The 136,028-nt window shown below is 62.8% G+C and overlaps 6 protein-coding genes across 16 annotated transcripts; 5 read left to right on the forward strand and 1 right to left on the reverse strand.

Annotated features, from left to right (window-relative positions):
* Positions 1–21,353: 21,353 nt before the first annotated feature.
* On the forward strand, positions 21,354–50,046 carry INF2 (inverted formin 2). Of its 8 annotated transcripts, none has more exons than XM_043921581.1 (24): positions 21,354–21,558; positions 30,705–30,868; positions 33,575–33,974; positions 35,201–35,316; positions 35,387–35,546; positions 35,974–36,007; positions 36,807–36,948; positions 37,776–37,917; positions 38,075–38,899; positions 39,370–39,518; positions 39,595–39,656; positions 40,258–40,360; positions 40,456–40,541; positions 41,038–41,138; positions 42,103–42,173; positions 42,270–42,377; positions 42,676–42,746; positions 43,424–43,544; positions 44,347–44,511; positions 44,615–44,717; positions 44,845–45,006; positions 45,611–46,246; positions 46,654–46,713; positions 49,134–50,046. In XM_043921581.1, the coding sequence occupies exons 2-23, from the start codon at positions 30,782–30,784 to the stop codon at positions 46,710–46,712; spliced, it is 3,903 nt and encodes a 1,300-aa protein (XP_043777516.1). In that variant the 5' UTR covers positions 21,354–21,558; positions 30,705–30,781; the 3' UTR covers position 46,713; positions 49,134–50,046. The 8 variants fall into 8 exon arrangements, with proteins under 8 accessions (XP_043777516.1, XP_043777519.1, XP_043777524.1 ...); XM_043921584.1 differs by having other exon boundaries at positions 21,356–21,558; positions 46,657–46,713; XM_043921582.1 differs by having other exon boundaries at positions 21,358–21,558; positions 39,373–39,518.
* A 3,572-nt stretch (positions 50,047–53,618) lies between these two features.
* Positions 53,619–70,209, forward strand: ADSS1 (adenylosuccinate synthase 1). Its single transcript, XM_043922078.1, has 13 exons — positions 53,619–53,900; positions 60,160–60,262; positions 63,149–63,211; positions 63,792–63,842; positions 64,045–64,111; positions 65,156–65,263; positions 65,365–65,446; positions 65,719–65,845; positions 66,974–67,128; positions 67,807–67,931; positions 68,488–68,585; positions 69,615–69,764; positions 69,836–70,209. The coding sequence occupies exons 1-13, from the start codon at positions 53,709–53,711 to the stop codon at positions 69,886–69,888; spliced, it is 1,374 nt and encodes a 457-aa protein (XP_043778013.1). The 5' UTR covers positions 53,619–53,708; the 3' UTR covers positions 69,889–70,209.
* Positions 70,210–78,002: 7,793 nt separating this feature from the next.
* Positions 78,003–81,575, forward strand: SIVA1 (SIVA1 apoptosis inducing factor). 2 transcript variants are annotated; one of them, XM_043922544.1, is made up of 4 exons: positions 78,003–78,187; positions 80,272–80,466; positions 81,139–81,295; positions 81,379–81,575. In XM_043922544.1, the coding sequence occupies exons 1-4, from the start codon at positions 78,070–78,072 to the stop codon at positions 81,455–81,457; spliced, it is 549 nt and encodes a 182-aa protein (XP_043778479.1). In that variant the 5' UTR covers positions 78,003–78,069; the 3' UTR covers positions 81,458–81,575. The 2 variants fall into 2 exon arrangements, with proteins under 2 accessions (XP_043778479.1, XP_043778480.1); XM_043922545.1 differs by having other exon boundaries at positions 78,007–78,187; positions 81,404–81,575.
* Positions 81,576–85,549: 3,974 nt separating this feature from the next.
* AKT1 (AKT serine/threonine kinase 1) lies at positions 85,550–105,578 on the reverse strand. Its single transcript, XM_043921813.1, has 14 exons — positions 105,355–105,578; positions 102,488–102,627; positions 93,478–93,606; positions 90,945–91,056; positions 90,721–90,868; positions 90,260–90,391; positions 90,123–90,188; positions 89,042–89,110; positions 88,762–88,887; positions 88,330–88,458; positions 88,011–88,225; positions 87,617–87,704; positions 86,741–86,843; positions 85,550–86,510 (listed from the first exon to the last, which is right to left on the reverse strand). The coding sequence occupies exons 2-14, from the start codon at positions 102,531–102,533 to the stop codon at positions 86,431–86,433; spliced, it is 1,443 nt and encodes a 480-aa protein (XP_043777748.1). The 5' UTR covers positions 102,534–102,627; positions 105,355–105,578; the 3' UTR covers positions 85,550–86,430.
* On the forward strand, positions 104,310–111,012 carry LOC122706443 (collagen alpha-1(I) chain-like). Its single transcript, XM_043921571.1, has 9 exons — positions 104,310–104,454; positions 104,711–104,868; positions 105,003–105,905; positions 107,171–107,259; positions 107,557–107,722; positions 108,014–108,127; positions 109,499–109,835; positions 109,944–110,955; positions 111,009–111,012. Exons 1-9 carry the CDS (start codon positions 104,310–104,312, stop codon positions 111,010–111,012), a joined length of 2,928 nt encoding a protein of 975 aa, XP_043777506.1.
* Positions 110,184–114,562, forward strand: ZBTB42 (zinc finger and BTB domain containing 42). Of its 3 annotated transcripts, none has more exons than XM_043922337.1 (2): positions 110,184–110,479; positions 111,009–114,562. In XM_043922337.1, exon 2 carries the CDS (start codon positions 111,026–111,028, stop codon positions 112,298–112,300), a length of 1,275 nt encoding a protein of 424 aa, XP_043778272.1. In that variant the 5' UTR covers positions 110,184–110,479; positions 111,009–111,025; the 3' UTR covers positions 112,301–114,562. The 3 variants fall into 3 exon arrangements, with proteins under 3 accessions (XP_043778272.1, XP_043778273.1, XP_043778274.1); XM_043922338.1 differs by having other exon boundaries at positions 110,213–110,479; positions 111,187–114,562; XM_043922339.1 differs by lacking the exon at positions 110,184–110,479 and adding an exon at positions 110,596–111,008 and having other exon boundaries at positions 111,187–114,562.
* The last annotated feature ends 21,466 nt before the right edge of the window (positions 114,563–136,028 follow it).

The following is a 136,028-nucleotide window of genomic DNA, read 5'->3' on the forward strand; positions in this document are numbered from 1 at the left end:
CCCTACAGCCCCCGGGGCGGCTCCGCACTTTGCCCCCAGACCGAACTCCTCTCCTGAGTCAGGCACCCTCGCCCGCCCTGAGGCCCCTGCAGCCCCAGCTGGGTCCCGGCAGGGCCGACTCTGGGCTGGCGGCTCAGAGGACGTGCTGCCCCACCCCAGGAACGCGGCCTCCCACCCCCTCCCACCCCCTCTCCAGGGCAGAGGATGCCCCTGGTACAATAGGCCTTCTGTCCCTCGGCCAGGTGACCCCAGGCTGACATGGCAGCTGCAGGGAGGGCAGCCTCAGGCAGGCGGGGCAGGGGGTGCAGGGCGGGTCCCTCCTGCTGCAGGGCCCCTCCCCATCCCCAGGCCCAGCATCTTTCCAGCGCCCACTGGGTCGCAAGGTCCAGGAGACAAGGATAACGTGGACACGCCTCCCTGAGCTGTGTCCTCCACACACCTCCTCCAATCACGGTTCACCCACAGCCACGCGAGGCCGGAAGAAGACACAGGGGTCTCTGGGGGTGGAAACTCGCCTTGATCTGGGTGAGGGTCACACGGGGCTGTGTGTTTGTCAAAAGTCATCAAACTGCACACTTTGGATCGACACATTTTACGGTGTGTAAAGCATACTTCAAAAGCACAGAATCAAAAAAGAGTTGTTCTTTAAAAAATCAGAAAATACAGGCAACCAGAAGATAGTGAAAGTCTGTACCCTGTGAAGATAGTGAATGTCTGAGTCCATGGCTGGGAGATCATGTACACTGGCCTAGCCAGACTCCTCTCTCCAGCGGGGACATGTGTATGACAGCCCCAGACCACACGTGGGCCCGGAAGCCTGCAAACTTCTATCAACAGTAGAGCCTAAGTGTGTTTCTACTATGTCTGCCACCATTTTTTTTAACAAATACACACTTCATACTGTGCCTAAACCTAAATCTTTTTCAACAAGTTACTCTCAGTTGTTGCTGTTCCATCTCTAAATCCTGTCTAACACTTTGCAGTTCCCTGGACTGCAGCACACCAGGCTTCCCTTCCTTCACCACCTCCCAGAGCTTGCTCAAACACATGTCCATTGAGTCAGCGATGCCATCCAACCATCTCATCCTCTGCTGCCTCTTTCTCCTCCTGCCTTCAATCTTTCCCAGCCTCAGGGTCTTTTCCAATAAGTCAGCTCTTCACAGCAGATGGCCAAAGAATTGGAGCTTCAGCTTCAGCATCAGTCCTTCCAATGAATATTCAGGACTGATCTCCTTTAGGATGGACTGGTTGGATCTCCTTGCAGTCCAAGGGACTCTAAAGAGTCTTCTCAAGCACCACAGTTTGAAAGCATCAATTCTTTGGTGTTCAGCCTTCTTTATGGTCCAACTCTCACATCCATACATGACCACTGGAAAAACCATAGCTTTGATGACACAGACCCTTGTTGGCAAAGTGATCTCTCTGCTTTCCAATACATTGTCTAGGTTGGTCATAGCATTTCTTTCAAGGAGTAAGTGTCTTTTAATTTCATGGCTGTAGTTAAGGTCAACAGTGATTTTGGAGCCCAAGAAAATAAAATGTCACTGCTTCCAATTTTTCCCCTTCTATCTGCCATGAAGTGATGGGATCAGATGCCATGATCTTAATTTTTCCAATGCTGACTTTCAAGTCAGCTTTTTCAGTCTCCTCTTTCACCTTCATCAAGAGGCTCTTTAGTTCCTCTTCGCTTTCTGCCATAAGGGTGGTGTCATCTGCATATCTGAGGTTATTGATATTTCTCCCGGCAATCTTGATTCCAGCTTGTGCTTCATCCAGCCTGGCATTTCTCATGATGTGCTCTGCATAGAAGTTAATAAGCAGGGTGACAGTATACAGCCTTGACGTACTTCTTTCCCAATTTTGAACCGGTCACTTGTCCCATGTAAACTTGTAACTGATGCTTCTTGACCTCCATATAAGTGTCTCAGGAGACACATGAGAGGGTCTGGTACTATCTCCTGAAGAATTTTCTACAACTTGTTGTGATCCACACAGTCAAAGGCTTTAGTGTAGTCAATGAAGCAGAAGTAAATGCTTTTCTAGTAACTCCATTGCTTTCTCCATGATCCAGTGAATGTTGGCAACTTGATCTCTGGTTCCCCTGACTTTTCTAAATCCAGCTTATCCACCTGGAAGTTCGAAGTTCACACACTGCTGCAGTCTAGCTTGAAGGATTTTGAGCATAACCCTACTAGCATGTGAAATGGGTGCACTGTGCAGGAGTTTGAACATTCTCTGCCCTTCTTTGGATTTGGAATGAAAACTGACCTTTTCCAGTCCTGTGGCCACTGTTGAGTTTTCCAAATTTGCTGGCATATTGAATGCAGCACTTTAATTGCATCATCTTTTAGGATCTGAAATAGCTCAGCTGCAATTCCATCACCTCCACTAGCTTTATTTGTAGTGATGCTTCCTAAGGCCCACTTAACTTCACACTCCGGGGTGTCTGGCTGTAGGTGAGTGATCACACCATTGTGATTATCTGGGTCATTAAGACCTTTTTTTGTATAGTTCTTCTGTGTATTTTTGCCACCTCTTCATAATCTCTTCTGCCTCTATTAGGTCCTTACATATTCTGTTCTTTATTGTGTCCATCTTTGCATGAAATGTTCCCTTGCTATCTCTAATTTTCTTGAAGAGATCTCTGGTCTTTCCCATTCTGTTGTTTTCCTCTGCTTCTTCACAGTGTTCATTTAAAAAGACTTTCTTTTCTCTCCTTGCTATTCTCTGGAACTCTGCATTCAGTTGGATATCTTTCCCTTTTTCCTTTGCCTTTTCTTCTTTTCTCAGCTATTTGTAAGGCCTCCTCAGACACCACTTTGCCTTCTTGCATTTCTTTTTCTTTGGGGTGGTTTTGGTCACAACCTTCTGTACAGTGTTACGAACCTCCATCCATAGTTCTTCAGGCACTTTAGCACCAAATCTAATCCCTCGGATCTATTTGTCATTTCTTCTGTTCCCTGGTGGCTCAGATGGTACGGCATATGCCTGCAATGCAGGAGACCTGAGTTCGATCCCTGGGTTGGGAAGATCCCCTGGAGAAGGAAATGGCAACCCATTCCAGTATTCTTGCCTGGAAAATCCCATGGTCAGAGGAGCCTGATAAGTTATAGTCCACGGGATCACAAAGAGTTGGACACGACTAAGCGACTTCACTTTCACTTCCACTGTATAATCATAAGGGATTTGATTTTGGTCATAGCTGAATGGCCTAGTGGTTTTGTCTACTTTCTTCAATTTAAGCCTGAATTTTGCAATAAGGAGTTCATGATCTGAGTCATAGTAGCTCCCAGTCTTGTTTTTGCTGACTGTATAGAGTTTCTTCATCTTCAGCTGCGAAGAATATAATCACTCTGATTTTGGTGTTGATCATTCGGTGATGTCTGTGTGTAGAGTCATCTTCTGTGTTGTTGGAAGAGGGTGTTTGCTACGATCAGCGTGTTCTTTTGGCAAAACTCTATTAACCTTTGTCCTGCTTCGTTCTGTACTCCCAGGCCAAAGTTGCCCGTTACTCCAGGTATCTCTTGACTTCGTATTTTTGCATTCCAATCTCCTATGATGAAAGGGACATCTTTTTTGGTGCTAGTTCTAGAAGATCTTGTAGGTCTTCAAAGATCTGGTCAACTTCACCTTCTTCAGCCTCAGTGATTGGGGCATAGACTTGGATTCCTGTGATACTGAATGGTTTGCTTGGAAATGAACTGAGATCGTTCTGTCATTTTTTAGATTGCACCCAAATATTGCATTTCAGACCCTTTTGTTGACTATGAGGGCTACTCCATTTCTTCTAAGGAAGGGATTCTTGCCCACAGTAGTAGATATAATGGTCATCTGAATTAAATTCACCCATTCCCATCATTTTAGTTCACTGATTCCTAAGATGTCAATGTTCATGCTTGCCATTTCCTGCTTGACCTTGTCCAATTTACCTTGATTCATGGACCTAACATTCCAGGTTCCTGTACAATACTGTTTTTCACAGTATTGGCCTTTACTTTCACCACCAGACACACCCACAACTGAGTGAGGTTTTCACTTGGGCCCAGCTGCTTCTTTCTTACTGGAGCTATTAGTGATTGCCCGCCTCTCTTCCCTGGTGGCCCAGACAGTAAAGAATCCATCTGCAGTGCAGGAGACCCGAGTTCAACCCCTGGGTTGGGAAGATCCCCTGGAGAAGGAAATGGCTACCCACTCCAGTATTCTTGCCTGGAGAATTCCATGGACAGAGGAGCCTGGTGAGCGACAGACCATGGGGTCACAAAGAGTCAGACACACGGGAGCAGCTAACACACACACACTTTCCCGTTAGCATAATGGACCTCTTCCGACCTGGGGGCCTCCTCTTCCAGGGTCATATCTTTTTGCCTTTCATACTATTCATGGGGTTCTCGTGGTAAAAGTACTGGAGTGGCCTGCCACTCTCTCTTGCAGGAGATCACATTCTGTCAGAACTCTTCACTACGTCCCGTCTGTCTTGGATGGCCCTGCATGGACCACAGAGTTCATAGCTTGTGTTACACAGGCCCCAGGACAAGGCTGTGACCCGTGAAGCGGGACATTCTGAGTAGCACTGCCATGAACACCAGGGCAGCTTGGTCTCTGGGCACATTCTAAACTCCTCTCTTGAGATAAGTCCCAGGATTGGGATTGCTAGGGCAAAAGTCATGTGCATTTTAAAGTTTTCTTTTGCTTGTTTAAAGACCAGCTGGAAAGCAGATATTTTGACAGGTTTTGCTTTGTTTTTTTGGTCTAATCTCTCATTTTATCTTTACAACCCAAAGGAGGCCGAGCCTAGAGGCAGCATCAGGAACATCATCCCACTTTGGATTTGAAGCTAAATGATCAGCTGCAGATCAGAAAGCAAATAACAGAGAGTAAAGATAATTACTGGATGTCTGCTTCTGAGGGGGAAAGGGTAAGTCCCACACAGAAGGCCATCAGCCCTGAAGTCAGCCACTGAGAGAGGCATGCTCGTTACAGAAATCCTACAGCAGAGCCAGGAAGCTGTGGGCGCCCTGAGGACTAAATGGGCTGCAGTTCTGAAGACGGGAGAATGGTCCATATAGGCAGATAGTTTACAACCGTCTTGTTTCCGGGGGACACCTCTCAGTCTGGGCGCCGGGCCAAGGCCTGGGCTTGGCCCCAGCCGCTGAGGAGAAGAGGAATCAGCCACGCCCTGCACAGTCCTGGAAGCATAAGGGTCAAACAAGAGACTTCAGGGGCCTCAGACCCATCACTGGCCTTGCACCAGCCCCACTCCAAAGCATTTGCAGAATCGTGTCACTGTATTTGGGAGGAGGCTGACCTGCAAGCTCTCAGGCAAATCTCTGAAGAGTCCAGTCCGCAACCAGGCAGGCCCCTCCTGCCCCAGGTCACGGCCGCTCCGGCCCCGGATCCACCCTCCTCCAGCCCTATGGCTGCCGGACAGTTTGCTCCCAGGTGCTCTAATCAGACCAACTCCCGCACAGGTAACAGCTGCAACTTCTGGACACAGAGACGACTGTCCAACAGCACTGGAGAGCAGCCAGAACCAGGCAGACGCCGTAGGGGACCGACCCCGGGCAGAGGGAGCAGCTGCGGGTCCGGGTTCAGAGGGCAGCCCCGTCCGGGCCCGGCAAGGTGGCTGGAGCCACGCTGCACGTGAGGGCTTACTGCTGGGAAGAACCAGAGGACAGAGTGCCCACAGCAGCTAGAAAGGGAGGACACAGCCCAGAGAGGAGAGGCAGCCACACACAGGAGCCCGGGCCACTGCGTAAGAAACTCGTCTGGAGCCTCGGGCTGGTCTGTGAGCTGTGCTTTTACCAGACCTGCTCCAAGCAGCTCAGCGACAGGACAGAGCTTCCCGCCAACCCCCACAGAGGAGACAGCGGGTCTGAGTGCTCAGCCCCAGGAGAAAACAAACCAAAAGTTAATAATCTTCAAGAGAGCACAACAGAATCCAGAGTGCCTGCAATGTGTCATTCACACCCTTCGGGGTGGGGAGGGGGACATAAAACCAATACGTGCACACAAGCTCCAAAGTGCTGCTGAGACTCCAGAAGAAACATTGACAGAAGCCGGATGACAAAGGAATATGTCACTAAGGTACTGAAAACCAAGAAAATAGGCAATCTAAAATCCTGTACCCTGGGACTTCCCTGGCAGTCGCCAGGTTGAGCCTCCACGCTTCCCATGCAGGGGGCATGGGTTCAATTGATCCCTGGTCGGGGAACTAAGATCCCACATGCCTCCCAGCCACAAAATAAATAAAATAAAATTCTGTACCCTTCAAACATATCCTTCCGAGATGAAGATGAAATCAGGACTTCAGAGAAACACAGACTAAAACAATCCATCTTTGTCAGATCTGCACTGAAATGAATATTAAAGGAAATTTATTTAGGTAGAAGGAAAATGATCCCAGATGTCAACACAAAAATGTAGAAAGAAAGAATAATACCAAAAAGGATGACATGTGTAGACAGATTGAAATGAATATAGACTGCAAAACAACACGCATTTACAGAGTTTAAAAATAAAGTAAAGGACTTCCCTGGTGGTCCAGTGGTTAAGACTCCATGCTTCCACTACAGGCGGTGTCGGTTTGATCCCTGGTCAGGGAACTAGATCTCATGTGCTGCACAACATGGCCAGAAAAATAAGATTAAAATATATATAAAGCTATATGTATAATGACCATAACTATAAAGGTGGGGGATATTTGCAGTACATGTGTAGCAAATTGCCAAAGACTTATGTCCAGAATATATAAATATATAAAGAATGTCTACAAATCAACAAGTGAAGAATAGACGGCTCCATAGAAAAATGAGCAAAAAGACCAGAACAGACACTTCACAGAAGAGAACAGTCAAGAAGATCAGTAAACAAATCAAAAGTGACCCAATCGCATTAATCATCATGGAAATGCAATTTAAAATCACAGTGGAATATCCCAATCCCAAAGAATGGTCAACATGATAAAGATGAAAACGTCCAATTATGAGCAAGGATGTATAGTAAGGGGCTTCCCAGGTGGCTCAGTGGTAAAGAATCCGCCTGCCAATGCAGGAAGAGATGCAAGATGGATTGGGAAGGTCCCCTGCAGGAGCAAATGGCCGGCCACACCAGTGTTCTCACCTGGAGAATTCCATGGACAGAGGAGCCCCACAGGTTACAGTCCACAGGGCCCCGAAAGAGTCAGACACGACCGAGCATCACAGGGCAGACCACGCGCAGTAAGCAGGTCCCGCGGTCACCGGGCCAGTAAGAGCTGGGGCCGCCCCTTAGGGAACGTGCACGCGCGCAGGCACACGGCTGAGCTTTACCCGACAGAAGGGTGCGGGCAGAAAACACGCTCTTGACTGTGGCGAGCAGGCAGCATCAGAGGCAAAAGCTGGAGCCCCTGGAGTGTCGATCGGCAGGAGAGCGGCGGGGCGGGTGGTCAAGCCGGGCGAATGACGGGTGCTCACACCTGGGGCTGAGTCCGCGCAGCGCGAACGACCCAGCCCAGTACCGCCCGTTTCCGGGCGAGTGCTGACCGGAGGAGTGAGCGGCGCCGTGAGGGGGGCTGGGATGGGCCCCGGCTGTGCCTGCGGTTCTGGGGCGAGTCCGGGCGTGTGGAAGGACGCGGAGCTCCGCTGACCTCGGGGCTCTCTCCCGTGCGTATGTCAGGCTTCACCGAGAGCGCAGCGGGAGGGGGGCCTGGGGGCGCCCCCCATCGTGTTCCCAGGGGCCCGATTCGCCTGAATCGCTGTCAGTCACGCGGGGACATGAACACACGGACGCCCGTTCAGGCCTTCTTGGCCGTCTTCCTGTGGAGTCGTCTATCCTTCTCTTGTTGGCCTGCAGACGTTCTTGACATATTTATATATTCTGGACGTTAAGTCTTCCGTGGTCTGCTGCACATGTACGGCAAATATCCCCCACCTTTATGGTTACGCCCGGAGCTTGTTATCTCTTCAAATAATGACCCCCCCACCCCAGTTTTAAAAAGTGACGATGGGAAATGCAGCACTTCTAGGAACCAGTCTCTTTTGTTAAAATATTTATCTGAAAGTCAGCAAGTCTTTCCACTTAAATCCAGATGAAGTTCAGCATTTTGTTTTAGAATAAAGCACTAAAGCTTTAGCCCAAGCTGGTTTTCAGTTATCTCCAACCTTCATCTTGACAAATTTGTGAAGCAAGGTGTCTGGGATAGGACTGAGCAATGGAGTGATGGTTACCTCTAACTGACACGGTTTCAAGTGACTTTCACAAACTTCCTTTTCTGTTTGTGAAATTAATTCATTCATATTTTTTCATTAATTCATATTTTAATAACAAGCATTTTTCAAAATGATGAATTTGTGCTTTTGTGCTTCTGGTTTGGACATCCCCAGCTGAGTCACCCTGAGGAAGTTTGTTATTCTCCTTGGTATTTACAACTTTAAAATGTAGATCATGATGTTACCACATTCACAGATTTTTTAAGGATTACATTACATCATTTTTCAAAGCGCCCATAAAGGAGGAGGGCTTCCTCAGTAACTCAGTGGTAAAGAATCCGCCTGCCAATGCAGGACGTGGGTTCCAGCCCTGGGTCAGGAAGATTCCCTGGAGAAGGAAACGGCAACCTACTCCAGTATTCTTGCCTGGGAAATCCCATGAACAGAGCAGCCTGGTGGGCTGTAGGCCGGGCGGTGGCGGAGTCTGACAGGCTAAGTGTAACAATTTTCAGAGAGTAGGAGAGGCCTGTCCTGCGCTGCAGCTGTAGCTGGTGCTGCCTGGCATGAACAGGTAATAAAGTAACAAAAGGACTGGGACCCTCCCAAAGGGAGATTATAATCCAGCAGCAAGAGGTGAGGGCAAACACCCAAGCCCAGCCCAATAAACCACCTGCTGCCCCGGCTGGCCAGCAGTATGAAGGGCAGAAAAAGCAGGGCCAGGAAGGAATGGGGGGGCAGGCGGGGGGCAACACAGGCCTCCCGGAGCACGGAGCACTCCGTGCAGGGCGGGGCCCCCAAAACCAGGAAGTCAGGAATTCCTGGACCCAAATTCTCCAAGCTGAGAGAGAGGTGGGGGGACCAGGCAGACAGAACCCGGGGAGGACCCACTGGAGGGCCCATCCGAGGAAGTCACCGACGCCCCCAGAGACTCCCGTGAGGAAATGGGTGCCCTGGACCCATGCTCTGGCACATGGATGGCATAATGAGAGACCCGAGCTCACCTCAGAGCTGCCGGCAGAGACGCCGTTGGGAGGAGGGCACCGAGGTGCAGCCAAAGGGTGGCAGGGCTGCTGGCTTACGGCTTTTGTGCAGAGTGAAGCGTTCGTCCCCTCAAGGAGCTTTGCCCCAACTCTCAGAGGCAGGAGGAGTCACCCTCCCACCTGGAACACTGATGCATCTGTCATCCTGCATCATCTCAAAGAGCTCCTCAGGCTGGGACTGCTAGATAACACACAGACCACCTGGTTAAGTCTGAATTTCAGATAGGCAGCAAATAAGTATCAGTAGAAGCATATCCCATGCAGTATTGGGGACGTACTTATATCAGATATTGCATGCTTATCATGCATATAACATTGCATACATGCTTACAGTAAAGTATTCATTGTTTATCTGAAATTCAAGTTGAACTGAGTGTCCTGTATTTCCCATTACTTCAGCTGGCAACCCTACCAAAGGTGATGCTATGCCTTTTTTCACCTGGTATAACCAATACTAACCTTATGCCCAGCACATGGCAAGCGTTCAGTAAATGTTAGGCAGATGGATGGATGGTAGATCCATAAGTAGATGATGAGTGGATAGGTGGATAGGTGGATGAATGGATGGACTGATAGACAGGTGATGGATGGGTAGATGAATAGGTGGGTGGATGGATGGATAGAAGAAAAGATGAACAGATAGATACATGGATGGATGATGAATGGACGGATGATGACATATGCATGAATAGATGGATAGATAGATGGATGGCTAGATGGATGGGTGTTGGATTCTATAAGGGGTTTAACACTAACCAGTCCTGAGTACCTCATGACAGAGCCAGAAAGCAAAGGAAGTGTCTGCTGATGGGAAGACCCCCAGCTCTAATGCATCTCCCTGTCCCTAGGACCTCCTAGTCAGATTCTGTGTGTATACATGGGAAGCCTCTGTCATGCCCCAGAACCCTGATGCGCCAGGGCACAGACTGGGTGTTCCTGACATGGGGAGGGGCAACAGGACTGACCAGCAGGCTTCACAGCCCTGCTGGGGTCTCTGACTTCCCAGCCTCGACCTTCACACAAAGGTGACCTCTCAACTCCCAAGACCACCAAGCTGCTCCCAGACTGCCGACCACCCTCATGGCCAAGCCCAAGCCGGCCAGTGTCACCCAGCAGCCCTTCTGAGGCCTCCTCAGTCCTGGTGTCCAGAGGGATACACCTCTCCCACCCAGGGATCAGGAACCAGGGGCACGGTACCTTCCCAGAGAGACCCACCTCCACCTGTCGGGAGGGGGCCCATGGCAGGGGCACCTTGCCAGCTAGCTCCACCTCCCCTCTTGGAGAGTGGGCCCTGCTGAACCCGGGCCTCAAAGAAAAGGTCTCCCATTTGCAGCACCCATCTCCCATCCCCTTGGTGCCTCAACACAGGCTGCCAAGGGCGGGTGTGGGACCCAGACGGTCCAGAGAGTCCAACCCCAGGATTCTTCCTCCGAGGGATCCAGGCGAGGAGCTGCAAGAAAGCCAACACTGACGGGGTGGAGCTGAGCCTGGGGATGGAGAGGCCCTCCTGACCCCGCCCACCCCCACCATGACTCCCGTCCATCAATTCCCATCAATTCCGCCTTCTCTCCTCCACCAGGTTGGGGTTCTGACCCAGGCACCCAAAAGGCTCTTGACTATTTCTACATCCCTGGACAAGAACCACACACGGTCCCTGGGGCCTTCGTGTCCCTGGGTCCCTCAGCTGCCTTGAGGGTCCAGAGCACCATCTCTGCCTTCTAGTGGATTCCCCAAGTCAGGTGCAGCAAAGATCTCCCTGACCGTCCTCTGCCCGGCCAGTCCCCCAAAGCCCAGAGAGGCGAGTGTATCCAGGAAGGGCCCCCTACCTGTGCTTGCTCAAGGAGGCGTGTGGCCCAGGGTGGGGTGAAGCTCAGCACCTCTGTAAGACCCATCAGACAGAAGGGTCATTGCTGAACCTGTGCCTCATTCCCACGCCTTAGAACCCACTAGCCCAGCCCAGCTCCCACTTTTGCAGCTGGGAGAGACCTGCAGAGAGATGGGGGGTCTGGGAGCCCCTTACCCTCTTGTGTCTCAGTTGCCCCCCCTCCCCGCCTCCCCCCCCAGCCTCACACATAACATGACAAAGGGAATTTGCCATAAGTCCAGAAGGGTGGGAAAGCAGTGCAGCCTAATGGAGGGGGACAGGGGATGGGGGGGGGGTTGCGGGCAGCCATAAAGGGTGTCCCCTCCACCCCCCACCTGGGCCCAGGGAAGGGGCTGACGCAGAGGCCAGAGGAGGGCTGCAGGGTCTCCCCACTCATAGGTTGATGATCTCAGGGATGAGCTGTATGGGAGGTTGGGGGCTGCTCAAAGGCTCTGAACCGAGGTTTCCCAGCCTGGGGACAGAGGCCATGGGTCATGGCTAGGGGCGGGGCATGCCTGTGCTGGGCTGGACTCAGGAGAGCCCTGCAGGCTCTGGGGTCCCTGGACCGAGCTGAGGGTGTCCCTGAAAAGTCCCCGGGCTGGAACCCCTGGTGTGGCCTGGGTTTGCTGGCTGAATATCAGACGCCCCTCCGTGCTGACTTGTGGGGCCCCTCGCGGGGCTGAGGCAGAGCGGCGTTGGAAAGAGCCCGCAGTGTCCCCAGGGCCAGGCAGGGAAGAAGGGCCTGAGGCCCTCCTCCCTTCTCTTCCCGAGGAGACAGATGGCGGTGGGAGCGTCCTCCCCCGTTTTCCGGAGCATGACTCAGACAGCTGCCTCCTCAGCCCCACACCGCCGCCTGCCCTCCCTTCCCCTCCTCCAGCAGGGGACCAGCGCTCCCAGGGCCCCCCAGCTCCACCTGGGGCGCGCAGGGCAGAGGAGCTGGGAAACTCCCGCCAATACCCCCACCCCAGGCCTGGGCAGGGGGACGGGGAGACTGCCTGTCCCCAGTCTGCGCTGACCCTGCAGAGCCCTCTCTCGCGCCCTGTTGGTACCACCTCCCCACGCCCAGGTGGTAGGGAGACCGGCGTCTTCTGGGCCCCCCAGGTGTGCGCAGTGGGGAGGGGTGGGGTGGAGGTGGGGCAGAGAAGGGGCGGGACCAGGCGCCCGGCTAAGCTCGGTTCTTCCGGGGCGGGGCTGAGGGGAGGGCGGGGCTGGCGGAGGGCGGGGCCGATGGGAGGGCGGGGCTGAGAGGAGCCCCGGGTAGGAGGACTAGAGAAGTCTCCAGAGGGAGCAGGTGTGACGGGCGGGGGCCCATGGAGAATGGCGCTGCCGCCCCAGTAGAAAGCGGACAGGCCGGCCTTCTCCCAGGAGAATGTGGGCCAGAGGCGCTCAGGTCACCCAGGAATTCCCCCGCGGACACTGAGTTCAGGATAGCGTCCCCGCCGCCCACCACTCCCTGCCCCCGGAAGCCTCCAAGGGCACTCTTGGGGGGAGCCTGGAACCTCCTCTGGACCACCGCTAGGAGCCCTGCCAGCCCACCCCTCCTCGCCCGCCTGGCCTGGACACGGGCGCACACATGTACACACACATGCACACACACATGCACACCCTGAAAACAGAATTATGTAGTTGGAAGCCTCTTCCTGGAGTTCCACCCTCACCCCGCCCCTCCAGTCCTAGCTGACGGTGGGCCACAGGAGGGTAGCTCGCCCTGCCTAGAGCAGCAGACCCTGGCCCCAGAGGGGACCATGCGGTTCCCTCCACCGGACGTCCCCACCTGTCCCCCCATCTGCGCTGTGCCCAGGACCCAAGCCCGTCCAGCCAGGTAAGGCCTCCTCTGGGAGGGCTCGGCACCTGACCTGAGGGTCACCTCCCAACCAGGACCACCAACGCTCACGTGTCCTGCTGGGTCCCTGGGCCTTCCTGCACCCCAAGGGCCCCCTGAGAGCTGAGCCAGAGACCTGCCTCTGCCCGCTGGGCATCTCCAACACGGTCCTGAAGTCCCTCCCAGGCCTCCCTGACTGGGCTGCTCCCGGCTCCAGCCTCAACTTCTGCATCTGTAGGTTGAGGACAACCAGACCTCACCCCTAGGTCCCAACCCAGCCTCTGGGGGGAAGTGGGTGGGATGAGCATGTGAAGGGGTGCAGGGGGAGAGGGGTGCAGAGAGGGGTGTGGTCCTCCCCAGGGTGGGAGATGCCCACCCGAGCTGGTGCTGGCAGGAAAACCCGGGCTATGGGCTCCAAGCCCGGCCACGGCACCTGCTCTCTGTGGCTGTGAGCGCACCCATAGCATCAACAGGTGACGGCCTCCAGCAGAGCCAAGCGAGGGCGAAGGAGGCGAGTCTCCGCAGGTGCCTGCATCCAGCGCTCGGGGTTGGCCTCCTGGTCTCATCTGCCCACTTGGATGCCTGCTTCACTTTCTGGGGCCCTGGGCACCGGCCCATATCCATCAGTGAGGTGAACCACAAAGCCAGGCCACACTGAGCCATCCAGAGAAAGCCAGAGAGACACGGAGCTCTTGGGGTCCCAGGCCCGGTGTGTGTCTGTCACTCTGATGGTTTTAAGCCCGGGACCTGTGGGAGAGCCTGCCACCCCGAGGGGACTTTCTCTGGGTCCTTGGGGGCTGAACGGGGCCTGAGGCCCCAAAGGAAGGCAGCACTGTGGCTGAAACAGGCTCTCGAGCGACCCCAGCCTTTGTGAATTGCCAGCTGTTCCCACAGGCCAGCTGACGTCATCACCAGCGAACATCAGGGGGCCTGGCCGCCTTCATGGCTGCACACTTGAGTTTGCCCCCCTCACCCGCATCCCAGTCTTCCCAACACCAGGTGGTGCACCTTCTCCCCCCATAGAGTGAAAGCTGACCTCCCCACACTCTCCGACACGTGCACACCTGTCTAACCCCCACCAGATCTGCCTGCATGGCCCCCCATTACAGCCTCGCCTGGCCCTGCCCCACCTAGATCTTTCATGCCAGAAGTCAGGGTCCCCCACCCCGTCCCTGCTCAAACCTTGAGAAATGGAATATTTCCTGCCATATCTGTAAACAAAGGGCAACACAGTCACCAAGGTCTGCAGTCCCCCACTGTGAGCTTGTGAGCTCTGGAGAAACTCCGGAAAAGAAAACCCGGGAACCTGGCCCCAGACTTCTGAGGTGCACATCAAAGGAATGGGTGCAGATCAAAGGAATGACTGCAGTGAGCCCAGACTCTTGCATGTTCCCATACACAGAAAAGCACTGAATTCTTTAACTTGGATTATATGAGTTTCTTTAATTAACAATCATCTTTTGACATTCAGACTATCTACCCTCTGTTGCAAATCTTCTAGGTAACCTGGCTCCTCCCCTCACCCCCTCAGAGCAGTTCACTCAGGGTCACATGAGATGTTGCCTCTCAGGCATGAAGTCCTAAAGATTCCCACCAGATAAGACATAACTCTCGACTCAGGCTGTGAATAATTTTCCAGTCAACAGCCCCTTCGAATCCTTCCTGCTCCCACATCTTCTCACCCTGCACGATCTCCACCCTGACTCTGATCTCCACCAGGCAGCGGTGGGCGGTGGTGTGAAGCAAGATCTTAATTCCCTGCCCAGGAATTGAACCTGGGAATCCTGGATGAACACCAGGAATCGCAGCCACCAGACCAGCAAGGGCTAGAGGCTAGAAGCTATTTTTCCCTGGATCTTTGTTCCCAGTTTAAAAAAAAAAAAATGCATTTATCACAGAGGCAGAAACTGTAAATGCAGGCAGAAAGTTTATTAGTAGAGACAAAGCACAATTCATGGAAGAACACACAGAGGAAACCATCTAGATGAGCTGGAAGCAAGGCAGAGATGCACACCCAGAGAGAGAGGGTGTGGGCGTCCCCGCCGCGAGGAGGAGCGCTGTGAGGAGGCGGTTAGGTCATTTATTTAGGTCAGTTCTTCTGGGTCTTTGCTTACCCTGAGCAAACTATCTGGTTTCTTTTTCCACACCTGACCTACCCTGGGACCCTCCCCCAGGGTGGACACACACCTCTCAACCAAGATGGATCTCGAAGTCTTGAAGTGAAGGCTTCTGGGAAGAGCAAGACTCATTACGGCCTGGCGTCATTCCTTGACTTTTGACCCACAAGGAAACTTTCTGCACATGTGTGGTGTTTCCCTTGCCTCAAAAAGGGGGGAGCGGAGATCCCTTAATTCTTCACTCAAACACGGTCTTGCCCCTCTTTGTCCCTGACTTGACTATTACCTTGACTATTCCTGTGACTATTACCTTAAGGTGTTTGCAAGAGACAAAGACTACCTATTGACCCTGATTCTACTGTTACTTCTATTTTGGAGGGCAAACAGAGGTTGATTGTAAATTCCTCAACTGGAGTCCACCTATCTCTTGTCTCAGGAAATGCTTGCAGCTGTAAGTATCCAGCCTGAAGCCCACTTCTTTGTGCCCATGAAATGCAAACAGGAGCCAGTTGTAAACGTCTAGCCTGCAGTCCATCTACCCCTGCCTCGGGTCTCCCTCTTGCCCCCTTGGCATGTCTAAAGGAACTGTCCCTGCCCCAGTGAAGCTGCCCAGCACCACCTCCCCTGGACTTGAGCCAGGGCGCCCACTCATGCCTCATGACACTGCTAGAGGCACAGATGGGAAGGGGACCACTCAGAGGATCCCCCCCACCCCACGCCGGGAATGTCACTGCTTTCCCCTTCGACTGGGGCAGGGGCCCAGCTCCAAGCAGCCAAGGTGAGGCAGCTTATCAGCAGCAGAAACTGGATCTGGGCCTGGGCCATCCGGCTACACGGCTCCTGGACTGGACCACTGGGCCACACCGCCCACTGTCTGCAGCAGTGTGCCTGGCTTCCAGCAGGCCGGGACAGGCCCGGAGCTCTGGAATTCGGCCCATGGAATTCGGCACACCCTGACTGCGGGCCCAGCCTGCAGGCCCTGCAGGCCCCCAGCCCACACCGAGTCTGCCCATCCGCCTCTCCCCTCCCCCCTCAGCTGCTCTTCCAGATGACGTGGACCTGAGTCAGCGACTGCAGGAGAACGTGGCCACTTCGCTGCCAACACGAGGTGGGGGGAACCAGAAAGGCCCAGGCTCTGTTAGCTGGGGTCAGCAGGGACCCTGGCCAGGGCTGAAGTAACCACACCGCTGCCGGTTCCCAGAGCCCTGCGTCCCTCTTCTGGGGAAAGCTTACACACACACACACACACACACACACACACACACACACACACACACACACACACACACACACACACACACACAGAGCCCACCTTGAGGTGAGCCCTGCGTCCCTCTTCTGGGGAAAGCTTACACACACACACACACACACACACACACACACACACACACACACAGAGCCCACCTTGAGGCGAGCTGCGGTTGGAGGGACCACAGCCCAGCCGTGGAGGAAGAACCAGAGGCAGTGAGGTGGGGTCTTTCTGGGCTCACCACCCACGTGCCCGCCAGCCCACACCCAGCTACCTGCCAGCCCACACCCAGCGCCTTGTGCCGGGCCCAGGAGCAAATGAGCAAACAGCTGTGCCTTGAGGGGCAAGCCTGGGGAGGGGACCGAGTGGTAGGGGACCCACAGAAGGGAAGAAATAGCACGGGGGTCAGAGCTCCCCAGAAGCTAAAGTAGGGAGGGGCGGGCGTCTCGCTGCTGCCCTCCCCCCATATAGCCTGGTGAATCCGGATCTTAAGTAATGCGTTCAGTGTTCAATAAATAAATTGATCCAATTTAAAACGAGAAAAGTTAAAAAAGAACATCCCTTGATAGCCATCAAGGGAAAGCGCGTTCGTGGCTGTTCCTCACCTCTGCAGTGCCAGATGTGGTTCTGGCTGCCTCCCCCGGTGTGGTCTCGAGAGGACTGGGGTGAGACCTGGGGTAGGACACTGTAAGAGTGCCGGGCTTAGGGCCTGGCTTAGCACCCAGCACCCTGGCTCCTGAGCTTCCCGCCCCCACGTGCACGCCCACGGATCCTCCCACCCCAGGGCGCTCAAGCAACAATCGGCTGTCCCTGGGCACTGCTAGCGGCGGCCCGCGCCGCTCATCAAGTTAGAGCTTGATTTCTAGTTAATCTCAAAAATACGGCCAAGGTAATCAGGAGCTGACGGGTGAAAGGAAACGGCGTGCCACTTGGGCGGCACAGAGAGGAGGGCGGGTGCAGAGCTCAAGGGGGCGGAGGGCGTGAAGGCACAGAGAGCCTGGCAGGTTCAGAACCCCAGAGAGGCGGAGCGCGCAGAGGTGCGGGTGGGGAGGCGGCTGGAGCTCACTCCTGCCTCCCACCCCCCATCCTGGACACTCCGAGGCTGCCGGCACCCTGAGCCGCGGCCGCTCCCCGACTGGAGCTCACAGTCCAGCCAGGGAGCCCGATGGCTGCCCCATAGCACTGGGCTCTCAGGGCTGAGGTCCGCGGTTCCTGGGAGAGGGGAGCACGGTGATCCTTCCAGGGTGGGGAGGGCTGGAGTCGGAGAATCCCCGCAGAGAGGTCCTTGCAGGGGAGTTCTCTGGGAGGCGGGGGAGGGCAGTAAGCAGGAGTGGGACAGACCGCAGAGTCCTAGACCAGGCACTGAGCAGCCAGGAGAGGTGGGTGCAGAGGATCATACTTGGGTTATTTTCAACCCTTAAACCTTCCCACTGCTCGGGAGGAAAAAAAGGAGAGTTCTGGTGGGGTCGGGAAGAGGCTGAGCAAGCGGGTAGGCCAGGAGGGGCGGAGACTCCCAAGGGGGTGTGCCAGCAGGGGCGGAGACCCCCAAGGGGGTGGGCCCGGAGGGGCGGGGGCAGAGCCGCATACGGGCCTTGGGGAGCAGAGCACCTCTGGGGGGCAGAGGGGCCACAGGAGCCCCTTCCTCCGCTCACTCACCCCCCACCCCCCGCATGAGGTCTGTAAACTCTTTCTGCACGGGAAAGCTCAGATGCCAGCGGATTCTTTTCCACCGGAGGAGAGGCTCGGAGCCTAATTCAAGGATGGCTGGGAGCCAAATGGAGCCAGCTATTCTGGGCCGAGCAGGGGGCTGCGGCGGGGCGGGGCCTGGAGGCTGGAGGCTGGAGGCGCGAGGGGTGTCTGCAGTGAGGCAGGCGGGCCGGGGTAAGAGACCCTTGAGGCCCGGGCTTGGCCCTGCGTCTCTGAAAAATGCAGCCCAGTGGCCAAAGCCAGCGGCAAGGATTGCGGGTCTGGTCTGAGTGTTAGTTGCTCAGTCGTGCCTGACCCTTGGCGACCCCATGGACTGCAGCCCACCAGGCTCCTCCGTCCATGGGATTGTCCAGGCAAGGATACTGGAGTGGGTTGCCATTTCCATCTGGTCTGTAGAGAAACCACAAACACTGAACTAGGGGGAACTGAGCCATCGCCCTGGGGGAGCCCAGAGTCAGGGTCCTCAGACCACGTGGCTGAAATAACAGCCAGTCAATACATAACCTTGTTCTGTGTTCCTTACTGTCAAAGACACTGCATTTGGGACATACTGTATTGCTGATTCAGGAACACTGAACCCGAGGCAGCTGCCCGGAAACTCACATGGACAGGAAACTCCTCAAACACACATGTTTTCTCTGTGAAGCACACCCAGCCTTCCTGCACTTAGAGACACAGGATGCACTTAGGGACACTGGACGAATTTAGGGTTGGGCTAGGGCCACTTGAAACAGGACTATCTCCCCCCAAAAGCACAAAAACGTGGAAGACTGAGTAGTAAACTGGCCGTGTTTGCAGTGTGAGATCGAACAAGCAAGCCCAGAGTGGCTCCTTCTGACCTCAGCTGGGGACTCAGAACTTCTGCTGGTCTACACATATCAGCAAATGATTGCCAGACAAGTATTGATTTTAGGGTTACAAATAGGTTTCAGCGAGTAGGCAAGTTCCCAAATGCAGAATTAGCAAGTGATGAAAATCTCCTGAGTGTGTGAGCGACCCTCAAAGGAAGAGGCTAGACGTCACTGAATGACCTACCAGAGCCTCTGAATGACCTCCCAGCCCACCATCCCACCGGGGTCCCCCCACCCCTCCCCAGACCAGGGATGGGCCCTGGTCCATCCTCCTGCATGAGAGAGTGTTGAGGTTACAGCAGCCGGAGCTGCCAGGCCACAGAGGAAAGGGGCTGAGGCAGAGGTAGGGGCAGGAGCGGACCCAGGGCCAGAGCACCAGCCGCTGCCCCACCAGAGCTGACCTTTCTGGAGGTGAGCAGAGTGGTCAGGCCCTGATCAGCAGGACCAGACGCAGAACGGCTGCCCGGGGTGCCACGGCCACTCTGTAGCAGAGCTGGGTCCCATCGTTCTTGCTCACCAGCAAGACCTAGTCCTGGGTGGATGAGTGCCCGGATGGATGGATGCAAGGATGGATACGTGGATGGGCGTAATAAGTGGATGACTTGGGGGCCGAACCTCAGATTCCCAGCCAATGCCGGGCTTCCCTATTCTGCCTCTGAGAGGGAGGTTCAGGACTCTGCCTGCTCCCCACCCCAGGTGGGGAAGAGTTGGGGATCTGGGGCACGGGACACCCCTCTCAGTGCTGCTCTCGCAGATGGGTCACTCTCCCCAGTCCAGCCTGAAGGCTGGAAGGTCACTCCCCACTGTCCTCCCCTGCCCTCTTCCGTCCTCTGGATCCACAAACACACCCAGTGACCACAACCGGCTGCAGCCAGGCGCCAGGCTGGGAGACCGATGAGTCAGCGACTGGTGCCACCCGCCCCCCCACCCTCTCCCCCAGGAGGGGCCAACTGCTGGATCCCAGGGAGCATGCAGAGGCCTGAAACCCAGCTCAAGGGAGGTAGGAAAGCGTGCGGAGGTCGAGGAGAGGGCCAAGGTGCCGGGCGGGGGTGCCGGCCAGCCTTCCAGGCAGCGGCAAGTCGACAGAGCTGGGACTCGCGCATTCTAAGAACGGCAGTCCCGGCGCAGGCGGCCACCAGGCGCACAGGTCCCTGGCTGGACGGTGTCCAGGAGCCAATGCACCCTGCTTGGTGGCTCACCTGGCATGCCTAGCACTCATTCCACGCTGGCCTGTTGCCAGGAGCTGCTCCCACACCGGGGCTGAGCCAAGGAGACTTCAGGGGCTGAGGCCGCTGGACCAGCAGGGGCGGCACCCGCGTCTCAGCCCCGGCCCCGCAGGGGCACGCTGGGCACCAAGGGGTGCATGCTTGGCCCCAGGGAGAAGACGGAGCAAGGCTGTGAAGCCACCTGGACCCCATTCTGAAGGGTCTGCTCCCAGCCGCTCACCCGCTGTGAGCCCTCAGCCCCCAGCCTCATGCCCCCATGGTCCAAAGGCGGCAGGTCTCTGGATAGATTTGGTAAGCCAAAGCCGTCAGTGGAGACGTTTCACCCACTGTGCTCATCTCGCCCAGTAACCTTTAGGCCGAATTGTCCATCTCTTTAACAGACGGGGAAATTACAGCTCAGCGGTTCAGGTCAGGTCCTGCCTGACCCTGAGGTCAGGCACCACCAGTGCAGAACCCTCTGGACAGGGTGGTATCTCCCCCAGCAGGCCTGGGGCTGAAGGCACGCCTGCCCCTCCTTAACCCACGCCTGCCCTTCCCCCAGTGACTGGCCTCCTGCTGGGCCATGCAGGGGTGGGGGGGGGGCCTCTTGATGAAGTGGGCACCCCCTCAGTCCGCAGGAGTGATAAGGCAGGACAGAAAGAGGGGGCGGCACTCAGGCTTGCTGCCTGCAGCCAGCAGTGTCCAGGCCCAGAGACCACTCAGACTGCATCTTTGCTGGGGACCAGGAGGAGGGCCGGGGGCTGGCCCCCCGATGGGGACGCTCTGGATTCCAGAAGACCAGGGAGACCCAGCTGCCATGAGGGGACCCCAGGCGTCAGTTCGCGGGATCAACTGGCCCGAGGGGTCTCCCACGCGGGGTGTAAAGAGCACGGCCTGGGAGGCTGGTCCACCTGCCGCCAGGCTTTGACAGGAAGCCTCAATGGGTGAGCCGGTTACCTGGCGCGCTGCCAGGGCGAGGTGGGCCTACGGGAGGTTTGTGGAAGGGGGCGGAGCAGCGGAGCCCAGGGAGGGGGGCGGACAGAGAGAGCTGAGGCGGGAGGGCCACTTCCAGAGCTTTCCTGGGACCCCCACTCCCCGCTTCATGTATCCCACCCACCCCAGCGCCACCCCCGCCCGGCAGGAGCGAAAGTGGGAGGGCTGGGAACAGACCGAGCCCTGGCGGAGATGCCGCGGGTATTTTCGGGCTTGGGGAGAGTCCCTGGGCGGCCCCGCCCGGGGGGGAGGGGGCAGAGGTGGGCGGGGCCTCTCCAGGGACCCCCTCTCCCCCAGTAACTCCGCCCCGGGCCCGCGCCCGCTCCCCACGTGGCCGCCAGCGGGCGGGGCTGGGCGGGGCTGGGCCGGGCCTCCTCTTCCTTTCGCGCGCCCCTCCGAGCCTGAGCCCCAGCCCGAACCCGAGCCGTGCGGAGCCGCAAGGTGGGCCGGCAGCCCGCGGCCCCATCATCCGACCCCGACCGAAGGCCGGCCCCATCCCCTCCCTCGGCCGCCGTCCCTTTTCGGTAAGTCCGCGCGCTCTGGGCCGGCCGGGAGCCGCGGGGAAACTGAGTCGGGGCCGTGGGGTGCTGGCGGCTGGGGAGCGGAGTTGGGGTAGCGGCGTGTGCACCCGGGGTGGCGACCCGCAGCCCAGCGGCGCAGGGCGGCTGGGTCCCCGCTCCCGGGCGGGGATCCCGCGGTGCCCCGGCCCCGTCGGCTCGCGCCCCGCCCCAGACTGCCGGCCCCGGCGCGGAGACGCCGCCCGAGCGCTCGCTGCCCGCGAGTGGTGGGCCGAGGGCCGGCAGGGCCGCCGCCCTTCCCAGTGCCGGCAGGTTTTACCCGCCTTGCGGCTGCCACATCCTGACCATGAATCAGCCACAGTTGGGAAAATAAACTTCATTTTCGCGTCCGCCGCCCTGGTGACACAAGGCACGCGGTGGCCTGCGGCCCCCTCCGAGCTGCTGGGTCTGTAGCTGCCCGGGAGCAGGTGGGCACAGGGGGCCTGGGCACCCCTCAGGAAGGCCTTGCGGGAGTGAGCCCCCGTCCCTGCCCTCTGTCCTCCGGAGTGGGGCTGGCAGTCTGGCCCCTGCTCCTCCAGTCCCACCCCGGGACCCCTTTCCTGGGGAAGGACCTGGGGAGTGACCACAACCTCAGGAGGGAATCTGTGCTGCCCCCCACCCCTGGCTGTGCCCGCCTGACCCCTGAGGCTCTGTGACCCAGGGCCCCAGGCTGCCCCTCCCACTCAGACACAGGAGGAGTCAGAGGCCCTGTGATGGCCAAACCCTTGCCCCAGCCAGGAATCAGGAACAAGGCCAGAGGTCGGCACACCCATGCAGGATCCCGGGTTGGGAAGTCCCCTCCCCACCAGCCCTTCCCCTTTCTCCCTCTGGCAGTGGGAACTGGCCAGGACTCTGGCCTTCACAGGCCTCAGTTTCCCTATCTTCACCCGCAGGGTGGGGACGGTGGCTCAGGCCTGGACCTCCTCCATCGCCCAGCAGTGGAGGAGTCAGGGACCTGAAGCAAAGCCCTAGATTCCCTGGCATTGCTGCCCAGGGCAGGGGCACGGGGGGGGGGGGGGGTGGTTAGCGTGCGTGCTGCTGCCCTCCTGCACCCACTGCGAGGGCCTTGGGTCCCAGTCTGGAGTCTGAGACCTCACACTGTTCCCACTGCTCTCCAGCCCAGCACCAACTTTTTGCTGAAAGCCCGGTTGGTACCGTCAGCCCCTCCTGGCCACTGCCATCCTCCTAGGAGCTGCCAGCGCCCAGCTCGGAGCTGACAGATCATCGGGGCAGGTGCGGGTGGAGGGGTGCTGGCATGAACCCAGGTGACCAGTGGGGCTGCCCTCCCGTGACCCACGCAGGTGGCTGGTCCCCTGAAGGCTCTGCTGTTTGGTGGCAGAGAGTTAACCGCCAGGTGAGGCCCCCGCTGCGTGGAGGTGCTGACGGGCTGTCGGAGCTAATTGCACACACCTCCCCCTTAATCCGGGCTGGGAAGCTGTGCCCTGAATAGATTCCGTTTGCCTTCCGTCAAAGTGCAGTTGTTTCCCGGTTTGGGGAAGTGATCTGGTTCGTGAAGGTGGTGGGAGGGAGGGATGGAGACTGGGCGGTGAGAGGGGCATGGCCCTGCGTGCAGGCATGACTAGCTGGCCTGGCCTGGACCCGGGCAGCGGTGTGCCCAGAGGTGGACTCGAGCCCCTGGCCTATGAAGGCGGTGAGAGGAGGAACCCACAGGTGAAGTTCCCACCGCAGCCCAAGGGCCTGTGGGCCGAATGAACGGAGGAGAGGAGTTGGTGAACTGGTCTGAATGTCTCCATCCGCTCTCTGTCACGCCCCCGGGTGAGGGTTGGTCCTGTTTCACGGAAGAGGAGACCGAGATGGGGTGGTTGGTTGACAGGGTCAGGGCACGCCGTCCTGGAAAGAGGTGCCTATAAAGCCCCTACTGTGTGCACCAGCCTCTGCAGGGGCTGGAGCCCTGTGTTCACCACGCTGGGCATGGGGAAGGCACTGCCCCAAGCGGGAGAGAAGTGGCCAGCCCCGGGGAGCCAGCACCTGGAGGCCGGGGCTGCCCCCCTGCCCCTCGTCACTCCTACAGTCCCCACGGGAACAGCAGGCACGTGGGTGCAGCCGCCTCAGGGTCCCAGCACCGACTCTCTGGGAGCTGGGGGAGCTTTGTCCTGGCCGAGCAGCGCCCCTGCCCCTGGTCCTGCAGTGGGGGGCAGGTGCTGGCCCACCCTCAGGGCACCCCTCCCCACTGTGTGACTCCAGAGCCCAGCAGTCCTTGTAGACAGATGGCGGCACTGGACGCCAGGGGCCACAGGTTCTTCGAAGCAGCGGACCCTCTTAGGAGTGGGATAGGGGCAGGCACGGATGGAGGGTCCCCCCTGAGCTGTCTGAGGACCAAGGGGCCAAGGGCGAGGGCGAGACCCCTTTCCTGCAGCCCCCATCCTCCCCGGCCCTCCCTTGCCTCTGCTTTTTCCAGCTGCAGCTCCTGAAGGCCCCGCCAGTCATCCCCCAGCTCATGGGCTAACCCTGCACCCTCCAGCCCCCCACTTGGTGAGCTGAGTCCCTATCAGAGCACCCTGGGGCCTGACGGGGAAGGAGGGTGGACCAGGGGACCACCTGCTCCCACGACGCTGTGCCTGGGCCCACCCAACAGGAAAGGCAGACCCCCGGCAGGGGCTTTGCGGAATGCGCTACTGGGAGGCCCGCTCAACCAGGGCCATCGAGCAGAGCCCTCCTTAGATGGGAGGCCAGCCTGAAAACACGCTTGGAGAGGTGCAGGAGAGCGTGTTTTGCACCCATTCTGCACATGGTGCCACTGAGACCTAGCATCAAAGGTGTGCGCTGTGTGTGGGTCGGGGAGGCAGAGAGGGCCGTTCCGCTCTGCCCGCATCAACCGTCCTGTGTGTTGCCTTCCTGGGGCTCCTCGGAGTTCGCACTGGGCTGCTGTGGGCAGAGGCCAGCCCAGCCCCTGGCGCCCCCAGGCAGTGCTGGTCCCCCCACCACACCCGCGTACACACGCTGTCCCAGCAGACCCCGCGGCTGGGGCAGGCACTGCTCCGTCCCTGAGCTTGGCCTTGATCCTTGCCGATGCCAGTGGGTCTGGGCATGGACACCAGCGTGGGCCCTGCCCAGCTGGGTGAGGAGGTCTCGGTCTCCCCGCCTGGCCTGGCGCCGGGTCCTCTGGGGCCCTGGGATGCAGCCTCAGTGTGCAGCCTGCCTCCCTTCACCCATGCGCCTGTGCCAGCGTCCCCGTTTCTGCTCACGCACAGCTCTGCACGGCCGCCCGCGCACTGCAGCCAGGAAGCAGACATCTGCTCTTTACCGGGCCCCGGGGTGGGAGGGGGCGCTGGCCGTCCCTCTTTCCTGCCTGGCTCTGCCGCCCCATGTGCACGAGCATGAATGGCCTGAGAACACCAGCCCGGGGTGACCAGATCAGCTGCTGCCCACTTTGGGGACACCCGTGCCCCCCACCCCGCCCCCGTGCTTCCGGGCTATCCCCCAGGGGCAGGACCAGGCCGTGCAGATGGAGGCAGCAGTGATGGACGGATGGCCAGGACCTGGGCGGTCACCTCTGAGAGGAGGGGGGGAGCTGACCAGAAGGGGCCTTGCTGGCCAGGCAGGCCCAGCCCTGTGCAGGCGGATTTGGCTCAGCCAACCCAGCTCCCTGGACAACATCCTGGCCATTTTACAGATGCGAAAACCAAGCCCAGGATGGGCCTGGCCCTCGGTGCCTGGCAAGGAACAGCACGCAGCGTCTCATGCCCGACACTCAGGATCCTGCTTGCCTGGTTCGGTCGGGCTGCTGGCGCCAGCTGTGTGGCTCGGGAGGCCCAGGAACGCTGAGTAGGAGCCGAGGAAGTGGTGACCGCTCCAGCGCAGTGTCACCCAGTGTCCCGGCCCAGGAGGTGTCGGGTGCAGTGGACTGGCGGGCAGTGGGGCCCAGCGCTTTCTGGCAGTGGCGGGCCTGCTTTGCAGATGGCATCCGTGGATCTGTTGGCAGATTGGGGGAGGGGTGGCATCAACATGCTTATCCCTGGGTGAAGACAGGAGTCAGGGCCCAGAGGTCCTGAGGCCCGTGCCCAAGGGACATGGCTGGTCAAGCAGCAGAGCCTGGTCTCAGCTGGAACCTGAGCTGTCCCCTGCCCCCGGGGCCTGGCCACAGCTCCTGGTGGTGCCAGGCTCTGCAGGCTGGGCCCTCCCCACCCCCCCAAGTCTGCTGCTTTGTTCTCCCTCCTCTGGGCAGGCAGCCTGGACCAGGGACACAGGAGAGGCGGGGCTGTGGGTGGGGGGTCCCCTGGGGCAGGCAGTGGGTGGCCTTCACATCCAACCCCGAGACTCCAAGACAGGAACAGGGTGGTCAGTGACCGAAGCTGGCCTGACCCCTCCTTTACCCAACTCTGCGGATCCTCCCTGAGTGGCCTTTCCTGCATGGTGCAGGGGTCAGGGGAGGGACCCGAGGCTTCCTGCTCTGAGCTGTGTCTGCTGTTTAGGGACGGAACCCAGGCAGGGGGGATGCTGGCGATGAGCCTCGGGTCTGCGTGCGGCCCAGCAGAGCCTGCAGGTGGACGCTGTGGCCAGACACCTTGCCCCTCGGGGCACCACCGAGTTCCTCACCCTCTCACCCTCTAACCGCGGGCCTGCACACATCACTTCCCTCGAGCACCGCAGCTGCCTCAGCGATAAGGGGTGACGGTAGGGACCACTGTCCCCGTCGGCCCCTGAGCCGCTCCCCACCCTTCCAGCCTCAGGCCCCCGGAAGCTCGACCAGAACCCCAGACAGGCAGAGGCGGCCAGGCCTCTGGGCGCTCCCCGTTAGCCCAGCTTGTGCACCTGGAGCGCTGAGCCCAGAGAGCAGGTGCCAGCGGAAGGCGAGGACAGACGCGGTCGCCGTGAGCCCGCGGGGCAGGTGGAAGCGAAAGCTGGGCTTCCTGGTGTGGCTGCCTCCACCCTTCCTGTCCTCCCCCTGCACCTGAACCCGAGCCGGCTCATCCTGGGGGCGGGGGACTCCCAGACCCCTCAAGCCCATTCCCCAAAACCCTACCCCCGCAGCGCCCAGCGCAGGGTGGACCCTCCTCCCAGCGCGCCCAGCGCAGGGGCGGCACCACCCCGCCCCCAGTGGTGAGCGTTTCCTGTCGAGTCAGGCCCCTACCAGGGGCGCCCTCTGGGGCCCCCACCGACTCCTGCTCCTAACGAGGAGGGTGGGGTTCATGGAGGTCTGTGTCTGTCACCACCCCAACCTGACCCAGATCCTGGGGCACCAGGGACCGAGCCCTGGCCTGGCTCCCCTGACCGCTCGTGTCCCCCGGCTCTCGGCACAGCCTGCCCTGGCCCCGATCCTTCTCCACTCACAGCACAGGAGACCCGGCTCCTGGCTCTGCCCTTTCACCCCTGGTGACCGAGCTGGGACAGACCTGCTTGGAGCCCAGTTCTCCCTGTGAGATGCCGCTGGCCCCCTTCTGTCCCTGTGCTTGCAGGCTCCCTTTCTCATTGTGAAATGACCGTATTGCCCCTGGACGCAGCCTCTCTTAGTGTCTGGCGTGTGTCCTGTGTGACACACCCCATTTTGGGTGGTTGGAATCCCACACAGTGCAGCCGGCCTCCTGGCGGTCGTCTCTGTTTCGTCGTTCGGCGCTGCCCTGGATGTCTTGGTGCCCACCTGCCTCCCCTGCCCTTCTATCCTGCTGCTGGGTGCTGCGGTGGCCGGCCGGCCTCCTCACACGCAGTGAGGCTCGGGAGGCAGAAGCCTCGCACCCCATCCTGGAGACACAGGTGGCAGTGGGCAGGAGGACTGTGTGGACAGGAGATGGGCCAGGGAGCCGTAGGACCCTGCGTGCCCGAGGCCTTATGCACTACCCCCAGGCACGGGTGGGTGGTGGGCGGACACTCAGTCACTTCCCCGAGGCCCCCTGTCTGCAGGATCCCCTGCCTGGGACGAGCCCAAAGCAGGTGACCCACACAGGTCAGTCGAGATCCCCAGAGGGCTCGGGGCCTGGTGAAGAGGACACAGTGAAGCCGAGATTCTGGAAAGGAGGGAGACAGGGGGTCATGGCAGGGCAGCCTCAGCTCCCCCTCCCACCGGGCAGGGCCTGGGCTGCCCCTGGGCTCCAGGGAGCTGCCAGGAATGTAATCCAAGAGTTGCCAGGCAGTGGAAAAATTTTGGTTTTGTAGAAGCTAAAAATACTGTGTGGCAGCCCCTGCCTCCCAGTTCCGGAACCCTGCTCCTGACGGTTTACCGCCCACCCCGGGGGGAGACAGCTCACTCTGTGCGCCCCGCCCCCAGCCTTGCTGGCTCTGGGCCCAGCAGCACCCCAGCTCAGCGCTGATGCCAGCCAGCAGGGCTGCCCCAAGCTGTCTCCCCAGCCGCGAGCAACCGTTCCCCATCACAGGTGCCTTCCTTAGCCCTAGTCCCCGCCCCAGCCCCAGCCCCCCACCCTGCACCCCCTCACCAACAGGGACTGCAGAACAGAAAACCTCACCCAGCTCCACAAGGTGAGAGGCTCAGGCCCGCGGCTGGGCGGCCCACCCACCAGGCCGCTCGAAGCCCAGTGGGCCCGGGACGCCTCCAGGGCCTCCCAGCCGCAGCTCAATGTGTGTCCAGGACACAGCTCAGTGTCTGCCGGGGTCGGTTTCTCCATCTGCAGGGGCTGGTCTTGGGGGTCTGGGAGGCCAAGTTTGGCCCTGCCCCCTGCTACACACACACACACACACACACACGCACACAGTTTGACTGATTATTGTAGGCAGGGGTAACGGCTTCCTGCCGGTCAGCACACTGCCCAGGTACAAGGGCACCCGGGTGGAGAGGCCAGCATCACCACGCCAGGCTGGCCATGTGCAGGCGAGCGGATGGGTGTCCGAGGAGGTGGCATCTGTGTGGGCTGGGTGATGCCGGTGCGCAGGACACCCAGATCAGCGAGCGGACCCTGGGAAAGCTCAGAGGGAGACCCTATCTTCCAGAGCCCCAGTCGGAAGGGGAAGGCATGACCCCTTCCCAGAGGACACCCCACGTTAACGGAAGAAAAAAGATGAACGCTAAGGACCTATGGGCAACGTCCCGGTAGTGTCAGAGCCTCAGGGGCTTTCCCTGCAAAGGGCCCTTCCCTTTGTCCGCTGTCCTTTCGGTGCGGGGTGGGCGGACTGCTCGGAGGACAGAAGAGGTGCTGAAGCACCCGACCTTTCAGTTGCCCACGGTACAGGGTCTGGCCTGAGCCTCTTGAACTTGGACCCTGGGAACCCCAGACTTTTTCAGCCTGCGGCGCTGCTTCCAAATTCCTGCGCAGGCCCCACCCTTGGCGGGCTGGCCACGCCCCTCGCCTGAGGGAGCCCTGAGCGCCGGGAACACATTCCTGAGCTTAGGGCCCCGCCCCGAGCAGAGCCGCGGCTCCGCCCCGTGGGGCCCCGCCCAGAACAGAGCCGAGGCCCCGCCCCCGGGGCCTCGGGCCCGCCCAGACTCAGCCTCAGCTCCGCCCCTCGGCCCCGCCCGGAACTGAACCGCGGCCCCGCCCCCTCTGGGCCTTGGCCCCGCCCCGAGCATAGCCGGGGCCCCGCCCATCGGAGCTCTGGTCTCTGCGCCCGGCCTGGCTGCAGGGTGGGCGCCCAGCCCGTGGACAGGGCAGGCCCGGGCTGAGCAGGGCCAGGGCTGAGAGCCGGGCATCCCACGGACTGAATGACAATAGCCGTGAGAACTTTGCGCGCTCGCCCTGTGCCCGCCAGGACCAGTTTCAGTATGAAAACCCGCTGCAGCCCGCCTTCCGGCTCGCTGCCTCCCACGCAGGGTCCCTGCGTTATCCCCAAGGGCCGTCGCCCACAGCCTGTGCTCCTGAGAGCGGTAAACGTTGGTTTCCTCCTTGAGTCCCTCCAGTGTTCCCTGCAGAGATGCTCAGTCACCACCCAGAAGGGAACAGGCAAAGCTGTTTATTTGGAATCGGGGCAGCCAGGAAATCACTGCCGTGTGGTTACTAAATACATAGAATGCTACCTACACACACTTGACTATATAACACGTATTACTATGTTAAACTGTTTTCTGTGTATAGAAAGCTTCTTTACAGGATGGGGCTTCCCGGGTGCTGATGGGGGCTGCAGGGCTGGGGGAGCTGCTCGGCTGAGGAGACTTGGGCCCCCACGCGATGGCTGGGCGAGGCCCTGTCCTGTCCAGCTTTCTCTGGTCCTCAGTGGGAAGCGAGGACAAAGCTCAGGAAGCTGTGGGTTACTGATGAAGCCTGGGCCGTGGGGGGATGTCCCAGGGCCGTCGTAGGGCTTCCGGGGCTGTCGCTCGAGATAGAGGTCTGACATCTGTCAGGTCTGGCCCACAGGGAGTGCGCTGCGTCCTGGGCTGCTTCCTGTGGGGACGGCTGGGTGTTCTGGTCTGCTGGCTGCAGCTGTGGGTCAGAGTTCCGTATATGATCTGGCTGAGGTCCATTTGTATATTCACTCTTTATCCTGAAAAGCGGTTGGAACGTTTCTAGGAAGATGTTGTTGGCCTGGGGCCTGACCAGGTGGACCCTGGATGAGGCTGGCAGCCTGGTGGGCATCACAGAGGGAGAAAAGTCACGCACGTGAGCCTCTGGGTCCCTAGCTGAGCTTGCTCTCCCAGCTAGATGCGCCGTGCTCACTGGGCCGTGTGGGCTGCGGCCAGTGGAGCCCTGTGCGCCCTCTCTGACCCGCCCAGTGCCTCCGTGTGCTGAGGGGGTGGGGAGCGGACAGCCAGGGCAGCTCAGCTGCAGGACACAGGGCCTAGGATCGGGCGGACAGGTGAGCAGACTGGGATGGTCACCAGCTGTGCTTGCCCTCCCCTCAGACCCGGGGGCTCCCCTTTGGGGGGTCTTTCGGGGCAGTGAGCCCATGGCTCCGGAAATTAGGGGCATGTGGGGAAAACTGGGCCGCACCGGAGGGGCAGCTCTGATGACCGGGTGGCCTCTGGGAGCTTGTTTCTCCGTGTCAGGGGACCCCTGGGGCTCTTGGCTGGAGACGCACTTGGATGCCAGAGTGCTGGCCTGGGAGAGTTCCTCTGTGTCCGCCCAGCCTGTGCCAGGCAGCCGGGGCCTCAGGCCAGGGGAGGCGGGGGCAGGAAGGGAGGGTCAGCTCTGGGTGCTCCTTAAGCAGCGGCACCCACGGCGGGTGGCAGTGTGTGCAGAGGTCTGTCTGTCTGTCCTCCTGGCTCTTCACAGTGCTGGTGGGAGTGCCCCGCCCCCACACCACAAAGCTGCCTGGGAGGGGCAGCTGGGGCCTTCAGTGGGCAGCAGCGATGAGAAGCCAGGGGAATGCAGGGGGCAGCCCGAGGCAGGCACCAGCCTGGGTGGGCAGAGGCAGCCGGAAGGTCCTGCGTGTCTGGGTGAGTGCCTGGGGGCCTGGAGGGTGGGTTAAACCTTGCAGTCGTGGGGCGGGCCAGGTCCAGTACAGGCCCCAGGCCACAGGGGCCCCTGGGGGAGGGCTGGAGGACACCCCGCATCCTCCCCAACCCCCAGCTGCTGCAGCAGCCAGACCCAAGGCTCAGCCAGAACAAGCAGATCAGCCAGGGTCGGCTGAGAGGGCCGGAGCTGGACACAGTGGTCAGCGCCCTCCCCGCCCCCAGCCAGTCTGCCTCCTGGGAGGACCCAGGGGTCCTGCAGGGAAGGGGGGAGGATGAGGGATGGGGGACCCCCTGCAGACAGAGGAGGGGCTGCTGAAATGCCAGGAGGCCCCTAGGGGGTGGGGGAGACTCCGGAAACTCAGGTGTGGCCAAAATCTTGGCTCCCTGTCCACTGATGCCGAACAGAAATATGGAGGCAGAGTTTGGTGGAAAGAGAAAAGGGCAGCTTTACTATTTGCAGGCAAAAGGGAAACAGTAGGCTATTGCCTCAAAAACACTGCCCCGCTCTCTCGGGAAGAGGGAGAGGTCTTGTAACCTCATGACGTTCTTGCCTTTTTTTTTTTTTTTTCTTTCTTTCTTTTGCAAAGTTTCAAAATGGTCACAGCTGACATCAGGCAACTCAGCTGACATCACCAAGTCTGGTGTCCCTGAAGTTATCAACTCCAGATCTTCTTTTTGAAATGTAGAATGCTACAAGAGGGTGTGGGGCTCAGTGATAAAGAATCCACCTGCCAAGGCAGGAGACCAGGGTTCGATTCCTGGGTCAGGAACATCCCTTGGAGAAGGAAATTGCAACCCACTCCAGTTTTCTTGCCTGGAGAATTCCATGGAGAGAGGAGCATGGCGGGCTACAGTCCATGGGACTGCAAAGAGTCAGACATAACTAAGCGACTAAAGCAACAACAGCAAGAGAGTGTAGGGGGAGAATAATGCCGCATACAGAGTCCAATTCGCGTGAAGTCACAGAGTAATTAGCTCTGCTGAGGACAAGTCTACCTACGAGTGTTTGTTAGTAGCAACAGTTAAAGAATAACTAAGATTTTTAAACTCTTTTAGGCCTGTTTACGCTTTTTCCCCAGCCTGTTCATTGTCTCCTTATTTTCCTTGTTTATCAGGAAAGTCTCATTTCTATTTAAGAAAAGCCTCATGTCTATTTTTGCTGCCGCAGATTGCCCACTGCTAGTTCATCCCTCCATATCACTGGAGGAAGGGAAACAGGCATCGTTCATGTCAGACTGAGGACAAAATTTCAGTTCTGCTCCCATTTGACAAACATCAGCTGCTTGGCCCAGGGGCTTGTCTGTCTAATTCACAAGGGAAGACACCCAAGACCCTCACCCAGGTGGGGGGGGTCCTCCAGGAGTGAACAGCGAGTGCTGGGGACCCCGAGCCCCCCGGGCATTGGCACCTGGGCCGTTGGCCCCCTCAGCCTGTCTCCTGCATCACCCCAGCTGGTCCCTGGGGTCTCCCCCGTAACTGGCCAGGACCAGCAGCCCTTAGGGTGATGCCACAGTGGGCGCCAGCCTCTCAAGGGTCCCAGGCCACCTTCTGGCATCCAGCCTCACTCTGCCATTTCCATGTCTGGGACCCCGGGCACGTTCGTGACCCGGCTTCCCTGGGTGCCGCCTCCCTTTCCCTCCTGTGAAGTGGGGGGAGTACCGTGCCCTCCTCCGGGTGGTGGGAGGTCAGGGGTCAGGGTGGGCAGTGCCAGCGTGAGGCCCCCTGGCATGAGGTGCGGTGGTGTCGCTGTCCCCTGCCCCTTGGGCCTCCAGCCCAGCAGCTCCACACTGCCCTGCTCACACACTAAATACAAGACCATACATGGTCACAGAAGAGCCTGGGCCACCTCTGACCCTCTGGGCCAGTCCTGGGGCTCGGGTTGGGGCCCACATCACAGCCCCGGGCCCGAGGAGAGGGACTCGACCAGCTATAGTGATGACACAGAGACTTGCCGCCTGTCCCACTGTTCTGTTCTGGAAGGGAGCCTTTGGGAATGTTCTGGCCTGGGTCACCCCCGACCCTCTGGGGGATGTTCTCTGGGCAGCGGTCAGACTTCCTGTGCCTGAATCTGGGTCAGTGTCCGAGAGCCCCGGGCCTGGGGGACGCTGGTCCCTGCCCCCTGACTGACAAAGTGAGGCCCACAGGAGCTGGGGCCTGGCAGGGCCGCTCCCCGAAGGGCCCTGGTCTTGCCTAGAACTGAGTGGGCCTTGGACATGACCCTGGAGCCAGCCGCATTCCTGGTGCCGTGGGCAGGCTGGAAATGCCCCGGGTGTGGAACTGTCCCCGCCCACGCTATTATCCCCATCTGGGCCTGTCTGCTGGGCAGGGGAGCGCCCTGGGCCCAGGGGAAGGAGCCCCGGAGACACCATTTCTCCGCCTGAGCACCACGGGGCAGTGGCCTTCCTGCCAGTGAGGCCTCCTGGGGTCTCGGTGCCTACCGTCAGGGCAGGGGTGTGGCCTCCTTGGTCGCCATGACGACCAAGACGGGCATGGGTGTAAGAGGCGCCTGGCACAGGGGAGCCTGGCGGGTTGAGGGATCGCCAGCACAGCGGGTCCACGGGGCATCAGCAGGCGAGTCCCCAGTCGGCAGGTGGAGACACGGAGCAGGGGACACCGACTGGCCGCGCCTCGCTGGGCCGCGGGTGCCCTGTAGACCCCGGGCTCACACCCGTCTCCTCCCACCTACAGCTGAGCAAGATGTCGGTGAAGGAGGGCGCCCAGCGCAAGTGGGCGGCACTGAAGGAGAAGCTGGGGCCGCAGGACTCGGACCCCACGGAGGCCAACCTGGAGAGCGCCGAGCCCGAGCTCTGCATCCGGCTGCTGCAGGTGCCCTCCGTGGTCAACTACTCGGGGCTGCGCAAGCGGCTGGAGAGCAGCGACGGCGGCTGGATGGTGCAGTTCCTGGAGCAGAGCGGCCTGGACCTGCTGCTGGAGGCCCTGGCGCGCCTGTCGGGCCGCGGCGTGGCCCGCATCGCCGACGCGCTGCTGCAGCTCACGTGCGTCAGCTGCGTGCGCGCCGTCATGAACTCCCGGGAGGGCATCCAGTACATCCTCAGCAACCAGGCCTACGTGCGCCAGCTCTCCCTGGGTGAGGCCCGGGCGGGCGCGCGCACGGGTGGGGGTGGGGGTGGGGGCGGGCCGGCTGGCAGACGCAGGGAGGGCTTCCTGGAGAAGGAGCCAGTTTCCCGTCTGCCCACGTCTGAAGCCGGGGCACTGTGCAGCCGTGATCCTCCGCCAGCTGCGCCTAGTCGCCCGCCCTGCTCTGACTTCCCCTGCGTTTCCACCTAGCCCGGTGCTGGTCCAGGCTCTGCCCCAGCCCGAGTCTTCTCTGCCCTTGAGGCCCCCGTCCACACCGTGGCAGTCAGAGTCACCTGGATCAGAAACTCGTGTCCAGCTGAGGGGGCCCCCCTTCCACTCTGCCTGGTTTCGAGTTCCTCGGCCTCAGCCGGGGCTCAGCTCCTCAGGTCTGGGCCCCGCTGCGGGCATCAGTTTCCACCCCCACCCCCGCCTCTGCACTGGGCTCCTGGGGGGCGCCTCCCCACCCCCACGCCCTCCAGCCTCCTCCCCCACTCAGGCTGTGGTGCCCACGTGTGCCAGCCGAGTCCTGCTCACCCTCCGAGCTTGGACTCACTGTCACCTCTTTCAGGGAGTCTCGCCAGGCTGTGGCCAGACTTAGTCCCCAACCTGGGGGAGACCCCAGGTGGCCCTTGGTGGACAGTGGTCACTGCACGCTCTGCCTGCCAGGCCGTGCTGCCCCCACTGATGCGTGGGGCTCCAGGGCGGGCAGGGCCCATGTGGGCGAGTGAACCAGAGATCACCCGGCCCAGGCCCAGCTGTTGCAGTCTGTGGAGTCCTTTGTGCCTTAGTCTCAGCAGGGTCAGCCAAGAGACACCCCCAGAGTGTCCCCAGCTCCGGGAATGCGGTGGGAGGCAGGGGCCCACGGGGACAAGGAGGCCTCGTGAGCTGTCAGTCGTAAACACGGTTGCTCTAAGTTTGGAGAAAACATGGGCTCAGCGCTGGGAGGGGTGCCCGTGTAGGCCTTGGGCCCAGAGCCCGCAGAGAGCCCCCAGCTTAGAACTGAGGGCCATCGGGAGTAGAACCCCAGTGACTGGGGCCGTGCCTGCCTCCACACCCCTTCCGGGGGTCCTGGGGGTGGCCAGCATGTTCAGAGACCAGTGCCTGATGTGGGCGCTGGGCCCTGGTTTCTGCCAGCCCAGCAAGTTGGCAGCTGCAGGGTGGGAGCCCGGGCCGGGCAGTAGGTGCAGGCGGGGGGCGGGGGCCGAGCCCCTCTGAGAGGCCCCCTACCCCTGGCAGCTCTGGACACGTCCAACATGATGGTCAAGAAGCAGGTGTTTGAGCTGCTGGCTGCCCTGTGCATCTACTCGCCCGAGGGCCACGCCCTGACCCTGGACGCCCTGGACCATTACAAGGTGAGCTACACGTGGCGGGGGCCAGGCCGGAGCCCGGGGGCACGCTGACCCCTGCCCCCCGCCCCCGCAGGCGGTGTGCGGCCAGCAGTACCGCTTCAGCGTCATTATGAGCGAGCTCTCAGACAGCGACAACGTGCCCTACGTGGCCACCCTGCTCAGCGTGGTCAATGCCATCATCCTCGGCCCTGAGGACGTCCGCACCCGCGCCCAGCTACGCAGCGAGTTCATCGGTAACCTTGACCTCGGCCCCACGCTGCCCACTTCTGGGGCGATGCCCCTCGCCCCTCTCCAGGGCCCCGGGGGCGGGCTCTGCTTGGGCCGGGGAAGCCTCCTGCCCTCCTGCTCCCTTCAGTGGACGCAGGGCCTCAGGACCCCTGGACGGTAGCGCTGGAGGGATCTCGGTGCTAGGCTGCCGCGTGGAGGGAGGCGGGCAGGCCGGCCGACGTCGGTCTGGCCCTGCTGGCTGCGGCGTGACTGTTCCCCGGGCACCACGTGTGTCCAGGGTGGGCTTCCCAGAGACCCGTGGCTCCGGCAACCCGAGGGAGCAGGTTCCCCTCCTGCCTCACAAGCTCGGTGCTGTGGGTGGTGGGAGTGAGCCCGGGGACAGGGCGGAGGGGAAGGCATCCCATGTGCCGGTGACCCCCTGTCCCTTCCCAGGACTGCAGCTGCTGGACGTCCTGACGCGGCTGCGGTGAGTCCCCACGCACCTCCCCCCGGCTCCCGAGCAGCACCTCCAGGTGGGCGGGGAGGCGGCTTTCCGGAGTAGCCCCGACAGGCCACGCCTTCTGGGGCCAGGCCCAGTGGGGACCCAGCCTGCCGTCCCTAGCTGGACAGGCCATTGGGCGGAATTCCCCAGCGGCCGGCAGCTGCCCTAGAGCCAGGGCCCCCAGGCTGAACACAGGACGCCCGGTTAAACTGGAGTGTACCCAGACCGTTTTGTCAGCGTGTGTCCCAGATATCGCACGGCCCACACACTATTCATCAGTCGACGTTTAAAAAAGCCCGTGTAGCTGAGAACCCCATCCTGGTCCTTACCAGGACCATGTTCCCCCCAGGGCAGAGGGCGGGGGGCCACCCCACGAGGAGGCTCCCAGCCGACATGACTGGTGCTGAACTGGCCTCAGCGGAGAGAGGCCTGCTGGATGCGAGGACTGGTCGGGGCTGGCCTTCGTGGGCCCAGCACCCAGCTCAGGCCAGCGCCAAGGCTCGGCGGGCCCTCAGGGGCCTTGGTGCCCCCCTGCCCTCCGCCCCGCGCCCCACACGGCACAGCCGCGCCCTCTCTCCCTGCGAGTGTGGGAACTCACGCTTCCTGCCCCAAGGGGCATGGAGCTGACCGGAGAAGCCCACCCGACCGACTGCAGTGCCCCCCGCCCCCACTGTGGCAGCCACCGGCCCTGCTCGGGGTGGTCTGTGTGTCTGTCCAGGGAGTGGGCGGCGGGGTGGGGGGCAGCCAGCTGAAGTCCCCGGCCCCCGCCCCCCACCCACCCCAGAGACCTGGAGGACGGGGACCTGCTGATCCAGCTCGAGGCCTTCAGGGAGGCCAAGGCCGAGGACGAGGAGGAGCTGCTGCGGGTCTTCGGCGGCATCGACATCAACAGCCACCAGGAGGTCTTCTCCGCGCTCTTCCACAAGGTGTGTGCGGCGGGCAGCGCCTCCCGGGACTCAGGGGGGGCCCAGGGCTCAAGAGGGGCCCCGTGTCCTGACCCGGTCACACCCCGCCCTGCTGGGCCTCGGGGAGCTCCGGAGCCACACTCCGAGCCCAGGGGGTGGGGGACTGGAGAGGCGGAGCCTGGGGCGGGGCCCCAGCAGGACAGTGTGGCGGAACGGTCCGTGGCCTAGCAGCCCGGCCACTGTGGGGTGGTCCGAGGGGACGCTGGGACGAGTGAGAGGCTGAGACGGAGCTGAGTTCCAATCCAGCCCAGGCCCTGTTTTCACTGAACCCGTTGACTGTCAGCCCGGAGCCAGGGTTTGCAGGGGCCATCCAGAAACAGCTGGAGAGTTGGGGCTGTCACCCTGGGCAGGGGCGCTTCCAGTGGGTGGGGACCAGGGGCTCTGCTAACACCCCGCAGGGCACGGGCAGCCCCTACATGGTGACCCGGCCCCTGATGTCACCAGTGTGCCCATCGGGGAGCCCTAACTCAGGCTCATTACCGGGCTCCCCGTAGCTCAGTTAGTAAAGACTCCGCCTGCAATGCAGAAGACTTGGGTTCGATTCCTGGGTGGGGAAGATCTCCTGGAGAAGGGCAGGGCAACCCACTCCAGTATTCTCGCCTGGGAAATGCGCATGGATGGAGGAGCCTGGTGGGCTACAGTCCATGGGGTTGCAAAGAGTTGGACATGACTGAGCAACCACCACCTGGGCACAGGGTGGGGACGGGGTGGACACTCGAGGGGAGGCCGGCGGATGTCGGCCCGGGAGATGACGCCACTGACCCGCACTCCTCGCCTGCCCCGCCCAGGTGAGCTGCTCCCCGGCGTCCGTCCACCTGCTGTCGGTGCTGCAGGGCCTCCTGCACCTGGAGCCCAGCCTTCGCTCCAGCCAGCTGCTCTGGGAGGCCCTGGAGAGCCTGGTGAACCGGGCGGTGCTCCTGGCCTCTGACGGTGAGCGGGGTGGGGCTGGGGGAGGAGCACCGTGCCCCAAGCTGCGTCCCCCTCCCGGACCCAGCCGGGTGGGCATACACGGGGTTCTCGGCCTGCGGGTGGAGGAGGCCAGCCTTGGCCCGTGCCCCCCATCCTGACTCCGGACATCCCCACCCAGGCCAGGAGTGCACCCTGGAGGAGATGGTTGAACGCCTCCTGTCCATCAAGGGGCGGCCCCGCCCCTGCTCCCTGGACAAAGCCCACAAGAGCACCCAGGCCGACCTTGGCCAGAGCCAAAGGGGCAGCTCCCCGCAAAACTCTAGCGCCCCGACAGCAGGCCTGGGGGGCCAGCAGCCAGCCGCGGCCCTCGCCAGCCCACTCGTCACCAGCGTCCAGGGCGAGCATGGGCCGGCACCGCAGCCAACAGCCCCGGAGAGGCTGGAGCGCCCCCCGCCCCCGCCGGCGCCCCCGCTCCCTGACTCCACGACCGCGCCCCCTCCTCCGCCCCCTCCCCCACCGCTGCCCCCGCCCCCGCCGGGCATGGGGGCTGCATTCCCCTCACCTCTGCCGCCCCCGCCGCCCCCACTGCCTAACTCTGCTGGGACCGTGCTGCCCCTCCCGCCCCTCCCGGGCCTGGGGGGCCCGCCCCCGCCGCCCCCACTGCCTAACTCTGCTGGGACCGTGCCGCCCCCACCGCCCCTCCCGCCCCTCCCGGGCCTGGGGGGCCCGCCCCCGCCGCCCCCACTGCCTAACTCTGCTGGTACCGTGCCGCCCCCACCGCCCCTCCCGGGCCTGGGGGGCCTGCCCCCGCCACCCCCACCGCCCCCACCCTTGCCCGGCATCTCCGGGCCCCCTGCCGCGGGCGGCGTGGAGGAGATAATCGTGGCCCAGGTGGATAGCGGCCTGAGTTCGGCCTGGGTCCCCCGCCACCGGCGCGTGAACCCTCCCACCCTGCGCATGAAGAAACTCAACTGGCAGAAGCTGCCGTCCAGTGTGGCCCGCGGTGAGGCCGGCTGCCATGGCTCCCCTCCGGGGCAGGGGGCGGGGACAGGTCAGGTTCGCCCCTCGGGCCCCTGTGCTCCCACACGCCCCCTGGAGGCTGGCATATCTCTGCTGCTGGGCCCCTGCACTGCGTGGGCCCAGGGGCTCAGCGTGCTGATACCCAGAGGACATCAAGGCCAAGGGTGGCTGGAGGCCAGGTCACCGGCCAGCCTGGACACTGGGCCCTGGGCACCCGCACGCACATACACAGCATGGCATCAGCTGGAGGGCTTCTTTGGCTGGGCATTTATCAAGTGCCTGCTGTATGCTTGCCCTGGGCCGGGCCCCAGGCCCAGCACCCCTGCCAGCCCTCCGGCCCGCACCACCTGCCCCTGGACTTGGGGGGCAGGCGTGAGCCTAACCCTCCGGCCCGCACCACCTGCCCCTGGACTTGGGGGGCAGGCGTGAGCCTGACTGGCGGCCCCTCACCAGCAGAAGGCAGCTCCATGTGGGCAACGCTGAGCAGCCCCGACGCCGAGGTGGTGGAGCCCGACTTCTCCAGCATCGAGCGGCTCTTCTCCTTCCCCACGGCCAAACCCAAGGAGCAGGCGGTGGCCCCGGCCAGGAAGGAGCCCAAGGAGGTAGGGATGGGGCCGGGGCTCGGACAGGGCTCCGTGGCCGCCCTCCAGGTACTGACGGGATGGGGGTGTTTTGCAGATCACTTTTCTGGACTCCAAGAAAAGCCTGAACCTCAACATCTTCCTGAAGCAGTTTAAATGGTGAGCTTCCAGGATCTCGATGCCTGGGTCAGACGCCCAGCCTCGGCCGTGGCCCGTCTTGGGCTCAGCAGTGCCCTCTGCAGGCTGCTCTGGGAAGTGCACACCCCATCCCTGGGACTGGAGACAGTCGGATAATAGCAGCCAACGGTCCCAGCTGGGGGTCCTGGAGACCACCAGTCCAGCCTCCCTGGGGAATATGAGACCCAGAGAGTGGCAGGGATCCCCTAAAGCCGCAGGCGGGGGGTGGCCGCGCCGGGCCAAGCACCTGGCCCTACCCCCGGCCCTGAGTGCTTCCTTGCGGCAGGTGCCCCGCCCCGGAGCTCACCGGGCTCCGCTGAGCCTTCACCCCGTGTCCTGAGCAGCCCCCTGGAAGGAGGCGGCAGGGGTCGCTCGGGCAGCTGGGGAGTGCGTCATTCAGCCACTCCCTGGGCAGGTGGCCCGCCTTCTCTGTGCCCTGAAACTCCCTAGGTGGAGGGAGAAAGCCTGCTGTGACCAGCGTGGCGCTGCGGGCCCAGGGCTGTCCCAGGCGGGCAGGGTCCCAGGAGGCCGAGGGCCGTGGCTCGTGCCGTCCTCGGCCACCTCCACCCTCTCGCCCCTCCAGCTCCAACGAGGAGGTCACCGCCATGATCCGGGCGGGGGACAGCACCAAGTTCGACGTGGAGGTCCTCAAGCAGCTGCTCAAGCTCCTTCCGGAGAAGCACGAGGTGAGTAAGCAGGGGCGACACGTGAGTCTGGGCCCCTCCACGCAGAGCCGCGCCTGTGAGCGGCTGCAGCGACCACACGTGGACGCCTCCCGCAGATCGAGAACCTGCGCTCCTTCGCGGAGGACCGGGCCAGGCTCGCCAGCGCCGACCAGTTCTACCTCCTCCTGCTGGGCATCCCCTGGTGAGCCGGCAGCCCTGGGGGTGGGCGGGGGTTGAGAGCGGGAGCTGGGCCCGGACCTGGAGCAGAGAGAAGGGGTTCCGTGAAGGGTGGGGGCAGACACCACTGGTGCAGCCCTCAGCCTCGGGGCCCTCCGAGGAGCCCTGTGGGGTCCAGGCCTTCCTCCAGGCCAGGGACGTCGTGGGGGTGGGCGGTGGGCAGGGCTCCATGGCCTCCCGCAGGCCAGCCTGGGCCCTCCTGGGCGACCCCTCTGCTCTAGGAGGGGAGTGTCCCACAGAGGGCGACTGCCCTTGTCCTTGGCACCTGGGGGCTTGTCCAAAGCACCCTTGCTGGGCCGGCCCAGTCCTGCCGGATCCCATCTGGGGCCTGGCCCGGGAATGCGCATGTTGAACCAGGCCAGGCCGTGAGACCCCGGCAGCTCCGAGCTGAGAGGACCCTGCGGGCCCCAGGCAGGTGGATGGGGGCCCCTTGAGCCTGAGCGCCTGCTCTGCCGCCCCAGCTACCAGCTTCGGATCGAGTGCCTGCTGCTCTGCGAGGGCACGGCCGTCGTGCTGGACATGGTGCGGCCCAAGGCCCAGCTGCTGCTCGCCGCCTGCGAGAGTGAGTGCGGACGCGGGGCTGGGCGGGTTGGCCCCAGGCGGCGCCTGTGGGTGCCGAGCTTCCCCTCCCCATGGACCACTGCCCGGTCCTGAGGGCCGCGCCATGCATGCAGTCACATGTGCACATGCCATGTGGGCACGCAGACACTCACACACACCTATACACATGCCCACACACATGCTCTCACACACACATACATGCATGCGCACACACATGCATGTGCTCAGAAACACGCACATGCTCTCACATATGTGCACATGCACAGCTCTTGCACACATGCAGACACATGTGCATGCACACTCAGGTGCACACCCACATATACACACACGTGTGCACGTCGATATGCATGCACACACATGCAGACATATGTGCTCTCACACATACACAGGTGTACACATACATGTACACATGTGCACACAGTGACACGTGCACGTGCTTTTGCACACATGCAGACACATGTACATGCACATGCTCTCTGTACACTCACATGCACACGTGCGCACGCATGTACACGTGCATGCACATGCACATACATGCAGATGTGTGTGCTCACACATACACAGGTGCACACATGCGTTCACCTGCTTTCACACACACGTGCACACATACCGCTTTGCCTGAGTGAGGAGCCAGGGAGTCACCACAGCCACGTGGCAGGAACATGGACGGGCCTGACCACTGAGGCACAACCCGGTTCTGCTGAGCATGCACTCAGGGATGGCCCTGTCACCTCGACGACAGAGCCGAGAGCCAAGGCGGCCACAGGTTCCAGAAGGTCCCCTCAGCGTCCTCGCCCACAGAATGGGCAGTGGGGTTCAGGGAGCACTGCCGTAGGCAAGCCCCACACTTCCAGGGTCAGGGCTCCACCGCCCTGCTCCTCCGTCGTGCCCTGCGCCCCTGTCCCACCCTGGGCAGAGCCTGGGGAACAGGCCAGGGGGAGGCATAAAGGGACCTTGTCCTGCAGGCCTGCTCACCAGTCACCGGCTGCCCGTCTTCTGCCAGCTGATTCTGAAAATCGGGAACTTCCTCAACTATGTGAGTGGACGGCACCCAGCCTGCCCCTGCTCCCAGTCCCCCAACCCCCGCCCCTCCACCAGGCTGAGAGACTCCCTCCCCGCCCTCCCCTCACAGGGCAGCCACACCGGGGACGCCGACGGCTTCAAGATGAGCACGCTGCTGAAGCTCACGGAGACCAAGTCCCAGCAGAGCCGGGTCACACTGCTGCACCATGTGCTGGAGGTAGTGGAGTGGGGGGCCTCCTGGGTGCAGCACACAGGTCCAGAGGCCCCCAGGGCCCCGCCCAGCCCCCCAGGGCTCCCCTTGGCAGCACTGCCCCGCCCTGCAGCCCACACCCACTCTGACCAGCCCCCGTCCCGCCCCAGTGCGGAGACAGCAAAACCGTGAGAATCGCAGTCAGGCCCAAGGGGGGGGGGGGGGGGGAGTCGCGGTTAGGGTTAGGGTTAGGGTGGGGCTCACAGGGCGGCCTTGGCTGTGTGGCCTCAGTGGGCCTCACTGAGCACATCGTATCGTGCTGCAGGAAGTGGAGGAGAGCCATCCTGACCTCCTGCAGCTACCCCAGGACCTGGAGCTGCCCGCCCGAGCGGCAGGGTAGGTGCCTCCCACCCCCACCCACACCCCGGCCAGCGTGGCAGGGCTCGACCAGGCTGCTTTTGTGCTGGGGCACCACCCTGGACCCCGGATCTGCTGCCTGACTCTCATCCCACTTTGGGACAGGACCTTGTGTCCACTGTGGCCTGTCCCTGCGCGACCGAGGGGGGACAGGGGTGACCTGGCCACAGTCACCCCAGGTGCTGGTCTAGCACGGCCCCCTCACGAGGCTGACTTTGATGACCTGGACATGCTGCCCCCATTGTACAGGCAGGGAAGCTGAGGCCCTGGGAAGTAGGGTCAAGTCTAAGTGGGGTCACACAGCCCAGGGGTGGCTCTGGGAGGGCAGGGTCCACCCTCAGCACTGGCCGGCCCCGCTCCATGCCACCATGGAAGGTTCTCTGGCCCGGGGGAGGCTGAGCCTTGCAGAGAGTCAGGCAAGGAGGGCAGGCTGAGCCGTCAGGGTCACTGTTCTGACACCACCAGCCCAGCACCTTCTCAGGTGAGCGTTTGACCCCACACTGCCCTGCCCATCCTGGAGTTCTGACGTGCCTCTGGCAGCCAGTGCGCTGTCCGGGGCCACTGTCCCTGAGGGTGAGCCGTCCGGGGGCCCCGCTGTCCTAGCAAGGCTGGATGGCAGCGTTCAACTGATCCAGCGGGCCCTCTGGCGCCTTCAGGATCAACCTTGAGGGCATCCACGCGGAGTCCAGCACTAACCTGAAGAAGCTCCTGGAGATGGAGCAGAAGGTGTCCTCCTCCATCCCAGAGGTGCAGGAGCAGTACGCCCACCGCCTCCAGGCAAGCGCTGCGCGGGCACCGCCCTTTCCAGGGCTGGGGCGTCTGCCGGGCCTGGGGTCTACTGTAAGGTGGGAGGGCGAGCAGGCGGGTGAGCGTGAGCGGGCAGGTGAGCGTGGGAAGGAGAGAGCCAGAGCCAGCGCCCCGGCAGGAGAACAGCCCCTGCTGCTGGCGCCCAGGTGTTTCTGCAGCTGAGGGGTCTCGCCGGGTGCTGGGCTCAAGGGCTCAGCCCCCCGGCCCTCAGAGCCCCCGCGACCACGCTGCCTGCAGAGCCTGTGCTGGTGGCCGTCCTGCTGTGGCCGCACCTAGCGCTCCAGAGACTCCAGTGCAGGCATCTCCTGCGACAGTGGGTGGGGCCCTGGCCCCGCCCCCTGACCTCTTGCACGGCCCTGACCCCACCCACTGCAGGCCCCTGACTCCTCCCACTGCAGGCCCCTGACCCCTCCCACCGCAAGCCCCTGACCCCGCCCCGACCCCTCCCATCACAGGCCCCCCCCGACCCCGCCCCCTGACACCTCGCAGGGCCCTGACCCCTCCCACCACAGACCCCCTGACCCCGCCCCGACCCCTCCCATCACAGCCCCCCCGACCCCGCCCCCTGACACCGCGCGCGGCCCTGACTCCTCCCACTGCAGGCCCCTGACCCCCCCCACCGCAAGCCCCTGACCCCGCCCCGACCCCTCCCATCACAGCCCCCCCGACCCCGCCCCCTGACACCTCGCGCGGCCCTGATCCCTCCCACGGCAGGCCCCCTGACCCCCACAGACCCTTACCCGCCTCTCCCCCCCCCCTCCCCCCTACACAGGCCAGCATCGCAGACTCGCAGGCACTGGAGGAGGTGTTCCAGGCCATCGAGCAGAAACAGCTGGAGCTGGCTAGTTACCTGTGCGAGGATGCCCAGCAGCTGTCCCTGGAGGACACGCTCAGCACCATGAAGACCTTCCGAGATCTCTTCCTCCGCGCCCTGAAGGTGGGTGGGAGGTGTGGTGGGTTTGCGGCCCCGCTGTCCCCGAACAGGGCAGGCGGAATTGGGGTGCCGGAGGCTTGGGGTCACGGGCTGTGCCCATCCGCAGGAGAACAAGGACCGGAAGGAGCAGGCGGCCAAGGCTGAGAGGAGGAAGCAGCAGCTGGCGGAGGAGGAGGCCCGCAGGCCGCGGGGCGAGGGCGGGAAGGCCGGTGAGGCGAGGGCGGGAACGGGCGGCTGGGGACCACCCAGTCTGGGCCGTGGCCTTTCCTCCGCCCTGCCCTCTCAGGGGCTCCGGGGACCCTGGGCAGTGTCCCTGAGGGTCTCTGGGCTCCTCAGCCAGGAGGGGAGGCGGGAAGCAGGAAGAGGTGTGTGTCATCGACGCCCTGCTGGCTGACATCAGGAAGGGCTTCCAGCTGCGTAAGACGGCCCGCGGCCGAGGGGACGCAGAGGCGACCAGCAGGGCAGCCGCCACAGACCCCCCGAGGAACAAGGCACCTGGTGAGACTCTGCACCACCTCCCTGTCACCCCTTCCTCCCCACCATCCTTGCCTCCCTTCCTCCAGGAAGCCCTCCTTGTTGGTTCAGGAGAGCCCGCCCCTCTTCCCTGTTGCCCTGAGATCAGGGACACCTCACCCCCTGTGATCCTTGCACACATCTCTGCCGCAGCAGAGGGTTCCCTGGTTGCTGTGGCAGCCGTTCATCCAGCCCCCAGGCGGGCGGCAGAGCTGGGCCGGTGGGCTCGTTGACATATGCTTTGGGGCTCAGAGGGGCTCTGAAGTGGCTGGGGGAGACGGGATGAGGCCCTGGGGTGGCATTCTCCACTGCTGGGCAGGCTGCCTTGGGGGCTCTAGGGGCAGGGAAGACATATGTCGTTGCCGTGGGCCCTGTGTGCCCTGATCCCCCATGCTGGGTACAGACCGTGGACACCGCGGCCCAGGCCTGCCCGGTGGGAACCCACTCGACCACCAGAGAAGGCTTCCCGGGGAAGGGGGTCCGCGGGACGGGTGGTATTGACTTGGGACGTGCTGAGCAGGGCCCTGGGGATTGGGATCACTCAGGGGGTGAGGCCCGTGCCCTCCACTGACCAGTACTTCATCCACAGCCGCCACCAGGGACCCCGTGGGAGGTACCAGCGCCCCCATCTCTGAGCCTGGCCTGGACACTGCAGCCGGCAGGGAGCCCTGGGGCTGGGATCTCGCCGATGCCGCTCCCACCAGCCACCAGCCCACTGGAGACTCATCAGAGACGGGTGGCCCTGGGCCCCTGGAGAGGCGCTCTTCTTGGTACACAGATGCCAGTGATTTCCTGCCCACGGAGGACCCCCAGGGCCCCCAGCCCCCTGCAGGGGCCTGGTCAGTGGTACTGGGAGACGCTCAAGCCCTGAAGCCCCTCGACTTCAGTGACCAGCCCCCCAAAGCCATGGGTCTGAGCCAAGACACTGAGGAGCCCATGGCCCCGCTGGGTGCCTGCCAGGCCAAGGCTGACAGCACAGGTGAGGGCCTGGAGGATGCAGCTGCCCACGGCCGCCGCGCCGGCCTCCCCGCTGCAGGCCCTGATGAGGATGAGGACGGGGAGCTCACAGCCCCAGACTCCGCGCTGGACACCTCCCTGGACAGGTCCTTCTCGGAGGATGCCGTGACTGACTCGTCGGGGTCTAGCACCCTCCCCAGGGCTCAGGGCCGGACGTCGAAGGGCACAGGCAAACGGAGGAAGAAACGCCCCTCCAGGAACCAGGAAGGTAACTCGAGGCCCCCTGTCCCTCCCCGTCCTGCGGAGCAGGGGTTCCGGGCGGGCGAGTCAGCAGGGCTGGGGGCATCGACGCGTGGTCTGAGCTTGTCTGTCCCACGCCGGGGCCTGGACCTCCCCCTGAGGCCGGCCACTGCCCCCGGGAGTGGGCGATTCCTCGCCCCTCTGGGTCCTACCGCAGAGGAGACAGCAGCGCCTCTGCATCGGGAGGGCACCGCCCAGCGGCTGCACCTCTAACCCACTAACTCTGCCTGGTGATGCCAGCTCCAGTTGGGCGCGGCGGGGGGCCTGGGGCGCGGCTGCGCTTCGGCTCAGCGTTCATGCAGCCCCAGCCCCGACTCTGAGTCCAGGGTCGCTCGTCAGGGATGAGCTGTTGAGCGTGTTTCTTTTATTTGGAAGCAGAGGTTGCCCCCGACCCTGACGCTAATAAAACAAAAAGGCTCTGTGTGATCCAGTGAGGTAGGTACCCGCCTGGCCCTCCGCACTAACCGTGGCCAGCAGGGGCAGGCCCACGCCGGCCTCCTGATCACTAACCCGCTTCCCCCCGCCCTCCCCGGGACCCTCCCGGCGCCCGGCTTTCCCTCCCGCTCTCTCGGAGCCTCGCTTAGCTGCGTCTCTTGTCTCTTCCTGGGGCAGATGCAGCCTCAGAGCCTCCGCCGCCTCACAGACAGGTGAACGGGGCTCCAGGGCCCTGAGGGTGGGAGAGAGGTCCTCCTGCCTGAGCGTCTGGCTCACTCCTACCCCGAAGGCATCCCCTTCCCCCGAGTCTGTCCTCAGGGCACCCTCCTCTGGCCCTGGTGTGAGCCATGCGCATCCCCAGGGAGGCAGCGAGGGACAGCGAAGGCCCCAGAGGCCGCTGCCAGGGACAGGCAGACTGCCCGCTCCTGCAGGGGGTGCTCAGGCCTCCTCTTTCTAGGGGGGAGACCTAGGGAGAGGGTCTGTAGGTGCGTCCCTGGTGACGGGCTCCAGGCCTCCCGGGACCCCTGAAAGTGGGCGGGCCAGTCGGGGTCTTTGATGTGGGTCACAGGTGTGACCAGAGCAACAGGCCTGGGTCCTCACCACGCCCCCAGCCTGGGCTGTGGACCATGATCGTATGCGGGGACTGGGAGCCCTGTGGGGTCCAGAGCTGCACAAGGGCGGCCCTGGTTCTCCATGCACCTCCCACCCGCCGGACTCGAGACGAGGTCCAGCAGGTGCTGGAGACCTGGGCAGGGGTGCAGTCCGGCGCGTCTGTGGGTTTGGGGACAGCAGCCACACGTGACCACTGTCTGGGGAAGACCACTGAGCCCGGTGTGGGATCTGAGCTCCCTCGAGCTCCCCCTGCCCCCACGGCCCATGGGGCCTGTTGTCCCTGGATCAGGAAGGGAGGAAGGGCCCCTCCTCTTTGTCGCCCCAGCTTTTTGTTTGGAAAAAAACTTCAACTTGAAGGAAAATTTGCAAGGAGGTCCCAGGGAACACCATCTACTCTTCACCTTGAAATTTCAAAACCATGCAAAATATAGGAAAACTGCTAACATCTGCATCCTTCCCTCACCCCAGCCCCTCCCCACGCAACTTCACAGACCAATTTGAGTCATCAGGACACGCCATCCCAGGCTGGTCCCCGGCCCGCAGGTCAGGGGCTCATCCCTGGCCCTCAGGTCACGGCCGTTCCCCCCACGTACCTGGATGGTGAGCAGGCCTCTGATGCAGCCTCAGGGCGGCCCCGCGTCTCCGTCTGCCCATTGGGGCCATTACTTTGCTTTTCTGGACCGAGGTCTTGCCAAGACCGCTCACCCAGCCCCCTGTCTTGTGTGACGCTGAAGACACAAGTCACTTTGGGGGCATCCTGTTCGTCCCCCACCAGGTCCAGATTGTGTTGGGGGCAGGACCCACACCCAGTGACAGGAGTCCTCCCCAGAGCACTACAGGAGGGGCTCGCGGGCCCGTCTGCCCCGTGCTCTGCGGCACGGATACCTGTGGAGAGGTCAGCTGGTGGTTTCGGCGGACCCTCTGCTGCCTGAGCGGGGCTTTCACTCTGGGATGAGTGGGCGGCCCGTGGGTGAGGCCCGGGGACAGCTCTCAGTCTGCACTTGGGTTTCTGTTCCATCCTTCCTCCCACAGTCTTCCCTGCTGGGCAGTGTCGGGAGCGGGTGGTCTGTGCCCACGCTGCAGTGCTCCCGTGCCCTTGGGACGAGTGGCATCAGGCCGCCTCCTCGGGGCCCTTTCTTAAGCACAACCCCACTCCCTCCATCTGCCCACCCCCGCCGGCCAGGCCCTGCCTGCCGGTTCCTCATGGGGTGGGAGTGACGGACCGTCTGCTTCTGCCCCGGTTGTCTTCATCGTCTGTCTCTTCCGAGCACCGGTGCCCACGCCCCATGCTGCCTGGCTCCGTGGTGGCCAGAAGGGCAGGGCCTTTGGGGGGAACAGCCAGGCAAGAGGCCCTGCAGCGGGCAGGAGCTGGAATTGGGGGCGAGGGGTGGTGCTGGTGCCCTGAGGATGGAGCAGAAAGACCGCAGGAGGCCCCCACCAAGGGGCTGGTGGGGAAGTGACCGAGGGAGCCCCAGGGAGAGCCGGCAACAGTGGGGCTGGAGAGTGTGGACGGGGTGGGACTCGGACAGGACACCGCGGGGACCCCACCTGCCCATCTCAGAGGCAAGAAGCGTGCCTGGCGACACCGGGCCGGACGGGCGGATGGGGGCCAGCCTGCTGGGGGTCAGCTGGCACCTGCCGCCTGGGGCAGCCTCGCTGCTCCGGAGAAAGGGCCCGTGGTCAGAGTGGACCTCAGGACGCACGGTGCTGCCCACTGGGCAAGGCTGACGAGCGGACGGCGGGAGCCTGGGGACTGAGGCAGGCACCGTGCCAGGCCGCTCTGACCACGTCCTCTCCTCTCCCCACAGGCCTCAGGCCCAGGTCCAGAGCCAAGTGAGAGGACCCACAGCAGGGCTGCCGGACGAGCTGCTGGGCGGGGCCCCCGGGCCAGGCTGGGGCCAGCCCCTGGGAAACCCAAACTCCGTGCCTTACCCGGCCCGCGCCACGGCCTCTCGGAGCCTCGGACTGCTGAGGCCAGGACCCCCACGGGCACTGGGGCCCGGCCCCCCTGGCGCCCCCCTGGCCTGCCTGCACACCCCTGCCCTCTGCTTTCTAAACGCCGTCGCCCAACCCTGACCCCACACGGCATGCACCACGGCCCCCATCCGGCCGCCTGGGGGGGCGGGTCAAGTGGCTGTGTCCGGGGCACCCCAAGCTTGTGAACTGGCTCCCAGATTCCCCTGGGGACAGGCCCTGACAGACCTCCCCCCGAAGCGACGGAGCTGGGGAGGACTGGAGACCCTGCTCCACAGATCTGCCCCCAACTAACTCAGTTGGGCTGAAGCACTCGTTTTTAACTGAAATAGGATGATTTGTGGGTTTCTACCGTTTTGTGTGGCCGAGTTGGGGACAGGTAGGTGGGTGAGAGAACCCGGGCCTTCGGGTAGAGGCAGGCCATCCGGCCATGCATGGGAGGCCCAGGGTCCCTCTATTCAGGAGAGGGGGATCCCCGTGGAGTTGGCACCCATCCCCACACCTCCAGCCCTGAGGTGGGGAGGGGCCTGCCCTTGGGTCCCCTCATCAGCAAGACAGCTGGCCTGCAACTGCTGCCCCCTCCTCCAGGCCCCATTGGGCCGGGGGGAGGCCAGGATCCGGGCCAAGGGGCCAGAGGGGCTGCCGCCTCTCCTCACTGACCCCGTGGGCCCCTTGCACTGCCCCCAGCCCCTGTGTGTACTACCGAGACTGGAGAAGCTTTGGCCAATAAAGAACAAGGCTAGCCCAGCAAGGACTATGGTGTATTTACAGCTCATGGGTGAATGTGGTGTGATCACAATGGCGGTGTGGGTGAATGGATGGACTGATGATGGACAGATGGGTGGGTGGATGGATGATGGACAGATGGGTAGGTGGATGGATGATGGACAGATGGGTGGATGGATGGACGATGGACAGATCGGAGGATGGATGGACGATGGACAGATGGGTGGGTGGATGGATGGTGGACAGATGAGTGAGGGGATGGACGATGGACAGATCAGAGGATGGATGGACGATGGACAGATGGGTAGGTGGATGGACAATGGACAAATGGGTGGGTGGATGGATGATGGAGGTGGGTGGATGGATAGATGGGTGGGTGGATGGACGATGGACAGATGGGTGGGTGGATGGATGATGGACAGATGGGTGGGTGGATGGACAGATGGGTGAGTGGATGGACAGATGAGTGGGTGGATGGATGATGGACAGATGGGTGGGTGGATGGATGATGGACAGATGGGTGGGTGGATGGATGATGGACAGATGGGTGGGTGGATGGATGACAGACGGGTGGGTGAATGGATGATGGACAGATGGGTGGGTGGATGGATGATGGACAGATGGGTGGGTGGATGGATGACAGACGGGTGGGTGAATGGATGATGGACAGATGGGTGGGTGGATGGACAGATGGGTGGATGGGTGGACAGGTGGGTAGAGGAAGAGAGGAATAGACAGGTGGAAAGAGTGAGAGACAGGTGGATGGATGGGTGGGTGGCTGCATTAGCAGGAAGATGGCTGCGTGGATAGGCGGATGGAGGGGGGTGGGGTTGGCCCGAGGGGCCCTCCTTGCCCCCACAGAGCACCTGGGAGAGGGGCAGGGCAGACGGCAAGCAGACGCCAGCACCGTGGTGAGACGAGCATGGCCCCGTGGGGCCATAACGTATACGTGTAGACGTTGCCCACTGTGAGTGTGTGTGATGCAGCTGCCCTGTCAGCAGATTCACAAGGTTCTGCAGTTGTCACGATCTACTTTTGGAATATTTCCGTCCTCCCCCTGAAGCTCCCGCATTCTCCCTCCCCACGGCCCCGGCAGCCACTGCACTGCCTTCTGTTGCTATGGGTTGACCTTCCGTCGACATTTCACTTGAGTGGAATCAGACAGTACGTGGCTTTCTACGATGGGCTGGCTTCACCTAGCGTGACCTGGAGACTCAGCTGCACAGTGCGTCAGGACCCCATTCCTTCATGTGGCTGAGTGACGTCTGGTCTACACAGACCTCATTCCGTCTGTCCGTTCTGTGGACAGACCACATTCTGTCCGTCCATCCTCCTGTCCGTGGACACTCGGGCGGCCGCGCAGGGCTCTGAGCCACGCCGCTGAGAGTGTCTGTGTTCTGCAAGTCTGTCTTCATTGCTCTGGGGCAGATTCCTAGGACAAGAATGGCTGGGTCATATGCCAAGTTTTATATTCAACTTTTTAAGAAACTGCCAAACTGTGTTCCAAAGCGTCTGCACCAGCCTTCATTCCTGTCCTGTTTCAGGTTCAGAGGTCTGCGTCCTGGGACACCGTGTGCGGTGTGCAGTGAGGTCACACAGGGAGCCCCCCAAGCCCCGAGCCCTGTGCTGCCCCTGCTTTGGGGACAGGCCCGCTGCCTGCAGGGCTTCTGCTGGGGAACGTTCTAATTCCGGCTGGGCCGTGTGACTGGCCCGGCCCCAGCTGCCGGGCCTGGACAGGGCTGTTTATAGAAAAGCCCAACTCCCCCCGCCCTCCCCCAGGCATGCTGGCTATTTATAGACCGGGGCCTGGGGGAGCGGGTGCCTCAGCCAGCACCTGGCTCTGGAGCCTGTCTGAACCCCCATGGCATTCCCCTGGCCCCCCCCAGGCCTCCATCTCACACCTGCTGGCCCGGAGCCCCGGGTCTCCCCTGGTCAGGGCTCTGGGCGGCAGCCCCCGCAGGCCCTTCAGCACCCGCGACAGACAGGGAAGCACCCCACCGCTTCCCCGCTAGAGGTGACGTCAGCAGAGCCCTCTCCAGACTCGGGGTGGGCATCCTGAGGCTCCACCCACATATCCGGAGACAAAGAGGAGACCCCCACCCCTCCCGCCCCGCCCACCCTCAGTCCTGCCTGCCCCAGTCCCGCCTCCTCAGCAGGGACACAGCCCTCCTCCACTCCCTGACTCCCCGAAACCCTGCGCCCCCAGCCGCGCCCCCGGCCACACCCCGCGGCTCGCCCACCCTCAGCTTCCGCAGCTCTGCACGCAGCCCGCCTGCCGCTGCTCCGGCAGATCCCAGAGCCGGTGCCCGGGGGCTGGGGGGGGGGGGAGGAGCACTGCCCGTCCTGTCACTGTCCCCGAGGGAGGCCTGGCACCCGACTTGTAACCCGTGGTGTCCCCGTGTGAGACAAAACGGACTCAGACACAGCGGCCAAGCGACCTGCCCAGGGTCGGAGCCTGGCTCTGCCCAGGAGCCCAGGGGATGAGGCTGGGGAGGGAGGAGAGAGGGGGAGGATGGGGTGCGGCGCAGCCCACTGCCCCCCCCCCCCGCTAGAATCCCTGACCCCCCACGAGGCTGTGACAGGACCTGGCAGGGAGTGTCTGGTCTCCCCCTGCCTCGGGCCTGGGAGCCCAGGGAGCTCAGAGGCTCTCTGAGCACTGGGCAGAGGCCAGCGGGCAGACTCCGGGCTCCTCCGTAACAAGAGTCCCCCAGGAAAGGAACTAGAGGTAATGGCTCCCAGCTCCGAGGCACGGGCCTCATAGACCACCCCTACCCCCAGGGGCCTACCCGGGCATTTCTATGACTTATAGGGCCAGTCATGTCCAAGCCCAAGTCCACCTAGGGTGTGCGGGCTGCAGGGTTGGGCAGGCCGTGCACTCAGCCGGGAACACGGGAGCCCAGCAGACCACGTGCACCGTCTCTGGGCCCCCAGTCTCAGCACAGGCGGAGCAGGAAGGAAGTTTTGGGGTGGGGTCTCCAAGAGACCCACTGTGGCCAGTGAGCACTGTGGCCGCCCTCTGCTGTGCCGGCCAGGTGACCTGAGAACACCGTTGATTCTCCCTGGACTCAGAGCCCTGAGAACCGAGGGCAGCTGGAGGGCAGCCGCACTCCTGGATGGATGGAGCCCGTCTGCTGTGACAGGCAATGGGGGTCCCCGTCTGAGCAGGTGGACGAGGGGACGGGCTGTCCTCTCTGTGGCCACCAGAGGGCGCCCGCGCCAGGACGGGGTCCCGGGTTCACGGTGGGGCAGGTGCGCGCCCAGAGCGCCCCGCGTGGAACGCAGAGACGCAGCTCCCTTTGGGCCAATTGCACTCCTGCCCTGGAGGGGACCCCCGCGGTTTCTGGACCCCCGAATGTGGGTTCGCCGGGCCCAGGCCCCGCCACGGGGAGGACGAGTGCAATCGCCCCCAGGAGCATGCCCGGGTCGCTCCAGCTTGGCAGCGCGGGAGGGACCCCGGAGCGCGCCTCCGGCCCGCGAGCCCCGCGGCCGGGCGCGCGGCCCCAGCGGGCCCCCGGTGGCGGCGGGGGCGGGACCGGCGGCCCCGAGGTCTAGGCGGTGCGTCACGGCGCCCGAGAGCCCGCCCCGGCCCCGCCCCCCGCCCCGGGCCGGCTCCTTTTAATGGCGCGGCGCGCGGGTGCGGCGGGCTCTCGCGCGGCCCAGCGCAGAGGACGAGCCGAGCCAGCATGTCCGGGACCCGAGCCTCTAACGATCGGCCCCCCAGCGCGGGCGGCGTCAAGCGGGGGCGGCTGCAGCACGAGGCGGCGACCACCGGCTCCCGGGTGACCGTGGTGCTGGGCGCGCAGTGGGGGGACGAGGGCAAAGGCAAGGTGGTGGACCTGCTGGCTACGGACGCCGACATCATCAGCCGCTGCCAGGTGCGGGCCGGGCGCCGGGCCCCTCCCCCACCCGCCCAGGGAGGCCCCCCCACCCCGATCCAGACGGACCCTGCCCTCCCTGCCCTCCTGCCCTCCCCAACACGCCCCTTGGACGCCTTCCCTCCCGGGACACCCTCCCCAGTCGTCACCCCCACCCACTCGGGGCAGACCGTCTTCCCTCCCCCACCCTCCCCCAGGGACCCCGCCTTCCTCGCCGGCCCCACCCCCAGGGCCGTGGGCCAGGGGCAGAGCTATAAATACAAGTCGCTGAGTTGGGGACACCCGATCCTCAGGGGGTGGGGTGTGCCATGGGTGTGACACCGGGGCGGGCAGTGTGGGGGGCGAGGCGGGGACCCCAGGTCCCCAGTGGCTTGGAGGCCACCCAGACTCCGCGCTTCCTCCTTCTGTCTGGGGCTGGGACAGAAGCTGGCTGACCACAAGGGGTCAGTGTGCGGGAGGAGGCTGCCGCCGGAACCCAGAGTGGGAGCCGGCATGGCCTCTCTGAGCGGAGGAGGGTCAGTCAAGCCGGGGCAGAGACCCGGGCAGGACTGCGGGCCGGGACCCGAAGGAGAAGAGGGAGGAGCCTGGGTCTTCTGGCCAGGGTGACCCCGAGGCTGGTGGTGCCACCCAGGACGCCAGACGCAAGCTCTGTCCCCCGAGGGCCCCGGGCAGGGCCTGTGCCCACTGCGGACTGCTCTCTGCACCCATCTGCCGTCTCCTGCACCCCTCGGGCTGTGCTGCGCTGGCTGCTGTGGCTGACTTACAGCTCGGGGTGCAGAAGGGTCGGCCTGGAGGGGTGCACTGCTGCTGAGGCTCACAGCCCCTTGCGGAGAAGCTGCCAGAAGTGAGGAAGGGACGCCCTCTGGGCACCTCATGCCTGAGCTCCCGCCAGGCGAGGCCCAGCACTCAGCGCCGCCAGGGGGGCCAGCACGCCCGCGGGGGCAGACGCTGCTCACAGGCTGACTGTGGGCTCCTGGAAGGTGCCTCCTGGGATGGCGGGAGCCTCCCACAGTCAGCCCCTCAGCCACAGTGAGCAAGTCCACACCCCCTCCCCGGGCCCCTGGGCTGGTCGCAGGGTTCGTCTGCTGCACATCCCCTTGAGGGGCCTGCCTGCTCCAGCCGTGATGCTCAGGGCCCTCTGTGTGACCTGCCCACTCTGGCCAGCCTCACCCGCCCTCCTCGAAGTGACCTCGGGACTTGGCAGGTGTCCATGAGGGCCCTCGCCTTGGAACCACCAGGCTCCCCGCTGTTGACGCGGTTCTGGAGGGAGGCCTTCCCTGCCCTGCCACCTGGGTGGGCAGGCCGGGCCCTGCCCTCACCCGACGCTTGTGAGAGCCGTGACGGGACCAAGCAAGGGCAGAGCCGCCTGGAGCCCCCCACCCAAGCAGGCGCCCACCAGGCATCCTCTCCCTGACCCAGCTTCTCCCTGAGATCCAGTCCTCCAGCTGACCTGGGAGCCCACCCTGACTTCTCCCCTCCACCCTCTGAACAAACTGGTGAGGCGGGGAAACGGGACCAGAGCCGCTGAGCCCTCGGAATAAGCGGCACATATGGGTCCTCCCGCGTGCCACACCTGCCTGGCACCAGTGCTGGGCTCCGGCTGGAGCAGGGAGGGTCCAGCCCGCACCCCGGGAGGACTACTTTTGCCTGGAGCCCAGCATCTTGGCCTTCACACAGCACTTGGCCCCAGATCTGGGTCCAGCTCAGAGCGAGGGGCCAGGGCAGTGGGCAGCTGGCCGCAGAGTCACGTGTAGGGGGCAGGGTGGGCTGGGGTCCAGCCCTGACTGGGTGGCTGTCTAGAAGGGCTGAAGCCAGCCAGCCCCAGTGACCAGAAGGGTCGCCTGGCCTGTCACCTGGGCCTGGGGTCATCCCGAGCGGCAGCCACGACCCCGGTGGCCGCCCAGGGCCCCGACTCTGGTCCTGCTGCTGCCCCCCCACCCCGCCCGCCGTCCGCAGTCCGGTCTTCCCTCTCGGCTTCGTTCCACCTGGGAAGCCCTCCGCCCCTTTGGCTGCCTGGTTTATGGGAACTCACTTTCCACCTACCCAGAGGCGCCCCCAGTGGTCACCCTCAATTCACCCCATCTCAGTGGTTTGGAGCCCGTGGTCAGCATGCACCCCAAGACCCCAAAGACCTTCCTTAGGGTCCAGAGACTGGGCCTTAGACCCCTGCTGTTCTGTTTGCCTCCCCCTCCCCGTGTGCGTGGCGCCCGACCTTCCCCCAGCGTCGGGAGGCCCCCTGCAGCCTGGGCGCAGGTCCGGGGGCTGCTCCGGGCCCGCGGCCCCCGGGCTCCCTTCTCCCCTCACCCCCCGCCCAACGCCCCTTCCCTCTTCCTGGCGCAGGTCCCTCTGCAGCTACGCGACCCCAGAGACGCCTCGGGCTCCCTCCGCCCTTTGCCGGCCTCGGCCTCGGGCCGCGAGCTCCGCCCACTCCCTGGAAGACCCCGCCCCTGCGCCGGGCTTTCTCTTGCGGTGCCCGCGGGCATCCTTCCTGCTGTTTGACGTCCCCGCTCCCGCCGCCCAGATGGGAGCCCGAGAGCCCACGCGCCTGGCCTGCCTGTCAGGGCCCCGGTCACGCCCTGTCCCTTCGTTTCCAGAGTTACCTTCAGCAGGCTTTGGGCCCACCCACGGCCCTGAGGCCTCAGGGCGCCCCGGGCAGGATTTATATACAATTCTCCCCTCCAAGGGCAGGGAGGCGGCTCGGTGCAGGAGTCCAGGGCAGGATGCCCGGGTGGGCGCCCTCAGCTCCCGGGAGCTGTGACCAAGGGCATGGTGGTCTCACTCATGCGGGGTAAGTGGCCATATCCTGTGGCTTGTTGGTGCTCTGGGATCTCTCTCCCTGGGAGAGAGACCGGGAATGCCCCCCGCCTGGAACCCCAGGCCGGTCCAGGAGCCTCCCGGGTCGGGGGCTGTGGGGGAGACCACCGGTGGTGCCTGCGGGTGTGCACCCTCTGATGACACCTGTCCCCCACCAGAGGCTCCAGGGGGACAGTCTCCACAGGGTCACCTGGGCAGTCGTGGCCCTGGGCAGGGAAGACCTGTGCACCCACCTGGGGGCCCTGCCCTCCTCCTTCTAGGCCTCACTCCGGTGCCTCACATGCAGAGCAGTTGTTTGGGGTGAACCAATGGTAGGGTCCCGCAGAGCAGACACCCAGAAAGAGGCGCGCGAGGACTGCCTGGGCGCGCGACCTCCACGCTTTCACCCAGGCCACGGTGGGGGTGGGGGCAGTTCATAAGGCTCTCCACCCCAAGGGCAGACCCCTGGCTGCTGCCTGCTGGGCACGATCCTGAGAAAACCCACTTCTCCGTGGCCGCCCAGAGGCTCCACCTCCGCCCGCGGCCACGCCCAGAGGCTCCGCCCGCGGCCACGCCCAGGGCAGGGAGCAGAGTCACAGCCTCGGAGACCTGCCGCCCCGCACCCACTCGCTGTGCCTTCTTCGTCCACTCTGCGCTGGCTCCAAAGAGGGTGGGCTGGCAGGACGCCTGCAGAGACAGAGGCTGGTCAGATCTCGGAGTGGGCCGTCCTTGGCCTTGGTCCCGTTCCTGTGTCCGTGAGCGAGAAAGCCCCACTTGCTTAGATTCCTCCTGCCCGGGCGGCACCTGGTGGCATCCACTGGGGACTTTGAGTGCCCGGCCAGGCTGTGGGGGCGGCGTCTGCGTCCCTGGGGACTCTGAGCTGGCTGTGCCTGCCCCAAGGCCCCATCACGGAGGGGAGAGCCTGGAGGGGGGCAGAGTCCCGAGGGAGCCCCCAACATGAAAGGAGTGAGGCCGGCTCCCAGTCACTCCGGATCCTCCAGAGCCTGTCCACCTGGGGGGACAGGCAGACAGCGCAGCCCGGGGGTGAAGGCCCTGAGGGGGCCGCCAGGCTGGAGCTGGGACTCTGAACCAGCTGTCCCTCTAGGTGGCTTTTCCCAGCCATGCCCCGCAGCTCTCCCGGCCTGTGGACTGCAGACCACAGCAGGGCTGGGGCGTTAAGAGTCGGGGGTGGTATATCCCTGCCCTAACCTCACACGCACCCCGGGAGAGGGCAGACGGGGGTCTCTGGGACGGTTGCCTGGACCTCTGCAGAGCTGCCGGGAGGGGCGCCCTCAGGTCAGTGGGTCCCAGGCTCAACGTCCAGGGCTGGCTCACACCCCTGGGAGTGGACCGTGGCCTGATGCCTGGGCCCTGTAGCCGGCGGGGTTCCTTTGCTGCCCACGGACCCACGGCGGCCTGCGCCTGTTCCTAGGCACTGGTGTTTACCCCAAACAAAGGTAGGGTGCGCTCGGCCCAGCTGACGCTGGCGCTGGGCACTTGAGAACAGGGGAGGGGAGCGGGGTGTCTGGGCCCCCGCCACCACAGGCAGGACGCAGCTGGGGGCGGTTCTGGCTCACAGGGAGAGTGTCTGCGGGGAGGCCGTCGGCCTGCCGCCCGGTCTCGCTCCAAGCTCCTTTCCTGGGACCTCGGGTCCCCCCACCCCTCCGCCAGGCTGCCCCACCTACAGTGGCCAAGGGGACGGTGGGCATGAACTGCACAGAGAACCTCGTGTGCGGGGAGGCACTGCACGTGTCCCGAGGCAAGGGCAGAGTAAGGATGGGGCCTCTGGGGGGGCCCCGTGACCCCAAAACCCAGGCCCTCAGTCACAGTGCCTCAGATGTTCAAGGCTGAGCCCACCGCCTCTCCCCCCGCACCCCTCTCCCCTGCCGCATCTGGTCAGCATTGCGCCCTCCGCTCCAGCAGCCCCCCTGGGGTCCCTTACTTGGTGGCCCACCCACCCGCTTCACTGCCAGCTGGCTCCATCCTGAGGCCCTGCGGCCCGGCTCTGTGCCGCCTCTGCTTGTGGGCCCCTCCTTGGTCCCCAGCACCCCCCAGCATGCCCCGCGCCCCCTGCCCGCCGTCGGCGGCTCGGAGCCTGTGGTCGGTTCCCACAGGGAGCACCGGGCTCAGGCACCCGGGGGCGGCAGGCCGGCCTCCAGGGTGAGTGGGCTGTGGGACAGGGCCCAGTCGTGCAGGAGGGGCCCTAGGACACACACCAGGACCCCAGTGACCCCAGGGGTCAGTGAGAGGCAAACCTGCCCCCGCCCTCCAACCCCGGGGTCATTCCAGACAGGCCTCCGCATATGCGCGTGACACACGGAACACTCGGTGTCTGCAGGGCCGTCGGGGGCAGCTGGGACGGAGGCTGGGAAAGGGGCGTTGAGGGGAGGTCGGGCTCCGGCCGCTCTCCTTAAACTTGCCCGAGTGTGAAGTGAGGTCCAGGGCCGGGTCTCCCCCTGACCCCCGCCTGGGCCGTTTCCGTGGGGGAGATGGGAGGTGTAGGTGCCCCTGGGGGAGGACACGGCCCTCGTTCGGCCAGGCCTGGCCAGGCAGGGAGCGACCACGTGCATTCGGGACCCGTCTCTCTGCTGGGTCCTGAGGGGCATGGGTGCTGAAACCCTCACAGCCAGTGGCCATCGCCTCCTCTGCCAGCCAGGAGGACAGCGGGGCGTGGGGGGCAGCGGCCCAGCCATGGAGGGGCCCCACAGATACGCGCGTGCCTTTGCAGGAGGTGGGGCTGGCGGGGCTCCAAGGCCCCCTGACCTGGGCAGCAGCCAGGGGCCCGTCCCCTCCCCGGGCCCTGCTCACTGACTCCAGGGCCCCACGTTGGGGCCTGCACTGGCCTCTAGTGCGCAGACCTGGGGCTGGAGGCTGGCTTCCCTCCTGAGTGGGGCCTCCTCCTGGCTCCCCCTCCCACCCCAGTGGGCCTCAGGATGGCTTTTCCCTCTTCCCAGACGGGAGGCGCAGGCCCACGGGAGGACCTGCTGTTGCACTCTGGCTCCTGGTCCCAGAAAGGCTGTGCCGCCTGCCCGCCGTCTGGCCCCCGGAGTTCAGGCTGTGTGGCAGCGGGGCCTGAATCTGTGCTCCCCACATCATCCCTGCGTCAGAGGAGGAACCCCAGAGGGAGTCGTGCATGGGCAGGCAGGGCTCTGAGCCCGTGGAGGCTTCAGGGGCTACACTGAGCGGGCCTCCCCGGAGCGTCAGCCCAAGGCGGTCCTGGGTGTGGGGGCCAGCCTGCCTCTTGGACCCAGTGCCCTGGCCAGGCCCTGGAACCCCAGACACGCATCGGAGGCAGCCACGGGGCCAGGCTCCCCACGTCCCAGCAGGGATGGCGTCTCACACTCCTGCCACCCGGGCAGCCTGGGGCTGGGGCGGGGCTCCTGAGCGCCTGCCTTTGAGCTACCCCAGCAAGCCAGGTGCCGGGCAGGCCTCCCGGGGTGGATGCTGATCCGGTTTCTGTCCCCAGGGGGGCAACAATGCTGGCCACACCGTGGTGGTGGACGGCAAGGAGTACGACTTCCACCTGCTGCCCAGCGGCATCATCAACACCAAGGCTGTGTCCTTCATCGGTGAGTGTCCACCCCCGCCGCGGCCCTGCGAGCCCTTGGGTGTGAGCAGGACAGGCCTGGACGTCATCGAGCCCGGGGGTCCACACGCAGACTGGACACAGCGGGGCGCGGGGCTGGGCCCGGAGGGTCAAGGTTCCAGCCCCACGGGGACCCTCGCAGAGGCCTCTGATCTGGGGGCCCCCCCTCAGCGCCCGGGTTGGAGCCCAGGACCCCCTTCTCCCCACGCCTGGGACGGAGGGATGGATGGAGGGTGCAGGAGGCTCCCCAGAGTGCTCAGACTCCCCAGGTGTGTGTGTGTGTGCAAGCCTGTAGGCATGTGTGTGAGTGAGCGTGTGCGTGTGCATGCGTGTGTATGCAAGTGTGGGTGTCACGTGTGTGAGTCTGTGTGCGTGTGTGCATGCCTGTGAGAGTGTGTGCGCGTGTGATGACCGTGGGTGAGTGTGTGAACGGTGTGGGCCTGGCTCCCTGTGGGTCTGCGTGGGGCTCTCTGTGGGCAGCTGTCCCCCGCCCTCCTCCAGCCCCTGGGCAGCCCCTCTCCCCCACCCCTTCCCGTCACCCTCTCCTGCCCAACCCTCCGGGAACTTCGGGGACCTTCCCTTCCGGCTCTTTCCACGGCTGAGCAGGGCCACACACGTGGCTCACTGCCCCGCCCCCCCAGGAAGCAGGGCTGGCACCGCGAGCGTGTGCCCGCTGGTGGCGCGGGTCCAGCCCTGGGTGTGAGCCCAGGGACGCTACAGCGGCAGTGGGCCTGCCAGGCGGTGGGCGGTCAGGCTGAGCAGGAAGGGGCGGTGACCCATGGGCTTCTCCGTGGGTGTGGACTGGGCCCCGGTGGAGGGTGAGGACCCCAGCGCCCCTGGGACCCCGCACCCAGGGGCCAAGTCTCTGCCCCAGGAGGCTGCTGGGCACCACTGGGTGGGAACCTGGCCAAGGAGGCACCACTCGCTGTGAGGAGGGGAGAGGGGGTCTGCCTGGTGTCCCAGGAGCCGGGAGCATGAGCAGGGTCAGCCCGGCCAGCCACTGATGGGAGCCCCTTGGCAAGGGTGGGAGGTGTGGGCGCTCACGCGGCCCCCACCAGGCCCTGACCCCTGGCCATCTCGGGTCTCGTGGCATTTAGATGACCTTTCGTGCTCGATGTGACCGGCTGCCTCTGAGCAACTCCTGTCTGGACCTGTGTCCCGTCTCCCTCCGCCAATCCCGGCACCCAGGGGACGTGCCCTCCGGGAAGGCTGTGGGGGCCCCACCCGGCGGGCTTTGGTCTCAGAGGAAGGGGCAGCCTTGGCTTCAGCCTGGGCCCCTGCTGAGCTCGTGGCCGTGGCGAGCCGCCTCCTTGCCTGGGCTTGGCACCCGCCCTCTGCAGACCCCCCTTTAGTTTTACGGGGATGGGGAGGCCTGGCTCCCGAGACCAAACAGCTGGAGGCTGTTTCTCCACGCTGCCTGCTTTCCCGTTTCTGTGCCGTGTAAATCAAGCACGATGGCTCCATTGAGGTGTAACTTACGTACCATGAAATGCGCCCCGCGAGGGCAGGAGGGTGCATCCGTCCGGCTCAGTTCTGGAATACCTTCGCCCTCCTGAAGGCCTCCCCCAGCAGCCGCCCATCTGCTGTCTCTGTAAATGAAGGCTTTTGTTTGGGTCATTTTTTATTGTGATAGAGTACACATAATATAAACGTTCCATCTTTCATAAAACAAAATTTTATGTAAATCCACATATTTCCTTCTAAATTTTATGCCATACTTCCTCTCTGCGTATTCAGATTCCCTCTATTTTATGAAACAGTGGCCACACAGCTTTTTTGTAAATGCCCTTTCATGGCAAAACAGTTGGCAACCCCAGATCGGTGCACTGATTTTTTTTTGAAATGTGGAGTCTTCTCAGAAGCCCTGGGCAGCTCAGCGGTCGCCTGACAGCTGAGTCTGGAGAGGGGACAGGCACGTCTGAGTTGACCACATCTGAGCTGACCCGGACCCACCACACAGCTGACAGCGAGCTATGTGACGATCAGGGAACGTTGGCCCAGCGTGCAATTTAACCACCTATTTCTTCCGAATTGCATCCTGGGAATTTAGCATCTTAATGAGGATTATTAAGCTCCTTCTCATGGCAAAAAAAATGTTTCCATCTTAACCATTTTTAACCGTCCAGTTCAGTAGCCTCGAGAACATCCGTGTTGTCAGGCAGCATCACCGTGTCCGTCTGCAGAGCTCTGTCTTCTCCCTAAACAGAAACTCTGTCTGCCCTGAACTCTCACTCCCCTTCCCTCCCCTCGCCCCTGGGCGCCAGCGCCCTGCCTTCTGTCCTTGCGGGTCTGACTCCTGCAGGAACCTCGTACAACGGGGTCGCACAAGAATGTCCTTTAGTGTCTGCCTTACTTCACTTCATTTATTTATTATTTATTTCACAGGGGGGCTTCCCTGGTGGCTCAGACGGTAAAGCATCCGCCCTGCCAGGCAGGAGACCCAGGTTCAATCCCTGGGTGGGGAAGATCCCCTGGAGAAGGGACTAGTTACCCACTCCAGTATTCTTGCCTGGAGAATTCCATAGACAGAGGAGCCTGGCGGGCTGTAGTCCATGGGGTCACAAAGAGTCAGACACGACTGAGCAATGAACACTTCCACACTTTATGTAGTGTATTTGAAGTTCTTCCGTGTGGCAGCCTGTGGCAGCATTCCCTTCCTTTTCATGGCTGTATAATAATCCCGCCATGCGGTTGGGCCACATTTTCTTTATCCGTCATTGATGTCCACTGACAGACTGCCGGATTGTTTCCCCGTCTTAGCCATCATGAACGATGCAGCTGTCAGCATGAGGGCGTGAATTTCACAGAGTTTTAAGTGTAAAGTCCCTCTGTCTGTGACCCAGCTCAATCTCATGTCCTTGTGTCGCAGGCAACGGAGTGGTTGTCCACTTGCCGGGCTTGTTTGAAGAAGCAGAGAAGAACGAGAAGAAAGGTAGGTCCGTGTCCTGGCAGAGCCGCTCCACCTGGGCCTGCTGGCCCTGCTCACACCGGAAGCCTGAGAGCAAGCAGGCAGTCCAGGGGCCCCAGAATTTGGCTTCAGGCCACAGCCTCGATGTCACAGGCGAGCTTTCATGACACCGGGGACCGGTGACACCAGGAGTTGCAGACTCAGGCTCTCCAGGACTTTGACCCTGATGTCCCGAGACTGGGGGCGGTTGGGCCGACATCCCTGCAGGGAATGGGTGGTCCCTGGGGGCTGGTCAGGGGCAGGAGGCGGGCAGGCAGTGACCAAGGCCGCCGGCCAGGCATGTGGGCAGGTGGGTCCCCGGTGGTTGTCGAGAGGCAGGTGGGCGACACACAGCCCTGAGGTGCCCTGGAGGAAGCAGAGCCTCCGCCTCGGGTCCCAGGCTCAGCACAGGCACGAGAGGAGCCAGCGGGCCCTGGCCCTGGAACGTGGGCTTGGGGAGGCGCCGGGATGGAGCCCGTGAGAGACAGCCGCCCGTGGGGACGCGGGTGGATGTCCCCAGGTCCCCAGGGGCAGGCCCATCGCCGACCGCGTGCTGTGTCCACAGGCCTGAAGGACTGGGAGAAGAGGCTCGTCATCTCTGACCGGGCCCACCTCGGTGAGTCCCAGGGCTTCCCCGCCCGCCTGTGAACAAGTGACCCCGGGCGCCCCCCCCAGGCCTTCTCTGAGGGCTCCTGGGGGTGCCGGGTCCGGATGACTGCCAGCACAGGGAGATGGGGAAACTGAGGCCCGGGGGAGGGGCCCGTGGTGTCCCCAGAAGCCCCGTAACTATCTGTCTCTCCCGCCTGCCCGCCCGGCAGTGTTCGACTTTCACCAGGCAGTGGATGGGCTCCAGGAGGTGCAGCGGCAGGCCCAGGAGGGCAAGAAGTGAGTGGCGTCTGCGCTGCCCCCGGGCCTCGAGTCCGCAGCCGGAGAGCTGGGAGCATGTCGGGTGGGGGGTGCCGTGCGTCCACCAGGAGCCCCGAGGACAGCATCCGTCAGCTCACCCTACGCCTCCCCAGCCCCGAAGCCCAGGCGAGCCGCCTCTCCCCGGGGCCGTGCGGTCCTCCCCGGGGTCACCCCCGGGAGCGCCCGTGCCGTCCGTCACCTGCCGCGCCCCCCCGCCCCTGCTGGAGTCCCAGGCCAGCCTTGACCGCAGCTCCACCGGGCGCCAAAGCCTGCCCGCGATGGCCCATCACTGGTTCTCCAGAGACGTTCACTGCAGTGGGCCAGGGACAGTGTCAGAGCCGGGACGGGAGTGACGCAGACCAGAATCCTGCTTCTCACACATGTGTGCACACACACACACACCAGTGCGCGCATGTGCACAGATTACACCACTGCCGTGCACACTCATACAGAGGGACACACATGCACCCACAGCACGCGCTCACATGCAAGTGCACACACGCTCACATGTGAACAGGCACTCACAAGCATGCACGCGCACACACAGGGCTCGGCCACACACACGGGGCGACACTGGGCGTCCCCGCTCGCTGGCCTGGGCTGGGCTGCCGTGGGCAGTGGGCACAGCGTGGCCCTGCTAGGGTGCAGTTCTGAGGAGATGGCAGGTGCCCAGGGCAGCAGCCTCAGTGCCAGGCAGAAGGCAGCCGAGCCAGGAAGGGCACCGCCGGTCACTGGGCCTCGGGGGGCCACAGGAGAGGCAGGGCCGGGACTTGGACCCATGTGCTGCCCCCGCAGCTCCCGGTCTCGGGAGCTGGCTGTCAGAGGCATCCAGGGGTTCCCACGGCCACCCAGCCCCCAGGGCTGTGGCTGGGAAGGGCCCTCGGGCATCGCCCGGCTCGATCTTGGTTTATGGGGGTGGACGCTGAGGGCTGGCCGGGGGGCCCCAGGTTCCCAGGCTCCTCCCCCAGTTCCGGCAGGCCCGCCTGGGCCCCCCTGGCTCATGGCCCTTGGCCTGTCTTCCAGCATTGGCACCACCCGGAAGGGGATCGGGCCAGCCTACTCGTCCAAGGCTGCCCGCACCGGCCTCCGCATCTGCGACCTCCTGTCCGACTTCGACGAGTTCTCCACCCGGTATCTGACCCGTTCCCGGCCCTGGGCTGGGGGAGGCCGGGCCAGGGAGGCGGGCGCGGGGCTCCGGGGAGGCGGGGTGGCCATCACTGTCGCTTCCGCAGGTTCAAGAACCTGGCGCAGCAGCACCAGTCCATGTTCCCCAGTTTGGAAATTGACGTGGAAGGTCAACTCAAAAGGCTCAAGGTAGAGCTGAGCACCCGGCGTCCCAGCTCACTGCTAGAGGGATGGAGCGGGCGGGAGACAGGAGGACGTCCACACGGAACCCTTCTGGAAACCTCCAGGGCCGGACCCCAGCTCCTCCAGCCTCGTCTGGGGCTCTAGATGTAGACGGGATGGACCCACAGGGATGTGTGCAGACATCCTCGCTGGGCAGGAGTTTGCTGGAAGACAGAGGCTGTGGGGAGGAGGCCAGAGCTGGGTGGACCCCCTTCTTGCATCCTGGCCCCTTCTCCCAGGGCTTCGCCGAGCGGATCCGCCCCATGGTCCGAGACGGCGTTTATTTCATGTACGAGGCGCTCCACGGCCCCCCCAAGAAGATCCTTGTGGAGGGCGCCAACGCAGCCCTCCTTGACATTGACTTCGGTACGTCCCCATCCAGAGCCCCACGAGCCCTGCCTTTTCTGTCTGCCGAGGAGACAGCTGTGGTGGGCTCGCCTTCCACCCAAGCGGCCCTCTGTGCTCTGGAAACAGTCATACTGCCCTCTGCCCGTAACTTCAGCCAGGAGGGGAGAAGAGAGGCTAGGTTGGGGATGAGGGATGGGGATGAGGGGGGTGAGGGAGGGGGATTGGGGGGATGAGGGAGGGGGATCGGGGGATGAGGGAGGGGATGAGGGGGATGAAGGATGGAGATGAGGGCGATCAGGGGGCATGGGGGATGAGGGATGGGGATGGGGGGATGAGGGATGGAGATGAGGGGGGATGAGGGGGGATGAGGGAGGGGGATCGGGGGGATGAGGGAGGGGGATGAGGGATGGAGATGAGGGCGATCAGGGGGGATGAGGGATGGGGATGGGGGATGAGGGAGGGGGAGGGGGATGAGAGAGGGTGTGGAGGATGAGAGGGGGTTGAGGGGGATGAGAGGGAGATGGGGGATGAGGGATGGGGATGAGGGGGATGAGGGATGGAGATGGGGGATGAGGGATGGAGATGGGAGGGGATGAGGGGAATGAGGGATGGAGATGGGGGATGAGGGATGGAGATGGGAGGGGATGAGGGGGATGAGGGATGGAGATGGGGGATGAGGAATGGAGATGAGGGGGGATGAGGGAGGGGGATGAGGGGATGACAGAGGGGGATGAGGGATGGGGATGGGGGATGAGGAATGGAGATGAGGGGGGATGAGGGAGGGGGATGAGGGGATGAGGGATGGGGATGAAGCATGGAGATGCGTGGGGATGAGGGATGGGGATGAAGGGGATGACAGGGATGAGGGAGGGGGATGAGAGATGGGGATGAGGAAGAGACTGGCTGGGTCCGGAAGCTCTGACTGCCCCACCTGGGCCTCTGTCCCCGCCGTCCCAGGCCCAGGGACACACCAGCCCCGAGGCTGCCTGGCGCAGGCAAAGCACCCACCATCCAAGTCGGACCCCCCCCCCCAGCTCACACACACAGCACCCTGCGTCGGCCACGCCCCCTGGATGGCCCCTGGGACACTGGGGCGACCCTGCACCAGGCTTCCTGCGGGTGGCAGCCCGACTGACTGTCTCGCAGGGACCTACCCCTTTGTGACGTCCTCCAACTGCACGGTGGGCGGCGTGTGCACCGGCCTGGGCATCCCGCCCCAGAACATAGGCGAGGTCTACGGCGTGGTCAAGGCCTACACCACGCGCGTGGGCATTGGCGCCTTCCCCACCGAGCAGATCAACGTGAGTCCCCAGCCCCGAGGGACGCGCGCGGGCAGCTGGTGGAGGGGCGGGGGAGGCCGCAGAGAAGATGCCGAGCCCGCAGCCCCGGCCACCCCCCCAGCACGTGACTGTCCCGCCGAGCCCCTGGCTCACGAAGGACCCTGAGAGCCTTCTCTCTGGCCCGGCCTGGGCGCCCAGGCTGCCTTCCTCCTGGGGCCGAGCGAGCCTGGGTTTGGTCTCAGCCGGGCAAGAGCAGGGCAGGAGCAGCGCCCCCACCTCACCCAGCAAACTGCCCTGCAGCCGTGGGTGTCTCTGGGCGCTCAGGACGGCCCCCACCTTCCTCTCCCCAGCCTTGCGCCCGCGAGGCTGGAGGGACATGAGGCTGCTGTCCTGAGCAGGCGTGTGGGGGCCAGAGCAGGAAGGGGACGTGCTGGGCAGGGTTGTGAACCCCGGAGAAAGAAGCACAAAATAAGCACACAGCCCGCTCGAGGGCAGCTGCGGGGTCTGGCGGATCCACCCTCACCTGCCCACGGGGCTAGGACGGGGCCTGCGGTCATGAGGCTCAGCTGGGGCAGGCATGCCCGGGGCGGGTGAGCGGGCGTGAAGAGGGGTGGTCCTCAGGGGCCGTGGGAGGGCGGGGCAGGCAGCCGGCTCAGGCTCCATCCCCGCAGCCCTTGGGCCCTCTCTGTCGCCCCGCAGGAGATCGGGGACCTGCTGCAGAGCCGCGGCCATGAGTGGGGCGTGACCACGGGCAGGAAGCGGCGCTGCGGCTGGCTGGACCTGATGATCCTGAGATATGCCCACATGGTCAACGGATTCACCGCGTGGGTGGTGATGAGGCGCCCCCCCCCCCGCCAGCCCGCCCCGGGCACCTGTCCCCCGGGGACCCAGCCCCAACTCCCCAGACGCCGCAGGAGCAGGGCAGCCGGGCTTTGCAGCTCAGGGCCACGGTCCTCCCCACACAGGACGACCTCGCCCCGGGGAGACCCCTCCACACAGTGAGGCCTCTGGGGGGGGATGGGGAGGGCTGTCCAGGGCACCTTGGGGCCGGCCCTGCACCGGCTCCTGAGCACAGACAGGGAACGAGACATCATGAGGCCAGAGGGCGTCCCACTCCCAGAAGCGGTGCAGACAGCTCTCCTGGAGCCAGGGAGCAAGTCCATGCTGACAGACCCTCCGCTGAGCCGGGCCCAGCCTGCCATCCAGACCCCTGTTCTGCTGGGCCGTGGGGACGGGGCAGTGCTGGGCTCCGGACCTAACCGTCGTGGGCTCGGCCATCCTGCGTCCTAGTCCCGCGAACAGAGGAGGAGCGAGGGGTGGGGCTGGGCGGGAGCAGCGTTGGTGGCTGACCGCCCCTCGGCTTCTCTGTGCTCTGGGCAGGCTGGCCTTGACAAAGCTGGACATCCTGGACACCCTGGACGAGATCAAGGTCGGCGTGGCGTACAAGCTCGGCGGGAAGCGGATCCCCTACTTCCCAGGTGCGGGCGCCGCCGCCCTCCTGCCCTTGGCCGCAGGTCTTGGGCGGAAGGGACGGCGTGTGCGTGTCGGTCACGCGGGGGAGCCCCGGTCGGAGACTCTTCCCACTTCTGTCTGCAGCAGGCTGTCACCCCGACCGGAGGCCTGTGCGTCCGCGCTCTGGGGAGGGCTCAGAGGGACTCAGGGGCCAGCCTGACCCCAAGACCCTGGGGAACCCCCAGGGTCAAGGCTCGCCTCCGGGAGCTGGGGACTCAGCTGAAATAGCAGACATGGGCTCCGGACGCTCCAAGTGCTGGACCAACAGGAAGATGATGTTGACCTAAGAAACACATGTGTCTGGTTGGACTTTCTAAGGCCTCCCTGAAGTTTCTGTCACCAAGCGAGTGTCCCTTCTTCTAAAAAGCATAAAGGCAGGGATGCTTTCCTGGCTTCACAGTTACCTGTGCGTCTGGCCTGGGGTCACGGATGACCCCACCCCTGCCCCCGCTGCACTGACCCCCAGCATGTGTGTGCAGCCTCCTGGCTGTGGGAGCCCCGTGCGTCCTCTCGGCCAGCGTCCCCAAGACCGACTGACTCTGAGCTCCGAGAGGACACAACAGGGGAGCACTGAGACTCAGGGCGTGTACTTGCAGTGGACAGCTCCTTCCAGCAATTTCAGACCACAGGGGTGGTTGGCGTCTGCTGTGAGGCTGGGAGTCCAGACCAAGTGTGATCCTTGTCCTGGGGAGGGGAACATAAGATTCTTCAGGAACCCTAACACTGCAGGACCTCAAATCCCCTTGGAAGCGGGGACCTCAGAACTCCTCAGCTGAGGTGTCCCCTGGAATCTGGGGCCAGGGTGCCGTGTCCCCTGGGCTGGAAGAGGAATAGGCAGTGTCCCAGAACCAGCCCCCAGCCCTGAGAAGATCAGGCAGGGCCACTTGCCTTCTCTGCCCCCGAACCCTGGGGCAAGCAGACCCCAGGCTGGGGGTCCCAGGCCCGTCTCCACGTGGACATTGGCGGCACGCGGCTCACCCGGCCTGTGTCCACAGCCAACCAGGAGATCCTGCAGAAGGTGGAGGTGGAGTATGAGACGCTGCCGGGGTGGAAGGCGGACACCACGGGCGCCCGGAAGTGGGAGGACCTCCCCCCGCAGGCCCAGAGCTACATCCGGTTCGTGGAGAACCACGTCGGAGTGGCAGGTGGGTGCCCTGCGTCCGGCCACCCCCTCCACCCGCCTCACCCCAGGCTAAACCTCCCCTTCCCCTTTCAGTGAAATGGGTTGGTGTTGGCAAGTCCAGAGATTCGATGATCCAGCTGTTTTAGACAAAGCCGGAGCTGACCCCAGCGGGCCATGCCGCATGGCCACGTCGTGTCGTTTCCTCGGCTGGCAGAACCAACGCCGTAAACAAAGAGATTTGAAAGCTATTTTCTGTACTTTTGTATTTCTCTTTAAGCCTTCAGCCCAACCCACTGATTTCTACAACTTGAAACATCTGAAAGCCAGTGTTGTGTACATTTTTTTAAATCCTGCTATTTCACATCAGCTCAAACCAGAGCCCTTTTCTGACTCATGAACTGTCACGTGGTTGTCTATGCAGTTGGAGCCTCTGAGCAATAAACAAATCCCACAGCCTCTGAACAGCAGTGATCAGTGCAGGTTTTTTTCTGACTTCGTCATTGTTGCTTCGACTTCTAACTGCTGAAAGGCACCGCTCGCCAGCATCAGCGGCCTGGGTGACTCACATTTTCAGTGTCAGGAAGCCAAGCCATTTGTTTGCTCAGGCAACAGATTGGGAGCAGCCCAGGGAAGGAAGACCACGGGCATGAAGCATGTTTTCCAAAACTGAACGTCTCCGCAGACTCTAGGCCCCAGAGCCCTTCCCCACACGGCAGCCCCTGCCTTCAGTGGGATGCCCTCTGCCCCCACCCTGTGTCCCCTGGGAGAAGAAAACCCTTCTCAGCTGGCAGAACCTGCAGAGACCCTGCTGTGGTCTGTGCTCAACTGGAAGCCGTACTCGGCTCATTCAACAATGCTTCAGAGTGTGTGGTCAGTTTAGAAAAGTAATTGGCCTTTTGGTATCATTTCAGAGAGGGAAGGGTTTATACATCTGGAGAGACTCAGAGTCCACCAGGCCTAAATCCTCCTTTTCTAGAGCTGAGGATGCCATCTGGGTTCACTGACATTGGGCAGGTGCCAACCCGGCTTGCTTCCCATGGACCCCGCCAGCCCCAGGAAGTTCTGCAGGGCCCGGTGTCACCGGCTCACACCCTGGAGTCCCGGACTCTTGTGACAGGGTATTAGGTGAACAGGCCACATACCGAGAGTATGGCTTCACACACACTAGCGAGCTTTTCCAAGCAGCCGAGAATGGCTTTTGGTTGATTTGAAAGAATGCAGGAGCACATGTGTGGACCAGCTTCCTCAGGCAGCAGGGCTAGAAGTGAGAAACACCAGAAGAAACTGACCTTGGCGTTTCCCGAGAATTATTTCCCTTCATGACAGAGCAAGGGGGAGGAAAGGAGAGAGCCCCGAGGCAGGGTGAGCTCTTAGGGAAGGAGGAAGTGGGCCCCAGCTCTCCTCCCTGCCCCCCGAGGACTGTGCTTCTCCTGACCAGATGACCTTCTCATCCCGTCCTGCTATAACGGGGTGCACACTCTGGGCAATCAACCAGAGCAGGCATTTTTCAGAAGAAAGAGAAATCACTTTGTTCTGTGTAAAAAGCTACACTCCTGACTCGGCAAGGTCAGCCTGCAACTTAGATTAGAAAGCTGCCGCTAAATCCTTCACTCCAATACAAGTTGTTTTTTTCCTTCCAGCTCTGGACCACATCTTGGGGAGGCAGCCCCAGGCAGTATGTCTGAGCACCTGCAGAAGTTTTACAGAAAAGACACCAAACTAGAGGGGACGTCATTCTCGCCTGGCACCGGCATCCTCGCCCTTGTGTGGTCCAGAGATGGGAGGGTGGGGGGTGAGGTTAGCCGCCTTCTCTCAGTATCAGGTGTTGTGAGGGTCTGAGCAATTATAACCTGGTGCCCTCTCTCCTTGGCGCCAACAGCAGACCCCCAGGATAGAGGAGCTTACACTGGTCTCAACTGAATATGTGGGGAAAAGACAAGTAAGTGATTTGAGGATGTTGCTCGATAAAATGTGTTTTTGAAGTCCTTTGGAAAGCTGTCGTTTTGTTCAGAAGGTTAATGTTCATTACCCTACCGCTGAGCCATTCCGCTCTTAGAGACTGACCCATGAATGTCCAGAAAAAGCCTTAGAAGGGGATGTTCAGAGCAGCTGCCTTCATCAGAGCCGAAACCCGGCACGGCCCAGGTGCCTGTACACAGGTCAACAAAAACTGTGGTCCATCTACACACGGAAGACACTCAGCAACAGCAGGAGGAGACCACGGAGGGGTGTGGGACCCTGGACGGTCTTGGAGTCAGCCAGCTGAGGGTGAAGTCAGACACGAAGGGCTGTGCGCAGAGCGAGCCCGCCCTGCGGGGTGGAATGCCGAGCACCGAGCACCGAGCACTCCTGCGGGGGCGGGGCGGGGTGCCGGGTCACCATGGGAACGGGTGGATGTGGACGCACGGACCATCCGGGCACTCCAGTGGACGTTCGTACACACAGCTGTACTATCAGTAAACTATTTCCCAATCTAACAGTCACTCAAAGTAATGCAACCATGGTACACAACTGAGATGATAAGTAACTCAAAATTTTAGGACCCCGGGGAAACTGTGATTAATACATTTTAGCGAAAACATTTCCGGCCAGTCCTGCCCCTCTGCATTTGTCGGAGGGGAGCTTTGCTGCACTTCTGGGGAAACACAACGCATGTCCCTTCCTCATCTGACGCGTATTCAATTCCAGAAAGTCCGACTTTCTAAGATCAAGTTGTGCCATTCCACAGATGCCTTGCCTGTGTTTGGCTTCTGGCCAGCCAGTTTTCTGGGCAAGGTAGGTCTCCTTACTCTGCTTCCATAGCCCCTTGTACTTCCCCTTTGGTAACAGTTGTCCCACCAGAGGGCAGGGACCCAGTTGGCTCTGCCCAACACCACCCCCGAGAGCCTAGCACAGAGCGTGGCGCCACTTATGGGCTAGCTTGTGTCCTCCTGGAATTCACATGTGGACACCTCAACTCCTAGCACCTCAGACTGTGACTGTATTTGGAGGTAAGGACTTAAAAAGAATTATCAATCATGTGATTGCTATTCTTGTTCAGTCGCTAAGTTGTGTCTGACTCTTTGCAACCCCATGAACTTCAGCACACCAGGCTTCCCTGTCCTTCACCATCTCCTGGGCTTTAAGCAAACTCATGTCTATTGAGTCAGTGATGCCATCCAACCATCTCATCTTTTGTCATCCCCTTCTCTTCCTCTCAATCTTCCCAGCATCAGGGTCTTTTCCAATGAGTCAGCTCTTCACATCAGGCGGCCAAACTATTGGAGCTTCAGCTTCAGCATCAGTCCTTTCAATGAATTTTCAGGGTTGATTTCCTTTAGGATGGACTGGTTTGATCTCCAAGGGACTCTCAAGAGTCTTCTCCAGCATCAAAGCTGAAAGGCATCACTTCTTTCGTGCTCAGCCTCTTTATGGTCCAACTCTCACATCCATACATGACTACTGGAAAAACCATAGCTTTAACTATATGGAACTTTGTCGGCAAAGTGATGTCTCTGCTTTTTAATACACTGTCTAGGTTGGTCGTAACTTTTCTTCCAAGGAGCAAGCATCTTTTAATTTCATGGCTGCAGTCACCGTCCGCTGTGATTTTGGAGCCCAAGTAAATAAAATCTACTACTGTTTCCATTTTTTCCCATCTGTTTGCCATGAAGTGATGGAACCAGATGCCATGATCTTAGTTTTTTGAATGCTGAGTGGTAAGCCACCTTTTTCACTCTTCTCTTCAACCTTCATCAAGAAGCTCTTTAGTTCCTCTTCAATCTCTGCCATAAGGATGGTGTCATCTGCATATCTGAGGTTGTTGATATTTCTCCTGGCAATCTTAATTCCAGCTTGTGATTCATCCAGCCCAGCATTTCACATGATGTACTCTGCATAGAGTACATAATGTACTCTACTAAAGAGCCTCTTGATGACAGTGAAACAGGAGAGTGAAAAAATTGGCTTAAAACTCAATATTCAGAAAACTAAGATCATGGCATCTGGTCCCATCACTTCGTGGCAAATAGATGGGGAGTGGAAACAGTGAGAGGCTATTTTTTTGGGCTCCAAAATCACTGCAGATTGTGACTGCAGCCATGAAATTAAAAGGCACCTGCTCCTTGGAAGAAAAGTTATGACCAACCTAGACAGCATCTTAAAAAGCAAAGAAAAAAAAAAGCAAAGACATTACTTTGCCAACAAAGGTCTGTCTAGTCAAAGCTATGGTTTTTCCAGTAGTCATGTATAGATGTGAGAGTTGGACCATAAAGAAAGCTGAGTGCTGAAGAATTGATGCTTTTGAACTGTGGTGTTGGAGAAGACTCTTGAGAGTCCCTTGGACGGCAAGGAGATCCAACCAGTCCATCCTAAAGGAAATCAGACCTGAATATTCATTGAAAGGATTGGTGCTGAAGCTGAAACTCCAGTACTTTGGCCACCTCATGCGAGAACTGACTCATTTGAAAAGACCCTGATGCTGGGAAAGATTGAGGGAAGAGAAGGGGACAGCAGAGGATGAGATGGTTGGATGGCGTCAGTGACTCAATGGACAGGAGTTTGAGGAAACTCCAGGAGTTGGTGATGGACAGGGAGGCCTGGTGTGCTGCAGTCCATGGGGTCGCAAAGAGTTGGACATGACTGAGCGACTGAACTGAACTCTGTATATAAGTTAAATAAGCAGGGTGACAATATACAGCCTTGACGTACTCCTTTTCCTATTTGGAAGCAGTCTGTCGTTCCGTGTCCAGTTCTAACTGTTGCTTCTTGACCTGCATACAGGTTTCTCAGGAGGCAGGTAAGATGGTCTGGTATTCCCATCTCTTTAAGAATTTTCCAGTTTGTTGTGATCCACAGAGTCAAAGGCTTTAGTGTAGTCAGTGAAGCAGAAATAGATTTTTTTCTGGAATTCTCTTGCTTTTCCTATGATCCAACATATATCAAGATATAATTGACACAGAACAAGTAATTGGCACATATAATGCACACCTTAATTATACACTGTTGACCTACAACAATAAAAGAGACCAGCAAAATGGAATTATTCGGAAACAGCCAAGAGTTGCAATTTGGAACATGCAATCTATGGCAAACCACAGGCAAGTCTGGAGAACAAAGAAGAGGCACTTCTTTAATAGAGGAGAAGGGATAATTAGGAGGGGCCCGTCTAAGCAAAGAGTCCATTGGTGGAAACTGAGACTTTGGCATGTAAGCGGTCATTTACTGGCTGGCTTGTTGCCAGGAGTGGAGTTCTTCCTTCCTCCTCCTATTAGTGAAGTACGGCAAGGTGCTCTCTTCCTATTGGGTCTGCAGTTAATGTGGTGTGGCAGGGTGTGCTTGGCTTCCCAGGTGGCTCAGTAGGTAAAGAACCTGCCTGCAATGCAGGAGACACCAGAGATAGGGTTTAATTCCTGGGTCGGGAAGATCCCCTGGAGGGGGGCATGGCAACCCACTCCAGTATTCTTGCCTGGAGAATCCTATGGACAGAGGAGCCTGACGGGCTACAGTCCATAGAAAAGAGTCGGACACGGCTGAAGTGACTGAGCACACAGCACACACACAGGGTGTGCTTGCTCCCTCTTCTGGCCTCCTGACTCCAATTTATTTTTTAAATCTTTGACCGTGCCGCTTGTGGAATCTTAGTTCCCTGACTAGGGATTGAACCCTCAACCCTCAGCAGTGAAAATGCAGAGCCCTGACCCCTGGACCGCCAGGGAATTCTCTCTGACTCCATTGTATTTTATTTAAATATCGATTTATCTGTCTGGCTGTGCCGGGCCTTAGTTGCAGTACACGAGATCTTAGTTGCAGCATGCTTGAACTCTTGGTTGCATGTGGGATCTAGTTCCCCAACCAGGGATCAAACCCATGCCCCCTATTTTGAGAGCCTGGAATCTTAACCACTGGACCACTAGGCAAGTCCCTCTGACTCCATTTTAAACGAGGTTTCTGTTTCTTAATTTTTATAACATTAAGGTGTACAATGTCATGATTTCATACACATACATATTGCAAACCATGATAAGGTGAGATAATACATCCTTCACGTCATGTAATTACCATTTTGCTGTTTTTGTTATGGTGAGTACATTTAGCATCTACCTTTAGCAACTTTCAAGTACATAATACTTGTTAACTCTAGTCACTGTGCTGTACATTATTAGAACCATGGAACTTCTCCATCTTATAACCAGAAGTCTGTACCATCAGACCATCAGCTCCCCATTTCCCCCAATGCCAGCGCCCGGCAACCACCATTATACTCTGCTTCTCTGATGATTTTGAATTCCACATGTAAGTGCAATTATACACTACTATATTTGTCTTTCTCTGACTTAATTAGCAAAACATCCTCCAGGTTCATTCATGTTGTTGTAATTGGCAGGATGGCCTTTTTTATGGCTGAATACTATCTCATTACATGTAATTCCAAATATCACTCATTTCTTTACTCACTCATCCATAGAAGAACACTTAGGTTGTCTCCATGTCTTGGCTATTGCAAAAATGCTGCAGTGAACATGGGGGCACAGCACTTCGATACTGGTTTCAATTCCTCTGTATACACCAAAGTGGTATTGCTGGATCACATGGTAGTCCTATTTTCAACTTTTTGAGAAACCAGGATGTAATTAAGTTTTCAAGAGGTCTCATGGCTTCGTCTTAATCCAGTCTGACTGATGTCCTTGTTAGAGAAGGGGATGAGGAAGAGGCCTCAGGAGAAGTCAGCTCTGCCCTCCTCAATCTGGGACTTCCAACTCCCAGAACTAAAGAGAAGAAATGTGTATTGTCTACACCCCCAGTCTGAGAGTTTTGTTACTAGCACCTCTAGAAAAGGAATCCAACACTGACCAGGCCCTCAACAAATATTTCTTAAAATTAAGTTGAAATAGAAGACCTGTCAAGATTCTTTTAATCACAATGTTTTGCATCTATTGAATATTTACTGTGACTGAAAAGAGTCTAAGGCAGTTTCAAATCTGAACCCAAAGAAACTTTTTAAAATTCCCAAGATCTGTAAGATTAAAAACAATATTCCTGGGAATTTCGTCTATTTCTAGGATAAAACCAATCAAGCGTCTCTTCAGTCACAGTTACTGCAGATGGCTAACAGGAATAGTACCACACGACAGCCACACGACAGGGAAAACGCTGCCAAAGCCCCCTCCGGACCTGGTCTTCCAGACCCACCAGGCCAGGCGGGAAGGGGCACCTGGACCACAGGCTGGCCTCGCCCCTATTCGTTCTAGAAGGGGTCAGTGTCCAGGGCTGTGACGTGCCTCATGTGGGGCGTGTCCTGTAAGCCTGAGGCCCTCGGCTTTGTCACCAGAAATCCAGGCTACAGAGGAACATGCTGGATGGCCCCTGGGCCAGCTGGCAGGACAAGGGTCAGGCAGGCAGGCAGCGGTAAGAAGCCTGGGTGGGGCCGGAGTCTCATTGCTCGGTCAGAGCCCAACATTACCTCAGACCTACTCCAAATGACGTAGCAGGGCCCAGAATGGCCCAGTGTAAGGCACTCTCCACTTGTGTAGGCGAGACGTTCCTCCAAATTAAGAAATAAAGAAAAGTTAGCACATGGAACTCTGCTCAACACTGTACCAGCCTGGACGGGAGGGGGCATTGGGGGAGAAGGGACACATGTCTATGTATGGCTGAGTCCCTTTGCTGTTCACCTGAAACTACCACAACATTGTTAATCAGCTATACCCCGATACAAAATGTTTCTGGTGTTAAAAATAAAGAAATACGAAAAAGTGAATCCTCCTCAGACCATTGGTGATATAAAGGAAGAAATATAATGAGTTTCCAGAGTTATACCTATGGCTGATTCATGTTGATGTTTGACAGAAAACAACAAAATTCTGTAGAGCAATTATTCTTCCATTAAAAATATGAATAAATTTAAAAAAAAAAAAAGAAAAGAGTTGTTTACGGACCAAAGAAACAGCCAATACGCTCGCCTTTCTCGCGCCGCCTCATATGAGTCCTCGCCCCCTCAGACGAGTCCCTCCCCCATGTCGCCTCCGGCCTATCACGGGCCGCGTGTCTCACGAGTCCCGCCCCCACGTCGTCCCCAGCCTATCCCGCGGCGCTTTCGCACCAAACTGCCGTCCCGTATCCCTGCCCGTGGCGCGCCCGCTCTGACCCTTGACCTCTCCCCGGACTTTCCCGCGCCTCTGAGTCCCACCTCCCAGAGCAAGAGACCCGCCCCCGCCCTCGCCCTGGGCCTATCCCGCGTCGCGCCGCGTGCTAGTCCCGCCCCCGCTCCGCGCCGGGTTGGCGCGCGGCTGTGACGTCACGGGCAAGAGAGGCGCGGCGGCCGAGCGGAGCCGCTCTGGGCCGCGGCCATGCCCAAGCGGGGCTGCCCCTTCGCGGATGCGGCCCCGCTGCAGCTCAAAGTGCGTGTCGGCCAGAGAGAGCTGAGTCGCGGCGTGTGCGCCGAGCGCCTCACGCGAGAGATTTTCGGTGAGTGCGGCGAAGCGGGGCTGGGCGGGGGGTCCCCGCCGACCGCGCCCCCTTGAGCCGGGGCCCGTGTTGCCCGCCGCCTGACCGGTCTTAGGAGCGGCGAGTAGGACGGCGTGAATGCTCCCGCGTCCATGACCTGCCCCTTCCCCACCTCCCGAAACGGACGGCTTCTGCGTGGGGCCGAGTCGGGGCTCGGTCCTGCGGCAATACTGGACTCACAGGAGCCCGCTCTGATCTGACCAGCCCAGCGAGAGGCCTCCGGGTCCCGCCTCGCGGGACTCGTCCCGGTGGGAAAGCCGGCAGAGGCACCCCTTATAACCCGAGAGGCTTGTGTGGAGCGCGCCCTCCTTGCCAGGCGGTGCCTCTGCGGGAGACCCTGCCTCCCGGTTTGCTGGGGGGCCAGTCGAAGGAAGACTCTCCTGAGGGGCAGGCACGGGTCACCGAAAGACCCCAGCAGGCTCTCAGGTCTCCTGGAGGAACAGAGTCAAAGCCAGCTCCTGCGGGGTTAGGCAGGCAGAGAGGGAAAGGAAGGAAGTTCGTGGCAGAGGGAACAGCCTGTGCAAAAACCGGGCAGCTGGAGTGTGCTGTCCGGCTCAGCGCGGCTGGACTGTCCGGTTGGAGAGATGTGAGGGCCCTGACCTAAGCCTTCCCTTCTGGCTTCCTCATGCACATTTTTGAGTGCATTGATAATACTGATCATCACTTTGGAGGGGTTAGCAGGTGATGTAAATGAGTGAAGCCTAGGGTACTTGGGCCAAACTGCAATTGTTCCTCTCTCAGGACATTCCAAAAACGGAAACACTGCAAACAGAAAGAAGAAAGGGGTTCCCTGGTGGCTCAGACAGTAAAGAATCCTCCTGCAATGAGGGAGACCTGGGTTCCATCCCTGGGTTGGGAAGATCCCCAGGAGGAGGGCATGGCAACACACTCCAGTATTCTTGCCTGGAGAATCCCATGAACAGAGGAGCCTGGCGGGCTACAGTCCATGGGGTCGCAAAGAGTCAGACACGACTGAGCAACTAACACACACACACAAGTCAATCTAGCTCTTGACCACGATGTCCTGGAGCACTTGCAGAGCTTGTCCCATTCAGAGCCTGTTGGGGAGGGAGTGCTAGGCTCTCTGGACATTCTCTGAGACAGGCAGGACATCGTGAGGCCCGTGTGAACTAATGTGTAATGTTTCCAAGTCTCTACCTTTGGCCTCTTTATGTTGAACTGGCCACAGGCCCTTGAAGACAAGTGTTAGCCTCACTGCATGACCTGCCCTCCCGCCCCACCCCAGTCCCACCCTGTTATGAATGGGGAGACTAGAGGAGGAGGAGCTGCGTGTGGCAGGCTGTCATCCACCCTGTTATGAATGGGGAGACTAGAGGAGGAGGAGCTGCGTGTGGCAGGCTGTCATCCACCCTGTTATGAATGGGGAGACTAGAGGAGGAGGAGCTGCGTGTGGCAGGCTATCATCACTCCGGTTGAGTTATCAGCCATGTGTTTCTGTCGATATCACCCAGCGCCAGCAGCTCCTAAGCTCTCCACCCTGGCTCTGTTGGGACAGGGCAGACAACCACAGAGCATTCCTGGGGCTGGCGCCTAGCATTTGACCTTGTGAAAGCCCGTAGTACCCTGATGGAAAGCTGCTGCTCAGGGGTAGGGAGATGTCCGGGCCCCACAGAGGTCTGGAAAGTTATGGGGTACCTTGCCAGGAGCTCTGCAGCAGCCGAAAGGTTGCAGGCTCAGCTCTGAGTCTCTTGCTGTGCTTTAGTTGGTGATCCACAGCGCAGAGCTTCCCCTGTCGAAGGAGGCCTGCCTGTGGGTTCTGGGGAGGAGGTGAGGCCACACGTTATGAAAAATGAGCAGAGTGACCGGACGGGGGAGCCCAGATGGGGTTGCAGGGTGCAGAACCTGGCTGGAGGAGGTGCCCACTGAGCCCGGGCAGGAGGGCAGCCTCGCCAGGAGCAGCTTGGTCCCGGGTGGCTGGAAGACTGCTCAGAGGAGGGCTCGGCACACACGGTTCCGGGGATAGGCAGCCCCGCAGGGGCTTCCACACCACAGGGGGGTAAGCGGGCAATGCTTGTCCTCCCCAGAGAAGACCACGCAGCTCCTCTTCCGTGGGGCCCAGGCCTGCATGGACCCTGCGTGGGAGGAAGGCTGCGCCATCGTCCACACGCCGGAGTCCCCGAGGCCCGGCCCCACAGAAGCCCCTCGGGCCGCGCGCGGGCAGATGCTGATTGGGCCCGACGGCCGGCTGACCCGGAGTCGAGCGCAGGCCTCCGAGGCTGGTGAGTAAGGTCTACGGCAGGCGCTTCCCAGGTCTCTGCTGCAGACAGGATGGGGCGGGGGCTCTTCCTCCTGGGCTGGAGTCTGATGCCAAGAGCGGGGCAAATGCCCGGAGGCTGCCACTGCAGGAGGCTCTGCCACCTCTGAGGTGTGGGAGCTGTGAACAGCTCTAACCGTTGGATCGAAAGGAGCAGACACCCCTCTGGGTGACCCCCGTGGGTGTCCCGCCTGCTTTCCACCTGTAGCTCTCATCCAAATCCCTCTGCAGTGTGCTGTAGCCTCAGACTGTCACGTGCATCACTGGCTAAAAACTCCCACCCCCCAGGGCCCAGGAGCCCCTGTGTTAAGCCAGGACACGGGGACCACACTTTGAAACCCAGCTGTGAGACGCGCCAGGGGTTGAAGGCCTGGCGAGTTCTGCTGCAGGTGGTCAGGGGAAGAGCTGGCCCAGGCTCCCGACCTCTGGGTGCTGAGAGTTGCAGGTGGGCCTCAGGGAAGCCAGCTGGGATCTCCCCCTGGTGAACCGGTCCAAGCTCTGTGCTTCCGCACAGGGTGACTAGTGGTGGGTAAGGCGCTGGAGGAGGGTGGCCTGCTGTCCTCCGGGGGGCGAGGGGAAGCCCCCGGTCCCAGGGCTCCCGGTCACCATTGGGCTGACCGGTGTTTCTTCCGCACAGACCCGGCTGGGGCGGCATCGGGAGCCTGCTCTTCGTGCGTGCGGGCCGTGGACGGAAAGGCGGCGTGCGGCCAGTGCGAGCGGGCCCTGTGTGCGCGCTGCGTGCGCACCTGCTGCAGCTGCGGAGCCGTGGCCTGCGCTCTGTGCGCCCATGTGGAGTGAGTGCGGGCGTGGGGGCGGGGCCTCCCCGGGGAAGTGAGTGCGGGCGAGGGGCCCCCCCCTCGTGACTGCCCTAACGCAGCTCCTCCGCTGCCCGGTCTCTTCAGCTGCGGGGGCGACCTTCACGAGAGAGTGCTGTGCTCCGGGTGCGCCGTGTTTGAGGCCTGAGCCCACCGGGACCGCCCAGCCGCCTCGACTGAGGACCCGGGGGTGGGTGCCTTTTCTCTTTTGTATTTTGTGCTCCTGACGACCGAAGACAATAAATGCTTTATATTTGGACGAGAGGACTCACTTGCCGGCTCCTGGGGCCTGTGACCCGCTGGCTCCACACGGCAGAGCTCCGCTCGGGTGGGCCAGGTCACAGACTGTCCCTGAAAGGCCGCCGGACACACTGCCGTCTCCGGGCCTGGGCCCGGGGGACCCGCCCGCCCCTGCCCAGGAGGGTGGGTTCTGGCCAGGGGTGGGGCCTGAGGGAGGCAGCAGACAGGCGGGCCGGTTCCCACACACAGACCCCCGCAGCGCTGCGGGCCAAGAGGAGCCCATGGGCGGTCAGCCTGGCTCCCCGGAGGACCTGGCGGAGCCGGGAGGTGCGCTGGGGCAGGCAGCCGGGCCGCTGGCCAGCTGGAGGGTCAAGTGACCCCGATCCTTGGGGGGCTGGGCCAGGGCACGGTTTGCCCCCATGGGCGGAGCCTGGGACCCCGGCAGCAGGGAGGCGGAGGGCTTCGAGGAGGCCTTAGGTCTAAGAAAGGGGGTCACAAGTGAGTCCCGGGTCTTCTGAGCTGAGAACACTCAGGGGCCGCCTGGCTCAGCCCCGGGAGCACAGCACAAGGCCCTGGTCGGCGGTCGGCCGTCTTCCTCGGGGGTCACCTCCATCCCCGCGTCCACCCACAGACCGTGACCCCGGCGAGCAGGGGAAGAGAGGCTTGGCATGGCTCATCGTTGGGGACACAGGTCACCGTCGGGAGGAGCGGCCTCGCCCCCATCAGGGCGCCCGTGGGGACATAGCCCCGTGCGCGACCGTGGACAGCAGGCGGGGCGGCGTCGGGACAGCGCCGCAGTGACCCAGCACTCCCACCTATGGCAAACACCCTGCAGGGAAGCAAGCCTGTGCACCCGTGTTCACAGCAATGCCGTTCACAAGAGGACAGAGGAACACGCGTCCATCTGGGGGCAAGGGCTAAGCCAACACGGCCCATCCCTACAGTGGAATAGGGTCTGGCCTTAAAAAGGAAGGAAAGCCTGACAGACTACAGCACAGACGGACCCAGAGAATGTCGAGCCGAGGGAAGTAGGCCAGCCGCAACAGGACGGTCCTGCCAGTCCACTCGGAGATGGGCAGGGGGTGGGGCCGGGGGCAGGGCAGAGGTGGGCAGTGAGTGAAGGGGAATAGGTTTGGTCTGTGAAGGTGAACGTTTCTGGAGATGGTGGTGGTATGACCACGTGAACACACCGAATGCCACCGGCCTGGCTGAAGCAGTAAACGTGACGTGTGTTTTACCGATTAAGGATATTTAAAAATGTTAAAAAAACAGTTGTTAAAAGCAAAAATAATGTATGTTGGGGGTTTTGAACGTGATGGCAACAAGCTGTGAGCACAGCAGGGAGCCGGGACGTGCAGGTGTGCGATCTCATGAGGACTGTGGATCGCTGGGTCTCAAAGCCAGGCTGGTGAGTCAGTTACAGACCGAGGTCCAAGCGCAGCCAGGCCATAGCTACGTCCTCCCTGCAGAGAGCACTTATTCTGAATTCCTTATGGGATCCTGGGTCCTGGAACTGAAAAGAGACAGCAGTGGGAAAGCTGATGAAATAAGCCATAAAAGACAGAAAATGGGATGTTAAAGAACAGTCATTAATCCAAAATGAGGCAGAGCGAGAGGAAAGAAGGCGTAAAGCAGCAGCGAGGCGTACAGAGAGCCGTACGATGGTGTTAAGGCTCAGCCACGACTTGACCCGCTGCTGGAGCTGGGCCAGGCAACCCCGGGGCGTGAAGACCCTCAGACAGCGAGAGCAGCCAGCCCCCTTGTCGACAAGAAACCCACTTCAAGTAGAGAGAGGCAAAGTCAGAGGGAAGGGCTGGGTAAGTCTCTGTTGAACGATGAGCCATCTTTGAGCAGACATTCCTGGGCTGGCATCTCCTTCAGGGAAGGCCCCGACCCTGTGCCATTCCGACACCCCAGCCTGGCCGGCCCCTCGCTGGGAGCTGGGAGCTGGCCCGACCCGTGGGCACCCCAGATGCTAAAGGCGCTTTTGTTCCCGTCTCCCTGTCCCTTGGGGGGCTGGCCTGGTGAAGGACAGGGTGGGACATGGGCGGGTGTTACAGCCTCCCGTGCAGGCCAGGGTGCCCTGCTGGGCTTCACTGCTCCGGGGCCACGATTCACCAGGCCCCTCCAGGTCTACTGTGGCCTTACCAGCCAGGACAGGATGGCCCTGTGGAATTTCTCCCCGAGGTGCCTGACTCCCCGCACCCCACCACTCTGCTGGGGAGGTGCCTCCACAGCCCCGCCTCCTGGAAGGTCCGGATGTTCTGGGGTCTTCGCCCTTGGTTCATCCCCTCTTGGCCCAACCCACCTGGACAGGACACAGAGTAAGGTTGCTCTTGTGTCTGTGCCCATGACCTTGAAGCCTGTCCCAGGCCAAGAAATGTCCCTGAAGCCACCACCCCGTCTCCCAAGGGGGTCCCATGGGAAGGAGCAGCTTGAGCCCCTCTCCCTGGCCAGCTGCCCCCCGCCATGCCCCAGCTTCAGCTTCAAAGGCGTCCACCCCGGGTTTCCACACCACACTGGCCACGTTGGGATACCATTTGCTTGAAGTTTGGGGGTCATCAGGTACTGCTGTACTGTCTGGTTTCCACATTGCCCCCTTTTCTATGGTGTTAAAAATGCACACCTCCTCAAGACCCTGCTTCCACTCCTCTGGGGCACATACATATTTGCAGGAGTGGGACTGCCGAGTCCCGTGGTGGTTCCAGCTCTGTTTTGAGGAGCCTCCATACTGTTTTCCATAGGCTGTGCCGTGGTGCATTCCCAGCAACAGTGCACAGGCTTCCAATCCGAAGCACGTTTTTTTGTTTCTGAAGTTGATCTAAAGCATGTTTAGCAGGTAACATTTGGCGTGTTTGTGGTTTCCAAGGAAGCTGCATACTAGAGTGAAATAGCTGAGAGCCTGTCAGAACTGGGCCCTAAGGGACCCCCAGAGAACTGGGCGGCTCCAGAGACACCCCCAGGAGAAGGCAACGGCAACGCACTCCAGTACTCTTGCTTTGAAAATCCCCTGGACTGAGGAGCCTGGTAGGCTGCAGTCCATGGGGTCATGAAGAAGTCAGACATGACTGAGCGACTTCACTTTCACTTTTCACTCTCATGCATTGGAGGAGGAAATGGCAACCCACTCCAGTGTTCTTGCCTGGAGAATCCCAGGGATGGCGGAGCCTGGTGGGCTGCCGACTATGGGGTCGCACAGAGTCGGACATGACTGAAACGACTTAGCAGCAGCAGCAGAGGCACCCCCAGGCCTGGACTGACCTCCAGCACCTCACACTCCTCTCAGGCACCCCGTCCAGCACAAGCGGGCAGCCCCCCCACCCCAAGGAATGCCTTGCCAGGGCCACCTGCCCCGGAGCCTGGAGGAGAGACGGCTGCGACCCCGTCCCCAGGCCCAGGCGCCAGCCCCCGTGGACGTCCAGCCCACACCTTCGGGGCGGAGTCCACTAGAGGGGAGAGCCGAGGCCCCGCCCCTCCCCGCAGGTGCCGGATGGTCCCGCCCGGAGGCCGGCGCGGCGCGGCCAGCTTCTCTCTGCGCCCACCAGGTGGCGCCCGAGACTTGTCCCGCTGGGCCGCTTGGACACCCTGGGCCCCCTCCCAGCTGTCCCAGGCTTGCCGTGTGACCCCCGGCAGGCTGTCCTCTGGGCCTCTCGGGTCCCAGGGCCTGGCGGTGGCTGGAGTGTCTATCCTAGCCAGCAGTAGGCCCTGCAAGGTCTCGGTCCATCCTGATGGCCAGCTCTGCTGCATGGGTGGTGCTGCTGCGCAGACAGCTGTGCAGTCTGGGTGGCCTGCTTGAGGTGTGGGGCTGGGGTGAAGCCGTGGGCACAGAAGCAGCCAAGGCATTCCGCCCGACCCCCCCAGTGAATCCTGCCAGAGGCGGGTAGGGGACACCCCTCATGAGTCGTCCCCAGGCCTCCAGGCAGGATGCCTTGGGTGCAGGAAGGCCAGGTCCGCCCTGCGAGGGGGCCAGCCACCCAGCGAAACGAGCCGAGCCAGAGTTGAAAAGCAATTTTTATTGAAGAATTTGGAGGGAAAGTCTCATAATAGTAAAAATACTAAAGTTGAGTATAAAAAAACGCCTTGGTGCAGCGCAGCGTCTGGCCGGGAGGCGTACTGGGTGCAGCGATGGCCCCTGCAGAGGGCGTCGGGCGGGGCCGGGGCAACAGCGGGAGTGAAGCTTCTAGAAGGACAAGTGCTACCGGGGGAGCCATCGGGGAGACGGTCCCAGTGGGAAAGGGGCGCAGGGAGGGCTTTCTCCTGAGATCAGAAACCCCAGGACGCACAGACAGCAACAGGTGGCACCCGGCCCCTCTATCTCACCAGAGCCCCAGCCGGCCCAATCCTGGGGGCCGCCCTCCTGCAGCCTCCACTCAGCCCCTCCCAGAGCGAGAAGGGGGCTGGGCCAGCACCCCACAGTCAGACAGCTTCCAGGGCTGTGGGGCTGGGGGAGACAGAGGCAGCCAGGGACAGCTGGCCAGACGGACGGACGGACGGAGGGGCCACACGCAGGGCCCATGGGGACCCATGTGCACGCGGCTGCAGAAGTCCTCGTTTTCCTACAGGAATCTAATTGTTCCGAAGGCCGAGGCCGCGTCTGGAGAACTGGATGAATAAATTAAGAGAAACCGCAGAACGTCTTCCTCCAGAGCTGGCCAGCCAGGGGCACTCTGCCCCCAGTGCGGGCGGCCCTGCCCACAGCATGGGGCACCTCCCCATCCGTGTTGGAGGGTGGCGTGGTTCCATCCAAACACATCCAGAAATAAAAAACATTAAATACAGATCCTCCATGTGAGGCTTCCTCCCAATCCTCCGAAGCGTCCTCTGGAGCACGTGGCTGCCCGCGGCGGTGTCCTGAGCTCGGCCCGGTGGGCCCCTCAGGCCGTGCCGCTGGCCGAGTAGGAGAACTGGGGGAAGTGGGGCCTCCGCTCGCTGTCCAGCCCCTCCATGCTGTCGTCTGTGGACAGGAGGGGCAGCTCAGCTCCCAGACACTGGGGAAACTGAGGCAGGCCCCGAGGGCTCACCTCCCAGACTCCACAACCAGCCTCAGTGACCCCCACCCCCACGATCCCGGGACTGGGGCACTGCGGCCCTGGTGCCCACCCTGCAGAGGGAGCCGCCCAATGAAACGCTGAACAGACTTCTGTTGCCTCGAGAGGAGGGGTCGGCAGGGAGAGCCACCCTTACCTTGGTCGGGTGGCGTGATGGTGATCATCTGGGCCGTGAACTCCTCGTCAAAATACCTGGTGTCCGTCTCAGACGTGACCTGAGGCTTGAAGGGCGGGCTGAGCTGCAGAAGTGGGGGGCAGGTTACCAGCCTTGCTCCACACTGCCCGGCACACCTGGACCTGGACACACCTCCCCACCCAGGAGACAAGCCTGTGGCCGGGCCTTCCCCTGCCTGGGTGCCCTGGGGGACCTCACCCTTCAGGGACCACCTGCGGGGCCACCCACCTCACTCTTGGCCCCGGGCATCAGAGTGGCGAGGCAGCGTCCAGCTGCAGGGGACCCACCATGACACAGGATTCGAGGGCAACTTAAAAGGGCCAGGCTCATGGGAGGGAGCAAGGACCCCTGTGTGCTCCACCCTGGCCCAGGGTCAGGACTGCCTGGGAACTAGTAGCAACTAGCAGGCTGGGTCTTGGGTCAGGGTTGGCACCAGAGCCCTCAGGAGGCAGGACCCTGGCTGGAAAGGGGCAGGGTCGGGAAGCCCCGTTTCAGGGACAGAGGTCCAGCTGGCTGCGTGTAGCCTGCAGAGGAAGGGTGCGCTGCCAACAGGGTGGAAGTGGGCTTGAAGAGAGACACCTAGCATGCCTAGGGACCACCCTCCGGGATCTGTGAGCCACGCAGCCAGCATAGGCCAGGGCCTGGAGCTCCTGGGTCCCGCAGAGAGCAAAAAGCAGAGAACCACGTGTGCAGGAAGCATGCTGCCGCAATCCTCGAAAGCCTCCTCATGTGGATGGGGGTGTGGGCAGATATGAGTGGGTGTGAGCAGGTGGGGGTCAGCAGGTATGAGCAGGTGCAGGTGAGCAGGCGAGCTGGCTGGGGCGCAGCCCCACTCACCTTCTTCTCGTACACATCCTGCCACACGATGCTGGCGAAGAATCGGTGCTGCATGATCTCCTTGGCGTCCTCTGAGCCCCCACCAAGCCTGAGGGGGAAACGGAGGCCAAGGTGACCGGTCGTGCCTGCCAGGCCCAGGGCTCAGGCTGAGGCTGGCTGCCAGGCAGCAAATAACAAGAGCAGCCCCTTCCACGGCAAAGTCCAGCAGATGCAGGGTGCTAGGTGGGCAGGAGGTACTAGCCGGGCGGGGTCTTCCTGACCAGGTATGAGGGGCCGCCCTGCCTGGGCCAGCCCAGGCCGAGGACATCACACACGGCCACCAGCAAAGCTGGCTGGGCATTTCCTGGGGGTGTTGGGGGTCAGGCAGCTGGAGGGCGGCTCGGGCGGGGCTCACCGCTGCTTGGGGTCCTTCTTGAGAAGCCCCGAGAGCAGGGACTTGGCCTCCGGGCTGAGTGTGCGGGGGAAGCGGATCTCCTCCATGAGGATGAGCTCGAAGAGCTTCTCGTGGTCCTGGTTGTAGAAGGGCAGGCGGCCGCACATCATCTCGTACATGACCACGCCCAGCCCCCACCAGTCCACCGCCCGGCCGTAGTCGTTGTCCTCCAGCACCTGGGGGTGCAGGGCACGGGCTCAGAGGGCACAGGAAACATGAGGGCCTGGGGGCGGGAGAGGGAACAGGCGGGACCCGGGAACGAGGGCGCGGCAGTGCGCACCTCAGGGGCCAGGTACTCGGGGGTCCCGCAGAAAGTCTTCATGGTGGCACCGTCCTTGATGCCCTCCTTGCACAGTCCAAAGTCGGTGATCTTGATGTGCCCGTCCTTGTCCAGCATGAGGTTCTCCAGCTGCGGAAGTGGGCCCCCAGCTCAGCCCGCCTCCCGGCCACCTGGCGCCGCGCGCCCCGCCTCCGCTCCCCTCCCCCTTCCCCAGCCCCGCCCTGACTCCCCTCCCCCTCCACTCCCTACCGTGCTCCCTGGCCCCGCCCCAGTTCGCCTCCCCACACCCAAGCCCCGCCCCCAGCTCACTACCCAAGCCCCGCCCCCACTCCCGGCCCCGCCCCCGGATCGCTTCCCAAGCCCCGCCCCCCACTCCCGGCCCCGCCCCGACTCGCTTCCCAAGCCCTGCCCCCCGCCCCCGGCCCCGCCCACCTTGAGGTCCCTGTACACCACGTTCTTCTCCGAGTGCAGGTAATCCAGGGCCGACACGATCTCCGCGCCGTAGAAGCGGGCCCGGTCCTCGGGAAACACCCGCTCCCGGGACAGGTGGAAGAAAAGCTGCGGGACGAGAAGCCTGAGTGGGGCCAGCAACCTCAGCCAGGGCCGCGGGGCGGAGACCCTAACCTGATGGGGAGTGGGGAAGGTTGCCCCCCCCCCACCCCGCCCCGAACACCCGGGGCTCAGAGAGGGCCGCCCCGGGGCAGGGCCCTACCTCGCCCCCGTTGGCGTACTCCATGACGAAGCACAGGCGGTCGTGGGTCTGGAAGGAGTACTTCAGGGCCTGCAAGAGAAGCAGAGCTGGAACCCGGCCCTTGGCTGGGCAGGGCGTCTGCCCTGTGGAGTGGGGGACCCCCCAGCTGCCCCAAAGGCCACGCCCGAGGACCAGCAGCTGCAGGTCCAGTGACCACGTGGAGATTCCCTGGCAGGACACGACCCACTGGCTCTCATGCGTCAAACCACAGGCAGCCCCACTTCAAAAGAAAGGCTTCTGATGGGATGGCCCGCTGGCTCATGAAGATACAGACGGGAGACTCTCCCCCATGCTCTGCTACATCCCCCATCCCCAGGGAGAGCCAGCGGGCAACCGGAGGGGGGGCAAGTCCGGATCTCTGCAGGACTTGAGGCGGCCAGTACTCAACCCAATGGAGGGTAAAGGGTGTGACAAAGCCTGGCCTTTTCCTCACAATCCTCTGGCAAGACAGAGGGGAAGGGGAAAATGAAGCGGATGACGCAAAGCCACGCTCATGAGTAAGTCTGGGACAAACAATGCCTGCTCTTAATGCCTAGCCTAACGCTTCTAAGCAGCAGCCGTCCGACCGCTCCCCGACCGCTCCTCAGCTCCCTCCCCTGTGCTGAGCACAGTGGTCCCGGACGAGACCCCGGGGGCTGGCCTGGTTGCCTGACTGCTGACCTGGGAGCACAGCCAGCCAGGCCTGGTGAGGGCTGGGGGTTTTCCATACATCCCTCCTGGGCCAAGTTCCCCCAGGACAGGGACTGCCTGCCGTGAGCCTCCCAGGAGAAGCACAGGAAGGCCGTGCAGAAGGGTGGGCATGGGGAGTGCGGCTTCCCGGGGTCTTAGCAGGACAGAAGCTGGAGCCGCTACCCACTCTGTGCACCCGCGCGCCCCGCACCTAGCACCGCTGTCTGCCCCTCCCGCAGGCCCGCCCACCATTGGCCAAGCTCTGAGCCTGCCGGGCTGGCAGGGAGCATGGGCTGGGGTTCCCAGCGCTGCGAGTCCACACCAGCCGCCCCACCCCCCCGGGGGGGGCCCAGGGGCACGGGGGGGCACTCACTGTCAGGAACGGGTGCCGGGAGTTCTGGAGAACGCGGTTCTCCGTGAGCGTGTGGGCCACCTCGTCCTGGAAGACAGGCCTTGCTGAGCCACCTGCCCAGCCCCGCCTGGCCCCTCACCCCCAGCCCCAGCCCCTACCTTAGCCACGATGACCTCCTTCTTCAGGATCTTCATGGCGTAGTAGCGGCCTGTGGCCTTCTCCTTCACCAGGATCACCTTCCCAAAGGTGCCTTTGCCCAGCAGCTTCAGGTACTCAAACTCATTCATGGTCTGAGGGCAGCGTGCAGGCACCAGGGTCAGGGGGCAGCACAGAGACTGCTGGCGGCCCAACAGTGCCAAGGGGGCCTGCGGCCTCCGCGGGCAGCCTTGGGGCCGAGCACAGTGAGGCTGGGGCAGTGGGGGGGGGGGGTCCTTGGGAGTCCAGGGCTCAAGGGAGATTGCAGAGCTGTGTGCCCCGACTGGGAACCCTGGGGCTTGGGGGACAGGCTAACAGTACCCAGGCCTTCCTGCACCCAGCGTTCTCCCCTGCTCCCGTGCAGGGGCTGGGAGGGGGGTGGGGGGGCTGTGCCCGCAGGGCCCCGGGCAGGGCTGGGGCTCACCACACGGTGCTTGGGCTTGGCCAGCGACACCTCCATCTCCTCGGCCCCCGAGCTCTCGCCGGGCGAGCCCGACCGGAAGTCCATCGTCTCCTCCTCCTGCCTCTTGAGCCCGTCCGCCACCGTCTGGATGGCGGTGGTCCACTCCTCCCTGTGGGAGGCTCAGGTGAGGCCCCCAGCTCTGCCCGGGGCCCGGGGCCTCCCCGGCGCCGCGCCCACACTCCTACCGCTCCTCGGGAGTCTCCACGTGGAACGTGCGCTCGATGACTGTGGTCCACTGCAGGCAGCGGATAATGAAGGTGTTGGGCCGCGGCCGCTCCGTCTTCATCAGCTGGCATTCTAGGGGCAGGAAGCACCTGTCTGCACAGTGTCCTGGCCCACCCGCCGCAGGCCAGACCTCTCCAAGCCTCAGTCTCCCTCCCCGTACAAGGGGGCCAAAGCGCCCCTTCCAGCTGGGACCCTGCTGAGAGCTAGGCGGTGCCCCCGAGGGGGTGTCTGTGGCTGGGCGGATACATCTGCATGGTCTGTCCTTTGGTCTCTGAGCTCCCCAGCTGCCCAGGACGTGGCCCTCAACCAGTAGGAGGGTGGGGGGCCTTGGGGGGCCTGAGGACGGGCCAGCGGGGAGGAGGCCTCATGGGAGAGCAGCTCCCCAGCTTCCCGAGCAGGAACGTCCCACCGCTTTCCCAGCCGCAAGAGGACCAGCGGGCTCCCCGCCCTGTCTCAGTGCAGGGCCAGGCCAGGGACGGAGGCTCGTAATGACTCACCCTCTGGAGCGGCTGCCTGCCCACCCCTGAGGCCACCTGGGCTGCAGCCTCCCCGCACTGCTGCCCGGACCCCCGCGTGCACGCAGAGGCAGAAAGAGGCTGGCAGGCCTGGGAGCGCATGAACATCTGGAGCACGCGTGCCCCAAACGCACTCACACCTGCAGCAAAGGAGCTGTGGGTGTGCCCGGGGCCCAGAGAGGGGCTGGGTTCCAGCCCGGCCTGTGCGAGGCAGGAGGGGGCCTGGGGCCAGCGCAGGGGCCTCCGACATTCCAGTGTCTAGGCCCTGGCAACCGCGAGGGGCCCCGCCAGGCTCAGCCGAGTGCAAGGAAGCAAGGAACAGTCTGCCAGGCTGGGGACCAGGGCGGGGGGCTGGGAGGGAGGGTGCTGGGGGCCCACGTCTGCCCGCGGCAGGAGAGGGAGGAAAACCTGTGAGGCAGCCTGCTGGGTCCACACACCCCGCCTCCAGCTCGCTCAGCCCATCAGAGACCACCAGGAGTCCCCAAGACCCAGGCGGCTGACCCATCCAGGGCCTGACTTCTCACCCCCCACCCCGGGAATCCCTCCCGAGTGAACAGCCCCTGCTGCAGAGGCCCCGGCAGAGCCGCCCAGCCCCTCCCTCTCGGTTCTGCTCCAGAGCTCCTGCTGCTGCTGGCCTAAGGCCTGGCTCAAGGCCCCTGCCCCACCTGCTGCTGGAAGCCCCTCTGGGTGGTGCCCACCTCCCCTGTGTATCCCGACAGCCCCCACACTCCCCTGCGCTGGGGTCGGGGAACATTCCCGAGGGACCTCCTCCCCCATGAGGTGGCAGCCGCCCCTTGGAGCATCCTTTCCAGGCCCGAAGCCCCCAGCCCAGCCCAGGGGGCCCCGTGGGGAGCCCAGACGCGTGGCCACGGGGCTGCCAGGACGGGTATCTGCCTCCTCCCCGCACCCTCCCCCGCCGCTGTTCTACCTGCTTTGCAGAAGCCTGAGGGGCCTGTGAGGAGGGTTCAGGGCTCAGGGGAGCCAAGCCCTGGTAAAGCACCCCAGGAGCCCCCAGCCAGGGCCTCGTCGGAGGCAGGGCCTCTGCTTCCCCCACTGGAAGCCCTGGGGTGGGGTGTGTCGGCCAGGCCTCCCCTGCAGCGTGGACGGGGCCAGGTACAGCAGCGGGGGGCGGGGGGGGTGGCAGGACAACCAAGGGACCAGGCTGGCCCCCCCCTGGGGATCTGCAGGCGCAGAGGCTGGGGCATGGGCCACGGTGCTACACGCCCCCCCATCCTGCACCAGAACCCCGGTCTGATGCGTGGTGGGGGAGCTGGCGGACCCCGGGCTCCCAGCAGCGAGGGTGGAGCCAGCCGGAGTGTGGGGGGCTTACAAGGGAGCCAGGGATGGGACCGGGACCGTGCTCTGCACCCCAACAGCAGGTGGGCGGGCCCCGGGTCTGCCAGTTAACAAGTCATCACTCACCCACCCACCAGGCCTGTGTCCCGGGCCAGCCCTGGGCACAGCACCCTGAGCTGGAGGCCCTGCCTGGCCACCCATCCTCACGCCTGGGTCCCCCACCACAGGTGGGGTCATACCTGCCATCCCCCTGCAGGTACACAAGGCCACGGTAGCACTTGCTTTAGAAAACGTGCCCGTCCATTGAGCCTCCTGAGGCGCCCAGGCCAGCAGTGCCGCACCCACCCAGCCCGCGCCCCGCTGAGGTGGGCACACACGCCCACACGGGGCTGGGGCCTCTGAGAACCTGTGCCTGGCTGGCAGAGGTCCCCGAAGCTGGTGCGCGCCGGCCTGCCTCGGGTCCGGGCCTTGGGGAGAAGCCCTAGGAGGCCCGTTGCACCTCTGGGGCGGGTGGGGAGCACTCCGCCCCCAACAAGCCCCGGGCGTTGGCTCAGAGACCCCCGCAGCCAAAACCGGCCACTATCAGTTCCCTGGGGCTGGCGGCCCAGACGCCGAGGCTGGGGGGGCCCACGAGGGGCTGCAGGCGCGTGAGGACCCCTGCCCCCGGCCGCCACGCACTTACGGGCCACGGAGAAGTTGTTGAGGGGCGACTCTCGCTGCTCCAGGTCCTGCGGCCGCTCCTTGTAGCCGATGAAGGTGCCATCGTTCTTTAGGAGGAAGTAACGCGGCCTCCAGGTCTTGATGTACTCACCTGTGGATGCGGCAGGCGTGCATGAGGCTGGGCCACGGGGCCCGCACACCCTCGTCCCTGGGGTTGAGGGCCAGGCCAGGCATGGACCCCAATACCCGAGGGTGGAGGGCAGGCCAGGAGGGCAGGGCTTGCTGTGGGAGAGCGCCCACCTCTGATGGAGAGCCCACCCTGGCCTGTGTTGGAAAGGGGTTCAGGTGGGGGCCTGGACCTGATGGAGGCCGGCCTAGTCCTAAGGGCCCTCCAGGAGTCTGGCGTCCAGCGCCGAGCGGCCGGCACCACACCCGGGCTTGCCTGGCAGACGCGAGCCCACCCTCAGCAGGCCCCCAGGGTGGGCACTCGGAGCAGAAGCCCCTGCCCATGTGATGACCCTCCTGCCATCCGGGGGTCCCAGCGTGCTGTCGTGAAGCCAGGCCCAGAAGGCCCTGCGTCCCACCCACAGGTCACCCAGGTCCCTAGGAAAGTTTCCCCCCAAGTTCTGCAGCATCAGCCACACACGGGCACTCGTGCCAGAGAACCAGAGCAGATGTCCTCTGTGACGTCCCAGCGACTGCCATTTTTCATACTGACACCCAGAAAAAACGTTTCATTTCCATTTTGCCGAGCAAGGAGTTTGAACGACAGCAGAGAACTTACTAATTAGGCGCCCACGTTGGCAGAGGGCCACCGGGCGGTGGAGGGGAGGGGGCCAGGCTTTCCTGGACGCGGCCACCTGGAGGCCGGGCAGGACCCAGACCCCCTCCCCTCGCCAGCTCCTCCGCCCCGGCCCACCCCCACCCCAGGCCTCTGGGGCATGCGAGGGCCTTGCAGCCGCTCCCCGCCCTCCTCCAGGGATCATAGGTAGGGGTCTCCTCCAGACCCAGACACTGCTGACCCACCTGGGAGGGCCCAGGAGGTGGCCGGTGACCTGCCCCCACCCCGGCAGCATTTAGCAGGGTACCCACCCAGTCCTGAGACCCAAATCCCAGGGGAGGTGGCCGGCACGGTGCTTCCTGTCCCAGGGCTGGGGCCCCCTCGACAGCCTGTGCCAGCAATGGGGGAGGAGGGCGGGGGGGTGCCGAGCTGGCTGGGGGCCGCCCATCACCCGCCCGCCGCCCGCCCCACCCGCCTGCGTGCCAGTCTGGAGCTGTCGGCCCCTGATGGAGAGCCTCCCGTCCCGCCAGCTGCCGCTCCCCGGGACGCTAAGTGCGCGGGGAGAGCGATGCGCGCCGCATCCGAGCAGCCCTCAGATCCATCTTCATTCACCAAATGCTGCCGCCCCCACCGCGCCCAGCGTGGGCCCCCAGTGCCGCGCCCCATGCGGGCCGCCGGCAGGCCGCCCCATGCCCCAGCCTGGGCCTCAGACCCCGCCGCGCCCCCAACCGTGGGCCCCGCCACCCCCTGCCCACTCTTCCCCCACAAGCCCACCGCCAGGGCCGCGTGGGCTCTGGGACCCGACCAGGGCAGGGCTGGGGTGGGCAGCGGGGGGCCAGGCAGCCCACAGTGGAGGCGACAGCCAGAGGAGGAGGCGACCTCTCCCCGCACCCGCCTCGGGCCCCCAGCAGCGGGCACACAGACCCCCGGAGCAGGGGCAGGAGCCCTGCTGCAGCGCGGGGATGGCGGGGGGAGGCCAGGGCCGAGGCTCGGAGACACACAGACCCCGTTCTACAGTCTCTGGGACGCTCCCGCCTGCAGACGTCCAGCCAGGCGGTCACTCGGGGGCCGCCAGCTGCGACCTGCATCTGAATGAGCTCGGCACAGACAGGACGTGGCGGGCCGCTGGCCCAGGGCCTGGCCACGGCGCGCCGTCCTCTTGGCTGTGACACTTGGGGGCCGCCGACAGTTGGGGGGACAGCAGGACAGACGCACGCAGCCCGTGCTGGGGACAGACGGGGAAGCCCAGGGCAGGGCCCCCTTCTCTCCTGCCTGCCCAGGGCCTCCCAGTGTCCCCAAGTAAGGTCTGCCAAGGGGGACCTTCCACCACGCCAGCTCATCCCCCAGCTACAGGACCCCCAAGGAAGGGGGGGTTCCTCTCCAGCATCGCTGGCCTCCCATAGCCGGGCCGGGGACCGGCTCAGGGACAGGACGGACGCAGGCTGACGGCCAGCCCCCCACATCCCCCAGCACGTCTCCCAGTGTGAGTCCCAGAGCGCTGTGGGTCAGGGTGCCCGGGCAGGAGACCCAGAGGCCGAGACCCGAGCTGTGGGCCGCGGGGACGCAGCGCGCAGCCTCCCAGTACCCAGGCCAGCTGCAGGTACAACCTCCCCCGCTGGGGGTCTCGGCCACTTTGAGCCCCACCCCAAGCCCCCCGCACGGGCCTGAGCCCCCGAGCGGTCCTGAGTCCCCAGCTCTCGGGAGATTGCTGGATGAACGTGTTGCCACGGCAGTGGTGGGTGGCAGGCGGCGGCTGGCAGGGGGCCAGGCGGCACCGCGCTGTTCCGCCAGAGCGGAGCGAGCCCCAGCAGGCCCGGGGAGCAGGCGCCAGCTGACGGCGGCCCCCGCACGGTGCCCCCGCCCCACACCCATCGGCCAGTGACAGCTACCGCGTGCCAGCCAGCCCGGCCCGCACCCGGTCACGTCCCCACATCCCCAGGTCCCGTCCCCCCGGCAGGACACCCAGCCACGGACGGTCAGCACACGCTGAGGGCGGTGCCAGGGCGGGGGCACAGCCCACCCCAGCGGGGCCTGGGGCTGCCGCACAAACCACACCGCCGGAGCCTTGCTCCTGGGGACGCGGCGCTCACGAGGTCCTCCTGGGGGCAGAATGGGCAGTTCGGAGGAGCGGAGAGGACGGGTGTCCAGCCCCGGCCCAGCAGAGGCGATGGTGGGGGAGGGCGCGCCCCCACATGGGCCCTGAGCCTTCCCCGGCGGCCCACAGGCAGAGAAGGGGGAGCCCCATGACCAGCCGCTCTCGGGGGAATCCGAGGCCCAAGACAAGGGCTCTCGAAGTCACAGAGAGGCAGCTTGGGGCCAGAGTCAAGGTCCCGCTGCCGGGCCGGGCCCGCTCCTGGACGCTGAGACGCCGTGAGGTCTCTGGTTCTGACATTGAGCGGGCAGGGCCCAAGGCGCATGGACTGCAGAGGAACGCGGGGAGGCGGGGTGGGAGACAGGGGTGCCGTCAGGGGGCACGCTGGGCCCCCCACACCGAGACAGAGAAGAAGGCCCTGGGGGCTGCCCTCCCGCCTCCCGCTGTCCCAGGGCAGCGCCGGCCTCGGGGCCTCTCGCCAACCATGACCCACCCCTGCCCCGCCTGCACGCCCGCCCGGCCTGGACGTTCACCCGCCTGGCCACCCTCTCCGAAAACCCCGCCTCCGCCCTGGGCACCACACGTCACCCACTGCACAAGCCAGAGAAAGTGGCTGCCCTGACCCCGGCCCGCCCTGAGCCCCCCACCACCCCGGCTCCGTCCTGGGGCCTCTGCCCGGGACACGGCGCCCCCTGCCCAGCCCACAGCCCCGCCTCTTGTCTCCCTGTCCCCCAGCGGCCGACAACCCTCACCCACGTCACCCGCCGAACGGCCACAGGGGCGTCTGGGGGCCTATGCTTTCGGGACGGGAGGGGGCAGGGCAGCCCGCAGGCCTGTCACTCCACAGCTTCCTCCTTCAGCTGCTGGCCTGTGGGTCACAGGCCCCGGCCCTCGGGCAGGGCCACCCAATCACATGCACGCACGTGCTGGGTTTCCAGAACATTTCCCTAGGGACACACCTCTCACCCCTGAGCCAAGAGCCCAGGATGGACCCAACCAAACCCAGGAAGCTGCCAGGCTCCCCGGGGCAGGAGAGGGGAGTGAACAGGCAGGAAGCATGGCTCCCGGGGGGGCAGGTGGGGGGCAGCTGGGCCCGCCCTGTGCCCACGGCCCCCGGCCCGCCGGCCCAGGTGCTCAGAGGGGGCGTCTAAGCAAGCCCAGCCTCCCCACGGCCAAGGGGCTCCGAGCACCAACGCCCCCCGGAGAGAGCACCGCCCACATGGCAGAGGGGTCAGGGACCTGGGGACAGGTCGGGGCCCCTGCCACCTGGCCGCCCGCCCCCGACCGCTCCCCAGCGTGGAGCCCGTCGCAGCGGGCCAGCCGGGGATGGCGGCAGGGCTGGGGCACGCGCCCCCTTTGTGGTCAGCAGACAGCACCGTCCCCACGCCTGGCCACGCCCGCCCTAGCCCCGTCCCCTCCAAGCTCCTCAGAGCCCCTACTCAGGTTCCCCACGCACCCAACACCCCAGCCCGGGGCAGAGCAGCAGGTCCTCGTGGCCAGAGGGCTCCTCTGAGAGACCGGCCCCGTGTGGGGGCCCCGACCCTGTGGGGACCCCGCTGAGGCCTCGGGGCAGGCGGGCCCCGCGGGCAAAGCCCAGGATTCAGGGAGCTCAGCCCTGGGCGCACACCCAGCACCCCGGGGACCCCAGCCCACAGCCCCAGGGTTGGCAAGAGCAACGGCACACGTAACCAGCGCCCCCATCGACTCCAACATTCCTGAGACAGGAGTCTGTTATTTCTGACGGTTAGGGAGCCGCGTGACGCAGGCGGGAAGGCAGGGAAGGCGTGGCCGCATGGGGCGCACGCGGGCCGGAGCCCGGGGCCCTCTGCCAAGCGGCTGGGGGGCCAGGTCCGGGGGGGAGCCCGCCCGGGAGGAGGCGCACGGGCAGACACCGAGGGCACCCACCCCGCGGGAGCAGTCACGCGAGGCTCCCGGGGAGGCTGCTGGCCGTGAGCCTGGCCGGGGGGACGCCCGCACCCCCACCACACTTCTAGGAACTGGCCTGGCACGACCCGGCCCAGGCTGCCCCGAGGACTGCAGTGGGCAGGACGCCCTCCCCAACCCCATAGGGCACACACCGTGCTCCCAGGGGCCAGGGCCCTCCCCGCTCGCCAGCGCAGGGCCAGGAAGCAGACAGAGGCAGCGTCTGAGTCTAGGGACCCGGGGCTGAGGCGGGGATGACCCCTTACCCCCAGCGCAAGGACGCCCGAGCTTCCTCTTTTGTTGTTTGTTTTGAAGGGAAAATTCAGCCCGCTCACAAAACAGGAAACTCGGCCCCACACCGGCCCGTGGGCCTCAGCCTCAGCCACACGCCCCGGCCCGGGTCACCACCCGCAGGCTGGGGGCGCCCTCCAGGAACGGCCCCGCCCAGGCTCTGGCTCCCACCCTTGGGGTTGGCCGTCTGCTCAGAGAGGCCCAAGGGGACCACCCGGGCCAAAGCCACGGCCCCCGCGGCGAGACCCGGAGGGAAGCTGGACGCGCCTGGCTGGGCCAGAGACACGGAGCCCGGGGGCCCTTTCCAGCCTGGGCGCGGCACAGGCAGCGGCCCCCCTCCCCTGGGGGTCTCACGAGCCCCGTGTTCTGGCCAGCAGAACTGCGGCCTCCTCGAGGGGAGTTGGGCTGCACCCTCAGAGCCCCGCCCCGTGAGAAGCTCAGGCCTGCAGTGGGTGGGAGGGTGTCAGCACGTGGGCCCACCCTCTCTCCGGCCCAGAGCCAGCGGAGGGAGCCGGTGAAGCCCAGGGCGGGGGCCAGAAGCAGGAACCAGCCAGGCCGGGGGTGGGGCGGGGGAGGAGGCAGTGCGGCCCAGAAGCCCACTCCCCACCAGGAGGCCTGAGGCAGCTCAGTGAGCTGGCAAGGGCCTGGACCAGGGGAAGGTCCAGGCCAGCCACGGGCTGGGGTCGGGGCAGAGGCAGGCCTGAGGCGCCCCCGGGACCAGCCCCCCCCACCCCGAGCCCGAGGAACACGGGGCCCCACCAGGCGGACCTCACTGGGGGAGTGGGGGGCTAGACCCAGGAAGGGCAGGGTACCCCGTGCCCCCAGGCCGGCTCTCCACCTGCCTCTCTGCCCCTGCCTGCCAGGCCGTGGCGTGGGGGCTCCTCCTGGACTGCAGGCCAAGTCCAGGCAGACTGCCTCCTGGAGGAGGGCTTGTTTTTTCAATGGTCCACCTTGAAAACTCAGGACAATGCACATAAAAGACCCAATCTTTGCAAAGTGGCCTTTGTGAGCCACAATGAGCCCACCATTCCCCAGCACCCGTGGCTGGAGCTGAGAAGCAACTGCCCGCCACTCGGGGTGTCCACCATGGCTGGGGGTGTCTGCCCGCCACTTGGGGCATCCCATTTTGCTCAGGAAGTCAGCCTGCTCTGGGACACCCACTCGTACTCGGGACGTGCAGGTGTCTCTCAGGAGACCTACCCGCAGTCCCTGCAGCCCCACTTGGCCCAACCTTCGTCCTTCCCAGCCCCTAGCAGCTTGGCCGCATGCTCCCCGGGACGCCTGGGGATGTGGAGGCCCGGAGGCCGCGCCTGGGTGCTGCAGGGCAGAGACGGACGCTGGCCGCCAGGCGGGCTCTCCTCTGCCTGCTTGGCTGCTCTGGGCCAGAGCACACGTTGTCAGCGATGCAGTCCCTGAAGGGCAGGGGAGGAGCCAGACCCAGGGGTCTGTCCTACACGGACCCTGGCCACCCACCCCTCAGCTCTCTGCTTGGTCCCTAAAGGGCCGCTGCCCTTTGCCCACCGGCCCGGGGCTGGACACAGGGCAGACAGCACAGCGGGCGGCGCAGGCCCGCAGCAGCCCCCCGACCTCCGTAACAAGAGGCACCGTGGGGCACTCGGGGGTCTGTGAGGAGCTGGGGGACAGTCAGAGCCCCCCACTCAGAATCAGGCCCCTGGCGGCGGGGCTGGGGTGGGGAAGGTGGAGCCTCCCGCCACTCCCGGCCCCGGGCCCCCACTCCACAGAGCCGCCCCACGGGGGCCCTCGGCGTCCTCCTCCAGCCGGTCCTGAGAGGTGGGGACAGGGCAGGGCTTCTGGGACGGGGGGAGCACACAGGAGCGGCTGACAGCGCCCCCTTCCAGCCAGTCCGAGGGGCTGGACGTGCACAGCCGCCCGCCTGCGGACCCCCAGGAGGTAACCCCCCGGGACAGAAACACGAGTCCCCCGTGGCCTGAGAAACTGCACCGCCACAGCCCTCCAGCCCCAAATCGGGGTCATCCTTGATCCCCCCACCCCGGCCGTGATCTCTGCCCCTTTTGCCCTTCCACCCCAAAGTGCAGCACACAGGGAGAGCCTGTACTCGGGGGGAGAACAGATTTGTGGAAGACGCGTGGACGTAGAGAACAAGACGGTGGTGACACAAGGGTCCCCCGGGGGCACTGGGGGGCGCCGTGGGCATGGACCCGGGGCACCTCCTATGTGGCACGGCCCCTCCTGGGCCACAGCGGCCAGAGCGCCCCGCCACACCACACGCCGGCCGGAAGGCACGTGGGCCAGAGGCAGTGCGGACGCAGGACCTGTCAGGCCTGTGGCTGGCTGCGCTCCGCCCGGGGGCCGGGGGCCCGCCCCCCCTGCTCCCCCCGCTCCCCCCGTACAGACGGGGACACCAAGGCCTGAGGACGCGACGCACTTGCCCGTGTGGAGACCGACACGGTGACGGGGCGCTGCCTGGACACCCCCCGCCCCTCCGGAAGGCACACACCCTGAAGGGCCCTCTCAGACTCACCCAGGCAGCAGAGGGGCGCTTCTACCCGAACCGGGCTGGCCAGTGGACCCCCAGGAGCTGGGCCAAGGGCCCCGGCAGCCCTGCCCCCGGACACCTCCCAGGTCAGTCCCTGGTCGGTCGACAAACGCTTGCCAAGGATTCAGAGGCCCTGGACCCCGGGATGTGTCTGTACTGCCGCCAGGTGCAGAGGGCAGGACAGGGACTCAGGGCAGTCTCAGCCCTGACCCCAAAGAGGGCGACGAGGTGAGGAGACAGGGCGGCACGTGCTGGGGGGCGGGGACCAGGAAAGGGTCAGCTCTGGCGGAGGGGACCCAGACGGCCGGCCGCTGCAGGAAGCCCTGGCGGAGGGGGGGGCTGGCCACGGACCACAGGCCCCTGCAGCCGCCCCACCTCCGTCCAAAGGCCGAGCACCGTGCCCCTGGCCGCTGCCGGAGCGAGCTCTGAAAGCTCATGCTAACCACATCCGTGACCCCCGGCTTCGCGCCCCTGCAGCGCCCGGCGTCTCGTCTCCCCTGTGCTTCCCAGCCTGCTCTGCGGGGCGGCTCCCCAGGTGCCCACCTGTGCCGAGGTCCGCCTCCCAGCGGCCTGTGGGGTCCTGAGGTGGGGAGGGGACAGCATCCCCGGAGGGCGTGCATGAGGGGTGGGAGGCTAGTGGCTAGCTAGTGTGGAGTGGCCAGAGCTCTGGGAGGGAGCCGGTCTGCAGGAAGGGGAAGCTGGGGGAGCGGGTGGTGACTAGCCAACCCCCGGCCTGGAGCAGGAGAACATGACCTGCCCGGATGCCTCAGACACCTCGACACCAAGCCTGTCCAGCCCCCCGGCCGCCTGTCCAGCCTCTCCGGGACAGAAGGCAGTGAGGCAGACAGGGCTGCAAGGTGAGGCGCCCGGGACCAAGCTCCATCCCACCGGCTTCCCGAGAGCCCCTCCCTGGGCACAGGGGCACATGGGCGAGCAGGGGGCAGGCTGGGCGGGGGGCAGGCCAGGCAGCCTGGCAGCACCAGCGCAAGCCCGCCCCACGCCGGGTCCCAGGCAGTGCGGAGCCCCCTCCCGCCCAGAGCCCGGCCAAGACTGGCCCTGGGCCAGGCCCGCCAGCCCTGCCCTGCCCTCAGGAGCCCTCAGGCAGTGCCCTGGGCCGCCAGCGCGCCAGGCCTTGGATGGGCCCCAGTCCTCACTGCCTTCCAGGAAAGCGGGTGGTTCTCCCCGCCCGCAGCCTCGGCCAGGCGGCTGCACACCGGCCTGGGGTGTGTGTTCCCACCCGGGAGGCCCTGCGGGGCTTGTGTTCCCCAGGCCTCGGGGACGCTGGGCCCTGGAACCGCCCCTGGGCTGCTCCCAGAGTCCAGGGAGGCCCCGCAGGTCCAGCAGCCACAGCCCAGACCGCCCCCAGCCCCCGAGGAGCCACAGGCCCAGCTCAGGGCCCTCAGCTGGGCCGGCCCGCAGAGACTGACCTCGCTTGTGGAGCCAGCCCTCCTTCACGATGGCCACGTCGTTCATGCTGCTGCGGCTCCCGTGGGCCTACGCGACCCAGACCTCACTCTCGCGCCTCTCAGCGGGGTCCACCCCGCGCCCAGCGGGCCGCCGACAGCCTCTGGAAGAAGCAAAGGGAAGCATGAGGCGGAGCTGGGCCCAGGAACACTCCTCGGAGCTTCAGGTGCGCCCAAAAGACCCGTGGCGCCCGGGGTCTCAGCCCAGGCGCACCCTCCCACATGACCTGTCCCCCTTAGCCTTCAAGCCGCCGCCACCCCCCACACGGCCTTCCCACCCTGGCTCCAGATCCCAAGTCACTCACACGGCTCCCCCACCCGGGCTGTAAGCCCCCCTGCCACCACCCCTCCCGCACCCCGAAGCCCTCAGAGCTCACTGTCCCCCTCTCTGACCATCCCCACCTCCCCTGACCTTTGTACAAATGACTCCTGTCCCCAAAAGACCCCCCGTGGTATATCCCAGCCTCCCTAACCTGCCAACCCAGTGGAGGCCCTCTCTTCCAGGCAGTCCCCCTGACTGCTATCCCAGCCTCCCTAACCTGCCGACCCAGTGGAGGCCCTCTCTTCCAGGCAGTCCCCCTGACTGCTTCGGCCCACACCGCCTGCCCTCCCCAATCCCTTGGCGAGGGCACCCAGGTCTCCCCGTCCATGGTGCTCCTGCCCCGAGGCGGGGGTTCCCGAGCAGAACCCAGGCCACCTCCTCTCAGCCCCAGACCGGGAAGGAGAGGAGTTCCAGCGTGGAGAAGGCAGGGCCAGGCGTGCAGGCGGCTGCTGCAGACGAGCCGGAGCCCTCCAGGGTGACACGAAACCCCTCACACACCCACCCCAGGCCCCTCCTAAACCTCAGCGCCCCCGCCGGCCTGAATCCGGTTCATTCATTCGGCCAACATGGACCAGGCATCTCTGGTTTTGCCAGGCTCGGCACTGGGCACTGGGGACAAAGAGAGGTTCAGACGAGTCCTGTCTGTGAGGAGCACCCCGTCCAGGGTGGTTACAGACCCATAATTACAGCATTCAGGAGGCAACTAATCGGGGAGGGGGGACTGTACAAACACAGGGGCCCGGCACCCGCCCTCCGGAGGCCCACCAGCAGCCTCCTCGTGAGCAGACACTTTGGCCATTGATACTGTGTGGCCCACCCCGCTGCTCCCCTGCTGGACGAACTCCTAGGCACCCCTCAAAACCCAGTGCCCACATCACCAGTTCCGGGCATCCTGGGAAACAGCATTCTCCCCATGAGCAGTCCTCTGCTACCGTTCCAGTCAGGCACTCATGAAGGCAGGTCTGAAAAGACTCCTCTCTGGGACCCTCAGGCTGGGCAGAGACCCCTAAGTACCTCCGCCATGGTATATACGTACATATACACTCTTCCTATACACACTTCCTATGTGCATTTCCCACAGCCCACCTTACTCGGCTCCTGGAGAAAGCCGCTGTGCACTGTTCATCCTGGGCTAAACCTGGAAGGGCAGGGGGACCCACTCACTGCTTTGCGCCTGACATAAGGACAGGGAAGCCGCTCTCCGGCCCCCTCAGTGGGCCCATGGGCAGGCGTGGTGAGGAAGAGCGGAGGAGGGACCACCAGCGATGGGGCTCAGAGCCGGCCTGGCAGGCACAGGGGGCTCTGGTGACACTCCAGTGGGCGTGGCCTGGAGGCAGAGGGCTGGACTCAAAGACCTCTGGCCGGGACCCCACCCCCACGGGGCCAAGCGGGTCTGCTGCTGACAGGGCCAAACAGCTGTCGAGAGCCCCGCGTGTAAAAATATATCTGCGCACACACAGGGCGATGTGCCTGTGCAGAGAGGTGTACACCGAGCCGGGGCCTGGGCCGCCTCTGACGGGCGGGCGGCTGGGAGGGCACCTCTGCTTCCGCGGCTTCGGTCCTGCCAGCGCCTTCACCACGAAGCTGAATTACTGCTATGACTATTCAAGTCACGACCTTCCAAAAAAATAACAATCTCTGCTCTGAAAGGCCCCCTCCCTTGGCATCCAGAACACCGGTTTATGAACTAGATGTTCAGCTGGGGGGGAGGGGACCAAGCCCCACCAACGCACCCCACTCTTCACTTGGAGCAGAGGTCCAGGGCAGCCAGGAGTGGCCTGAGCAAGGTGGGAGGGGGCCAGGGGTGAACGTCGGGAGTGGGAGGGGGGCTCCGCCGGCCACAGAGCACAGGCCCACAACCCCAGCTCTGCCGGGACCCAATCCCACCCACCAAGTTCACCAGCTGCCCCAGGAGCCCCCCAACCTGGGCCAGGAGCCCCAGCCTCTGGGATGGGTGGGCAGCACTGCGGAACCCACCCAGCTCCGGGACCAGTCTCAGGGCCCAGGAAGGCTGCAGTCCTTTGTGGGAGGGCCTGGGCACCCAGCCACCACGGACAACTTTTTGTCCATGGGAAAATGAAGTCCCTTCCAAGGGCCCACCCACAAACTTGAACGAGAGCCGGGTCGAGTCTTTTCCCCGGGCCCCCGAGCACCCAGTGTGCGCCGGGCCCCCGCTGGCCGGGTGCCCCGGGAGCCCTCGGCCGCCACGGACCCCCGGCCCCGGCCCCCCGGCGCGCGGCCGCACCCCTCCGCCCCGGCCCGGGCCTCGCCCGCCGGAGCCGCTTCCCCAAGGTCATGCGGGAGGCCGGGGCCGGAGGCCCGCCACCCCGCCGCCCGCCCGGCCCGCGCCCTCCCCGCCCAGGCCGCGCTCGGCCACTTCCTGCTCCCGCGCCACCATTCCGGCCGCGCGCGGCCCGCGCCCCGGCCCGGGCGGCCACGAACAAAGCGGCCCGGCCGCGGGGAGGAAATCCGGGCCCCGGCGGCGGGCGGCGGGCGGGCGGGGACTCACCGGGCGCCGCGTCCGACGAGAGCGCGGGCCTAGCCGGGCCGCGGCCTCCGGCGCCCGCTGCTCCGCATCCCCGCGGGCCGGCCGGCCGGGGCCGGGCTGGAGGCCGCGGCGGGCGCTGCTCGGGCGGGCCTCGCGCGCCGCCGGGCCCGGAGCTCGTGCGCGGCCGCCGGCTTGCTCCTCGGGATGCGCTGGCTGCGCGGCTGCGCTGGGCCGGCCGCCCGCCCGCCGCGCTCAGCCCCGCCGGCCCGCCCTCTCCCCGCCCCGCGCCCGCCCCGCCCGGCCGCCCGCCCACATCCGCCTCCGCCGCCCGGGGCGCCCCCTCCGCGGGGAGCGGGAGCGCGCGGCGGGAGGCCCTGGGGCCGGGCCGGGCCGCTGGCGGAGCCCGGGCTCTCCCGCCCCGCCCCGGGGACTATGTCCGGGCCGCGGCCTCCCTGGCCTCAGTTTCCGAGTCTTGTCCGGCGAGCCTGCACTTCTCGGCCCAGTCCGGCCCCGACCTTGTTAACAGGGCCGGCTTTCTGCCTCCCTCCGGCGGGAGCAGGGCTGGAGTGTGGGTTAGTCTGACTTTTAGAATATACCCCAAGCTGGGAAGCCGGGGGCTCCGGGGCCACGGTGGGCCTAACAGACCCAGTCCAAGGCCCCTGCCTAGCGCAGGCCCCTTGGGTGGGGGTGGGGGGCGTGCAGGAGGCTAGCTGGAAGGTGGGCAGTCATCTGTCTGTGGGCTGAAGGCTTGCTTGGGTCTGGCCCTGGGCCGAGCCCTGGAGTGACATGGGGTCCGGGCCCTCATCCCTGGCGGGGGTCTTCCAGAAGCGCCCCTCCCCAGAAGGAACACACAGACATCTGGCAGCTACAAAAGTGAATAGGGAGCTCAACGTGGGGACCAAGAGAAAAGTGGGCCACAGGGCCCAGGGGAGGGGCGTCATTCAGTACACCTGGCCTGGAGGGATTCCCCCCCTGAGTCGGTATAGACACCCAGAGGGGGTGCAAGAAGGCGGGCTCCAGAAAAGGGCTGTGACAGCTTGAGGCAGCCCGGGGCCCTCCCTGATGTCCTCGGGGGTCCCGGGCACTCGTGGGGCACTGGGGGCCAGCGAAGGGGCCAGCAAGACACTGCAGACAACCCCCCACCGACCCCTCCCTGGGCCCTGCGGAGCACAAGCTCTTCCAACCGCCGCCCCTCCCCCACCCCCAGGCCTCCAAGTCGACTGCAATCCCTTCGCTTAAGGAAGGCTTGTGGGCTACCTTCCTGGTGTTGGTGTGTATTTGGGGAGGAGGAAGACATTTTTGTTCTTCCTCCAGAATCAGTCTTAGCCTGGTTGGGAGGGGTGGGGTATAGACACTTCATCTGGGTCAGGGTAGAAGCAGCTGAGCACCCAGGACAGCGTCCACAGCTGACCCTGGGGCTCCGTCCCTTCCTCTCGGGGCTGAAAAAGAAGGACCAGGGACACTCGCTCCTCCGACAGAGGACGCAAACCTCTGGGCTTCTACCCTCGACACCCCCACCCTCCTGCCCCAGCCAGCTGTCCCAGTGCTGAATGTCCACCCCCAGGCCCCCGTCTGCAGGGGCCAGGGGAAAGACCTGACCGGTCTGGGCTGCTGGGGCGCCTGACAAGCACTTGCCCCCAAACCCTCCCCTTGAGCCCCCTCTGAGACCATCCCCCTGGCCCCCACCCACCATTCCTCCAGGAGGGCTTTCCTCTGCACCCACCCCCCATCCTGGGTTGGCAATGCCAAGGAGAAGGCAGGGAAGCCCTGGTGGCCTCCAGGGGGGCACTGGGGGCCCGGGAGGGCGCCCTCTCCTGGGTCCTGTGGTGACCCGCAGCCATCCTCGCCATCAGAAGACAGACAGCGCCTGGGCCAGGAGTGTCTCCGCGGTGGTCAGGCCTCCTCGGCCTGGCCCGTGTCCAGGCGGTGAGCCCCACAGCCCTTCCCTGCAGCATAGCTGGGAGCCGGCCCTGTGGCCAGAGCCTCTGCGGGCCGGCCCAGCGCCCTCTGGCCTCCGGAGGGCAGGCAGAGCCCCTCTCCTCTAGAACACCTCCCGCCCGTCCCCCCACCAAGCTGAATGTCACTGCCCTGGCTGAGGCTGGGGCCACTCAGGAGCCCCTGAGGCAGATGTTGGCCACAAAAACTGCTGTACCGGCCTCCGGGGAGGGTGGCCACCTGCCCGTCCTAGAGCTAAGGGTCCTGCGGCCCTGTCACCTCCTGCAGCTGCCGGCCCTCAGGCAGGACTCAGGGGCCCGAGGCCCGGGCTGCCTGGTCTCCGCAGCAGCTGCAGGGCGGGGCCTCGAGGCAGCTCCCGGGCCAGATGGCCGCCTGGCTGGCTGAGTCCAGCGACGTTCGGCCCCCGCCGTTGCGACAGCCTCCTGCCACCCCTGTGCCTCAGGCCTCACCGGCCACAGCGGGGACTCACAGGCCAGGCCCGCTGGCTGCCGCGTGCCCTCTCAGGTGGCCTGGGACGGCCCCTCCCAGGCCTGAAGGAGGCAGTAACCCAGGAAGACTGGAGACCTTCGGACCAGGAAAACACAGGGGCCTCTCTCCCTGTCCCCTCCCCTGAGCGATGTCCGTCCCCCCTTAGCCACCCCTACCCAGCACACCCCCAGCCTCTTGCTGGCCACGTCCCCTGCTGCTGCATGGACCCCATTCCGTGCCCCACGACCTCCGTTAGGGCCCCAAGGAGCCCTTTGTCCCACCAGCCAGGCAGGGCAGGCCAGGACACTCTGCCCACCCCAGGGCCTTCTCTCCCGGCCTGGCTGGGGAGCTGTGTGCCCGGCCTGGGCAGGTGGGCACGTCAGAGCAGTTAGAATTAGGATGCGGGCACCTATGGACACTGGACAGACACCTCCGCCCTGCTTTCACTCAAGAGTCACAACTACCCCCCACCTCGTGCCCCACCAAGTCTCAGCAGCAAAGATCCAGTGGAGAGCGTGGCGTGGCAAGGTCACGTGACACGGGAGCTCCCTGGAGAAGGCGAAGGCCCCAAGAGGAGATCATGGGATTGAGGACATCTGAGTGGGAGCGATCAAGAAGGCCCACTCCCGGGGGGGGGGGGGGGTGCTGCTGGAGCAGAGACAGGACTGGGGAGGAGCCGGGAAGGGCTCTTGGGGAGACATGTGTGGAACCTGAGGACTCACGAAAGGCCCCAGGGCCTTGCCATGTGCCGGGCCCTCCAGTTAATCTCCCCCTTTTGCATGTGAGAATATTAGGGTCTGACGAGGTTAAGGGTCATGCCCAAGGTTGGAAGGGGATAGAGGCAGGAATCTGAGCAAGACCCCGAGAAGTGGTCCCCTCTGGGTTCACTCTGACCTAACTTGAAATCAGCTACCCACACTGGGGTGGCGGCGGGGCGTGGAAGTGAAGGAAGGGGCTGGCCTCCTCAGGAAGGGGTCCCCAGAGTGCCTGGGCCCTGGGAGCCAGGGCAGTCTTGCTGACTCTGAGCGCAGTGCAAGTCCAGGGTGCCAAGCCAAAGACTGCCAAATTTAGGAAATAAAAATGCAAGCTGCCCGGTGAAATCTGAATTTCAGATAAACAAGGAATCGATTTTAGTATAAGAATGTGTCTTTCCTTCCTCCAGACTTTAGGTCCTAACTGCAGTGGGCCCCAGGGCCTCCGGTCACTCTTCAGGCCCCCAGCCCACCAGAGTTTAAATAGGATCTCTGGAGCTCTACCACCCCCCCCATCTCACAGTCAGGAACCCCCCTCCCAGGGGTCCTGGCCTCCCAAGAGCATGGCTAGGGGGCTCCCCACCGCGCCTTTCTGCCTCTTTGCCCTTGTATACCTGGCCGGCTGGGGTCCCGCCTTTGTAATCCAGCATCCCCCATCACCACCCCCACTTCTAGTCAAGGCCTCCTTTCTACTCCTGCGCCGAACCCCACCCCTGCCCACCCTCTATCTCCCGGGGTTCTGGGCTGCCAGACTTGGATCCTGGTTCAACCACTGCCTGCCTGCTGTGTGGCCCTGGCGCCTTCCGAACCAAAACCAGTGAGATAACGAGAGCGCCTCTCTAAAGCAACGGGGCTGCTGGGACAGCTGAGCAGTGGTCCACAGCGCCTGCATCCTGCTCTGCAAAGGCAGCTGGGAAGACTGCAAGCCAACAGTCACCCCACCTGGGGGTCCCAGCCTCTCCAAGTTCATCGCTCCCTGTTTTTCTCAGGCTCATTCCTTCACCCAGGACCTAGGTGTCCCCCCACACCTTCACGTGGTGGCCTTGCACCTGAAAGGCCAACCCAGCTCCTTCAAGGTGTCATCTCTCCCAGAACACTACCCCCTCACCCCTCCCAGCCCCCAGTCCGGCTCTGGGCTTTGGGTGCAGTTCCCTCTCTCTCTATCACTGCGATGGCCCCCTCACCCCATCACGCCTTCTGGGACCGGCATGGTCCCCAAGGCTCACAGCTCCGTGCACCTGGCTCCCAGCAGAGGCTGCGCTGGGTCCGCTGAGAGGATGGAGAGTGCCCAGTTTTGGAACACCAAGGTCGAGAACCCGCCCAAACGTCTGGAAAAGGGGCCCAGCTAAATTAAATTCAAAACGAGGCTTTCAACGAAAGGGGGTGTCATCTTCTCAATATGTACGACTCCCCCCGCCCCCTCCTCCATCCCAGGGCGGGCGCCCCGCGAGGTGGCCGCGCTTCCCGGCTGCGCCTTCGGGAGACTGGCGCCGGCACTGGCTGGGAGAGGAGCTGGTCCTCGGAAGGGGTCTCTTAACAGACGGGCGCAGTTGGGACCCCATGGGGGGGACCCCGAGGATGAAGCGGCAAGTATCGCGAGAGAGCCCCCTCCCCCGCCGCGTCCCGCGTCCCCTCCCACCCCAGCGCCCCAGATGGCGGCGCGCGGGGCCCGGCCGGGCGGGGCGGACAGGGAAGGGGCGGCGTGGGTGACCTCAGCGGTTCCGCCGCTCCGGGAAGTCGCCTCGGCCCGCCCCCTCCAGCCCCCGCCCCGAGTTTCGCTCTCTCCGGGGCGGGGCAAGAGGCGAGTGCTGCCGGGCCAGCCAAGTTGGAGCGCGCCCCGCCCGGCGCCCTCCCCGTCCCCGCGCCCTCCCCGCCGGGGCGCGCTGCCCGCAGCTCCGCACGCGCCGGGGCGGCACCGGGGAGGGCGCGCGGCGCGGGCAGCGGCCGGAGAGGAGCTCGGGGCGGCGGAGGTGAGCGCGGGGGGGCGGGCGCCCGTCATTGCCCGCCCCGCCCGCCGGCCCGCTCCCCGCGGCCGCGCTGCCTTAAATGGGGCCCCGCGGCGGCGGCGGCGGCGGCATCTGGCGGGCCGAGCGGCAGCTGGAGGCGGCGCGGAGGCGCGGACTAGGGGCGGCGGCGGCGGCGCGGCGACTCGGGCGTCGGGGGACGCGGCCGGCGGCCGCCCCAGAGTGAAGTTCAGGGGCGCCCGCGCGGGGAGGGGTGCCCCGGGCGGAGACGCGCGCAAGTTCGCGCGGCTCCGGCCCCCTCCGCTGGAGCCCCGGGACCCGCCCCCGCGGCGGAACAGCTCCTGTTTACTTTCGATCGAGTTTTTCCTGCTCGGGGCAGGTGCCCAGGGCGGCTCCGGGCGGGCAGTCGCCCGCGGCGCCCCGCGCCCCTCTCCCCGCGCTGCCCGCACCCGGGAAGGGCTGGCCGGGCGGCTGGGGGGCGAGTGGCGGCCGCGGCGTCTCCAGGCGCGCTCACGGGCGTCCCGTTTGTGCCCAGGTGATGACCGCGGCGGCATGGAGTTCCCGGAGCACGGCGGGCGGCTGCTGGGCCGCCTGAGGCAGCAGCGCGAGCTGGGCTTCCTGTGCGACTGCACGGTGCTGGTGGGCGACGCGCGCTTCCCGGCCCACCGCGCCGTGCTGGCCGCGTGCAGCGTCTACTTCCATCTCTTCTACAGGGACCGGCCCGCGGGCAGCCGCGACACGGTGCGGCTCAACGGCGACATCGTCACGGCGCCTGCCTTCGGCCGTCTGCTGGACTTCATGTACGAGGGCCGCCTGGACCTGCGCAGCCTGCCCGTCGAGGACGTCCTGGCCGCCGCCAGCTACCTGCATATGTACGACATCGTCAAGGTCTGCAAGAACAGGCTCCGCGAGAAGGAGCGCGCGCTGCCCCCGGAGACGCCCGCCTCTGGGGCAGAGCTGCCGGGCCGGCCCCCGGGCCCTCTGTCTGCCTGGGCCCCCGCGCCCCCTCCAGCCTCTCTGAAGGCCAGGCTCCCTCCCGCTGGGCCAAAGGCCACCCGCCCTCCGCCCGCACCGGGACCTCCCCACTGGCAGGCGCCTGGAGAGTCAGACCGGGCCCTGGACCTGTCGCTGAAGCCCGGCCCGAAGCGGCCGCCCGTCTGCCCACCCTGCGTCCTCCAGACCGCCCCCTGCCGCCAGAAGCAGCCCGGGACCCAGCCGGTGGTGAAGGAGGAGCCAGCCTCGGAGTCCGAGCCGGAGGACGGCTGCAGCAGCCCTCGGAGCGCCCACAGTCCCCTGCGGCCCCCCGGTGTTCCCGCGGCGGAGCCCCTGGCCCGGGGCTTGGGGCCGCTACCGGTCCGCGGGGTGGGCAGGGGGGCGCTGGGGCCCGAGGCGGAGCACGGGGCGCTGGAGGCCGCGCTGCGGCCGAGCGGGCGCCTCTGCCTCTGCCCGCTGTGCGGCAAGCTGTTCCCCGGCGCCCACGTGCTGCAGCCGCACCTCAGCGCCCACTTCCGCGAGCGGGACGGCGGCCGCGCGCGCCTCTCGCCCGACGGGGCGGCACCCACATGCCCGCTCTGCAGGAAGACCTTCTCCTGCACGTACACGCTGAAGAGGCATGAGCGTACGCACTCGGGCGAGAAGCCCTACACGTGCGTGCAGTGCGGCAAGAGCTTCCAGTACTCGCACAACCTGAGCCGCCACGCCGTGGTGCACACGCGCGAGAAGCCGCACGCCTGCCGCTGGTGCGAGCGCCGCTTCACGCAGTCGGGGGACCTCTACCGCCACGTGCGCAAGTTCCACTGTGGCTTGGTCAAGTCCCTGCTGGGGTGAGGGCCCACGGAGGGGCCGAGGGAGTGTGAGGCCTGGAGCTCAGCGGGAGAAGCCCCCAGGGCTGGGCCAGCCCAGCGGAAGGAACCCTGCTGCCCCGGGAAAATGGCCCCAGACGTGGCAGGACTGGGAGCCGCCCGGGCAGCCTCCTCCAGCCTTGGCCCTCTGCACCAGCTCACTGTTGTCCCTGGACCTGCCTTGACCAGACACGGAACTCCTCCGTCCCCTCCAGTCTGTCCCAAGGAGCGTCCGAAGGGTCTGAAGGGCCCGGGCTCCCCAGCGAGAGGAGGCCAGCGACCCTCCTCCCAGGCTTTCCTGACCGCCCCACGGGCAGGCCCCGGGCACCCTGTGAGCTTGGCACGCGCTCGGTGAAGGATGCCCGCTCACAGATGCTGTCAGTGTGAGTCCCGACGGGAGCGCGGACGGAACAGGCCGTTCCTGGCGGGTGGCAGCGGCAAGCCCCGCAGGGCCCTCAGGGCACAGCTGGCGTCCCAGGGGCGCGGCCCCAGCAGGAACCCTGGTGGCAGTAGCAGAACCAGCTGGGAGCAGGGGCTGCGGAGTTGCGGGCGCTGGGGAGGGAGGCAGGCCCTCCGCAGCTCCGGGCCTGCCCACACCGCAGCGCAGGGCAGAGAGTGGGGTTTGGAAACGTTTTTCTAGATACAGAAGGAGCCTCTGGAGGTTGCCAGATGTTGGCGCGTGGTCGCTGGGCCGTGCTGCTCCCCTGCCGGAGCGCAGGGACCAGTGCGCCTCCTGGCCTCCCCAGGGGCTGCCGAGGGGGCCCGGGAACGCAGCCACCCGCCTGGAGTATTCCTGGTCAGTGGTAGGCCTGATCTGGAGGTCCTCTGTCCCCCTGATCACGGTCTCCCTGGAGCTGCTGGTCATTGCCAGAGTGCTGCGGGGGGGGGGGGGGGGGGATGGACCGAAGGCTGCAGTTTGGATCAGAGCTTCCTTTTCCTAGGGGGGGTCTGAATGAAAGCAGGCATTGCTGGGGCGGGGTGGGGGGAGGGCAGGTGGTCTCCTTGCAGTGGTCACAGGACCCCCCCCCCACACACCGCTTGCAGAGGCTGACGCTCCTAAAAGGCAAAAGGCTGCTGCATTTGTGCTTGGTGGGGGCCCTCCGCCTCGTCTGCCTGCTCCCTGGCCAGGTCTCGCTGCTGGATCCCAAGGCGGTGGGTAGAGGTGGGGCCGCCCCAGGTTCTGGGGGTCCTGAAGGCGGCAGAGCCGCCCGGACTCCTGGTTTCCCCAGAGGGCGGGCTCTTTCTGCTGTGACCGGAAGTGGTGCTGAGGTCCGAGTTCAAGTTTAAATTATTGCTCGGCTCCTGACAACACTTGATGTCGTATTTATTCGTCTGCCTGTTCTGGAGTGAGGAGACCATTGGCCTTTGCAGCAGGTGGACAGGCGGGGGCTGCCCCCCTGCAGGCCTTCAGCCCTCCCGGTGTGTGGGCAGCTGGCCTGCGGACCAGAGAGAGAACCAGGGGAAGGGGACCCCGCTTCTGATTGTCCTGGCTCCCGGGCCTGCACCTCTCGAAGGGCTGGTTGGACTGCACGCGTGGGTGATGTGCTCCATGATCGGATTTCCATGCGTGAGTGTGTGTGTGTGTGTGTGCGCGTGTGTGTGTGTGTGAGAGAGAGAGTCTGCCTGTGTGGGCATCTGTGTCCAGCAAAGGCGGGGCCCGAGCCGGACCAGCACCCGAGCCCCCACCCCAGCAGGCAGCAGGGAGATGAAGCCTCAGCCTTGGTTTTCCCCCCGGGGTTTCCACTGGGGAAGAAATTTATTTTCCCGGGGCAGGAAGCCTGTCCTGAGTTATCAACACTGGATTCATTGTTTTCTGCAAACAGTTACTGTGAAGTTAATGTAGAGAGAAGTGGTCAGTTTTATGTTTAACAACTGACACAGTTCAGATAATATATATATATATATATATATATATATATACACACACACACACATATATTTAAGACACAAACCGTTTGGGATCGTGTCGCAGGAGCGTGTGTAGATAGACGCCTTGCTGGGGGCGCCTGCTCTGTGGGGCCCTCCTGGACGGCCCAGCCTCCCGCCCCTCGGGCACCGCTGCCCCTGGGTGGGGGTCCTCCGTGCCCGGAGGACAGTCGTTGGCGCTCAGCGTTCCGCGGGAGGACTTGCTGGCACGCGCCCGCCTGCTGTGATGGTCTGGAAATCAGTGCTGTCTTCCCCTTTGCACGTCATCATCTCAGTGACAGTGATAATAAAGCCCACCCCAGGTGGAGCGGGCCGTGCTTATTCCTGGGAACACCAGTGCGTGTGGGGACTGGAAGTGCCGCTGGTCTTCGGGGGGGCCCACCCGGGTGGGCGGTGGGCACGCCGGGAGCCCTGTCCCAGAGGCCACCTGCCGTGTCTCCTGGGTGCAGTGGGCTGCAGCCGGCTGTGTACAGGTGATGGATCCTCATTCCCCAGATTTGTTACCTCGCCCCCACCCCAAATCCTGGGGAGTAGGATGCGGGTTGGGGCCTGCTGAGAGAGCTCGTGGCCTCTTGCCTGGTGTAGGGGTGCTTTCTGAGGCCCCCAGCCCTCTGGTGCTGGGTCTCGTCCCCCTGCTCCAGAGGAAGTCCCATCCCCTGCCCCCCCTTCACCCTGTGCCTCTCCCCTCCCTCCACACCCCATTTGTACACCCCTGCCTCCCCCTGGGCGGGATGGACACTCACAAGAGGTGAGCAAGGCTGGGCGGGGGTCTCGTGCCCGCCCCCCCACCCCTACCCCGTGGCGCCCAGCTTGATCTCGGGACGGCTGAGTGGGACCTGATCGGGCGGGTGGCTGGACAGGCTTGGCTTCTGGGGGTTCTAGGACCCATGAGCCAGCTCCAGCTGATAGAAGGGCTGATGGGCAGTCTGCATGGACATTTCAGGCCCCCTCCCCTGACAGGGGCCTGAAGCTGGTGGTTCCCTGAGCCTCCTCACTGGGCTCAGGGCAGATGGCCTTGAGTGTGTCTCTGGCCGTAGCACCCGCCAGGAAGAGCTGAGACAGACCCTGGAGGGGGTGGGGCTGGGAGCCCACACTTGCTGAGAGGACCCCGGAGGGTGCCCCGGGGTGAACTGGTACAGGAAGGGCTGCTGGTTCCTGGGCCTTCGAGTCTGGACCCTAGGTGCACGACGTCCTTGCTTCTGGGAGGTGGCACCTGCACCTTCCCTGCCCGGCCCACCCTGCCTCTTAAGGAGCCTTCCTCCTGGACCGGAGCCACTGTCCTGCAGGGAGGCCCTGCCCTGTTCCCGGCTGGGCCCGTGACTCAGCCCGGGCCTTCTCAGAACCCAAAGGAGGCTGTTGCCGTGCCAACCCGGGCAGGGCAGGGGGGCAGTCAGAAGGTACCTGGCGGGGCAGCTGACCAGGATGGGCTTCCGGGACCCCTCCTGCCAGCCTGGCTCTGCCCAGCCGTGCTCACACTCTGCCCCCCACACATGGGGGGAGCATCCAGCCTAAGGCACGTGGAGAGGCCTGGCTGGCCTGCAGTTGCAGAGCCAGTGGGTGGCAAACCCAGGCCCTCCTACAAAGCTCGCCTGCTGCCCCCCCGCTGGTGCTAGGCACACCCCTCCCCCTGGTGCAGTGTCTCTAGAGGCAGTGCTGAGGGGAGGACTCAGGGGAGAGAGGGCTCCACAACCACAGCAGGGGAGCACTCAGGGTTAGGAGCGCACGGCACTGGTGCCCCAGGCTGCGGCCGCCCTGCGGAGGTGGCAGGGTGAGGGGCCATGTGCCAGCGGGTGCAGACGTGCGGCGCCCAGGGCGCCCCAGGGAAGCTGCCGGCTTTGAGGCAGGGAGCGCCCGGGGCAGATCTGGCCAGCCTCAGGCCCCCCTCCCCAGCTTCCTCTGCCCCCCACCCCGGGCTCAGCGAGCTGCCCGCAACCACCCCCCCCAACCCCTCCCCTGGCCTCGCTGCTCCCAGCACTCGTGCCCGCCGGTGGGTGAGGTTCACCTTCAGACCCTCAGGACAGACACACAGGCTTCTGACCCACCAGCTCCATCCCCACCTCCCAGCCTGGAGGAGGAGGGGGGCACCCCAGCTGTTCAGCCTCTGCCCGGTCCCCTGGCCCAACACTGCTCACCCTTCTCCACAGCCCCAACCCCACCCGGCCACAGTCACTGCCATTGTCTCGGCGCCTCCCTTCCACACCCCCTCCTCCGCATCCACAGTCACCTCCACCCACCCTTAAGGCGGGGGCCCCCCAGGACCCCCCATCGAGGCCAGTTTCCAAGCTGAGGGCCTGGAGCTGAGCAGCCGCAAGCCGAGGAGAGGCAGAGACAGTGCAGCCCTCCCAGCGGCACGGGAGGTCCTTCCAGGGCCTTCTCCGCCCGTCGCCTCCTCCCACCTGCTCGGAAGGGCAGACGTCTGTGCCCTCCCCACCCGGCCAGCCACCTGGCCTCCCAGCACCTGCCCCCAGGTCCCGTCCTCTCCCGCCTCTGAGCCCTCGCAGGGGAACAAGGCACCGTGGCAGACAGCTGCTGAGGGGAGCCTGGGCACGGCCAGCGGGCATGCTGGCGGCGCTGCTGCTGACGATGCCGACTGGGAGTACGGCGCAGGGCTTGGCCCCAGTGCTCCCTGGGGCGGGGGAGCCCGTCCCCACAGTGCTGGCTGTGGTGGGGGGAGTGGGACCCGCCAGCAGTTGGAGGGGCATCACCGTCGGGTCCCAGGCCTCCTGGGCCACCATGCCCCCCGGCCTGCCTTCTCCGTCCTGCAGCTGCCCCTGCCCAGCCCCGGGGGGCTCCAGAGGGTGGGAGGTGGTGGGCAAACCCCAGCAGCCGCGGAGGAGTCCAAGGACAGCTGGTTGCAGGGCCAGGGTCCAGCGGGGGTGGTTCAGAGAGGAAGCTGGCTGCGCTGACTCGTCCAGGCACCCAGCCCCAGCTCCAGCTGGGTCAGCAGGTAGCCCCGTAGGGAAGTCCGGCTCTGGGGCAACCAGAGCTCGCCCCGCTGAGTTGGGATTCAAATGGGTTTGTTTTCACCAGTTGGAACAGAAATCTGTGTACAGAGAAAGCCCATTTCCTTTCCTTCTTCAGCAGACAGCTGGAGCCTCGAAAATTAGGTTCTGGAGCCAATTCCAATGTGTGTGTGTGTATGTGTGTGCGCGTGTGCATATGTGTATGTGTGTGCATGCACATGTGTGCATGCATGTGTAAACGTGTGCTGCGGGTGTGTGCGTGTGCATCTCCATACATATGTACATGTGTGCGCATGTGTGCATGCATGTGTAAACGTGCATTGCGGGTGTGTGCATGTGTGTCTTGGGGGGTGTTCCCACCCCTCCGACAAGCAGTGCTCCAGTACCAGCTGGGTGTCCTACAACTCAACCCCATTCAGACACTGTCTACCCAGACACAGCTTGGATCCATGCTTAAGGGTTCAGTCCCACAAGACAGTCCTGCCCTCCCCCAATTCTGATGCTAGTCCCAAGCCCAGCTTGTCACCTGTACCTCTAACCCTTGGGTTATGGAGCAAAGGCTCCCCTGACCCCAGCAAGACAGATTATTAGATCCTTCATTTATTAAAAAAAAAAAAAAAGGATATAGTTCAGGGTCAGCCAGGCGATTCCTGGGGCGAGGTGTAGGGGCAGCTGTGAGCTTCCAAGCTCCCTCTGGTTGAGCCACTTGCCCTGAACCTCCGTGGGCTGACCAGCCGGGACGCCCCTGAACCTCATCCTGTAGGGGCTTCATGGAGGCTTCGTGCCTGGGCGCAATTGATTAGATCATTGACCGTGGAAGGTCGATTCCATCTCCGCTGCCCCACTTCCCGAGAGGTCAGGGGGTGGGGCTGTCATCCAAGGTTGGCCCTCCTGGCAGCCCCACCCTCAGGGGCCTCCAGTCACCTCCTTCACAGGGCAGATGACAGCTCGATGAGTTTCTTCACACAGGAACTGCCGAGGGTTTCAGGAGCTCTGTGCCAAAGACAGGAACGAGGACCAAATATGTATGTTTCTGTTTTTTTGGTTGTGCCGCGTGGCTTGTGGGATTTTAGTTCCCTGACCAGAGACTGAACTCGGGCTTGGGCAGTGAGAACGCAGAGTCCTAATCCCTGAGCTGCCAGGGAATTCCCTGTAGTTCTCGTTGTGAATCATAAACCACATCCTGTCCTGTGTCTTCGCTGGTACTGCGGGTTGGCTAGCGCTGCCCTCACACAGCACTGCGGGGGGGCTTGGACCCCCGGTGTCACCGCTCACACCCTGGAGCCTGGGACCCCGGATCCAGGAGCACAGGGCCGGCTCCTCCTGCAGCCTGTCTCCGTGGGGTGCAGATGCCGTGTCCTCACGCGGGCACCCCTCTGTGCCTGTCTCTGCCCTCACCTCCTCTTACGGGGTCTCCAGTCAGACTGGATGAGGGCCCACCCTGGGACCCCAGTTCACCCTCACCCCCTCTTTGGAGACCCTGCCTCATAACGCAGTGACGTTTGAGCTCTGGGGTCAGGGTCTGCAGGATCTGAATTTGGGGGCACAGTCTAGCCCCATACCTTTGTTGTTTCAGAAAGGCACGGAGGCTGGCAGACCCCAGCCCAGGAGCGGGGAGGCTCAGATCCCATCCTGGCCCTGCCCAGATCCAGACGAGCCACCACAGTCTTCTTGGAGGTGAAGTCTATTGGTGTTTCCCTTTTGCCCTCCAGCCCACAGGCCGCCGGCTGCAAGGCATTCAGAGCCACAGCTCTGCGGATGTCACCCTCCCCAGGAGCCCACAGGCTGAACCCTGTTCTGCCCACACCCTCCCCAGGGGCCACAGCCCTCGAACTCCCCCTCCCTCGGTCCGTCGCACGGCAGCCTCCCCCGCCCCAAGGCAGCCCACATGGATTCTGCTTCCTCGCAGGGGGCACAGACGGACCTTTTCTCCCATCAGTCCCCACCAGCCGGCCAGGAATGGAGGCACATTTCTCCATCACTCCTCACAAGACCCCAGCCCTCCCGGGTCTCAGGCGTCCAGGTAGAGCCCCTCCTTTCCTCACACCTCTGGGCTCTCGACCCACTGTCCCTCCTCCATCTCCACCTCCAGGTGCCAGGCCCCCGAGGCTCAACCCTGTGCAGGAAACGCAGCCAGTGCCCCGCCCTGGGCTCCCAGGCCTCTTCCCTGCCCCCCTCAGCCCCACCCCTGCCTCTGTCACCACGAGTAAGGGCATCTGCTCTAGGACTCCTTCCCTCCCCGCTGACCTGATCAAGCTTTACTAATAATTCAGCCTTGCAGCTATGAACCCACCAAACTTGTCATCTCCTCACCACGCCTCCCCTGCACCCCTCTTTATTCACTGCCCCTGCCCAGGCCTTGAGCCACTGGCCCTCTTTTTTGATCAAACTCTGGGGCAAAACTGAAACCTGGGCAGCTGTAAATATTCCCTTCACTGTGACATCCTCCAAAAAGGCAGGGCTGATGGCTCCAGGACTCATGAACATCTACGTGACCTCCTTCACACCCGTATCATAACAGAGAGAGATGCAACCGAACCTCACAGAGTTTGCACCACTGGGGAAGCGCGGCTAGACTACCTCTCGGCTCAGTTGCTCAGTCATGTCCAACTCTGCGGCCCCGTGGACCGCAGCACGCCAGGCCTCCCTGTCCACCACCAACTCCTGGAGCTTGCTCAAACTTATGTCCACCGAGTCGGTGATGCCATCCAACCATCTCATCCTCTCTCGTCCCCTTCTCCTCCTGCCCCCAATCCCTCCCAGCATCAGGGTCTTTTCCAATGAGTCAGTTCTTTGCATCAGGTGGCCAAAGTATTAGAGTTTCAGCTTCAGCATCGGTCCTTCCGAAGAATATTCAGGACTGATTTCCTTTAGAACGGACTGGTTGGATCTCCTTGCAGTCCAAGGGATTCTCAAGAGTCTTCTCCAACACCACAGTTCAAAAGCATCAATTCTTCGGCACTTGGCTTTCTTTGTAGTCCAACTCCCACATCCATACGTGATCACTGGGGAAACCATAACTTGGACTAGACAGACCTTTGTTGGCAAAGTGATGTCTCTGCTTTTTAATATGCCATCCCCTACCCCCACGGAAAGTAGTGAGACATGCTGGGCAAAAAAATAAAAAGGTATGTTTAGAGTAACAGTCAGAAGGCAGTGGAGAGCGGGTGAAGCAGAACCTGGACAGGAGCCCATCTTTGAACAACAAACACTGGCCAGCCAGACGTGTGTTTGTGGCCGCAGGGTCACCAGACACGTCCCAGGGGAAGACACACATCAACGGCTGAGCAGCGCACAGAAGAGCGTGAAACTCACAAAGCCACAGGGAGCCGTCACCGCACCCCGACCTGAAAGTCGGTGAGGGACACCACCGAGTGTGGATGGAGACGTGGAGCAACCAGAGCATTCCCATGCTGCACGGAAGACGGACTGAGCTTCTGATGAAGGTCAGCATGCGCCCATCACTGGAGGAAGCAAGTCCGCTCCAGAGCGTGGCCCAGGAGAGCTCACACACGTGTGTGCAAAGGGACCTGACTCATGTTCACAACGGGGCTTCCCTGGCAGCCAGAGGATTGGATTCGGCGCTCCCACTGCAGGGCGCATGGCTTCAACCGGGCAACCAAGATTCCACATCCCTCGAGGCACAGCCACAGTGTTAAAAATTTTTAAAGCCTTAAAAAATGTTCACAGTGGCTTTCCCATATTACCCGGAAACTAGACGTGGCCTGAACGTGCATGAATGTGACCGCCGCACACTCACACCACAGGGTGAAACAGACCCAAAGGGAACCGGCAAGTGAGGCGTGCCGTGGGTGGACGTCATCGTCCCCAGGATGCCATCCAGGAGCTCCAGGGCAGGCGGAGCTGTCTGGGGCGGGGGGACCAGCAGGATGGCAGCTGGGCAGAGGAGGGCAGGCCGGGCAGAACACAGGGCATGTGCAGGTGACGGACATTTCCAGCTTTATCTGGGGGTGTGCCATGCGGGTGCAGCCGTTTGTCAAGATTTACAGTTAATCTTTGTGTCTTTCCGCACGTGTGCTGTTAAGACTGTGAGACAGTCGTGGGAAGACAAGGGTAGTTGGGGGTCTGGACACAAAGCGAACGGTGGAAGGACGGGTCGCTGAGACTCGTGATGGGTGCAGGGAGTTCAGTGCACCGCTATATCTGAGATTTCATGAAATAGGTGTTTAGAGCGGGGGGGGAAGAAAAACAACAATGCACTGGTACATTCTGCCTCAGCCTGGCGAAGCTAACAGCCTGGCACCACCCTTGCTCGGGGCAGCTGTGGGCAGCAGCACTGGCACACGGGATGGGCAGGGTGCTGGCTGGCACGTGTCTGTTGTGGAAGGCCACTTGACAACTGCTGTCCACGTCACGAGCACGCGTGCTGGACCCAGGCGCTCTAGGAATCTGCCCTACAGATAAGTGCACAGGAGCGTGTGAGAGTCTTCATCAGAACCACGATGCTGGAAAAGGCTCCGATGTCCAGGGGCAGGGGCCGGGTTAGTGACACCACGGCCGACACGCTGGACAGAAGACGTCACAGCCACGGAGTGCAGGTGCCCCGTGTGGGGCAGGGTGATCTCCGCGCTGTGAGGTGAACCTCGGAAGTGCAGAGGGGCGCTGGCCACCCTCCCCGTGTAACTCCAGGGCACCTGTGCACGGCAACATCGTTCGGATGTGTGTAAGGTCTCTGGCAGGATACTCAAAAAGTAGCTAACTTGATAGCTATTTTGATCACTCGTGCGGCTGAAAGTTGGTGTCTGGTGTGGGAAGGGGGGGGGTCCTCCCAGGGGGCCCTAGTGGTAAAGAGGCCACCTGCCAACGCAAGAGACGTGAGAGACGGGGGTTCCATCCCTGGGTCAGGAAGATCTGGGGAAGAAAACAGCAACCCACTCCAGTACTCTTGCCTGGAGAATCCCATGGACAGAGGAGCCTGGTGGGCTACAGTCCATGGGGTGGAAAGAGTTGGACACAACTGAAGTGACTTTGCATATGTATGTGGGAAGTGGAAGACCTTTTTAAATTTTTAATCACCTTACCAATCATTTGTTCCCAGTTCAAATGTTAATTAAAACATAAACTTCTTTATCCCACAACTCCTTCCACTTTTCATCACTGGTTAGTTCTGTGTACCTTCTACTTCCTTTTCCCCCGAACTACTGCGTTTTATTCTTTATCATTAAAAGACACACATTGGAGGGCTCCCCGGACGTAAACTCCCTGCCTGCTCTCTGCCCCATCTTTGTTGCTGTTCAGTTGCTCAGCCGTGTCTGACTCTTCGTGACCCCACGGACAGCAGCACATCAGGCTTCCCTGTCCTTCACCATCTCCCAGAGTTTGCTCAAACTCATGTCCATTGAGTCAGTGATGCCATCCAACCATCACATCCTGTCACCCCCTTCTCCTCCTGCCCTCAATCCTTCCTAGCATCATGATCTTTTCCAGTAAGTCAGCTCAGTTCAGCTGATAAAGAATCTGTCTGCAATGGAGGAGACCTGGGTTCTGATTCCTAGGTTGGGAAGATCCCCTGGAGAAGGAAATGGCAACCCACTCCAGTATTCTGGCCTGGAGAATTCCATGGGCTGTATAGTCCATGGGGTCACAAAGCAGGACACAACTGAGCAAGTTTCACATCAGGTAGCTGAAGAATTGAAGCTTCAGCTTCAGCATCAGTCCTTCCAATGAATATTCAGGTCTGATTTCCTTTAGGATTGACTGGTTTGATCTCCTTGCAGTCCAAGGGACTCTCAAAAGCCTTCTCCAGCACTACAGTTTGAAAGCATCAATTACTTGATGCTCAGCTTTCTTTATGGTATAACTCTCACATCCATACCCCATCTTTACCTCCACCATGATTCGCTTCTAGTGTATTCTCCAATGTTTCCTTTTATAAATACAGGCAAATATTCTTTTCCCCATCATCACCCCAAAATGTGGCATACCATCACCATGTTCTGCATGTTGCCTTTTTTTCACTTAAAAAAAAAAAAAACAGACCATGGAGACCTTCTCCCGTCAGCACATAGAAAGTTCCGTGACCCCGTTGTCGAGGGCTGCAGTGTTCCCTGGTGCAGCTGTCCTGACGTGATTTGGTCTTCTAGAGGGACACCTACCTGGTTACCCCTTTTGCTGTTATAAGCAGCGCCTTGGTCAGTAACCTTGATCGTGCGTCCTTCTGCACAGGGACGGTGTATTTGGTGTACAGAAAGCACCCGTGATCCTGTCAGGGGTCAAAATGCTTCCTTGGGGGTGGCCCCTACCCTCACCCCTGCACCTGCTTCCCCGCCACCTTGCCAGCCCAGCCTGGTAGCAAACTCGGATTTACAGGAAGTTTCCCGTTCTTGTCTGTTACATTTCTCCTGTTACAGGTGTGAGGTCCCCTCCTTCCCGGTGCTCACTCCCACCCCCGCCCACTTTCCCAGGGGTATTTCCACTCCAGTGCTGAAGGAGTCACCCAGTTCTTTCCAGCACGTTTACATTTTCACTTCTTTCACATTTGTATCTTTGTTCGATGCTTTCGTTTTAACTGGTACGTGGTCACACTGAGGATCTGACATCTTCATTATTCGGATGAGCAACACTATTCAAGTGTCCACCTGCACCTTCGCTACTGGAGAGTGGCCCCCAAACTCCCACGTGCGTCCACGCCTGTCCCCTCCCACTGCTCCCCCCAAGTCCCTGCCTGCCGCCCAGTTCTGCGGTGGACTCAGTAGGCCTTGAGATGTATATTGATCTGTGGCTGGACAAGCTGCTCTCATTTCTTTTTTTCTGGGTTCCTTTGGCAGCTGGTACTTTCACTTGTCCATCTTTCATGCCAACTGGAGCATCAGCTCCTCCAGTGCATGGGGAAGCGTTCTCCTTACTCTGCAATCCTCTCCAATCAGTTTCTCTCCCAACAGGCCACCAACACTGCAGGTCGCCAAGTCAGAGGCCCTGTTACCTGCTCTGAGAGCTCAGCTGACTACCCCCTCAAAGCCTGCTCCTCAGCATCAGTTTTGTTTCTACCTCACTGGCTTTTCCCCGCCCCTCTCCTCGGCCCCCACGCCCCAGTGCCAACTGCCTAGGGCCTTCCCTCCTTGCCCCCGTGGTGAAGGGTCTTGCTGGGGCCTCCTAACGCGATGCTGCCTGTCGCCAGCTCCCTTCCGAGCCCGGTCACACAGGTGACACCCACACATCTCCTGAGTGCCTTCCAGGAACACAAAGTGAAACCCGGACTTCCCCCACACACACCATCCGCCCCCACTACAGGAGAGCTTCGGGGAGCCTGCTGTTCAAGCCAGCCGCCTGGATGTCACGCCGGTCCTTCCTCTGCCTCCCCCCCCGGGGCCCACAGCGGGTTCTGGAGCTGTGTGCAGAGCACACGGCGGCTCTGTCCACCTCCACGGCCGGCGCCCTGGTCTGAGCGTCAGCCTGCTCCGCACTGTGGCCCCCGCGGCTCAGAAGGCCCTCCCCGGGCCTCATCTCCCAGCATCGTCCGAGCCCTCCCTCTCTGAGGCCCGGCGCCACGGCCCAGCCCAGGGCCCAGGCGCGCCGGCAGGGGCTGTCCCTGGCGGGGAAGGTGGTCCCTGCAGCGGCTCACGGGGCGGGCGCCGGGCCCGAGTCCGGGCCTCTGTTACCAACGCCCTGCCCGTCCTCCTGTGCCGCCCGCGGAGGCTGACAGGAAACAGCTTCTCGCGCCCCCTCCCCAGGAGGCTCTGCAGCCAGACGGGCGGCGACAGAAGCCGAAAGCCGGGCGGCCGCTCGCCCAAAAGAGGACAGCGCGGCGCGGGCTGAGGGCCTGGCCGGCACCCTGAGTTCACAGCTCTCAGCTCCCGTCCGCAGCCCAGCCGCAAACTCCCGGCGCCGGCCGCGCAGGCGCACTACCGCCCCGCCCCGCCCCGCACGCGCTCGCACGTCACGTGGGACGACGCGCCGGTCGCTCCGGGAAGTCGCCGCCCCCGGAAACGCGGGCCGCGCGGCCTCGGGTTCCGGCCCCCAACGCTGGGGTCCGGGTGACGCGTAGCTGGCGGATAGTGCGCCGCGCAGCGTGCCGCGGTGTGTGGCCTGCGCGGGGGCCCCCGCAGCGCCCAGCACGTCCTGCACGCTGCGTGTGCGCGGCTGCGGGAGCGAAGGCTCGGCGATTCGCTGGAACGCGGCGCCCGCGGGCTGGGCGGCGGCCGGCCTTGCCCGCCGTGCCCATCGGTGCCTGCGGGGTCGCTTCACGTTGGAGGCGAGACTGAGGGGACGTGGGAGATGAGTTACCGGCCGGCGCGCCGCGGCCACCCTGCGGGAGAGCGGGCAGAGACGCGAGGCCGAGAGGGACAGGGCAGCGCCCGGGTCCTGGGTGAAGGATGGCAGGGGAGGCCTGCCCACGGAGGGGGCCTAACCTGCTTTCTTCAGGTTTCGCACTCGCTGTGGGGCCCTCCTGCTTCCCCTGTGCAGCTATAAGGTGCGGCCGTAGGGTCCCGAAACAGGAGGGAAGAGGGGAGGACACAACCCCTGAGAGACTGACACAGCCCAAGGGTACAACATAAACCTGTTAGAATCAAACGGGCCCACGATGGCAGACGAGTCAGCTTTGGAGCTTTATCCTCAGTCAGCAAGCTGAATGACACACCAGGCTTCCCCGGTGGCTCAGAGGGTTAAGAATCTGCCTGCCACGCGATTGCTCCTGCGTCAGGAAGATCCTCTGGAGGAGGGAATGGCAACCCACTCCAGTATTCTGGCCTGGAGAATCCCATGGACAGAGGAGCCTGGCGGGCTACAGTCCATGGGGTTGCAAAGAGTCAGACACGACTGAGCTACTAAGCACATAGAAGTGCCACACGCAGAGGCGCTGTGACAGTTCCAGTGTGGTGTTAGTCGCTAGGCCGTGCCTGACTCTTTGAGGCCCCAAGGACTGTTGTCAGTCAGGATCCTCTGTCCGTGGGGTTCTCCAGGCAAGAATACTGGACTGGGTTGCCATTCCCTTTGCCAGAGGAGCTTCGTGACTCAGGGATCAAACCCAGGTCTCCTGCCTTGAGAGCAGAATCTTTACTTGTCTGAGCTACAGGGAAGATCCATTTCCAAGGCACCATCAAAAGACCAAAAAGCAGTTGGTGGCCCAACTCCTGGAAATCTCCACCCCTTCCCCAAAATAGTTGAAATAATCCTCCCAGTTACTAACCTGTGAAATTACCCAGCCCATGAAAGCTAACCAGGCCACACGTAGCAGCCGCTAGACTCGCCTTCTGCGATGGCCCACGTTCTGTGGAGTGTGTTTCTCACTGAAGAAACCCACTTCTTATCACTTTGTCTCACACTGAATTCTTTCTGTGATGAAACATCAAACACCTGAGCTTCATTAGGTCCCGAAACCAGATACTGTGGGTTTCGGCTGGCTTTGAGTCCCAGCCATGTGGGTTGCTGTTTTTCAGTCAGTCATGTCCTATTCTTTACCACCCTACAGACTGCAGCACGCCAGGCTTCTCTGTCCTCCACCATCTCCCAGAGCCTGCTCAACCTCATGTCCATTGAGTCGGTGGGTTAGAGTCCCAGCCACGTGGGTTCAGGTCCCCCTAAGGTAAACAGTTTCAGTCCTGATGGTCCTTGCTCAGCCCTGGGGCACAGGGCCAGGGCAGCTCCGAACTGACCCTCAGCAAGGCAGTCTGCATGTCTTCCAGGTTCAAGTCTCTCTAATCAGAAACTCTTCCACTGCCTGACTGGACTGGGCTTTGGGGAGACGTCTTGGTTTTGTCCGAAGCTAGGCTCACCCCTGAGCTCACCAGGGAGGTTGGGTAGAAGAGAGTGATGCAGCCAGACAGCAGGGAGCTCCATGGTGGGTGGCTGTCTCTCCAGGGCACAGAGGAACGTTGGAGGCAGCATGGGGATGGAGAGGAATTCTGACCCATCTCCAAAGCCTGAGATAAGTGAACGCTAGGAGAAAAAGCTCCACTACTTTAGAGGACTATAGTGTAAGTGGTATCCCCACTGGGCAGCTTGGTTTTGTACAAATCTCGGAATCCTTCAAAACTTTGCATTTCCCTAAGTCTACTTCTAACAGTAAACAACTTGCTACAGAGGACTTCGCTGGAATAACTCCACTTCCATCCCCACTTCTGTCTTTCAGTTGGTTTCCATGCCTCCTCTCTGCTTTATTCCAAGCCTCGAAGTAAACTTAAAATGTCCCTCATTTCCTTAAAACCACTGTAAATTCTTGCACACTTTCACTGTAAAATTCAGTGTTGACTAGAAAGACGCACAGGGTGAGAGTTGCGAGTAAAGTTTTCTTGGGGGCAGAATGCAGACTGCAGCCCAGGAGACAGCACCTCCCCGGGAGACAGCTCTGAGAGGCTGCTGCGAAGAGGCAGAGGGAGGAAGGTCAGCATATAAGACTTCAGCAAACGGGGAGTTCATGGCAATCAAGTGCTTACTTTACAAAGGTTTTCTGCTAGTCACGAGGAGCTGATGTCACCTTGAAGGGATTTAGTGATTTTCTAGATAAGAAGAAGTGCAAGGATTGGGATCATGGAATCAGTTCCTGAAAATATCTAACTATCTGAAGACCTGTTCCACCAGTTTCCCTGGAGCACAGAGTGCCTCTCTCCACCCTGAATTCCCCTGGAGGGGGGTGGTGGTGCGCGGCACAGGGTTCAGTCTCCACCGAAAGTGACGCCGCTCAGTCGTGTCCGACTCTGCGACTCCATGCACTGTAGCCTTCCAGGCTCCTCCATCCATGGGATTTTCCAGGCGAGAGTACTGGGGTGGGGTGCCATTTCCAGATGGCAGATGCCCTCGTTGTTAAGTCACTGGCAAATGCTCTTGGCAAGTGCCCGTTTGTAGCTGACACTAGGGAGATGGATGGACAGTTGGACCTGTTAACCAAAAATAATGAAATAGTTATTTTTACCAGCAAAGCAAGTTTATTCGGGAGCAGTAAAGGATTGAAATTCTAGACTTGCAACTACGGCAAACCATATGAAATTGTGGCAAAGCCAAAGAGAGTAAACTCTTTTATAGAGGAGAAAGGAAGTTGGGAGGGGCTGTTATAAACACAAAGTCTGTTGACGGAAACTGGGAGATCAGAGCATAGTGGGTTTTCATTGGCCAAATTGTGACTGTCTCTTATTGGGTGAGCTGTTGCCACGCAAGGAAAAAATCTTTCTTCCTCCTGATAATAAAACAATGTCACTTCCTGCGGGGGATGAAGGTACCCGTCTTCCTGTCTGAATCGCGTTTATGTGGTACATGTAGTGAGTGGTACGTGTGTGAGAGCTCCTCCTTCTGGCCTCTTAATTCCATTTGAGTGAGCTTTGGTTTACAAATTTTCACAGATACATGAATGGACAGTTGGATGAATGCATGGCTAGTATATCAGTTAGAAGCACTTTTGGTTTCAAGTAGCAGTAGTTATGAAAAGTGGGTTTATTTTTCTCCCATAACGAGAGTCCTGGTAGCAGGCAGTTCTGCTCAGCAGCCTAGTTATGTCAGACCAGCATCTCTGCAATCATGCTTGGCTTCCCTCATGCTCACAGAGGGTTGCCACAGCTCCAGACATCACATCCACGTTCCAAGCTGGACAAAGAGGGGAAAGGACAGTGAAAGGGATGTCTACCTCTTTTATCAGAGAAACGAACTCCCTAGAAGCTCCCCGGTAGTCGTCTTCAGTCTCACTGGTCAGAACCGTGTCCCACATGACCAGCACTACTAGAGCAGAGCTGGGGGAGTGGGCACGGAGCGTGTCCAGTGTCTCTAGCAGAAGAGAGGAGGGTGGAGGTGTGACTGCAGCGGACGCTGGGCATGCGGCCTCCCAGCATCTTTTGAATGTCATCTCTGCAGTTGGGTGGTTCCCACCTTGTGAACCCTGTCCCTCCGGCTTGGAATCCAGAAGGATTGCATTGCCCAGCCTCCCCTCACTACTAGAGGCCGATGTCCAACGTGACCTGGGAGCGGGCAGCGGCACCAGTACCCCATGGGCTGTTGGAGCAAAGGTTTTGCTGGACTGGTTCTGGCAAAGGCAGCTTGTTTCTGGGGCCGGGGGTGGTGTCCACCTCCTGATGCTGCAGCAGCTCGGCCGTGGTGGGGGTAGCAGAGCCCGTAGCCAGACCAGTCCTGGCAGGGATTCTGGGCACTGTTCCTGGAAGCTGAGCCAGATCCGTGAGCTCTCTCACAGCTCCTTATAAATACACACGTGCGTAAACAAGCTAGAGTGGATCCCTTCATCCACAGCCGTTAGGGGCCGGATGTGTCTCCACAGATGCTGTGTCCTCATCCCATACCTGCGACTCGGACCCTGCTTGGAAACGGGCTCTTTACAGATGTCATCAAGTCACCAAGAGGTCCTTGGGGTGGGCCTCCGTCCAGGATGCTGGCATTCTCCTAAGAGGGAAGCGTGGACACAGACCCTCGGGGAGAAGGCGGCGTGACTCCAGGGACAGACGTCGAGGGGCTGTGGCTTCAAGCCCTGGAGGCCAGACTGACGGCAGCTAGGGGCTGGAGGCCCCTCCCCCAGACTTTCAGAGGGAGCACGGCATGTCCACACCTGGATGCTGGACTTCCGGCCTCTGGAGCCTGAGAATAAGCTCCTGTGGTTTTAAGACCCCCGGTGTGCGGATCTTTGCTGCGGCAGCCTCAGAACACGCGTACAACAGGGAAGGACCCCAGCCCATCCCCCAAACAACCGTGAGTGTCAGGGTGAGGGGAGAGCAGGCAGACGGACGCATAAGCAGACACGAGTGGTGGGGTCTGCTCAGTGGCGAGGCCCCCGGCCCCAGAGAGAGCTGCAGCAGGGCCCAGACGCCCCGCCGTGTGCTTCCAAAGCAGGTTCTGTTGGGAGCTCTGCCAGCCAGGGCCACCAGTCTCCTGCAAAGTCCCGCCACCCGGCAGGAACTGCCCCAGCCCAGAGAGGATGGGTGGGGAGGGCCGCCAGCGCTCAGGCCGAGGGAGTGCCCCCTCCTGGGCCACCCCCTCCTCCCCGCCTCGCCATCCTGGAGCAAGGCCAGGGCATCGCACTCCAGCTGTAGACTCCACCGGTACCATCCTCGGGGTTGGGTTTACCCTCCCTGAAGGTGGCCGCACGCAAGACACAGCACCCACCCCCCTGGTATTTCCAAGGTCAAGAGGCCTCTTAGAGTAGCAGGCGCCCACAGATGAGAGGCAGCCTTGGTCCAGGAGAGCCAGGGAGAACGGGGGCTGCAGAAAACAGCTTACCCTGCGGATTCAGACACAGGCGGCATGAGGGGCCTGTTCACAGAGGTGTGGGCGGGGGCGGGGGCAGGGCAGGTTGAGGGGTGCCCTGCTGGTGAGATGGGCGCCCGCAGCGAGGCCGCTGGAGGGGCCTGGGGGGCCAGCCTGGTGCGGAGCCCGCGGCCACGTGCCTGCTGCCATGAGCACACTGGGCGAGGGCCGCGGGTCCTGGTGAGGAGTGTCGGACCCCGCAGACAGGGCCTTCCTGTCCGCCTGGTTTTCAAGCATCCCCTGGGCAGCACAGGCTTCTGGGAACATCTCTGTGGGACACAGGTGAAACGCTCTGCCCGTTTCAAGAGCCTCCTTCGAACACCCCTGCCCAGCTCTCCAGGCCCCAGCCACCGCCCTGTGGACCACCCCCGCTCCCACTGGGGGCCGCACCTCGCAAACAAGGCAGTCACGCTCCAGGCGGTCCTTGTGACCACTCTGAAGGTGGCTTTGCCGTGGTCCTCCGGGGCCTCCCCGAGCTGGGCTGTGCGCCGTGGGGCCAGCTGCCCACTGACACCCCGTGCCAACTCGTCCCATTCTCCTCTGTTCACCCATCCAGGGGTCACTGTGTGAGGCTCACCCACACCCGGAGGGAGGGGCTGCAGCAGCGGCCTCCGCGTCCGGCAGACACTCGAGGCCCCTGCACCCGGCGGGGCCCGGTCTCACGCCCGCTGTCCTCAGTCAGAGACGGGGGTGAGTGGGGCGGGTTTAACTCTCCATTTGTGTGGACGGAGGATCAGTGGGGCGCCAGGGCGGCTCAGGGTCACCTCCCAACCCCTGGTCTCGTCTCCCAGGGCCAGCAGCTCAGCCAGGAGCTGCCTGTGGCCCCCGAGGCCACGATTTCGTGCCAGCCACCTCGGGGTCCAGCAGTTCCCCTGTTAGGGCTGCCGGAGGCTCCCCCCAGAGCCCCCTCTTCTCCGGCATCTCAGCAGCACCAGCCCCAGTGGGTCACGGGTCCCAAATGGCAGGGTGGCCTGGCCCCTGCCTGGCCCCACGGAAGAGCTCTCACTCCTCTTGATCCGGCCCCCCTCGAGCCTGGAAGCCACGTGTCACTCAGTTAACGTGGCTCCTGGGAAGCCAAGAGGGGCGCTGCAGGTTAAGCTCTGTGAACTCTCTAACAACACGATGTGATCAGTTTCTGGGTTGGGGACACATCCGGGTGCTGGGAGGGTTCGGTTCAGTTCAGTCGCTCAGTCGTGTCTGACTCTTTGTGACCCCATGGGCTGCAGCACACCAGGCTTCCCTATCCATCTCCAACTCCTGGAGCTTGCTCAAACTCATCTCCATTGAGTCAGTGATGCCATCCAACCATCTTATCACCCCCTTCTCCTCCTGCCCTCAATCTTTCCCAGGATCAGGTCCTTTTCCAATGGGTTGGTTCTTGGCATCAAGTGGCCAAAGTATTGCAGCTTCGGCTTCAGCATCAGTCCTTCCAATGAATATTCAGGATTGATTTCCTTTCGGATTGACTGGTTTGATCTTTTTGCAGTCCAAGGGACTCTCAAGAGTCTTCTCCAGGACCACAATGCCAAAGCATCAGTTCTTTGGAGCTCAGCCTTCTTTGTGGTCCAGCTCTCACATCCACAGATGACTACTGGAAATTAGTAAAGGTAAGGAAACATCCCCCTCAGCTGTGTGAGCCAGTCTACCAATTACTGAACCTGAAGAGAGCACCATGGGGCCCCTGACAGAGAAGCCTCGGATTCAGAAGCACCGGTGACAAGCTGGACTTGGGCTTGGTACACAGGGGATGGGGCCGTCTGGCGAACTGAGCCCTCACGCTGTGGGATCCGTGCCATTTTGGGCAGACAGTATCAGGATCAAGATGAACAGTGACACCCAGAGGGAGTCCGCCGAAACCCGGAGAGAACAGCTGGGGCCTGGAGTGCTGAGAGAAGACCCGAGTTTCCCTAAAGTGGCTTCTCCGCTCTGCTTCCCGGGAGCAGGGCCCACCACTCCTGTGCCGAGTCTGCCTGAGCCCCGCACGCCCAGCAGCCGGAGGGGTGACCGCGGCCCGTTGGCCTCACCCTGAAATGGACTCGGGCCAGACTCTTCCATCACTTGAGCTCCCAAAGCCTCCTGTCTGACACGGCAGCATGTGGAGGCCCAAAAGGGCCAGCGTGTGGCCACCCCCAGGGCACGTGCCTGTTCTTCCCCAGCTCACGTGGTCGGTGGCCCCAGTCCTCTGGACAGGCCTGGGGAAAGCTCTGTGGTGGACATGTGTGGCCCTACAGCAGCAGCCTTCCTTGGGGGGACCCAGACCCTCCCCATCACGGAGCTTGGGTATCTACAGCCTGATTCAGGGCGGGGGGCTGGGTGAGGGTCTCAAATCCCCAGCCTGGTTCTGCTTTGGCCAACAAACTGTCAGAGCTTCCCCTGGCCACCCAGCCTCAAGGGCAGACCCCAGCCCTGCCTGCGTGCACCCACTGGGGGCACACGGCTCCAGCAGCCTCACATCCGGCCCTCTGCAGCCCCACCCCCGTGGTCTCATCCTTCCATGGACAGACTGATTCCTGCCCATGTGAGCTGGTGAGTTCTGGCGACTCGTCTGGTGTCCCGTTAGCTCCTCCTGGACCACGCCTGCAGGGGTCCCTCCGACGTCTGGGGTGACAGTCACAGTGGTGAAGCAGGGAAGGGGGGGACGGTTCCCCCGGGGACGCCATCGGAGGGACGTCACTGCAGAAGGGTGGCTCCGGCTGACACATCTCTGCTGACCGTCTGAGTGGCGGAGGTCGCTGTGCGCCGTGGAGTCTCGGCCTCTTCACGGGGCTCGGGCTTTCATCAGTGCTGAGACCCATCGGCAGGTCTGTTTCCTGGGGATACTCTTGTAGCCAGCACCGGTTACAGGATCAGTTGGGAAGCCGTGTTCATCCCAGACATTTTGGATACAGACTGTTTACCAAAGGAACTATTTATGGAGGAGTGGAGCTGCCTTGGGAAGCAAAGGGGAGGTGGAGGGGCACTGGAGGCTCGCAAACAGGAAACTGTCACCGTCTTATGAGCTGGAAGGATGAGGGTAGCAGCTAGTGTTTCTGGAACCCACGAGGAGCTGGGCCCATGGAGCAGGGCTCCCCCACGGCCGTGGTCTCGGCCGCGTGGCGGCTGCCAGAGGCTTGGCGCTAAAGCTGGGCGGGAGCTTGAAAAGATGACCTAAACTACCGAGGAGTTCCCCGCTCTGGTCACTCGTTCGTGTCTCCCTCGGGCTGATCCAGCCGGAAACTGGCTGGTGTGGGAGCCAGCCTCCGAGGGCACAGAGCAGGGTGGAGGCCTGTGAGGGTAAAGGGAGGCTGGAGATGAGAGCCTCGGGGGGTCAGGCTGTGACTGGGGGCTGCCACCTTGGAGAAGGGCCTGCAGCCAGGGACTGCTTCTGGGGGCTTAGCAGAGGAGGGGTCCAGCTGAGGCTGACCGCTGCCCCAGGACAGTCACCAATGGCCTCCACTGCCGCAGGGGCATCAGACTGCAGGGATGATGAGACCTGGCCAGAGCCGGGGAGCAGGACCAGGCCCCCACTACAGTGTTCCTTGCTTCCCCACCTCACCTTCTTGCCCCCAAACAAGAAGGCCAAGGCCCAGGAGAGGGAGGTGAAGGCCTGTCCGAGAGGCAGGTCACTGCTCTTCTCCTCGTGCCAGTGCTGGAGTGAGTGAGCAGACCCGACCCCACCCCAATTCAGTGCCTGTGGGTCACAGATGCGGTCAACAGTGAGATTCCCGAGGGAAAGTGGAGGGCTGAAACTGGCTATGAGATGGACATTTTAAACTGTCGGGGATGTTTTGATGCCTGAACGTTGTGGACCCTGCCTGAGCCTGAGATAAAGTTATGGGAGAGAAAGGGGGATTGGACAGAGCACAGGAACTGAGACAGCTCATTACACCCTAATGAGCTGAGATGCCTCAAAAAAAACCTAGTCCAGGTGGAGATTGGATGGATGGAGGATAGATGGATAAGTGGGATGGACAGATGTTTGGATGGTTGAATGGATCAGAATTGGATGGGTGAGTGGGTGGGTGGCTGGATGGATGTTTGGGATTGACGCATGGATGGGAAGATGATTGGATGGATGGAGGACAGATGGATGGACAGGAAGATGAGTGGATAGAAGGATGAATGAATGTGCAGGTGGACGAAAGGACAGGAAGATGACTGGATGGATGGATGGAAGGAAGAATGGATGGTTGGATGGATGGATAGAAGGATGGATGGATGGATGGATGGATGGATAGAAGGATGGATGGATGGATGGATGGATAGAAGGATGGATGGATGGATGGATGGATAGAAGGATGGATGGATGGATGGATGGATGGATGGATGGATGGAAGGAAGGAAGGATGGATGGATGGATGGATAGAAGGATGGAAGGATGGATGGATAGGATGGATGGATGGATGGGTAGAAGGATGGATGGATAGATAGAAGAATGGATGGATGGATGGATGGGTAGAAGGATGGATGGATGGATGGATGAATGGATGGATGGATAGAAGGATGGATGGATGGATGGATGGATAGAAGGATGGATGGATGGATGGATGGATGGATGGAAGGATGGATGGATGGATGGATGGATAGAAGGATGGATGGATGGATGGATGGATGGATAGAAGGATGGATGGATGGATGGATGGATGGAAGGAAGGAAGGATGGATGGATGGATGGATAGAAGGATGGAAGGATGGATGGATAGGATGGATGGATGGATGGGTAGAAGGATGGATGGATAGATAGAAGAATGGATGGATGGATGGATGGGTAGAAGGATGGATGGATGGATGGATGGATGGATGGATGGATGAATGACTGTGTGGCGTGGATGACTGGACAGCAAGATGGTTGGATGGAGGATCAGCAGGGGTGCCTCCTGAGAGCTCTGGGAGGCTCAGAAACCTGGACCAAATCCTCCAGTGGACTACTTTGCTGCTCCATCTGCTGACCTCTACCCTCTGCCTCTGTTAGTGAAACCCTGACTCAGTGACGTGTTGGGGGGGTTGAGAAGGCAGGGGTGGGGCAGCTTTCTCCCAGCCAGGTTGGGGTAAAGGGGAGGCACAGATCAGAAAGAGGTGCAGGTAGGCGCTGAGGTTTGGTCTGGGCTCTGCCTGGGAAGCTCACCTGGGCCCTCCAGGTGTTTATGGAAGGCCCCAGGGCCCTTCTGGATGGGGCTCATGAGGGCAGGTGGCAGAATTCCGTGCCCCTGTCAGCAAATAATGAGGTAAATACTGTGGATGCCAGATCGGCATTTCAGTGGGTGGGGCAGGGCTGCTGGCTGACCGGGATGTGTGAGCAGAGAGAGATCCAGGCAGACATCGCTGGTGTGCTGGGGGCGCAGCAAGGCGGCCAGAGTGTCTGGAGATGAGGGGGGAGAGGCGGAGGGACGGGGCGGGGCGGGGGGCACACAGGCCTGGCGGCCATTGCAGCGATTTCGAGTTTGAGTGGATTCCATGCCCCGAGTGACAGGATGCGCCCTGGGTTCGGGCCCGTCTCTGGCCGCTGCGTGGACAGCACACAGCGCAGGGCAGGGGGAGCAGGGGTCAGCCACGAGGGCACCGCAGCGGTGCGGAGCAGGGCAGGGGCTGCCCAGCGGAGGGCTGGGCACCGGGGCTGGAGAGGCCGCGGACGGCCCTCGGGACGCTCGG

This window comes from Cervus elaphus, chromosome 13 (assembly GCF_910594005.1).
Source record: "Cervus elaphus chromosome 13, mCerEla1.1, whole genome shotgun sequence".
NCBI lineage: Eukaryota > Metazoa > Chordata > Mammalia > Artiodactyla > Cervidae > Cervus > Cervus elaphus.

Bases quoted from the DNA above. Each gene is read 5' to 3' on its own strand.
- INF2 (XM_043921581.1), top strand. From the start codon at position 30,782: ATGAGAAGCCAGGGGAATGCAGGGGGCAGCCCGAGGCAGGCACCAGCC. The intron at 40,361-40,455 runs GTGAGTAAGCAG...CGCCTCCCGCAG, and splicing joins TCCTTCCGGAGAAGCACGAG to ATCGAGAACCTGCGCTCCTT. The intron at 46,247-46,653 runs GTAACTCGAGGC...TTTATTTGGAAG, and splicing joins CCCCTCCAGGAACCAGGAAG to CAGAGGTTGCCCCCGACCCT.
- LOC122706443 (XM_043921571.1), top strand. From the start codon at position 104,310: ATGTGCCTGTGCAGAGAGGTGTACACCGAGCCGGGGCCTGGGCCGCCT. The intron at 104,455-104,710 runs GTCACGACCTTC...CCACAACCCCAG, and splicing joins TTACTGCTATGACTATTCAA to CTCTGCCGGGACCCAATCCC. The intron at 108,128-109,498 runs GTGGGCACGTCA...TGTTTTTCTCAG, and splicing joins TGTGTGCCCGGCCTGGGCAG to GCTCATTCCTTCACCCAGGA.
- SIVA1 (XM_043922544.1), top strand. From the start codon at position 78,070: ATGCCCAAGCGGGGCTGCCCCTTCGCGGATGCGGCCCCGCTGCAGCTC. The intron at 78,188-80,271 runs GTGAGTGCGGCG...TGTCCTCCCCAG, and splicing joins CCTCACGCGAGAGATTTTCG to AGAAGACCACGCAGCTCCTC. The intron at 81,296-81,378 runs GTGAGTGCGGGC...GCCCTAACGCAG, and splicing joins GCTCTGTGCGCCCATGTGGA to CTCCTCCGCTGCCCGGTCTC.
- ADSS1 (XM_043922078.1), top strand. From the start codon at position 53,709: ATGTCCGGGACCCGAGCCTCTAACGATCGGCCCCCCAGCGCGGGCGGC. The intron at 65,264-65,364 runs GTATCTGACCCG...TCGCTTCCGCAG, and splicing joins TTCGACGAGTTCTCCACCCG to GTTCAAGAACCTGGCGCAGC. The intron at 69,765-69,835 runs GTGGGTGCCCTG...TTCCCCTTTCAG, and splicing joins GAACCACGTCGGAGTGGCAG to TGAAATGGGTTGGTGTTGGC.
- ZBTB42 (XM_043922337.1), top strand. From the start codon at position 111,026: ATGGAGTTCCCGGAGCACGGCGGGCGGCTGCTGGGCCGCCTGAGGCAG.
- AKT1 (XM_043921813.1), bottom strand. From the start codon at position 102,533: ATGAACGACGTGGCCATCGTGAAGGAGGGCTGGCTCCACAAGCGAG. The intron at 90,869-90,944 runs GTAGGAGTGTGG...AGCCTCCCACAG, and splicing joins GTGGAGACTCCCGAGGAGCG to GGAGGAGTGGACCACCGCCA. The intron at 87,705-88,010 runs GTGAGCCCCGCC...TTTCCCCCTCAG, and splicing joins AAGAAGGACCCCAAGCAGCG to GCTTGGTGGGGGCTCAGAGG.